The sequence below is a fragment of the Dinoponera quadriceps genome, unplaced genomic scaffold (genome assembly GCF_001313825.1).
Source record: "Dinoponera quadriceps isolate SergipeBrazil2010 unplaced genomic scaffold, ASM131382v1 scaffold5144, whole genome shotgun sequence".
NCBI lineage: Eukaryota > Metazoa > Arthropoda > Insecta > Hymenoptera > Formicidae > Dinoponera > Dinoponera quadriceps.
In genome coordinates, this window is record NW_014560308.1 from 900,030 (window position 1) to 1,044,208 (window position 144,179).

Consider the following 144,179-nt stretch of genomic DNA (forward strand, 5'->3'; position numbering starts at 1 on the left):
TTGAAAAGTGTTCCGACCTTTTTCAATGTTCCAACTTTTACGCGGTTCCCTTAAATATGTAATAAAGGCACGTATGTACGTACGTACTTTCACTTGGGCGGCACCCTCCGCGCCGTAAATCCATAACGATCGTTATGCATCGCCCATCGCCGAAAGTACATCATCCTTAAATGGACGGGGAAGAAGGAAAGAGGGGGACCTTCGATCGCGACGTACGTCCTGCCTCCGGACGACGTCATTGACGGGAGGCGCGTACGAGGGCGAGAAGGTATACTCGAGACGTCTCATTCCGAGGTTGAAAAGCGTCGGTGGATTATCTTTACAAAATACGCGTGGCCCGCGCTGATCCCTACGGAGGGACGTGGATACAATTTTATGCCCCGCTCTCCGAAAGGCAGCGCTTCCGCGAGTCGCATGCCGCCTCCTCTTCGTTGACCCTCGGTTCTAACGATTCTCTAACCCCGAGATTCCCGTAGCCCCCTAGAATCGGCCCGCTACGGAGGAGGGTGCGAAACGTACCGGGTAGATTTGCAAATACACAGGATGGAAACGAACGACGGTGACTTCCGACGACGGTGGATGAGGGATCGGAAGAAGAAGACGAGGTACGATCGCCGTAACGTTCGTCGGATTTACGCGTTTACATCCCTCCCCCCAACCTCCTTCCACCCGCTTGCGAGAAAGTGAGGAACTGTAAACGGCGGCGGTTGTGGCAGCGGTGGCGGCAACAGGGAGAGAGAGCCGTGTGGAATTTCGCAAAATTTAAGCCTGCCGACATCCATCACTGCGCGCGACAGTCCTCCCGTCGCTTCAACGTCAAGCCTGCGTCGCTCTTTTTGGGTCTGGCAGAGCGCACGAGTCGGTACACGCATGCATACGCGAAGCCGCAATAGATGTAACGCGATGTAAATAAAATCCGCGCGTTCGTCGCGCAGACGTTGACGGCGGCACGGTGTCGTTCGATCTTGAACGGTAAACGCGACACGTCGATGTCCGGGCTGTTCATCCCGCACGCTGCATCCCCCCGTGGTGATACTCGGTCTTATAATTCGATTTCAGCGTCCGGATTATTAAATTTTGAAAACGAGACCCCGTTCTCTCTCTCTCTCTCCCCCCCTCGCGGTCGTCTCGCGAGTGTTCGATAAAATGGGAGGAGTGAAAGTTAATACCTTCGCCCTGTCCCGAACGAATTGAGAAACGGTATCGGTATCGAGTATCGCGCTATACAAAGCTTCGGCAGAAAAAGATACTCGTCACAGAGCCTATTACGTACTTTTGCGAGTATAGTTACTGCGGGCGGGCCGATTGCAACTGACAGTCAAATTACAAAAGCGCGTATTACGTTTTACGCTGGCTTTCAACTTGATACACGTTATACCCGCGCCGTCGGATTATACCGACGTAAATAATGGAAAATAGCAACACTCGTGGAAAAAATGTATTTTGCCGCATGCCAGGACCACACATGCGCGAAACTCGCGGAAGGTCGCCCGCTAAAGCGCAGCGGCTCGGTATTGTTTAAATGTAAATTTCTTTTGTAAAATTTTCGTATTTAGCATTCAACGCGCGCATTAGCATCCGGCTCGGCGGACGGACGGACAAACCGAATTATTACCGTGAAATTCATCGACGAAAATTTCAGTTCGACAATTTAATTTATTTCCCGATATCCAGCGAGAGAGAAACGGTGCTCAGTCGCCTTTTCGGTTCCAAAATACGCGCGTGCATGTCACAAAAATACGAAAGAAACGGCAACACGGTCTGTCCCTGAGAAGAGGAGATCTTTGTTAAGCTATCAGCCCCAATACAAGAAGTCGAAATGAAAACAATGCCAGAATGAAGTTTTACTTAAATGCCAATTTAAATATATCTTCTTTTCGTTCTATTATTAGTTCGTACGCGATATTTTCTTTATTTGTTATTATATTTATAAATTTTTATGCGCGTGCTTCTTGATTTCTTTACATTCAAAGAATATCTGCTTTTCATTCATCTGTTGCAGTCAATTCGTACCCTCATCTCTTCTAATTACGAAGACCCACCGGTCTTTTTTCTTCGCGAAAGTATTTATTATCATTAATAATTATTCATTATCATTCATTATTATATCTCTAGATTTTATCTCTAGACGTGTCAAGTTAACACGTTCACAATCGTTAAACGACGCGATTTAAAACGGCAAGACATATGTGAGGAATGTGTAAGGAGAGCTTCAGCTGAAGAATTTGCAGTCGTTCCGTTTCTTTCTTTTCTGGAAACGCCACGAGGTAACGAAACTTTCGGTGCCCGGCGACAACTGACCTTGCGTGGATTCAAAATTTCACAGTGATTCTCCCTATTCCGCCAATTCGGGTCCTTGGTATTCCTCTCGACGACGGACGGAATTCAATTCGCCCGCGTCCGCGTGAAGGAGAACGATATTATTTCGCGATGCGACGCGAGCGATAATGCGACAGCGCGAGGTAACGCGCCGCGCGAATATATTGTAATCATCAATTTAAGCGCGAGAGTTTCGTTGCAGCGGGATTTCACTTCCGCTTCTTCGGTCGGACTCGCGTCAGGAGTCATTATTCGTCCGCATTAGCTCTATCCGCGTTACAGAGTCCCCGCGGGTAATTCCGCTGTGTGATCGCTCGACCGTCCGATTATCGCGCAACGATACGGGATAACTGTACACATTAATATCATAATCCGCTCGTTCTCCCGTTTCTGCAGTCGCCATATTGGGCAACTCGTTCGGCCGGAAGCGCTATTATCGGCGGACGTGGTAATGAAAATCGCGGCGGACGGGAAACGGTCTTTTCGGACGTAGCGACGTAACAACGCTCAATGATCCTGGCGAGAGTTGCCGGGTAAAAATGATGGAGACGGTTCCACCCAATGAAATATGCGCGTTTAAATTGGATCATGAGAAGATTGATGAGCTCGCGAACGATTACCGCGCTGAAACGTGCGTACTTTCCAGCCGCGGGAGCACAATACAGAACGAACTTTGCAAGGAAACGGTCAAGAGTGATGGCGCTACCTCGAGAAACGAAGATGAATCTCGATGCAAGTCGAGTCGTGAGAGGAAAACACGTCGCTCCACGCCCGATGGAGTTATCATAGATCTCGGCGACGGTGTTTATAGCGAGTTCTCCGCGGCGGTATTAAAATCAACGTCATTTCCATGCAGCGTTCGGTAATCGATACGAAATCCGTCGCAGTACCGAAGCGCAGGCTCTCCTCTAAGTACAATAAATAAGGGTAATCACAAAGAAATCAATTCAACAAAAAATTTTCGTAGAAAGTTGTTATTAATTTATATTATTACTCATCCCTAAGGGAGTCTCTCTTATTTTTTGTGCGATCTCTTTCTGCATTACATTTTGTATATTTCGTTCTTCGAAAATTTCAATATTATTCTTTAAGATTTTAACAGTGCTTCTTAACTTATCGTTAGACTTTTCAATATTTCCCACGTGATCGGTCATTTTTGATAAGAACGTCGCCCGGAGCCAGAGGGCTCGCTCAAACATCCCCCGGTGCCAAGGGCTCCTCGGGCGAGGGTTACGTAGTCCTGAATGCCCTGCCTCGCACGGTGCCTCCTTGTATTCGTATTGGCGAGCGTGAGTGGCGCGAATTGTGGAGACTTCAACATTTCCGAATCTTGTTTTTTGCCTGACTTTTCATCTCCCGATCGATGTGATCCAGAAGCAACATTTTATACTCTACTCTCGGAATTGATACGCGTCCTGGGAGGCGAGAGCGCACCGCGGCGCGGCGAGACGACGAACGGCCGAATAAATCAGATTCGCAGAAAGCCGCTGACACGTGGGACGCGCCAAGCGGGACTGCGTCGGATGCTGCGGAGGAGGTCGCGTTGTCGCGGAGCCGTTGCAGTCGTCCCGACCGATCTCCTGGGGAAAGGGGGGGAATTCGCCCGCGGAGTGGATTCGAAGTGGAAACACGGCTCTATTGAAACTGACGCCCAACAATTGGATTACAAATGGAAGAGAAGAATCGCGACCGTAGACGCCAATGGCGGGCGCGCGCGAGCACGACTGCGGATTTCAAAGACAGGCGCAGCTCCAGGTGAAAGTCGATTTGAATGAGATATGGCCGTGCGATAAAGGGTATCGCGACGCGGCGGGCGCACTCTTCTTTTTCTCGTTTTGTTTCTCGCTCTTCTACCCGCTCCTCGTTGTAACGCTGCACTGTACGTCCAACAGATATAAATCGAAAGAGGCGATTCGTGTCCAATTGCGCGAAAGCGCGGAGATAAGGAAGCGCGAGAGCCCGCAAATGGTTGAGGCAACGTTAGTCCTTCGCTTCGTTTCGGCGCGCATTTCTATTCGCCTTCGAAAAAGAGAACGGAATTCTCCCGTCTTACGCTTCTCTCCCCCTTTCTCTCTCTCTCTCTCTTGCACTGCTTTGGATAAGTTATCCTCCCACATGTGTTCGATTTTTCTCTTTTAGTTTCATTCATTCTATCCGATTTAACGTTTATTTTAACGTTTATTTCGGAAAATATTAGCCATGTGTGGTGTAGTTAAATAAATATATAACTCCGAATATATATATATATATATATATATATATATGAAAGAAAATATTTGATACGAAACAGTCACTGATTTTTAATTACTTTTTATAACAAATACGAATTTTGTTTGATTATACCTATTCGATATCACGTGTGCCACTTTTTTATTGTTTGATCGCGTGAAACAACGTACCGAAAATTAATGCAGCTTTTTCCGATTTGCTCTCTGAGAGCTTTCAACTAATGCGCTACCAAAATATCGCCAAAAGAGCACGATTTCTCGCTCGTAGAGTTCGCGTACAGAGTGCATCGAATCTACCGCGCTCCTCCCTTCGACGGATTCTTTGTTCAATTTGGAGTCGATTTTCCCCTCAAAATCGAGGTAAAAGGGGACACGGTAGATCCGCCGCGCTCTGTTCAGCGCGGAGAATTTTCCACAGCAAAGTCGGCAAATGTTTCGCAGATCTCAAACGAGGAGCGACAATATAAACGCCGACGGCAAACGCCGCGGAACGCGCGATTACTCTCTTTGGATGAGTTTACAGATGGGCACAATTCGGTCGCAAATGCGTGACGCGTGCAGGAACGTCGTGAAGCTCACTGCGACGAGCGCGTTGCGAGAGATGCACCTAAATCAGAATGTTCGCGGAGAAATCCCGTCAAAATGGCGCTGACGCGACGCTCTCGTCCCAGTGCGCCGGCGGAATATGCGGAGAAACATGTCGTAAAAATTTAATACGCTCAGAGGCTGGAGGCAAATCGACGGCATGTCAGGAACGCACAATTGAGAATGTAGGAAAATATCGCGAGGACGCGAAAGTATCGATGCGGCGAGGAGACGACGCGCGTGGGAGCGAGTGTGTAAAAATGGCGGAAACGAAGGAGACGGAAAGTCTTGTGTATTTTCCGACGGCACGATTAACAGTAATCAATCCTCTCCGCGCCATCTACCTGTTGCACTGACAAAACCATCGAAATTCATAGCTTACGTTTAGCAGTCAACACGGCCATCCTGGATCGGGTTTACTTACAAAATACATGTAACGTTTTTCGAGGAACTTGTTGCTATTTTACGGCGGCAACACAACAACAAAGAACCCGCTTTTTTTTCATCAAGCACGTTGCTTTTCAACTCTATCGGGCTGTTGATTTATCTTTCACTTTCTCCTACCGCCCTACCGTTCCCGCGCGTGACACGTAGATTCCACGCGGTGATCAAAATGTATGCTTTATTCTCAGTGAATGTTAACGATGCGACTCTTCAATTTTGATTTTACAAATTGACGTAAATTCTGTCACAGTTGCTTCACAATCGTTGTAAAAATTTATGCATTCCATTTTATAATATATCCTTATATCCTTATATATGCGCATAAAAATATCCATCTCTTGGAAAATTTCCAAATTTACACGTTGCGAAGACAAAGGATATTATTTATATTCAAATTTTACATTAGCCTTTCCGTGCGATAATTTGCATTTAGATATGAATGCCTTTGTGAAATATTCAATATTGTAAAATATTTTCTCGTTTTCTGCACATATGAATTCCTCTTGCCTCTTCGGTGCGGAAATAATAATTAACGCGAATGTGGTATATATCGGATCATAGAATTCCCATCGCGAAATGAAACGCATCACACTGCCACAATAAGGACATGTATTCTTGATCTCCTTTATGTAAGTCCGTCTTAAGACGGACAGCAGGAGGGGGAAAGGGATAGCGACGACCACCAAAATCCGCGAGAAGCGCTGCAAATCAGCGAGAGTACATGTGACGTACCAACAGTATTGAAAAAGCAGAATCTTACAGCTATCATTGCATTTTATTCCGTGACACATGCCACATCGGAAATGAAAAATTGCGCGTGCATCCTGCAGAAAATTCAAGTTCACAGCACTCTATGGTCGATCACGAACTGTCCGTGACTACTGATCGGCGAGTAATTCGCGCGGATGTTCGCCGGACGTTATCCAAAATGATTGGCTTCTTGGAGAACTCCAATTCACAAGAGCAACATTCCAGAAAATGATAGACAAACAAGATCCGGAGAGAAAGTAAAAGCGTATGAAATATATGCGAAAGTAATAGTAGTGTGTCGAGTACGGCCAGCGCGCGAATTAAAAACCGACATCGAAGACCGCGAAGATTTCTGACGCGGCGATGTCTTCGGGATTTTACGGTTCTTCACTCTTCGCGAAGCGAGCCGAACGCGTCGTTAACGACCTCCGAACATCGCGACGCCGCTTGTATCGTCAGAAGAATCACGACGAGATCCCGCTTCCGGATTTCCGAGCTGCGCGACAGCGATGAGATTCTGGAGGAAGCGATCGGTAATAAAGCCATCGCGCCTATGTTTAAACAGAGAAGGAGCATCGGGAGGATGAGGCTATCCACTACTCGTGATAGCGGAATGAAGATTACGCAAATAGAGCCATCTACTGTGCAAACTGCTCGAGAAGGCAATAAAAGGCGGACCTACGTAAACGTTCAAGTGCAAACAGCCGTCGCGATTGTTACGAGGATTTTATCGGAGCTGCTCGCCTTCGGTGAGCAGGAGGGGGGAGAGGAGGGGTAGGAGAAGAAGAAGAAGAAAGTGCTGATGAGTATAACGCTACAATCAGAATCGGATCACGATGTCTCGAACTGGAAGAGAATCCCGCCGGGAGAGGCGGAAATGCAAACGTCATCGAGTGACGTTACTCTCTAAAGTGGAATCAGTCTATTAACACTGAAGAACAACGGAATCAATTATAAATGTAACGCTGCAATCAATAAAATCTCGCTGAAAGGATCTCGTTGATAATAGCCAGTAGAATATACTATAGATTTTGCAGTAAAATTTCACTTTCACTAGCCAAAATCAATGAGATATATAAAACTATAGAACTGTAGAAGAAATGTTAACAAGAACCGAAAGTGTGAGCGCAAATACAATAACACTCGGGAAACTTTGTAAATACCGCACGCAGCTATTATAAGAAAGTATCTCAATAGATAAATTGCGATTGACGACGAGCAATCGACAACGCGTAGCACAATCACGAATACGTCCTGTGTCACGAGCTATGCAGAAACGTACTGTTTTTCGGGACCAGCAGCTCCCGAGGATGTTTCGCTTTCTTTTCGTCTCGCGTTACTAAGTCACGAGAATAACAACACCATATAAGGAAATATGGGGGTGCGCGCGTGCCTAACGACAGCCGACACCCTGTTGTCGGCTGATCTCTGACAATCGCCTCTCGCGAGCGACAACATAGAACACGTGAATCGCACGTATTACGGGTGTACCGTGTGGCTCGCAACAATATTGATAACATTATACCGATTTATTTTAAGAAAATATTTCCGCAGAGACTGACGTATTTAATGCGAATGGACATAGGCTGATATTTATCATCAGATCTTATATTTAAGACCGTCTAAGTTCATCTTATATACATGATTTTATATATCTTATATATAATCCGTCTATGAATATCGGCCATAGTCTTTGCACCAATCACGTTGGTACGATGTCTCGTCTACAACAAGCAAAATTGTTAAGAGATGAAGCGCTCCGATGCCTTGATTTCTTTGCGAGAGGCAAGATTATTAACTTTATTTTTATATTATTATTGTTATTATTATTATTATTTTATATTATTATTGATAATTAATCGTGGAATATCTAAAAACTTTCCACTCGCAATCCGTAAGAAACGTCGGATATTCGGATACTTTTCACACGAAGAAATTCGCGTGAACCGAATGTTCGTCACAGAGTAGTCATTTGAAACGACAATTGGAGTATCAACGAACCCATCTGTCGGATTTTTCGTACAGATCGATAAAAGCGCAGTCGGGGAACTTCAGGCAATGTTTCTCCCAAATTGCAGTAACTTTACAACATTTTCCAAACACGGGCACGTGCGTGCGCTCGTATTTCCCATTTGTATAAAATTCTAACGATGCGTGTCGAAAATATGTCGGATGTATTTGCATCTCGCCGAAATTTATCTCCGAACTGGAATTCTAACTATTAACGGCAATGGGAGCAAATAAGCGTTAATCATGAATAACCTCACACGCAATTTGCGAAGTTCAAACACATTCGGAATAATTTCCTCTTCCTCGGCGTGAAATAAAACAGCAATTTAACCTATTCAATATTAACGCAATGGTCGTGATATAACACAAACGTTATAAACATCGAATCGATATTAATCAATATTAATCAACCAAACATGGCAAACAAAAGTGGCCGAAACGAAATCATCGATTTCCAAAAGGGTTGTCGCAAGAATACCGGTCGTTTCATGTACTGCATCATCATAAATACGAGCGACGACCTGCTGTCGAGTCTTAGTCGCAACAGCCTGTTGAAAATTCACACGATCTTCAACGATACAGGCGACCTAGCGCGTTTCATCGAGCGCAAGAGAGGAAGCGAGCAAGCGAAAGTTGTTACGAAAACCAGCAAGGCTACCGAAACGCTGCGTGACCCTCGAGAGAAACTTTGCACCTGTAATTTGTCATCGTCGATCGAAAGTAACGTAATTAATGCCGACGTGCCGAGAGCGTCTGATAAAAACAAGAAGGAAGCCGTGGACACGATCACACTCGTGCCTCACCTCGCTGCGGTTCTCAATCAAATTCACCGCGAGAATCTTCCGCACATCGTCAAGGAATTCGTTTACCTCCTCCGCCTCTTCGCCTACCTGGAGTGCGGCTACGCCCTGCGAAGCACCGGGACTCAAAACGATACCGTGAACGGAGAATTCAGTTCGGAAACAAGCCTCAATGCTCCCGCGAAAGCATGCGGAAAGAAGCAACAGGGCGCGGACTTCTTTATTCCCGAGGAAATTGCAAGAATCTCGAACGCTCCGACGACGGAAGCGCGGCTCGCTGACGACGCCGTGACCGAGGAAACGCCGATCGGTGTACGCAAATTGGTAATATCGATGGCAGACGAAACGGAGAAAGAAGCAACGGGGGTCGAGGAATCATTAATATCACCAACTATCGACGCAAAAGAGAAATTGAATGAGACGGCTGAAGTGTCCGGACTCGATGAAACGCCCGACGCGAAAATCCTAGCGCTTCCGTCGACGGAAGAAATAGAAAAGGATGAGGATGCACGTGTAATGTCGGTCAAGCGCGTAGAAAAGAACGATTCTCCAGATATGGCTGCAATTACAGGCGTCGTTACGGGCGAGACGGAAAGAAAGGAACAAGAAGAAAAAGGGAAATCACTGAGGGAAGCTCCCCTTCAACCGGTAATAGAACTTTCTAGTCAGAAAGATATTTCTGTCGTTGATGAAACAACAATCCATATTGGCTTACAGATTCGGTAGAGAAGCCAACAGTAAGCGTGTTATCCTTAAAGTTGTGCTGGTGCACGGAGAAAACCAATTTTGCTGGAACAGCAAATGTTTGTCAATGTAACGGCAGCAAAATAAAATTTATTTAGGCAGCAAGAAATTTAGGCAGCAGAAGTCTGGACAGCGGGAAGACTTGTTAAGAGTATTAATTGTCAATATAATCCAGCAAATAGCAATTAATACTCTTAATGAATCTTCCTGCTGTCCGAACAAATTTTCTGCTGTCTAAACAATTTGTTTTGCCGTCACTATATTGAGAAACATTTGTTGTTCTGGCAACATTGATTTTTTCTACGTGTACCAGAAGCCAGAAATTAACCTTATCTAAACTGTCACGCTTCTTCTGTCTCGTATCGGCATCAAACATACACACGGTATAGCTGATTCCCCTATCGAAATTTCGCAGATTCAGGAATCTCGAAAGCCGGCAAAGGACACGCTCGAAGAATCTACAAGAGCCGAGAATAAAATACCGCGGTCCAAGAAGACACGAGCAGCCAAGGATACCGAGGTCAAAAATTCGCTGGCAGGAGAGCCCGTGCCGCCGGCGCGGGACGTGCTTCAAAAATCCGTGCGGACCAAGTACAAAACGCCACGGCGTGGGAAGACACGGGCGGTGAAGAAAACCGACGAGGTCGAATGTTCACCTCGGCCAGCGAGAGATATGTTCCAGGAATCTGTAGAATCCACGCGTGGAATGCCGCGATTTAAGAAGACACGGGCGATGAAGGATACCGTGATCAAAACTCCGCCGTCAGGGGAAGAACCCACGCGGTCGAACTCACACGTCTTTCTGACGAAAGACAAATTCCGAAAATCTGCGCAAACCAACTATAAAGCGTCGCGGTTGAGGAAGAAGACGCGAACAGTCAAGGACGGTGCTTCGCCGGCTGGGGAACCTACCCTGCCGTTGGCGAACGATACGTGGAAATCCGTGCGACCATCACAAACCAGGTACGAAACGCCACGCTGTAGGAAGAGTCAAACGGCCGGAGGCATCGGGAGTTGCTTGACGAATACGTTCTTCTCGCTCGCCTGTCCTAAAACGACCGAGAGATCATGCGATTGCTTCGGGAGACCAACAACGAACTTGACGGAAATCGGTCAGTATTGTCGGCGACTGAGAACCCTGCATCTAAGATGCTTCGAGAGAGCCAGATGTCACGATACTTTGCGTATGAGCCTGCGGAACGTAGCTACGCCGAACGCCTCAGATCACGTTTGTTATCCTTTCCCGCAAGACTCGTGTCTAACCAGATGCCGTAGCGGCTGCTGGTGGTGGAGGAAAACTTGTAACATCAACAGCCAACACGGCAAATGTGGAGCGATCGTTGGAAATACGTTGCATACGCGCTTTAACGGCGACACTGGATATTATTACCCGCATTTCAACGGCACTGACAACTGTCGGGCCGGGCATTGTCACTACAATGACGGTCGTTCGGCATGGCATGACGACCGGCGTTACGAAAGGAGCTGATCGCATTACCGAACAGATGAAAATTTATATTTCATGCGTATCCGTGGATTGTCCGGGCGATTTTCTGCGATATTGATATTGACAATGGCAACGTGTGACATTTAAACCCGGCCGAGTAATTCGAGACCAATCGCCGGGCCAACCCAGGATTTCGGCCAACCGAAATCACCGTACCCACCGTTACATACATATGTATATGCGTCTGGATGGATGTATATATATATATAAAATTCGTTTTTCACGGCGCAAATTAAAATTGATAATAAATACGCTCGTGTAATCCGCGCGCATCGCAATCCGTGACGCGTCAGTCCTAATTACAGAGCGGCACGTACTAATGTTAGTTATGAACTCGCATGCGCAAATAGCCGTCGGAGTTTCGAGCGGTCCGACGCACAACCGTGCATATATTAATAATTAAAATTAATAACTAAGTATAGTTGCAGCGTAACGCGCGCGCGACACGCCCGGCACGCTGATGCCGGCCGACAAGATAATGTATCGTACGATATATTAATGCAGACGGAGCGATTACGTGTCGCGACGCACGACGGCAGACACACACGGCGCGCGTCGCAACAACTAAACTCGCTAATAATGACAAAGGGCCGGGCCGGCTGCAATTCGAAACGCAAAAAGCGGGAGAAGTTGCAGCATGCGGCCGACGCGAGCGGGAAAAAAAGCGCCAGACGCGTGACAACGAAAGTCAGAGGCAGCGACGTCCGGAGGGGGAGGCCGGTTAATCGTTTTCTCATTTCCTCGCGAAGCCACCGCTACTTTCAAGAAGCGGCAGGAATAAACGCACGCCGCGAGAAACCGTTCCGCAAGAAACGCCGAACAGCGTCGGAAAGAGCTTGCGGCCAGTCGGGAAGTTTGCATCAACGGGTCCCGGGGGTGCGTCGTCGTCGTATCTTGAGCGGCCTTCGCGGTTGGCGATTGCGGCGGAAGGAACCTCGCGGAAGTTCCTCGTCAAGTTCCTTGGTAGCCGGATACTCGGACGCTTAGCGAAACCCAAAAACCGGCGGAAAACGCGCGCACGCTGAGCGTTTCCTCGTTGCCACATTCAGGCGTCGTCGAACAGGTACAAGCCGACATTAATATATCTCAACGTCCGATTACAAATCGTCAACGCTCGAGTTTGCGATCTGGATGAAATCTCCTCGCAAAAATCGAAACGCCTCACGACACTTGGAAGTTGAAGGAAGAGAGTAACGCGAGTGATCGCAACTTCCCGGCCGTTTTAAGGGTTTCACGGGTTGCAAGGTATTCAATTATTTCTGCGAACCCTATCCGCCATCGTCGACCCGTGATAGATCCGGCCAGTCACTCGAGGGATTCGCGCGCGAAGACTGAACGTGCGCCGGAAGACACTTCGAGAGGATCCCACGTCTTAAGCAGCCTTTGTACTTTGGAGTCCATCGAGACGAAACTTCGCCCAAGTTCGCGGCAATCTGCTTCGCAAACTTTCCGGATGACCGATATAACGGGTAGGGGAAGAGGGGGAGTCCAAACTAGTCTCTTCTCGAGAACCTCAAGTACATCATGAGCAACAGCAGCGGCATTACGGTGCGGGTGTCGTTGGAATATGCTCATAATGCCGGGTGACTTCGTTCTAACGACAAGACTTAACGTCACCTCGGCGAGTGCGTCGGTCAGGTAGCACCTGACTCCGACCTCGACATCGCGATGGTATAGAAGGGCCTCCGGGCAACGATGACGCGACGAAGTATACGGTAGACGGTGAAGACTCGTGAAGATGACGTTCTCGCGTTGGATCGCGCGAAGGAATACGGAGAAACTTCGTCGGGAATCGCGCGAAGACGTTGCAACGCGAAGGTTACGACGCGCCTCCTCGGAGATGAGGGGAGATTGGAGTCCGGAAGAATCAAGGAGAGTGCGAAGGGTCCCATAATGCCTCCTTGGACATCTCCATCGGTCGCGTTATCACGCTAAGTTGATTAAACACGGACGACGACACGCATCCTCCCCCTTCCTCCTCCTTCACCCCCTCTCATATGACCCGGTCGTAGTATCGCCTCCTATGTATCCGTCATGCCGCAACCTGGTCGTGTATCCACCTCTGTCTGACCCACCTCCGTGCAATCTGGCACCGTGTAATCCACCGGCGTGTAAACCACCCCCGTGTAAACCGTCCGCGTGTAAATCACTGCCGTGTCCAGCGCCATCGGCCTGTCCGCCGCCGACGTCGCCGCCGCCTCCGCGTCACAGCGCGACTCCGTGTACAACGTCTTCGGGCCGTCCAATTCCAACCGACCCGGGAAGCTCGTGTTCGACAGCTCCGTGCCATTCGCGGAGAACATCCGCGCGATCCGTAGTGGAAAGACGTGGGAGTGCGCCGATGACGGTGGGAGAGCTGTCGTCCGTGCGACAGCTGCGGCGAGGGTTACGACTCGGAATTACGATTTGTCCTTATCCTTGTCCGATTTGTTGTAGGGCTGAACGCTAATTGTCACAGCGCTGAGAACACTACCCCTGTGTGAATGATCTTCTTGATGTTACGTGTGCGATGATTTAGCGTCTGCATATTGAAAGAAGGATTTGGTAGCAAGTAACAAAATTTGGTTGACGTATGCCGACCAAATGTTTGATTACCGCAATCAAATAATTGTGTTCCGTATACTGTATATATAGTATGCAACTAAATTATTTGGTTGCAATAATCAAACATTTGCTTGGCATTTATTAAGCAAATTTAGATATTTGTTACCAAATCTTTCCTTCAGTGTATATGCCTTTACCTTCGTTTAGTTTCCTTAAATAAAGTATTTAATAGTTCAGTCTCGGAGAACAGAGTACACTTATTTATTTCTACGTGCATCTATGTAATACGGGGGTTTCATAGAGAACTACGCCACGTAGGGGAAAAGGGGTTGAGATAACAATTTTTAAGTTATTAGCTAAGCTAACAACAAATAACGAGTCGATGCCCAATTCACTAGAGGCTTTTAATAATATATTTTATAATAATTAATATAATAATAATAATAATTTTAATAATATATTTTATAATTAATTTTATATATAAACTATATTTTCGATATATACCCATATGTAATTTTATAGTGTTTTTCATAAATAATTACACAATTATAGTAAATATTTTATTTTTCATATCCCATATTGCAACATTTAAAATATAAAATTAAATTAAATTAAGAAATAAAACATAAAATTCTTTTTAATTGAACAAATCAATATAGTGTCCATAGATAAGATGATACATCATGTGTGTGAATATCATATGCGGCTAAAATGACACATTCGTATATTTTATTTTAAATTATATAATTATAAATTATAAATAATTATTTTTTTATTCTCATTTTTTTAACCACGTTCTAAATGTTATTTCCTTTAAATTACATTGTCATCAATCTCATATTTTTTATTTACAAATGATATTTTTATTTGTATTTTAATGTATTGTACAGACAAAAATATTAAATTAAACAAAAACGTGATTTATTTATAAATTTTTCAGTTTATGCAAATAATAGACAAGGCTTTAGCTATTTCGAAAAAATTTGATCATTATTTTTACGCTACTAAAAAAGTGAGGAAAAATTGACAAACCTTAAGATCATCATCCTACCCTCCTTTCCCCTACATAAGCTCGAATTTCGCTAATACATTAAATGATATGCTCCAGCTGCCGAAAAGTGTTCCTTCTTGCGGAGGATGCCGCGGTCAATCGTGCGGAAGGATATATATAGCAACGCGAGTTCCAGCGGCAGAACGGGTTGCTTGCCGAGAAACGGTTTTGAATTCGAGTGCTGCCGCGGGCGTTGAAAATCCGAGCTTGCTAATGATTCACCACTTCAAAGATTCTACGTTCGCGGCACGCTCGAGAAATTAATGAATAAAACAATTTCCGACGTAACTAGCAGTTTCACTCCCCTTCCGGGAGGAAGCGCATAGATTGCCCAGTCGAACGCGAAGCTCACCGATAACACCTCGATTCTCGTTCGTTCGGCTGGAAGCCGAGCAATGATTACTTAAAGCTAACGAATAATTATCCTGTCGAACGTAACCGAAATTAACGTTCGACGCGGGGGTGCAAAATAAAGCGCGTAATCGCGAAACGGTAGAGACCGGATTGTTAAGTTGTTTACCAAACGTGTCGTATCAGCTGCAGCGCGTGCTTGGGATCTCAAAACCATCCCCGCCTTCAAGTTTCTTGAGAGCACACATTCTGATCTATCGGATAATCAGCTGCTGAATCGGCTATGAGAGCGAGGCAAAGACCCTCACGAGAGATCGTCGGCGCGAGCGGCATCGTCTGCTGTTCGCCTGCGAGAGAGAAGACTTGCACGGGTTCTACGTATAATCTTCAACGTCAGTTATTGGATCGTAAGGAGATAGTAACGTTGCTTGCGAACGAGTCACTTTGAAACCGAAGTTAACGAGCCTGTCGTTATCATAAAGCATCCACCTCCGAGTAAATCTACGATATAATTTCGCGTGATCGCCGCTCAGGTTCCAAATGTCCCGGCAGAACAGGCCGGATAATATACTGTCAATTAATTGAACTATCGTGTTTCATCACAATTTATTCGAACGATCATACGGAGTAGTTGACGCGATGAAAAGACGTGGGTCGAGCATGATCGTGAGCAGAGGCAAGGGTATCTTCCTTTTTGCTTCGAAATCGATAAAACGTGGCACTAATATTCTGCATCAATTCCCACATTAATAGAAAATTATAGTTATTTCCGGCGCCAAACAGATGTTTTTTTCCATAAAAATAGCCAGGAGAATTATTTTTCTAGTAAGTGTTACATGCACATTGCTAATACTACTTTTTGGGTTATAAAACCAGAAGAAGATACAGTTGAGGCGGAAAATGACGATAACATTAGTGGGATTTCTCTCAATACAAGAACTGTGTGAAGAACTTTATCGGTAACAATGCCACGTGCACACAAAGAAGGCTGCAGAGGGGACGAAGAAAGCAAACCAACGAGTGATCGGCGTCTAGTAACATTTCCTTCAACGCGGACACACGAACGCTGGATTACGTGATCTTTATACTCCACGCGCCAGCGTGTCTTGCGTCTCGCTAATCGCTGAGAATAACTGTTATTCTCTTAGCAGGGGAGAGCCCGTGTCGCGCTGTTATTTATCTCGCTTTTCTTGCGCACGGTTGTGTTTCGCATTTTACGTACAAATTTCCCGAGCGCTCCTTTGTAAGGAAGGGCTCGCTCGCTAAGCTCGGAGAACTATCCCTCTCGGAAATACAGCGCGAAAGCGAGCTGGAGTAGATTATGGAATAATAGTGTTAATAAATCTGACGTGTCGAAGCGAACAGAACCGGGCGGGTGGAAGGACTTACGAGCGGCTCCTTTATTCGCGGAATGTGTGAAAGGGAAGGGTTCCTCCGAGGCGCGCATTAACGTGACGCGATGTAACGTGACATAACGTATCGCTAGCAAAAGAAGAGAGAGAGAGAGAGAAAAAGGATAAGGGCGCTTGAACGCTTTTTGATAGCAGGGGAATGGCGCGAGTGTCGCATAGCGAAACGAGAAGTAATAAGGTTGACAAGAAAGAGGAGATGCGTTCTCCGCGTGCGGAAAACCGCCGAGAGAAATGTCCCGTATAATTCCGTTAGCGGATAGCTGGCCCCGTGAAGGGGAAGTGCGCCCGCCTGGATAGAGAAACGTTGAAGCGTCGTCGCGCGAAAGAGAGAGAGAACGGTCCCGTGCTAAACTTTTATTTAGCGGCCGCCGCCGTCGCGGCGCAGTCCGTTGTACAAAGTTCGAAATAAGCAACGGGTATCACCCGTTGATTCCGCGTCTTCGAGAGGACGCTCTAATGCGTCTTCATTGCCCGGCCCGGTCCACTCCGCCGAAGTTCCGAACTATAGCTTACGTGCCTTATAACTTCGGCAGTTATAACTTGTAAATTACAAGGGCCGAGAGAGCGCAGTTGCGAACTCACACAAGGAGGATCGTAACTTCCGAATTTGCGAGCAACACGGGGAGTTTTACGAGGTGCGACGCGATACGACGCAACGCGCGCGCGACGGAAATTCCTGAACTCCTCTACTTATCGATTAGTCGAAACCGGAAGGTTCGGGGAGGGATTAATTTGGCGATTATATCGAACGACGGTGCTCTACGCCGGGAAACAATTCGGCCGTCGTTGCACACTCGACGTTCCATTACGAAGACGCCTTCGCGTCGTACTCTCTGCGCCTCTCTCGCGCGCGCCCCATTAATTCCTTTCGAGTCGCGCGACGTCCTCCAAAGGACTAAACAAATGAAATCTTCGCAGCGTACTCGTAAGATCCACTCGGGGAGGAGGAAAATAGCGGATGCCCCCCAGGCTCGGCGGAGAATTTTGCCTTGGCTGGCGTTAAACGAGGTTAAGACCGATGTGCAACGTTTTCATGCTCGGGGGCGCCGGTCGATAATGCTCGCCGTGCGCTCTTCTACCTGTGTTCACACAGACGAATTTTTGACAGCGAGCACGATCGTCCTGGCGATCCAGGTCGATGACCAGCGGGAGGAGCGCACGGTCCTCGGGCATTCGCGTCTGTTCGGCCTCTCCCTCCTGCTTCAGAGCGATGAATTATCAGCCCGCCAGGACCGTTCAAACACTCGTCTCCATGGCGACTGGCAGAGAGCTTAGCGAGGAAGAAACCAGCGAATTGTTGTACAAATATTACCGCAACATTCTATTCCCTTCGGGTGAGAGAGAGAAAGAGACGCACGGTTATTCTCAGCTTGCACTGAAAAATATGAATTTGGTTGGAATCTACCTGACAGTGGACAACGAAATGCGGCTTAACCGAAGAAAACCAAATTTCTCACCAAGCAAATTTGATTTTCACAGCCAAAAATTGTCCTTTGATCAAAATATCGGGCAGACTCAACTAAAACACATTTTTCAACGTACATCATACCATGTACGTCATGTGCGTCACAATAAAGATAACTCGCTTCTTACGTTGTAATCGTGTGTAAAAGAAATCGGTTAACGCGTTCACAGTTGAAGAAGAAGAAGCGTAGGAGTAGCTTCCGCCAGCAGCACATCGCGCTGAATCTCGGATGACATGAGACTAAAGACCCTCTCAAGCCTACAGATTTATCGTGCCCCGCGACGACGGACGGGCTTAGTACATTTTGTTTTCAACGGCGAGAGAAATGGGCCACCCTTTTTCTCGTGCGACCTACAAGGCAAGACCCTTCGCGAATCCCCGCCAGCAGCCGCCTCCGCCGTTCCCGCGGCCTCTCCTCAGTACGCACGGAACAAGCTTCGCCCGGGCTTCCATTAACCCGGTAATTTCGGTTTTCGCCGAACCCGCACACACACACTCCGCGCCGCATCGTGCGAGACACGACGCGCGGAATCGCATCTCTGTTTTTCACGTGCGAGCGAACGCGCACCTATCCACCGTTCGGCTAAGTGCGCCGCGCCCGTTCGGAGCAAAAGTTGCGCTCAGGACACGAGATACCGCGCAAAGCCCTTAGTTGGGAAGGCAGGTAGACAGATAGGTGGCTAGGTGCCGACGTTTTCGGGCCAGCGCCACGTAAAGTAGCAGTAAAAGAGTTGCGGGGGCGTAAAAGTCGGATGCTCCTCAGAGTCCGCAGGAACTTTAGTTTCATTGAAACCGAGGACGGAAAGACGAGAGGCGTCCCCTCGCCGATACGGCCTCCGAAGAATTCCAACGGCAGTATCTTTCGAACGTCCGTATCGTCCGTAGTAGTAACTTACTCCCTCGGACGAAATTTCACCCCTTCGCGCGCACTTCTCTCTTCTCTTTATTTAACGAGAGACACCTAAGGTAAAAGCACCAGTGCTTCGGCACGCACCTAACTCTGGATACTCTTATTGTTTTCGCCTTTAAACGTGAATGTTGAAACTTTCAACGTTGAATATATAGGGTAACTCCAGTATACACGCCACATCTAAGGGAAAACTTAATTTATCGAGTGTTATATAGGATATAAGAATGAGAAGTAAATCTACGAAAATTAATAGTAAAAGTAATTGATAAATGTTCGACATAAGTAAAAATCCTGTCTTACAGACGATAACATTTGCAATATTTACCGTATAAATCAAATTCGAAATGCCTCCTTACAGAGTGTACTGGCATAAATTTCGCACATTAAAAATGCCATGTATCCAAAACAAGTGGGATATACAAAACATCAAGCTAAATAAAAAAATACTAAATAAAAAATAACATTCATTTCAAGTAGATCGTAATACACGCTACTTACTATAAAATTACTCCCGTTCTTTCTATTTTTTCTGACTTCTGCGATGTAAATACCGGAAATACTCTACACAGAAAAAGAAGTGCTAGCTATTGCGGTAAATAATTACTCCAATACTCCTTAGCAAGTTTTTACTTAGATCAATATAATATTTACTTGATTTAAGTTAAATTTACTTTTACTTTCTTTCTTTCCGTGTGGATATATTCTATGTTTAAATATTCGTTTGCAGACCAAAATGATAAGAATGTTCAAAGTACTCGTTCAAGCATTAGTCCTTTTCCCTTAAATCCGCCACCTTTCGCGTGTAATGCTGAAATTTGGGATTTAATTCGCTCAACATTTATTACTTCGATTACGCATTCACTGTCCGTCAATCGTTTGTTTTGCGCGGAAACGCGCCGAGATACCGATTGTCACGAGCACACACTTCGGGCGTGAGGAAAGAAGACGGTATTAAGCGGTCCGAGTGGGCTTTCCTCAATCGGATTTCGGTGAACGGCCGAGCCATTCTCATTAATCCTTGCAAAAGCCCCAATCTGTAAGAACAATGGTGATCCATCCCAGACAGTCTCATGGTGGGCAAACAAATGTACGGGCAACCGGGAATAACGGGCGATGTCGTCCTTTGTACTTCGTAATTGAACGTCGTCGTCGTCGTCTTTCACCGAACTTTTCGACGGTGCCGTTTCTCCGGGACGTCCGCGGTCCAGCGAAACGTGAGATGAACGGAAACCGCTCGAATTTTATAATATCCCCCCGGCCATTGTCCGACCGGGGATAATTTTCGGAACACGCACAGAACACAGGGCGCATTTCTGAATATCGCGCGCGCGTATCCCCTTTATTTTTAAAACAATGCGGGCTTGTTATCGCGACAATGCGAGAAACGAATATCTTTTTGATATCATCGACAGAATACCGGCTCGTTATCGATATCACGCTGCGTAATTAATTAATAATTCCCTTGATATCGCGCGTGATAATGATTTAAAATCGTACGAGCACAATAGAATGCTTTAACAAGCAATGATGCGTCATTACGATTATAAACATATTAATGAAGCAAAGCGTTAACGCGGGATTTACCGCTCGAGGCACGGAGCAACGCAGAATGCGTGTGCGCGGTTACACGGCACGGGATATACGGCGGAGAGTATAGCGTGTTTATAAAATAAATAATACTTTCGATGCATGCGATACGTATTCGCGCGTGTGGGCAAACTCGCCGCGTCGCTGTGTAATCGCAAAAATCAATATTATCCTCGCGGATTCGGCCGCGCCTCTCCTACGCGCTGCGCCACGCTACGCCGCGCCGAAATCGCTCGCTCTCTCGCACTCTTCGTATAAATTCGTCAACCGATGACCGGTCGCGGCCATTTACTCTTATCCGAAGATTTAGCTTCCTTCGGAGCGGACCGGCGGCGGTAATAGCGGTTCGCGAGATTTATTAGCGGATTCATGGGCGGGACGTTAATTCGTGCCGAAGAGAGAGAGGGAGAGAGAGAGAGAAAGCGGCGGCCAGGAGAATTCCGTCAGGCGGAATGGTAAACGGAAAAGAAGAACGAGAACCGAAAGACGGGGAAAACGGTAACCGGTGTAAGTGGGCGAGTAAGAGGGGGGGGGGGCGGCGGAGAGAACGGACGGAAAGGAGAGAGAGAGAGGAAGAATGAAGCGAGCCCGCGTACAGCGGGACCGATGAGAGGCGGATTCGCGAATGGCAATACCTTTTTGCGTGGCAACGCAAACGCTGCCCTTTTTTTCTCTCCTCTGCCGCTTTAATCTCCGCACCGGTTGTAATTTGATCCGCCTTTGTAGCGACCGTCCGTAGTATCCGCATCCTGCATCGTCCGCTTCCGCTTTGCGCTCGGAAAAACGTCGCGCGAGAGCGCGCCCCGCCGCAAAGCGTAGGCGGAATAATGACGGTTAATGAAAATATGAAAGGCTAACGTGCGGAGGAGGGGAGGCGCGGCGGCTGTGTGTCGAGCCGAGCGGCGCGACGTGAAGTGGCGAAAAAGCGGAATAACGGCGGCGATTAATCGTCGCGTCTAATGCGCTTTGATCGATCCACTTTGTCATCGCTCTCCGTTCCCCGTGCTACGTATAAACCGGCTACGGCCGGTCGAGAACCGGTTGTTGAGGCGACGGCTGTTCGCACCAGCTCGTTGCTCCCCGCTCGTAACCTACCGCGGCTACCGAGGATACCTCCCGCTCACCCGTTATCGCGTAGCCGCGCGTGAAGTAGTGAATCGGATAACGAGCGCGTTAAGAAATTCCCAGACGGTGAAATCTCCATCTCCGGGGGCGATCCTCTCCATTTAATCCGCGATACCAGCGTGCCGCTCACCCTCCGCCGCTTTCCCTCCGCGGGTCAATCTGTCGGGGACATTCCGGCCCGCTCGGGAGCCTTTACCCGCGGATAAACGAGCTTCGTCGTCAAATTTGCTTGGCGTATCAAGAGCCGCCACGTGCACACTCGCCGCCGGCAGCCGGCGTTTTAAGGCTCCAAACCCCGCGGAGATTTTTCAACAGTGAGAAACGAGCGTAACGTGCGCTTTATAGTCACGCGGGGTTACGTGCGGACGTCGCGTCCCGCGGGCTTCATAATTAGGCGATAAGTTATCGGGAAGACGTTCGCCGGCCGTTCATCCGGACGTCGCAAGAGAGAGAGAGAGAGGGTGGCCCCGTCGATGGAAACGGAAAGGGAGACTAAAAGTGGTGAGCGGCGGGGTGTAAACCGAAAGAGAGAAAGCGAGCGAGGCTCATTTCCCGTCCGTCGCCGCGGCCAATGAATTTCGAGGGCAAATCGTCGCGAAGCTTCGGCGATTCCAAGTTTCCCTTCCGGCCCGTTCCCCGTCTTCTTGCTGCCGAAGAAACGAGAGCGAACTCAATTACCACCGCGATCGACCCCGCGATATTTTGTTGTCGCGCGCCCGACACTCACCGCCCGCTATTCTGCTGTATTCGTTTCGACTCATTTCGCTGCTCTAGCACCGCGATAAACGCCCACATCTCACCGTCTCTCCTCATTCTCCCTCCCCTCCCCCCCGCCCTCGCCTTTCATTTCGTTCTTCTCTTCTCGCTAATGCGTGTAGTTATCGATCTTGTCCCTCGCCTCTTTCTCTCGAACGCGGTTACCGTCGTCGCTTCCAGCGAAGTGAACTTCTGATTTTAACGGGACGACAGAGAGAGAGAGAGAGAGGTGCCGCCAGGCGAAAGGAACCGGAGATTGTCGCGCAAATGAATTTGAAGTATTGCCATTCTACATTTCCACCTGTCTCCGGCGGGGGCGAGAGAGTCAGCGGACGGTCGACGCTCTTTCCCATTTTCCATTACCTCACATTTCGTCCCCGCTTTTCGCTCGTGCTCTCGCGACCAGTTTCGCCTATCTTTCCCCATCCTCTAACGTCTCCTTTCGCTTTTCGTCTTGCGCGTCTCCCTTCGCCGGCGTGTCTTCCGTGGCGATTAATCTCGTCGCGCAACTCCAATTAGCGTCCTAAAAAGATCGCTTTCGGAGACACCGATCGAATTCGCACGGTGACACGCGAAATTACGTTCCGCCGCTAATTGTGGACTTTCCGTCCGGAGGTTGTCGTTAAAAGTAACAAAACTCATTTCAAGACACATTGAAGTCCGAACTGGGGTATCTTCGGTAGTTGATTAATTTCCAGACGCTCGCTCGCTCGCTGGAAAAGCCGCATTGACCGTTTTCCCTTTCTCGAAACGGCTGAACTCCCTCGTTTCCGTCGCGTATCAAGAGTCCTTTTCAAGCCCCGCCGAGTGTACAATAATATTATCGCTGAGTTAAGTCATCTCGCAGTCATCGCAAAGAATTCCCATTAAAGGATTTCAAAGGATAAGGTCGCGAGGGAAGATTCCACGCGCCGAGGACTCGGGTTAAATTATCGCGGAGTGTATTTGTTCCATCTACTGCAGGCACCACCGCATCGCCAGGCTGAAAGGAGCGCGCGGCTTTTTGACCCGAATACCGAAGCCCCGCCGGTTTTAGCACATAATGACCCTAAATAAGGGCACTGAACGGGTTATCCTGTCACATCGCGATTAACCGGCGACGCGATTCACCACGTGGTGGTTATCGGAGAGCGGAATGCATCGTTCCGCTTCGCGGGATATTTCGCTCGACGACGAAAGGGCGCCGGAGGGACGATGAATACGAAAATACGTTTATAAGTCGAAACAAAATTTGCCCCGCCTTGCCCTCTCTCTCCCTCTCTCTCTCTCACGTAATATTACGGCCCGGTCGGCCAATAAAATTAATCGCGCTCTTTAATTACCGTAATCCCGGGCATTATTCTATGCTGTTAAGCTCGACACTAATCATCCGACGCGAAGCGGTTCCGCGCTTTATCCGCTATGAGCAGAAAACGGAAGCCCTCCCACGGTGGGATAGGTGGGCGATGAATGGCCGACGGTCACCGGCCGTCGGATGATCGCCGGTCGATTATCTCCACGGGCCATACAGACCCGGTGTGTGATCTTTTATCTTCTTTAACAAAGACGCGAGCGGCTTGAAATCAACGCAACGCGGAGCGCGCGAATTTTCTTCCCCGGACGCGATAATATTTTCGCTCAGCGCGGGATTCCCTCCCGAGTCTGCCGATACTCCTCAGCCCGTCACTCATCGGCGCATCAGCCGACGCCCCGTGGCCCTCGATTTCCTCCAAAGCGTCGAGGCCCGCGGCTATTCCGCAGCGCCGTAAATCGCGAGGCGCACATCCAGCCGCCGGAGATAACAGGAGGAAGAGAGAGGATCGCGACTTAAGGGCGAACAAGCGGAGCAACAACGGCGGGGGGGGGGGGGGGGNGGGGGGGGGGGGGGGGGAGGGAGAGAACGAGCGAGCTCGGCCGGATTCTTTTTAAAACGCTCCCCGCGGTGAAATAAATTGGCGCCGGCGTGTTTACACGTTAGGGCGAAATTAAAATTCCTGAAGTGTTGCGAGCGAGCTCCCGGAAGAGGCGAGAGCGCGCCGGCGAGAGGCGGAGGGCTGGGTGGAGGGATGCGGGTGAGGGTAGGTGGTGGGTAGGGTGTCGACGGGCGGGTGTACCCGAAGGAGAGAGTTGTGTTTAATTAATGACCGGACTAATTAAAAGCCCAAAGAAAAATACACTCGCGTGCGATCCGCGGGCGACGGGCGGAATAAGGGCCGCCGCTGTGAAACACTCGGTGTTAATGCATAAAAGCGTCGCGACGACGTAGACGGCGGACGCGAAGCTGGCGGAAACGGCCTCGGCTAATAAGTTCTCCCGGTTTCAATTACCTCATTCGGTAGCATCCCTCGCAGCCGCAACCGTGTCTTTATGACACCCCGCTAACCGGACTCCGCGAAACCGGCGTCGGCAAATTCACAGGGGGACGAGGGAGGTGCGGTGTACAGTTTGTACGGTTTGTTTTCACTCGGGTTCGCTTGAGCGAATGAGGAGACTTTAATAAGCCCCCACGCACAGAGAGAGAGTTCATCGTGGCCCGTATTACGGCGCGTCCGCTTTTTTAAGGAGGTTGTAAGGCGAAATGCGCCCGAAAAATTCATACTTATACACCACATACACGTTGAAATATTATGTAACCGTTTGGTGCAATTATATATGTGTACACACGCAAAAAAGATTGACCGTTTTTCGAGAGCTGAGATATTTACAACTAAAGCTGACACTTTTTACACACGTTCCTTGAGATTAGAGTGCTATTTTCAATATCTTCTAAACTAGAAGTAAGATTTTGGCGAGAAACTACTATGATATTAAAGACTAATACACAGATATTGTGGAAAAATTTCAGAATTATCGGTCATTTGATTTCGAAAATACAACGACGTCAAGTTTATAATTCATAGCAATTCGTTTCAAATTAACATTTATCGCTTGAGTGGTAAAACAAATGTATAGAAACGTAATGTTGCTTTGGCGAATACTAAAATTACCTCTTGAAACGCGCCACTGAAAATGCGACACTGAGCCTCACAACCTCCTTAAAGCGAGATCGACGTTTTTCTAGTCGCGCGACACTCGTTCGCACACACCGGGATCTGTTTATGCATTCGGTAGTTCGCGGAGCACTTTGTCTCAAACTAGCTTTCCTTGCCTCGTATCGATCGAACGTTATCGGGCTAGTTCGCGTGTGCGCGTTCTATTACCCATTTACCCTCAGTGTAATGATCATACCACGGTTTACCAATGAGCAAACGAACACATCCTGTTAATGTATGAATCTTGCAGGGAGCAAACGCGGGTTCTCAGGTACAAGCATGCTGGTGTATCCGCGTGTGCGTGTGTATCTGACACCGCTGAATACACACATCCGCAACAGCGTGCTGTGCGCTCTCTGCGCTGCTGTGGCCTTAATTAAATAATTAATCGCTAATGAATTAGAAGCGCATCGTCTACGACGCGTGTAATAACTGCGCGCAAAGATACGCGGCGCCCTTCTTATCGGTGTAACCGTGATCGCGCCCGCAGGTATTCCGTATACAACCGTCCGCGCGCGCTGGATTATTCTGAAATATTGAACTGCCCGTTCGCATGAAATCATTATCTCAACGACGATCGGCTCTATGCCGGTATTAATCATTCTCCACGTGCGCGATCGCGGCGCATAATCACCGTAGGAACGTGATCACGTTGGATTCGCGGAAAATATGAAGCTCGAATAGCCCGAATGGCCGCGACCGATGCGTCATCAAACTCCGGAACTCAATTTATCGAGGAAACAGTAAGCTCGTAAAACAAAGTCCATGCGGGTATCGATGCCATCGAAGATAATCTCGATACCGCTGGGAAATTCCTGCGGGAGACGCAATATACAGCGGGACAACAAAAAAGTCCCCGACGACGAGGCTTTGCGTTACGAGTGACGCGCGCGCACACGGCGCCGCTGTAAATAACGACGCGTTACTAATTTAGATCTCTGTCAGATAAAACCGTCCTGGCGGACATCCGTCACAACGCTCGTCATTCGATTGCGTTTCGATACCGCGCGATCTGCGTTTGATCACGCCTGACATTGAAAATGTATAACGCCAGTGAAATATTCAAGCCCAGCAAAGACCGCGATTATGGTGACTTATCGACGATGGCGAGTTATTACTCGCGCGAGAGAATTATATCGCTTTCGGGGTCATTTCCTGCATGAAGTTGTCTGTCCGGAAGGCTGAAAAAATCCAAGGCAATCGTTGAGCAATAACAAAGATGATTAAGAAACAAGATAATTCAACGTGGCTGTTTATTCAATCAATAATATAAAGGCGAATTCAATCGCAGAATCCTTCGAATTTTCATTCCCGTTTACGTGCCTCTGCCCCGATCGACCGGAATATTTGAGGAAAGACATATGTACAATCATCAATTTTTCGAGTTCTGTCGCTGTTATATTACCTCGTTCATACGTCACGTCCATTCGTCTCTCGCGTTATTGCGAACTCGATGATGCGGGCAAAGAATTTCGTGCATCGGGCAACCCACGTCCCTCGAAATGTTTACGTAAGCTCTTTGGTAAAAGCTTCGTTAATAAAATCGAGAAAGCGACTGATGTAGGTGAATGCAACATACGAGTGGTAATCGCAAAAGTCGTTCTTCACCGGGCTCACGCTGACGATACCACGAAGATACCATATCCCCTCCTTCTCAAAACTCAGACCGCCACCGCTGTCTCCTTCGCAGAGGCTCGAACCTGATAATCGTGCGGTAATTTCCATTTATATCGACAATGTAATACTAAGAAAACGTATATGCGCGCGTTTTTTTTCAAAATTCATGCAATAACGATGAATCTCGCAATCACGTGTTTCGTCGAAGATATTATTTATCCGCTCATTAACTCATTATGCATTAGCTCGTAACTAATCTTCAATGCGCATGCAATCATCTCGCGTTAGTCTTGCTAAAGTTTAAATGTTCCCAGTGTTTGCCTTAGATGATTTCAGATTCATCTAAATGAGGATGTGATGAAAATGATTTTGCTTTTGATTTATTTAGAGATAAAGATCAGATAAGTAGCGCTACTTATCCAGATAATTTTTTACTCGATATTGTTTGCATGAGAGACTTTATAAAAATTTATAATAAATATCACGCAGATCATAAAATTGCGCAACGGTCAAGTAATTCGTCCACGTAATCGCTCTAAATTTCAGGATCTAACAAAAAAGACCAATAATCATTGACTACTCACTCACGGTCGACAGTTTGATACGGGCTTAAAGTGAATCGGTCAATTGAAACAAATGGTCTGTCCTTTTTAGTTGCACCGCTGAATTGGTGCAATAAGTTAGAGTGAGATAAGTCTACTTTGTCTCGCTCTAACTTATTACAGTTCAGTAGTACAGCTAAAAAGAACGAACCAAAGGAGATAAAACGGAAATTTGTTGATTCGTTGAAATCTAATCTCCAATCCCTAATCTGATACGGGCTTAACGCATAGGTCTATATTATTTCATTCATTTTATCGAAGAGTGAGTTCAGAATACGGACCATAACATCATTTCAGATCATTTTTAGGTGAGATAACATATTTTTTTATCTAAGATGAAGATGAACATATTTTATATTTCTTTCATCTAGATACTGGCAAACACCGAATGTGACATAGCAAACATGAGCGAATCTCAGATAATTATTTACGCACATAGGCACTCACCGTTCAAGTGGCCGGCACAGAACTTGTCGGGCGTGAGATATCCGCGGAAATTCGAAGGTACCGTGGACAAGCACTGTTGATATGGCACGAACGGCATGTCAATTTCGTACAGGATCTCGGTGGATTTGCCTTCGATGTTTTTACCCCAGCCGACCACCTGAAATCACGAAGTGAACTCACGATCGTTTTATTCTCTCTTTATATTGGATTTTCACTCTGCTTTCCTTGAATACGCGCCAGGACCTTCACCGTGTACTCCACAAAAATTAGATAACTCGTCCGTTTTTTGTGGAATTGGATATAAATTTAGATGTGATTCGCGCGTGCGCGTACGCACGCGATTATGCGAATCTACGACACAGTGACAGAAAATTATAGTTATTTTCGGCGTCAAACATACATTTTAACCACAGAAATATCCAGAACCAACATTTTTCTAGTACATGTTACTGTAATATTAATGATAGTAACCTTGTATATATGTTGTTACCACTATAAAATATGTTTGCCGCCGAAAATAATTTAATATGATAATAATTTAATATAATAATAATAATTTAATTTAATTCAATAACTATAATTTTGTATCAGTGTATGGACACGCAGCACGATTAACACGGACGCAATGTAACGACACGCGTAAACGCGCACGTGGTCAGAGTTTAATCAGAAGTTAGATCAGAATGATGTCGTTATAATTTAACAACTATTGAGTGCTGAGTGCTCGGCTGCGAGACGTGTCAATTAAACCGCGCAAAGACGTTCGATTGATTCGGCTCTCTGGTTGATTGATACTCGCGTTACCTTGCCGGATTGTCCCAATTGCAGCTGCTTCCACTCGAAATTGTTTGTCCAATCTATGCAGACGGGTTGCACCTGTGCGTTCAGCTTGAAAGACGTCTTCAGCTTCACCAGAGCTATATCTTCGGCGAAATTACCCCTCGCTCCCTGATATCTGCTGCCCGGTCGGATACTTTCTACCATCGACTTTTGGTTATACTGCTCGTCTTTATCCCAAGCGCGATAATACTTGCCGCCGGCCACAGCGTAATTCGACGCGTCGATAAGTTTGTCGGAGGCTTCATCGTAGAAGCAATGAGCCGCTGCGGAAAGGAAGAAAAAGAGTGCAAGGATGAGCGACGAGAAGAAAAGAAATTTACCATACGCGGTAACTCACCTGATACGACGAGGTTGCTGGTGATGAGAGAACCGCCGCATTGCTGCTCGTACGTCATGTCGCTTTTCTTTTTGTAGATACCGACGTGCCAGGGAAACATTCCCATTTTAGCCACGCGTCCATTTATAACCAATGTGTTGCCGTGCGAGATAGATTCGCCGCATTCTAATTGATCAAAACATCATTTGTGTTTCAGTGACCAGACGGCGGGGAATATGCGAGCCATTGCTTATAAATCACGGGCCCGAAAAGTCTCGAGGACATAATCGCGCGCGCGCGTGTGCGCGCGTGTGATTAGTCACGGATAGGAGAGGACGGATCCAAGGACGACTGTGCCGCGAGAAAAAAATACGAACAATGATTATAAGGGACACGACGAGGGATTAAAAATTATTAACACATTACGGGCCTCTAATTTTGTTTTCCAAACTTCCAGTAAAATCGAGCGAAGTTTAGAAATAAAAGGTGAACAGTTTAAAACGGCCTTCATCTGAAGTTCGCTTCAGCGCGCTGAAATGCACAAAAATGAGCACACGATCTGTAATGTGTTAATAAATAACAGTACACCGTCAATTTGTCGAGACCTTTCCGTTCTCGCTTCGTGTCGGAAGCATGGGAAATGACAAATAATATTCACTCGGTACACAATAAAAAAGGTTACGATCCCAACGACCATCGTCTTGACACTTGATCTCCCTGTAAATCGGAAGTGCAGATTCATAAGATGGTTTGCAGGACAGCCTGGCTCGTGTACCAGACACCATACGCTCGCTACAGGACACCGTTTCTCCTCGATAGCTGCAGGAGATGTCTACGCTGATGCTCTTCAGCGCTGAGCAGGTTTCTGCGGAGATAAACATCGCACGAGGTAAACAATAAATTTACCATCCGCCGTCTGAATAAGAAGAGCATCGCTTCTATATAAGAACATTCATTTCACTAATTGCGCGATAATGTCTACTTATTAATCAACTCGTAACGGAAGAAATTGCACAGCCGGTCATTTCCGAAAGTTATAACGATTGTCAAGAGAGACTCACTGATACACGAGGGCATGTTGTGCCACTTCTTATTGACACAAAAGGCTATTTTGCTTCCTTGCAGCGTGTAATTGTTTTCACAGTTATAAGTGAGAATACTGCGTTCCGGGACAGTGTCGCCGGGATACTTATTACAGTACCCATCACACCCCAATTCATAACGTCCGCCTTCTGGCTGTGGAGGTAAGACGCAGCCTTCCTCTTCATTTCTATTCCTGCAATACGAATACGTGCAAAAAAAGTGCCGATTCGAGTCTAGCATTCAACAGGAAATCAAAGAATAAAAAAACCTATCACACGGGAGAAGAATAAAATCCGAGCGAGGCTTAATTATTAGTGAATTTATGTAGAAATAAGTAATCGGGACGTACATTGTCAAGTTGCGTGTGGCAAGGAAATATTTAACTTACATAACACAAGATGCCTCATCGCTGGAATCGCTACAATCAACTTTGTTATCGCAACGAACACTAGACGGTAGGCACTCGTTATTTTCACAGCGGAACTCGTCTTTCCTGTTTAAATATGATAATTAAGAATTCTCGTATGCCTAAACCAGTAAACGAAAAATCATTACTGCGATGTTATTACAACGATATTCGATAACATGTGACGTTTTCAAATATGTCGTATTTAATGTTTTATACAACATCATAAACAAACTTTGACTCTGATTCGGAGATTTCGTTGTATACGCAACTATTTCAATAATAATGGCTCTGGTAGTAGTCTTACTACTTACTGATTGGCCATGGCCACACATAGGTTAAATTCGTCTCGTATGCTTTCACGCTGAAAGTATTATTCTATCTTTATTGTTCATTACAAAAGAAAATGGAATGATGCTTTTAGTACGAAAACGTGCAAGACGAATTCAACCCTAAGAATATGCAGCCATTGATTATTACGATTATCTATTGTATATTATTTGACCTATATTACTTCACCTAAGTCATCACACACACAATTTCTTGAAATAGCGGATACACAGCGAGACTCGAATATGTTAGAACAATACAAAAAATAATATTGTAACAAAAGAAAATTAATATTTTACTAACATTATTTCTGAGTCCAAATTAAAAGCGATTTTAAACTGTGCATTGACTTCGAATAAATGTCGAAGTCATAAAAAAAAATACTTTCCGTAGTTTTTAAAATATTCGAACAACTTTAAGATAAAAATCATATTACGAAATAATATGTTTTAAATGTATATGTAACAGTATTAAAGAACATCCAAAAAATACACGTTGAGTCAACATTTCTAAACGTTAATTTAATGTTCCTTGCTCACTGGAGAACCTCTCTCTTTCATTAGCGCTGATAAGACAGGTTTCCCCGCTGTACGTTATTAAATACAAATTTGTGTTTTGTCAAGGTGTAGCAATCAGGCATACCTGCATTGATCTTGCTGGCGATTATCCGGACCGTAAGGGCCATCATTTTTATTCTTGTCGGGAGAAGTGGATCCTTCATTACTTGTATCTGGATACCTTTCTTCTTCGGACGGCCTTTCTTTGTCTCCTTTGTTCCTCCAGCCCGGAGGAAGGTTATCGTTGTGTCCTGGAGGACCTCTGTTTGATAATCCGGGAGGACCGTGACCACCTGGCGGCCCCCTTCCTGGCGACCCACCTCTTTGTTTATTATGACCCGGTGGTCCGACAAAATCATCGAATCTCTCCTCCGTAGCATAGCCCACCGAGGTGGCATAGGCAGGGGCCACATACACAGATGCCGTATTCACTTTTGCCGCGGAAGGGCCATTATTTTTTGATACGCACGCTGAAAATGTGCAATTTTTTTCCGTGAATGCTATCGATTAATCCGTCAAAGACGATTTATCACCTACATGAATAGAAGGAGACTTTAATGTTCCGTTGATCCAACGGAAAAACTTGAATAACATAATTGAGTGAGAAGTCAAATATTTGAGAAACGTTTAAAATCGAGAAGAGAAGAATTTAATTAATAGTCTGATCATATTCTAATATAATCGTATTCATAAGTTGGAAGGGGGTCCGTGCAGAGAAAGGAACGAGTAGTAAAAAGATTCAAGGTCACGCGGATCCGAGTATGCATTTGCGTGATTCCCTTGAATCTCCTTAACGCGCGATAAAAACGTCACAATCTTTCAAGGAAATCCGTGGCCGCCGGCGATAAATATTCGGTCGTCTCGCGCGATGTAGCTTAAGCATCATGCTTGAGATTTTCGACGTGTCCACTCCTATTGTCCTTTTAAACGCGAATAGGCGAGAACGAGCTTGGTCAATGGTGAGTGACGTTAATTCGATGTATCGAAATATCGCATATTACCGACCATCACACATTATGCAATGGAACGTATTCCGTGACACGTCACTATCGATAATACCGGCCGACCGATGACGCGGCACGGAAACGCGTCGGATCGCACGACGTGGCTTTTGAATCCGCGATTCGAATCGTATCGCCGCGCGAAGTCGTGAACTTTCGCGGTCTACCGGCCATTCTTCGCGCGGAACTCCGCGGAGCACGAGCCTTTCCGTCAGACGTAACAGCAGGAGCGCGGAATGAATAGCGTTATGTAAGCTACTTACGTGACGGCAGTAAAGCCAGCAATGACAGAATTATCGAGGATGCAGTGCACGCGTTCATAACTGCGGACACTTTCGCACGGAAATCGCCACTCACTCAGCCGGCGAGAAACTGACCGCCGGTCCCGCACCGAGGCTCAATCGACACCTTTGGTTTGGAAGGTCAACCGGAATATCTCATGATGAAGCGCCACGGATTATCTCACTAATGTGATGAGGATTGGTGCCGGGGGAAGGACTTGGGGAAACAACATTGTTGGATTGATAGCAGTCGCGCTCGTAGACAGATCCACGTAAACCGACGACGTCGAAATATACGGCATAAAAGTGTTACGAGCGCTTCTGTCATTGAGAAACGTTCCGTGATCGACGAATAATCTCACGGACGAAATTTCGACATAGCAGTACAAACGAAGTTAGTACTTAGCTAAGCTTAAGTTTTTGTTTAACAAGGAATTAAGTTTTTTTTTCTTTTTTCTACAACTTTACGTCAATCTGATCTTCCGAAGGCCGATATCGGAAGGCGATTCAGTATACTTGGGTTTTATTCTTCTTCGTATGCGCGGAAGAACTCCATTAATGCTGTTTTATGCTTTAAGCACAGTAACATTGAAAGTTTCCAATTAAATATGATATTTTCGAATATTTGTGTAGTATAATTGCTGCCCTAAAGCATCGTTGCCGGTTTATCAAATGATCAACGGTCATGATGCACGAATATTCGCACATAACGCTCCTGAAATTGGAAATTTCCGATGACATTATGCCTAAGAGATAGAACAGCATGGAAATAGAATCTTCTTCTACATATGTAGCTCATCATATTGCAAGCATGTGCTTCGGTTACCACCGAAAGTTAGCAACTTTCGCGTATCGTATGACCAAGCGATAAGAGCAAGTCGATAAATTCAGGCAACTCGGCTAAAGCAATAATCGCGAAAATGAACGTTTTACTTCAGAAACACGGGGCTAAACACACATTCAAAGTCCCGGAAGGATTACGCGAACTATGTACCGACATCGCACGCGAGGTTCGCTCTATGAAATTGTTATTTGGCTTTCCTTTTAGCACCGTCACGTCAAAGGACGATTAAATTATTATCTGATCCTGAAAGGTTCTACGCTCGCAGCCGAGGAATATTTATTGCTTCATCGCTGATTATATAGAAACACTGTTGATCACACGAGAAAATGCAAAAGGTATCGCATCGTTTTCAGCGATTTCAGTGTTCCAAGAATTACAACCATCTGCAAATTAGAATGTTAGGTCAATATATTTACAATATACTTATACATACAATACACACACACACATACCTAGTTGTAATATCTCCTTACTAGTCTTACAAATTATTACGTAAATTCAAAAATTGGGGAATGGCATAGTAAAAAATGTTGTGTAAATAACGGTCCACTGAAATTGATGTGTTACCACCAACATGGGGATTCGTTAAAAAGTACAACGATACATGTTAAATTAACATATTCACTTTGTCAACATATTACTTCTTAACACACTCGCTTTGTTAAAGTAAAAAAAGCTGGACCGTTATTTACACCAAATTTTTTACTATGTGCGCACGCGTATCGCTCGTCTAGTGCGACAATACGCGTGACAATCATAAAAGAAAAACCTAGACTCTCGCGCATCATAAATCATGCATTGCGTGTAATCGCGTGTAATTGCCTTCCAGTCGCGGTGAAAGTCGTAAACAATATTTTACTGGGCAGCCAGGCCATCGTGGGTATACTTTATCGCAGCGGTTTGAGTTTGGAGCAGATCGCCCGCGCCGCACCCAAGATTCAGGTACGGTGTGGCCGCGCTATCGCGTGCTAGATATCTCGGGATCCCCGACACACAGCGAAATAATATCTCGGGCATTCCTTTTTGCACGCCTCGCAGAAGGCATTCGGCTCTTACTTGGACGCGGTAGACACGCGAGCGGCCCAGGTGTGTGACGGTAATTATACGGTGAAATTACGCTGAAAAAGAATTCGGCGACGCGCAGCTATGTAAAAAGCACGACGGACAAACTGCAAATTCCTCCCCTTCTTTCGACCGCAGAGGCAACATGCGAGGAGCAGTCCAGGGTGTCCTTGCAAGGCATTCTGCGAGCGACCGGAGCTTCGGTGGAACAGGCGGAGCGGGCCGCCAAGATAATACAGGTGCGCCGTCGTTACGTACGCAAAGCCCGACGGGTCTCTCTCTAATCGATCTTTAGCGGCTCTTTAAGCCGTTCTCATTGTCGTCGATCAGACCGCTTTCCGCGAGCATTATGAGAGAATGTTACTGAATGAGTCCCAAGGCGTGATTCAGTGGCAACGAGCAGCAGCGAGGACCCTCGAGATCCTCAGGAAGGCCGGAGCCTCGCAGGCGGAGGCTTCGAACGCGGCCGTTTCAATACAGGTGTATAATATCGCTCGTGACTGAGCATTTATTAACATTATATTAACTATATTAATTTATTAATTAATTTATTAATATTTACTAATTATTTATTTATTCATTTAGTTTCTTCTTATGTATTAATCACTACGTGTCCTGTACAGGCTGCTTACCGTGGATATTATACGAGGAGAAATCTAAAAATAAAAATGAGTAAGATCGCTATCGATTGATTGGTTTTTCCCCGCGTTTCTTGGCGCTATATAGAAGAAAAGGTCATTCTCTCGGCTGTTTGCAATGACAGAGGCGCAAGAGGAGAAGGAAAGCGAAGTAGGCACGATAGAGCCTACGGAAACCATTCAATCCGTGGCCTGGTTAGATATGATGTACGAGGAATCAAGATGGACGTTGAAGAAAGCCAACGAAGCCGCTATTGTTATACAGGTGAATAAGTTGCTGGCTTAATTGAAACGGCAAAGATAGATAGAGATAGAGAGAGAGAGAAAGAGAGATATGTCGCGTCGATGTTCACGAATATCTTATTCTATTGTAAGCGAGCTTACAGAAGATATCGCGAGAGGAAAAATATATATGTGCGAAATATATCTATGCCACGGCTGGAATCGACGAAGCCGATGGTAGTGGAAGCCATTCTCAAAAATCTGTACCAGAGAGTCCTCGACGGAGTCGTATCTCGCGCGAACATTCCCGCGGAATTTGGTAGTCGAGAGGACTTGGCCGAAACCAGCGAAGAATTTCAACGCGCTTTTAGGAATCGATTGACGCGCGCTTACATAACGGGAGAAAACGGTGACTCCCTTATCGCGCTTACGAGATAATATTCATTTCGAAAACGACATTCACGGAACGATTAGAGTTACAATTTTGACCGTAGAACATCACACTTCCTGCGAGTAACGGTTTCACCACAATAGGTGCACCGCACCCAATTACTTTCAACTATCAAAATGTCTTCGGAAAGTGGATATTTTTCAACATATTTTTTTTTTACTTAAATGACGGAATGCCAGAAACATGCCATTGTAATTACAATTGACGTTTCAAGAAAAGTTAATTTATGAAAAAGCCCGAATAGAAATTTCCTGAATCACAAAAGACTATTTGCTTCAAAAAATTACTGTCTTTTTACAAAGCTGTATTGTATAATAAAAATAGTAATTTCATCAAGGATAAAGGGTGTCACTTTTTAGAAAAAAGAAGAAACAATAATATGTCGCGAGAAGATTGATTTCAAAGATTGATTTCCTAAGATTGATCTCAATGGCATCCCCTACATCTGCTAAACGACAGGTGGGTCTGCGCAATATGGGGAATCAACAAAAGTTTTTCCCGTATCAATTCCAATCCTCTACTTTTCACTATATAGAAACGGCGGGCATTTCAATAACAGCGTAGCACCCAAGTGTGATGTTTTATGGTTAAACACGCCGTTAATTAATCCCGCGGCCATTAATCTCGCAGATAGAACATTCAATGGCAATGCGATCAAAATGACGAGTAGATAACTATAAAAATTCACTTTTCGATCATCTTGTCATCATCCTGACGTCATTGTCATTGTACGTTCTTGGGCTGTGGCGATTTCCCTGGATTACGCATGTCTGCATGTGCGAACAGAACACGACGGTCAGGAGTTCGTCCGGCTGGAAAAGCCCGACGAATCGTTTCCGGAACTGGCGGACGACACCGTGGCGGCGAGAGATCGGAATGAAGGTCGAGAAATCGAAGTAGCGGCGGAACGTGACGGAGAAACAGATGCGGGTCTGGCGTAGAGGGGCAGCCGAAGACTGGGGGCGAATCCTTTTCCCGAGTGCGCCGGATGAGCCAATTAACATGGAAGCTGCGGCGGGACGGGAAAAGAAGCGACACGGCAATGAGCGCTCGGTGCACAAAGGGGGTAGTTGGGGGCAAAAAGCGCCGCCTCCGGAGGCCGAATGCAAGAGACACCGCGGCACTTTAATACCACATGCTTACGTTCGATAATTCCGTTAACGTGAATGCGCTTTCGCAGCGAGCGCTGAAAATTCCCCCGGAACGGCACGCGCGCGACTGCAACGGGCTAAACTATTTTGCCCGTGTAACGTTAATTTCATTCGGCCGATGCCGAACCGCGCCAGGGCGGCTCGTCCAAATTTGATTTGCATAATTTTTATTCCCGACAGTTAGCGCTCTAATATCTCGTCACATTATTTCGCGTTAATACGCCCCCGGTGGCCAGTGTTCCTCCGTTGGAAAAAATCTTCAGCGCTCGGTATCGCGCGTTGAATCGCCCGCACGTCTTCCCCGCGCTTTATTATAAAGGAGTAGCCGCGATTCGTGATAAACTCTGGTTGATTTTCAATTCGTTTCTTTCTCCCTTTCTCCCGAATATTTATATATCGCTGAAAATGACTAAAAAAGAGAAAATAAGTAAAAAAATCCATAAAGGTGTTTACGAAACGAGGGGCCGAAGTCAGAAGGTGCTTCTGCAAGGCACTCGCGTTGAGCAACATCGAGCGGCAGCCAGGTCGCTCAAAGGGGACTTCAGTAGCTCGTATTCAATCTCTGACGGTACGTGTCTACGTGCACGATTACATGTATCCGCGATCGCGGTCCCGCAACTCTCGCAATGTGCTCGGCAAACGTGTTTCACGCTCGACTCCTCGTGTGAATCCGCGCTCTCAGGTAGCGCCGGCTGATCGATGATTTCCGAAGTCAACGATTTGTTACACTCGTCCTTGCCCGTCCTGCCGGCCGATCCTGCCGCCTGATCCTCGCACCTTCCATCGCCGCACCTCCTACCGGCTTTATATTTTTCAGCGAGGATGCACATGGAGTCCTTGTGATTGATAACGGCCACGTCGTCGTCGTCTTCGTCGTCGTCCTCGCCCTCGTTCTCACGCTCTTCGTCCTCGCGTGCAGCGGATATTATATCGGAGTTCTTCGAGTGGCAATGCCGCTCGTACAATCGACTACTCTCGCCTCGCATTGAATCGCGCCAGCTTTTGTGCCGAGTTCGTCCGTCGCAGATGCGCCCGTGCGTCTCGCATCTGCAATACGAGTGACACGACGAGCGTGAATTAAACAAGAATCGCGGCACCGACGCTGTAGTTTTTGCCCCCCCCCCCTCTCGGCAACGTGTCTTTTCTGTCGCATCTCTTTTTTCGAAAACGACGATACTTCCGTAAAATAATCTCCCCGAGAATTCGTGAAACCGTGACGATATATGTTTGTTTACATTTCAGACCTGTAGCAATAGTTATTTGAAACTTGTCTTATGGAAGATTCTCAGGTAAGAATTTACCGAGTCACTTCAGCGACTTTCAACCTTATGCGTTATATCTAAAGCTGAAAATCGCGCAAGTCTTCATCCAGGGCATGGTGTAGCACATGACGGCAACCGTACCCGTAACGAAATGTCATATTAACCCTTTCGTGTCCACGAACGAGCCGCGTTGCTGACAGCAGCAATGCCGATGAAAGCACTCGCGTCGATGATGACGATGCTGACGACATCCGTCGCAGCAACGGTTGCACGATGATTCTAATAGATCCAACGTGGGCTCCTCGCGCAGATGAGAATCCCCGCACCGGCATTGCCAGGTCGAGTTCACGGTCCTTCGATGAGACGTCAAAGTGCCCAGCTTCGTCCACATGTCTTCGACGCTCGAACTGTGACTCCGAGCTCTGTCGCCGGTGACGACATTCTGCGCCACGCCGTCGTCAAGATCGATGGACGTCCCGTGACAGCCCGCCGACGCAAAGTCCTTGCCCTTGTCTCCCGATGAGTCGCCGCACGCGACTCTGTCGTTCACCTCGCGGGATGCATTGCGCAGCAGGCTGCCAGCAACCAAGCTCGAACACGCTCTTGACGAGCAACGCGCTTCACGATGATGGTAGAACGTTGAACTGCGCGCGGAGCGCGATATCCACTCCAACGTTTTAGCAGCCTCCTCGTCGTTCGTCGTTCTCGACGCTACGTCGCACCTGCGTTCGTTCGAACAGGGATAAGTTCGCCGGAGAAACGGTTCATCGTCAGTCTCGCGTTTCCTCCACTCGTATTTCTAAAGTTGAGAGTGCATCTGACTATGTTTCCTGATTTTTTTCTTTTTTAAAGGACGACACGCAGAACGCCTTTGTACCGGTACGCGAAAGTAACGACACTGCGCGACCGGTTGCTACTCCCTCGGAGTATATTTTGAAATACAATTATTTCACAGTGCGTATACACTGGGAGGGAAAATATCTAAAAAAAATAGAAAAATATTTACTCACAATGGGTACTATACAATATTTACTTGAATCTCTAAATTCTTTTATTTCGATACAATAAACGATTGCCTTTGTGCAAAGCTGGACTTAAGAAAATTGTCGATTTTCTTATTTGAAAACAATTTTTTCTCAGTGCAAAAGCATGTATATTGGTATATATATATATAATAATATATATAAAATATGTTACTAATATATCACATCGAATAAATATTTTTTTTTATTTTTCAGATATTTCCCCTCCCGGTATATAAATATTGCCAGCAACAAGTACAATCGCCGTCGGTTTATTTGTCCAGCTAACCGGAGGAAACCCACGTGTACACAGTCGGCTCTGTAAATAAACAAGTAAGCACCGCGACGCGAGTAGGTCGCGCGGGCTGCAAGGCGGCGCACCTGTCCCGTTCGGCAGGCTTTGCAAATTCATTTTTATCCGCGCCCGACGTCGCGGGCACCTCCTCGCGTTCTCTGCACGGCACGGTATCGATTGCATCTCCGCCGCTGCACTCGTCCCGCAGCGCTGAAACCTCCTCGCCGTTTCTTCCGTTCCGGCAGCAACTGCAGCTGATCGAATTCCCGCCGGCGTACGGATTGTCGTAATCGTGGCCTCGCGCACTCGTAGGACAAACGTGATCGGATCTTGAGCCGCACGCGCGTTTCACGAGGAGCGAGGAGCTCGATCTAGCTTGATTAATGGGCCCTTCGCGGCTCGTCGCGGTTTCCGCCTGGAAAGGCGCATCCCGTCAGAAGCGCATTGATAAATCGCCCTCGATATCAGTTGACGTCGCGATGCGAAATCACGCGAGGATCTGTTCCACGATCCAAGTGGAAGTGATTATGAGAAAGGAGCTCAAAATTGATCTAGCTTCTCGGCTCGAGGGACCTCGTTACTTCGTGTCCTTTATCGCGCGCGCGATCTCGCTTCCTTACTCGTCCACAGTTATGCAAGGACCCAACCCACAAAATTATGATTGAGATTTTATTACCAACGAGCAGTTTGTACGGCTATATCTATATCAAATAAAAAAAAGTCCCAGCCTTGTGAGTGCCTGAAACTCATTAAAAAACAGTTTTTATTTTCTACTAGTTGCGTCGTTTATTTTATTAACTGCGTCTTCTTTACCCAATTTTTTTCGCGATTAAGCTTGTTGTCACTGAATAACTCTTAAATAGGAAAAAATGGGGAATGGATGTTTCACTTCTTGAATGATTGTGAAGAACCTCAGTTATTTATACTTCTTGAATCATGTATCGAAAATCTTCATCTGCATATTTATCGTAATATACTCCGTGTGAGTTGAATCTTCCATGCATAACTCTGGCCACTAATAAAAAAAAAAAGGATGGATGGAAACAAGTAACCTTGGCGCATCCAGACGCACATTCGACCGCGCTCTCGAGACCGAAGTCCTTTGGAAATTTACGACGGGCACGCCGAAACGCAATCGCCGCTGCGACAAGCTGATGAGACGACGACGGACAAAGCGACATTACGGAAAAGCGGTTATGGTCGCCGTGAACATCCCTCTGATGTGGTAACCGATTCAGGAGATAGCCCCGATTACACGATAATCGATCTCGGAAATTCGAATAGTCAGGATACACCTCTCGTCATCTGTTCGACAGAGCGCGAGATATTTCTCAATTCGTTAATTGATTCACGCGATGCGATCGGCCGCGTTATTTTCATTTCAAGATAAAATGATATCCGAACGAGATCCGACACGTCGCCGAGTTCCTTGACGCGAGCGTCGTGAAGCGCGCGGCTTTGAGCCCGGCGAAGATTAATAGCAGCGTTCTAACGGGCGGCCAGATCTTTCGCGTCCGGAGGAAGAATCCGAGTGACGGCCATATAGCGCGCCGGTCTATCCGGCAAATTAAACTTCCCCCGAAGTATCGGCAACGCGGTTGCGGAACTTGACGAGAGCCGAGTTTTCTGACGTAACGGCTAGCCGGATCCGGATAACGAGGGAGTCCTGCGGGCCGGCGGCGGCTTTATCGAATTTGTATCGAGCGGAATTCTGCCTCCTCCCGCGCCACCCCCTCTCGTCCACCTGCAACCCGGACGCCTTGGTGAGGATTTGATCGCCGCCGCTGCTCTCCTGCCCCTCCCACCGCCGACCCGGCGGCGTTTAACGGGGCTAATTGCGACGATTGCTCGCTGCAAATGGAAACGGTGCGGTTTTACCGCTGTTTGCCAGTTCGCATCGACCCGAGAAACGGCCAGTGTGTATGTGAAACGCGCAAGAGTGATGAGAGACGCAACGGTCGTCGATATAAACTACTCTACGTGTATTGGCAATAACGATTTATTGGCTGTTGCATAAAAAAATCGCATACATATATATGTTTATACGTGTTGTTATGTATGGTTGTTATGTACCTATCTATGAATAAAGATGTTGCACAATTTTCTGCGCGCCGAGGAGATAAAGACCGATTATTATTATTCGTGTATATATAAAACAAGTGGTCTTCATATGCGCAACGATGAAACCAAAAATAATAAACGCTGTCGCCTTTCTCGCTAGATGCAATCTATCTATACAGTTATTACGCCCGTCGTCATGCGTATGAGGACGAACTCTGCGATCGATAAGTAACTTGTCAACGAGACGTTGTTTTCATCATGCAATACGATCACGTGTCTCACATATTCCACGTGACGCGTCTCTCACGATAGAGAATTCAAGAATTGTACAATATAAATAATTCTCAACATTTACACATTTTTACATACGTAGTAACGTCATCGAAACAGATTATTAAATAATGTATATCTCTCATTATATATATATATATATTTTTACACACATATATATAATATCGTATAGATTATTTAATCGCCATGTTTCTTAAATGTAAATTATCCGTTACAACTATGATGAGGAACGATCGAGTGTAAATAACGTGAGGCAGTAAACGCGAAACATATCCAACCTCGCATTAATATCAGATCCCCCCTCATAGCTTACATATCGCTAATATATCGTTACGCCATTCGCGTTGAAATGACATCATACACTCGGTAAGTCGCATCAGTCATCGTCCAGGTACTAGAGCGGGAAACACCGGCTGCGGCTAGACTTTCAATTCATCCACGGTGGACAGGATGTCGGCGGCTGATATGTCTGAGAGATTGGCACCTGATAATGCTGCACCGGTTGAGGGGGATGCTGCGGCCGCTGTTGGTGATGCGGCGGAGGTGGTGGCGGTGGATTACAGATTGACTGCATTAACGGATGCGCGTTGTAAGGCGGCGGTTTCGACGTGTACGGCGGCATTTGATTGTACTCGACGTTTAACGGCTGTTCTAACACGGCGTTCTGAGTGGGAGACCGGTTACCGTCAGCGGGGCCTAAAGACAGCATCGGGTTCTTCAAGTAGTACCGTCACTCTAATCGCGCATACAGAAAGATTACGGTAATATTGGACCTATATCATTTACTGTCATACGCGACAGCGGGGTGACTAGTGTAATCGGGAAGGATCGGATTAAACGGGGAACATAATTCGCACGCGTTTAAAGTTCCATGCACCAAGTGAAAATTGCACGGTTGACGCGCGACAATGAATCAAACACCTACCTCTTGGCCTAATCTGAGGGGGTGGCATATTAATAGGAGGTAATCCGGGACCGACTGCGGGATGTTCTCCCTCTCTCGGAATTGGCGGTGGTCTACCCCAAGGAACCCTCACATGATGACTTTGCCAAGGTGCCTGTGGCGACGGCGGAGGCGGCAAGGGAGGACCATTTCCAGGATGAACATTGCTGGATTCTCCAATTGCAGTCTGCTCATTTCCTATTTGTAAAATACGATGTATACTGCAGTCGTATGAAAGAAGTGGGGAATTTTTTGTCATGTATATTATCCTACACATGTGTCTCTCTCTCTCTCTCTCTCTCTCTCTCTCTCTCTCTCTCTCTCTCTCTCTCTTTCTTTCCAACATACCTGAAGCTAATCCTGCAGGCTTTTGCTCCAAGTTCCGTTTCTCACCTAAACGATTAAGACGAATGATATGAAGAGAAGGAAACGATACATCCTTATGTAACTATATAGACGTAACGTAACGTTGGAATTTAACATGGCAAATTATGCGATGAAATATTGTAATATAATGATAAACTTAAAAGGAGAACTGGTCGTTCAACAAAACGTAATTAATCTCGATGTCAAACGCAAGCACAAAATAGAAAAGCAAAAAATCTCTCCCGAATTTAGATGCAATTCTAATTGCAAAACAGTTCGTACATATCCGTATTATAAGAGAAAACCGCTCTCCCAGTCTTCATCTTCCGCTTGAGAGGATACTGTAGCGACAAAGGGAGAAATTTAGTTCTCTAGATTCGAGTTTAATCTTACAAGACTAAATTAGATATTAGGACAATATTTCACGCTATTAACCATTGTCAAACTAGCAGAGCGATTTTTCGGTAATCGCTATTACAGTCTGGAAGCAAGCAACGCATTTTTCAACATTCTTGCGTAATATTAGGTTACCAATTATCAGTCCCACTAAGAATCTGAAGCCATACAGTTATTTGCTCTCTATCTGTAAAGTAGAAACTTATTGATTAAAACTGCAACTTTCTAAAAGTCCTTTCGTTACACAATTGCTCACACAGTTTCCATTACACTATTGTTCAGGCCACTGCAACAGCAAAGACAAAAAATATCACTTTACTCTGGTGATGTTATATAATACACAGATATTAGTATTTTCTATAAATTCCGCATATCACTAGTATTATACTATTTGTATAACGGTAAACACATGTATCCGTTCAACACGCAACAGTCATCTCTGTCCTTCCTGGATGGTATGATCGGGCGGAGACGAGGTTTAACCTAAAGGATACGCAAGTCCAAGATATATTGAACTTAAAATGGTAATATTAAAAATATGTATGTAACATATCTTAAAAAAGAATCCTAATAACAGTAAGCATGTTTAATACTGGACAAACAAACACTGAAGTGGGAAATCACAGGTTACACTTGCATCTGAAAAATGCACATTTATATTTAATAAAAAAGACACTATATAAAAAAAGAGAGAGAGCATTGAAATTAATATACTTTCGAGACTGACGCCTTCGCGACTGTATAACACGTGCAGTGCAGTTTTTATCTGGGGAGGGTCTATAAAATAATAATAATAAATAAATTTTTAAAGATAACTGTCAAAGCATTTTCTATGCGGTGAGATTGCAATAATCCTTGTTACTTTCCCGGATGTCCGTCTCTGCAGGTATCCTCAACAAATGCATAAAAAAGCGGTTTGCTAAGATGTAAATTAAAAAGTCAAGGAAAATTTGTATTATAATTACCAAAAAAGATTATTTACAATAATAATATACTACAGTCTAAGAGTATTAAGAAAACAATGCTAGATACCTATCTGAAATTTATTTCACTCTCCAAAATTATTCTCTTTGAGGCTTGCGTTCGCATGAGCATTGCGGTATATCGTAAAACAGAAAATATGTTTGAATATTATGCCAACAGCAAAATTGTATTCAAGAAGGAAGCCCGAGGTTTAGATTAAACGGTTACAGTGTCAAAAGTCCCTCGAGAATACAATCTTTTTGCTGGTGTATCTCACATTTTTTTTGCAACATTCTACATCGCGTTTTGGATTTCCAAAAGGTATCCAGCACCTTTTCCGTACTAAATACTCTTAGTTACAGACCTGGATGTGGAGGTGGCATAAGCATCTTGTTTCGATCTCCATGTGGTAGGCCCGCTGGTGTGGGTGATGGACCATGTAAGACTTGCTGTTGTCGATCACCTTCTCTGCTTAAACAATGCAGGTGCGAATTATTAATTCCAAATTAAAGATTTTATCTGAGAAACATTTCACAAGCACTAAGACAAAAATCACCTGATGCGCACCCTTGGATACTTCTCTGAAATATGGAAAATATCTGGTTTTACCAGATCACACAGTTAATGACGTCGAGACGTACGTTAGTAAGTGTTCCTTACAAGCGCAATTGTAATGCTGTAGAGCGTTACAATGTACGTTCCAAGAATCTGTATAAATTATTTTAGCTGACGTTCCGCAAAAGTAGCAACTATGTCGCGACACGCCTCTTTTGGTTTATCACTTATGCTAAGAGAACATAAAATTAGTGATTCTGGCAAAAGAAGTTGGAACTTGGAGATTCCAATGATACGGAATCGTGGATAACATGAGGAAAATGCAAGTTTATTATTATCTTTGCATTATATTTACAAAGATAATAACATCGCTTTATATTAAAAAAAAAAAAATATCTCTAAACAGCCATACACACAATTCACAGAAAGAAATGCTTTGCAAAAGAGCCAGATGTGTGAATACACCTATGATTAAAAGATTGTCGAACGTTTATGAACAACACGGAAGCTCGCACAGTCTTAACTTTCCATCGAATTAAACTATTTTCAAAGCCTGAAAATAATTTATCGATATGGATATATCTGGATCTTGCAGCCAATGATTCTTGTCCATAGTTAATGACTCTCTTATAAGATTTCTCAGGAATAGTAATAATATACATCTGTGAATATAAAACATCTATTATGTTCGATGAAATATTCAAAAACATTCTTTTGGTTTCTCCGCTTTTATGATAAAACGATATTACCATAAAAACAGAGGTTTCTCCACTTTTATGGAATAATAATTAGTACAATTGCCTTGTTAGATAACGCAAAAGCAGGTTTCTGTAAGAAGACGGTTGGAACACATTGGCTTACATTTTCTTCATGTAACTTTACTCGAAGAAACTCAATCGTTTGTTTTTCTTTTTTCTTCTATAAATTTGCATTTGTTATGAGTGAAGCATAAGCGATTTGAAGCAGTTGTTTCTTTATCGACAGTTCTCTCTTCCGTACCGAGAAGATTTTAATCCACGATTAAAATCATCGTGCGCGTTACGCTTATAGTAGCCTATAATTCTGGAAATTGTCAGTAGCTTTTTTTAGTAGACACCTAGTTAGAACTTTGCACTTGATACACCTGCTTTGTTCGAGCAAGCACACAAGTTTCCCTCACTCACAATCTACCAAGGTATAGCTCCTCTAAACGCATGACGGCTATCGCTAAAGTTACGTTAATTTTATATGTTACAGCGCGTCTATGAATTAAAATAACGGTGTTTCCTTCGACTTACCCTGTGCCGTGACGTTGCGCGGGCAGCGGTGCGCATTGGTACGGTGGTGGTGGTGGTTCCTACGACACGCGTTCCAAGAAAGACTCAAATAAGTACCGTAATGTTCCGCCGCACTGTTTTCGGCTCGGCGAGCGACACTTTACCTGACCTCCCTCAACGTCTGAGAACCTTCTCTTTACTCCGTGCGACTTCTGCTGCTCCGGAGAATCGGGCTTCTGCTCGAACGCTTGCTGATGCGGCGGCTGCATCGTATAATGCACCTGCGTCGGCACGTGACCGTTCTGATACTGTATGTGCTGAGGATGATACTGTATCTGGGCCTGAACTTGCGGCGGAGGCACGTTATGAAGAGGCATGTTCTGCGGTGGCATCTGCATCTGTAAACAGGAAACAAATGTATCGCATCTTCGCGAGACGATACTCCGATAACGTCGCGCGCAATACCTGCAATTGCCCTTGCGGTTGCGGCATCTGCTGCGGTTGCGGCTGCGCCTGGTAAAGCCACGGTGCATTCTGCGGGGGCGGTGGTTGCGTCGGCGGCGGCACGCTGGTAAGGATGTTCATAGAATTCGGCATCTGGCCGATCGACGGGGGCGGCACGATCTGCGGAGGTGGTACCGGTTGCGGCAACGGTCCCTGCTCCACCGGGCCCTCCTGCTGATGCTGAATCTCACCGCCGGGTGGAAGCGGCGGTTGCGGGTGATGCTGCGGGGACTGGGCGTTCGGGACCAGGAAGGTTTGCGCGGACGGCGGGGGTACTTGCAAGTGGAACGGCGGAGCGTGGCCCTCGAATTGCGGCGGTATTATATGCTGTGCGACTGCTTGAGACTGCTCGTGATTCTGCTGCAGCTGAGGCGGGACGATATGCTCGCCCGGTTGCAGCACGAACTGCGTCTGCGACTGCGACGCGGGCGCCGGCACCTGCTGATACTGTATCTGATAGGTTTGCGGGGGCACGGGAGGGGGCGGCTGATTCGGCGGGAAGTTCGGCGGCGGGAAGTGAAGATGCAACAGAGGCGGCGGCGGCTGTTGCGTTATATTAAGCGGCGCTGCGGGAGGAGGGGGTTGTTGCAAATTGACATTGACAGTCTCGATGATGCCTTGCGTCGGTGTGGCCGGCCTCTGGACGTTCGGCTGGGTGTAAACGTACGACACCGCCCCGCCGCTCGCCGGCGCACTGCTGCTCGTTATGAAGCTCTGCTGAGCAGGATTCTGCGGCGGCGGCTGGCTCATGACGTACATCTGCGCCACGGGCTGCGGCGAGGACTGCGAGCCCGGTTGAATCCCCTGAATCTGCAACGGCTGGCCGGGATGTATCTGATACTGAACCTGACTCACCGTCGACGGAGGGCCAATTAACTGTACTTGCCCGACCGGCGGTGGCGGCATGAAAGTCTGTATCTCCTTTAATTGAAATGTTCATTAATACGCTACGTCATTAATTTTCTCTAAACGACTTTGGGCAGTGACAAAATGACCGATTCGAGTTTAATTACACACACCTGAGCTTGCGGGGGTGGGACTAATGGTCCAGTGTGAGGCGGTATGTATACTCCTGGAGGTGGAACTGATACACCAGGGCCTGGGGTACCAGCTACAGTAGCGGTAAGAATCGTCGCGGGTAATGTTACAACGCTACTTTGCGGATGCTGTAGAATTTCTGTCAAAGAAATTTTACTTGACAAAAGTATAGCGTATTTCTAACAGAGCTTCATTACAACGTATAATTCGTATATACTATACCTTGATGCTGTATTGTGACCACATTAGGCTGGGTTAAGGTACCAATGTTCATAGTTTGAAACTGGGCTGTGAATTGGAAAAAAAAATGATCGTAATCATTTATACGAATAAGTAGTGTGTGTTATTTTTAGTAAATTAGTGAATTACGTACTTGGTTGTATTTGTGATTGTTCTATAACTTGTTGAGGTTGCACCGGTGGTGGCTGTTGCTGAATATAAGTTTGTAGTTCAGATTGTATTGTTTGTATTAAGTTAATAGCCAATTGTTTCGCATTTTGTAATGCCTCTGGCTTTGGATGCCTAGGCAGAAACAATGTTTTATCAATCTATGTGGCTTGTTTGTTTAATTATTGATTAACTTGAAAACTTAGGCATTCTTACTCTATATACAAGTGAAGTGGCTCTGGAGATTCTCCTCCCAAAACTGGGTCGACAAATTGTGATGTACTACCTCTTAAAGTTACATTTGCTCCGGTTTCGCTTCTAATGTACATTAAATTTGCATCACCGGCGCCCAATATACGTCCACGTAAATCGAAGCCTTGCGGCGCATTTTCGATACCAACACAAATTTTCTCCTATGAATTGATAGATATGTATATATACTGAATACTACTGCAAAAAAAAGAATCTGTCGTAATTGCAAATAAGATATGGGACAAAATATTACCACAGTTGTAACTCCGGAATGTAAACTCATAAGAGGTGGTGGAGCATTGGTAAACCTGCTTGGTCTATTTAAAGAACTTTGGTGTTCTGTCTTGATGATTTCATTGATTTTCTGTATCGCCACTTTGAAACAGAAGATTTATTAAAAACATATCTTAACATTAAAATTAAAAGAAAAAAAATGTTATATAATACATACAATCAACATTGTGCTTTGTATGTCCCTGTATATACAGGTATAGTGGTCTTTCATTTGGGCAACGAAGCTTTTCTTGTTCAGTCATAAAACGACCACGTGTTGATACAGTTGCTCCTATAAATTGCCATAACACAGGATATTGATAAATGTATACATGTGTACACGTGATAAAATAATAGCCAGTAATACATATCGAAATGAAATGTAAGTATACCTGAAAATGAATTAATTTCATCCTGTATATAGCCTTTGGTGAGTAAGGTTCTAGCACTAGGTGGAGTTTCATTAATTTCAAACTCCCATGTATATGTTTCTCCATTTTTAAATGCTGTATTTGATGCTGCTATCTAATTGTGGGAGATATCATGTTAATATAAAAAAAAAACAAAAATCTATAAGTGTATTTAAAAGTGAACCCATATATGAATATTTAAGACTTCTGGACACTCACTATGGCTGTCCTTTGATGACATCTGAAGCAAGGAAAATCATGCCAATTTATGTAACGATATATGTGGAAATAAAAGAATATATGCACAAAATAACACTCGTGATTGATTCAGCACAAATAAAAATTATAAAAATGTCTAGACGTTTTCCTTTAACCTGAATAATTAATAAATAGCCATAAATTAGTATAACATGCAACTTATATTTTTAACCTATCTTTTCTCATCATTTCTGTTAATTTTACTATTTATTTATATAATTTTAGCTATTTATTAATTATTCGGGTTAAAGAAAAGCACTCAGGCACTTTTATAAGTACTGAATCGACCATGAATGTTATTTTGCATGTATATTCTTTTATTTTCACATATATCATCATATAAATTGGCAAGATTGTCCTTGTTTCTGATATCATCAAAGAAAGATAGTCATCGTAAGCATCCAGTAGTTTTAAAAGATATCTTATTTGGTCTGTTTTTTTTAGCTGAATCAGCTGCACTAATTTAAGAAATTTATATATATATTGAAACATATGAAACTTATATACAAAATTCTCAAGCTTCAGTATAGATCAATTTCTCGAACTAATGATACCAGTTCAGCTAAAAAGTATAGACCAATTGTCTCAAAGATGTCTTTAAAACATTTTAAGATGTCTTAATTCTCTCTCTTTCTCTCTGGGAAAACAATTCTAACTTGCAGATACATAACATGAACGTACCTTATTGTTGGAGTCAGAGCCTCTTATTTTTCCCTTAGCCATAGAGATGAAATATATGTTACTGGGACCAATATGACAATCCTCATGACTACAACATTCTCCCCAGCTTTAAAATCATATTAGAAATATGAGAATAATAGAAGCATGAAAGATTCTGCTAAAACGTGTCACACATTTTTATTACATATAAAGGATCATATATTATTGGAATAACAGGTTATACCTCAGTGTAGGAATTCACCATTCACATAAATCTTGTAAAAAACCCACAGTTACTTGTTATTTTAATATTTAAGTCACATTAGAGTGCACAGCAACCACATACTTTTCACTATAAATAGCTATAAACGTCGCTTATAAAACAAGGAAAAATATGTGAAATCCTGCGAATCGTTCATTCAGCGAATCGTGACTAATGCTACTGCTCGACACCACCACTGTTCTATGCCAACCAATAGCAACTGCTGTACGTGACAGCGACACCTACAAATGTATCGTCGACGAGTTGCACAAAATATCAATAATCGTTTTCAAATTTAGATTTAGATCTATTCTACTCTATATTCGACCTGTTGAAAAATAAAAGCTTCTCTGTCCCGTCGTTGAGAATCTTAATACTTCAGAATAAAATAACGTCTACCTTGCTATTGAGTTATACCCCGACCTCGATTTTACAGTATTGTGGCGGCTCGTAGCGGAGCTTGTGGAATTAAAAATTAATAAGGGGTCTAACCGTAACAGGTCGTTTGGCCGAAATCTCAAAAATTCCAATTTGTTGACACAAGAATTATTATCATACATTTACTTTCACGTATACACTTTCATGCATTTGTTGAAGTAAACAATCGTTAAATAAAATTAAAAAATATCGTGAAAATTATTATTAGCGAAACGGATCGTTGGTAGTGCCGAATGAAATATCGTGCGTATCGAGATATTTCGAGTTTCTCAATCACTGCTATATTCAAACAGTTCCGGGCGACTCGCGACGCGGCAGTTACGTTACTCGAAAACCGCTCCTGATTTTCCGCGAATTATACTCGCTAAAAGTAAGTCTCGCGCACGGATCCTCGCTGGGAATCAAGTTTCGCGCGTTTGTCATGACAAAATTTGGTCAGGTCAATCATCATCATAAGTGATTATCTCGCGAGACGATCCATCGGGATTGTTAACGAAACATCGCGCGTCCGTTACATTATGGCGGTTCAAAGCGCAAGCCGTTACCTGTTACGTTCTGAACCCGTCGAGAGTGAGTATTGTGCGCGAATTATGGTCGTTATACCGAAAATATATATGTGTTGTGCGCGAATCATGGCCATTCTACCGAAAATATTATGTGTTGTGTGGTGAAATATTGTGCATTTGGATAAATAATCGCTGAAGAAAACACGGAACGAATCATCGAGAGCGCCGAATGAAGGATTGCAATCGTCGTGCGACTTGAAGTTTAACGCAGCCTTCGATCCACCAAAAAAGTCAGTAACGATAAAGCTGATTCCTCTGAAATATTGTAGTTGTCGCATCAATTATTTATATTTCGACTGTTTGTACACACACACACACACACACATACATTTTTTGAAAAGTGCATCTTCATATAATACGATGAAAGATATTATGACGTTGGTATTATAGAAAAAAGAAGGTATCATGGAATAAATTCTTTATTCAGTTATTCAACATTACATGTACATTTTCCAAATTCATAATTAAATGTAATCACGAAAAAAAAATAATCATATGCGCGCCGTTTTGAGAGAAATGGTTCATACGTATGGAGTCATATACTTATCTCTAGGATTGATAGGAATAACAATATTATCTTCTTAGCTAGCACCATTCATTATCAATAAAAAAGTCAAAATTCAAATTTGTTTATTCAGAGAAAAAGAAGAAAGAAAAGTTCACTAAGGAAATATATTAAATTCTATCAAAATGTTTATGTATATATATTAAACTTGTGTGTGTGTGTGTGTATATGTGTGAATAAATAGATAAAGATATTATTTTACTAGAGAATGATTTAAAGTGGTGTTATATTACTTTCGTTCGACTATTTTCTCGTACTTAGTTATAGTAACAGGAATCGTAGAGTTTCCAGGTTCTAAATCTGCACATTGTGACTACCAAAAATACTAACTTTTACTAAAAAATATTCCACATGCTTTTAGGCTTTATTGCGTAATTATTTTTGCATTGAAGAGTGCCGTACGTTTTACCTTCTTACAATTTCAAATTATATCCACCGCATAGGTACTCAGAGCGAAATATTTAGGCGAAATGAGAGTGCACATGATTGATCTCGCTTGTACTTTGTCATGATCCTTTAACGTTGTTATACAACTATATTTTTGGTTTACACAGATCTCAATTAAAACGATAGAAAAATAGATTGCACATCTCCAATTCTACAAACATTGATCTTACTTGTATAATTAATTAATATAATTAACATATGTCTACTACAGTTGCGTGAATCAAATGATTTTAATATTTGAATTTCATGAAAGACGAACGATTGTTCTCTCTAATATTTGCCGAGGAATCACAATGCGTATCATTAGCATCACTGATATATGTTGCAAACGCTTGCATACAATTTATATACTTTTGAATGTCACGGATTTTTCGATCGGCAAAACCCTGTTATATAATAAAACTGAATAGGCATTATCTAGATAAAATTATGACGGATATCTCTGGATAAACTCCTTTGGCATGTTCGCGGATTACTTAAATCAGAGCGCTGCTTGAAATGATCACAAGATATGCACAATTGCCAAAATCTGGCATGTACTTTCCATAGTTGAACATAATTTAATTCATCTTTCTGATAGAGCCAGCCAAGCAAGTATGTGAGGAATGTCGTTATTATACATTATGTGTAAAAGATAAGCTCGGGAATTTGACCTTCGTCGATGGATGTGCCATTATTATCTCCCGTCTCGTTGCTAAATTCGAACTTGACTTTCCCATTTCCTGAATCGCAATCCACCATCACCGTGCGTAATCCCTTTGTGCCATAATATGAAAATGGCCCCTGAAATACAAGAGCACAACGTGCTTATTACCGATCATCACGCGCATATAACCGATTATATCCGATCAAATTGATCAGTGAAATTCAACAGAACTACCTTGAATGTAGTCGACGCGGTATAAATCGTATTTGGTAAGATTTCCGCTAATTCTTTGAACATTAGACGGTACGTGTACTTTGAACCATCACAGCTGAGACTTGTTGCATTTGTAGCTATCACTTTACCCGACGCCGTGTGAATCAATTCCACCGACGCCTCGTATGTCGCTGGTTTCTGCATGCTACCGTAAACCCCGTAGCCGATCAGAAAGATACGCCTGTCCACGCTGAATCTGGACGAAGAGCAACGCAGAGTTTCGTGATTCGTCGCGCACTTTAGTGATCGTCAATCGTGTTCGCGGATTACGAAGCGCGATTACCGGATGCGATCGCTGGTTCCGCTGTATCCCCATTTGCTCTCGGTATGCTGAAACCTGCACACGGTCTGCTCCTTGCCCGTCATACAACACCGCGGCATCGTTTGAAATCCCACTAAAGGCTTAGGATTCAGTATGAAGTACGTGAATAAAGATAGGACCTGCAACATTTCCTCGTTGAGTGAACAGTATCAGAAAATATTCACGGTAGAAACATTCCTGCTCTCTTCGATCTGCTATATACGAGACGCGTTCGTATGCGGCGCTACCTCTGAATAATTCAACAAGCCAGATTGCGCCGGGCCAGCCGTGAATTCTTCTTTCGACATAAGCGGGAAACGAACCAAGGATAGAGCGTTGCCCAAGACTTGACGTTGATTTTCCGGAGTGACTGGTAACTGCTGCCTCACGCATTCCGCCTCTGACCACCTGTACGAGAATTCAGCTATGTGAATACAAATCGAACGATTTGTCAGAATAGATCACAGCATCCAACCGCACCTTAAAACAGCTTGGAACAGCTTAGATTCCCTAACGCGCAGAGTGTCTCTTTCCAAGACTACCATCAGCGTGTCGATATCGATGTCCGTGAAGCCGTCCGCATTGAGCGCCTCGGTCGTGAATCGGTCAATGGTATCCAAACACACCGAGGCTAATTGCGGCTCATCGAACAGACGTGCTTGCGTTAAGAGCAGGAAAGCGTTATCACTGGTTAAATTATTCTTTAGAAAATCAACGCAATGCTTCTCCAACGCGGACACCGCGTACTTCTTAGCGGTGTACAGCGTTGTCATCACAGTTTCAGGATCTATCTGTATCTCGTCGGTGTATAGAAAAAGGAGCACTGCCAAAAATGCAGCGGGTTCCACATCAGGTACTTCTATTTCCGAAGAAGCTGTCGCGAACATTCCGTTAAACATTGCGTCGAACACGGCGCTTCCAGAGGACAGGACTAGTTTGTGTGCCGGTATACGTTGCCGTTGCGCTCCTCTTCCCACTAGGAAACTAACATCCGACAGTATCTCGTTATTGAACAGAAACACGATCCTCTCGCGCATCGTTGCCTTTGTACCCTGCCAATTATATGTGGCCGCGGGTTGATTATGCGTGGAAGAGTTCTCTAAGGCGACGTTATTCTGCGACCGGCCCTCCAAATACGATGTATTCGCCGCGTTAGTCGGTGGCCGGCTGAAACATTCAAAGCGGGATATAATCAACTGATAACGTGCGACAAGTGCGTTATGACGTTAGGTGATAAATCATCGTCAGTCCCGCATAAAATTGCAAAAATCACGGCAAGAATCTCCCGTTAATGCTCCGAATACGACTGGAATAAATCATGCTATATTGGCTCGAGACAAAAGTTCGTTCTGTTTTTTAATCGGGGGGGTCGATTCGTGTACTTCAAAACGCAGTAGGAATTACAGAAGTGAGCGAATTTACTGGAATATTTATAATTTCATCGATCGACGTCATAGTAAATCTGCTCACTCTTGTCATTCTCACTACGTTTTCAGAGACGACCCCTCGTTTCTTCGCTCCGAAATCTCAAAATTCCACGAGCGCGAGGTCACGCAGTCGGAGAGATGGCGGGTCGTCGAACAAATCGACGCATACTTGATTGATTGTATCTTAAAATAAACAAATGCTCTATGTATATACTTTGATCGAAGAACTTTCGCTTCAACCCGATATTTCGAGGCTTCATTATTCCCAGCTTCAACACCGCCGCTGAAATCGGCCTCTCAACTCACTTATCGCCGTTCGAGAACGAGGCCTCGCTTCGGGCAGCGGACGAGCTCGTCGGTTGCTCTTCGTCGCAGACGAAGTTGAGCGCGCGCCGTGCTCGGGAAAGGGTGACATTGCCGATGGTCTGCATGTTTCGTAGCGGTTCCCGCGACGACGATCCGTCGCCGATTCCGTCGCGACCGGTCGAGCCTCCTGCCGCCGACGTTGCCGCCGACGTCGCCGCCGCGTTATCCGTCACGTCGCCGTCCTCGCCACCAGCCGCAGGCTCTCGATAACCTTGCGCCGTCAGACGCAGGCTCTGCAACCTCGACGCGACGTTCGGCACGTCGTTCAGGGAGGTCTCCGTAGAAGACATGTCCGCGCACAAAACGTAGTACTTGCCGAGGTACTGCCCCGTCTCATTTAATCGCGGCACTTCGCGCCAACGCGGAGCGGCGGCGAGAGAGCAGAACTCGCCGAGAGCACGGTTACCCTCCCGCTCGCGATTTTCTCCTTCTCTTTGTCCCTCGTCTTCTCTTCCTTTCCTCCTCACCGAACACGCCGGGTACTCGCAGCGGGAGAATATTGAGAAGAGCGACCCACGCGCTACAACGCATCCCACCGAGGCTTCTGCTCCTCCACCCCCTCCCCCTTCGTCCCGATTCCGTTTTCCTTCGAACGTTCACTTCGCGAGTGAAGCGACAAACGCCACGAGCGGCTGTCGAGGGTACACTCCCGGGCGTTACCTGCTATCGAGACACCGCTGCCCGACTACACCGACCGCGAGAAACACTCGGTCTACGCGCGTATGTAAATTACGCAGTATCAGAGGATAGGTGCATTCGAGGAGACGCTATTTACCGCGTCATTCTATCCTTCTTGTAAATGTAGAATAATAAAGATAGATTGACGTGGTAGCGCTAAATACAGTCCCCTCGAACGCATCCGAAGAGTGATGAAAAATAGCGATCGATGAATTTTTCCGTCGACTGTCAGGAATGCCCGGCGGACTGAGGATAATTGGAGAACGTTAATGTTATCGACTGCTTTTGAACGACGAACAACATGCTTTAGAACTGTTTAAAAGACTAATGCGCTGTTAAATTTACCGTATTCGTAATTATCTCGATGTTTCGTAAGTTTGTGCGCACTCTTATCCCTCGCCAAAGTATCAAAGTATATTTCCGTGAAATGTTATCCTTCCGTGACTATCGTCTCGCTGAGATAACATTAAAGACCGCTAGTTTATCGGAGTTCGCGTGGAGCTTGAAAAAATGCGCCGTACAGTGATGCCCTCTTGAGAAATGTCGCGGCTTGGTATCGAAAGCAAGCAACGAGCCGGTTTCTTCGAAACTGAATTATTTTGTCCCTGCATTCGAACGTTATCATATAAATTTCAATTGCGTGTACTCGGCGTCACGTCAGTTTCACACATCAAATTTCAGTCTCAGTCACGGTTTGTCCGGACCAATTCTTTTCTTTAGTGACCAAAATTATTTATTTCACTTATCGGCAACTTAGAACTATTAAAAATAAGGCCACAACTTTCAACAGTTCTAGGTGAGTTTCTACGAGTTGTTAAATATCAGCCTCGCTTCGGCAGAAATTATATTAGCAGCATAAAAATGCATCGTTGAGTCAGATTTTGTAACAAGTGTATTAATGATGTTTATGTACAATGTTTACATGATACAGGGAACATGTGCGCACGTTTACGGTGTTACGGTATAAATACAACAAATATGTAATCAGCCCAGAGTCGTATAAACTAATAATACAGCAATAACGGTGAAATAGTATATGTCGGGAATATAATTGGCGAATTATGTCAATCAAGTTAACACAGTTATTATTATCTATAATCTGTTTTAAATCTCTTTATGTGTTGGATAATATTATTATGGAACATACATAAACATTGCAATATAAAACAATGGATCGCGTATTTCTCGCAGTGATATGTACACGCATGATAATACACGCCTGTGTATTAAAGATCTCTCGGAATTAATGCAATACAACATAGAGTTATCTTTTGCCAATACATGTAAATTAAAAGTTACAAACCTTCGCAAATGTACGTTAACACGTTTACTGATAGGAGAGTTTACGGAGAGTAGTAGAAGACATCAATATCGTTGTACAAAATATTAGTGGCAGAAAAACAGTTCGTTTGTTCGTTAATTTTGACTTATTTTATTTACCTTGCGTACGTATAAGTGTGTATAGTGTATGCCTGGGTGTGTGAGCGCGCGTGTATGTGGGTGTGTGCATCGCATCAACGTGCAATGAAAATATGTAGAAGAACTTAATCTTAACAGCTTCCTTTCATATATAAGTATTCCGCGCATTCTTCTTTCACGTATTTCTTATGATAGTCAGATTTATCATTAATTGTCATGGCTGTTGGCGCACCTAATGTTTGTCCGCACGTTGTACTCGTTCCGATCGGTGCTTCCTACGCCAATAGTCGTTATTAATTAAATACATGTCGCCTCGGCTTCATTGATAAAATTTCAGTAGAACTACATTTCGCGCATATCCTCGTTATCGACGTAACGATGTGCGCTGCAGATCTATGTGTAGACACACGGGATTAGACTCTAATTAATCGCCGGATATACTATATCCTATTAAGACTATTGCGTAAGCTTATCGAGTACACATACAAATTTATAATATACAAGTTAAACATAATAGAAAACTGGCCGCATGTAAAATGAAGAGTAAATTGGATTTAGTAAGCTAAGGCGCTAAATTAAGTGACACGCGCGACGAGATGCACGCGTATCTCGTTAAAAATTAATTATTGGCGAAACAAAACTATCTCGATATCATTCTGAAACGTCACTCCCGAACGGCGACATTAGTCAGCCACTGTGTTATATTTATTCATTGTTCCAGAAAAATCCAGATTTAAGTCTATTAACGATCATTGTTTTACGATCACTGTAAGAACATGAAATCAAAATCAGCCAATAATGCGGTGATGTGAAATTATATCTATTTTCTTAGTTCGCATAGATTTTTCTTACCAAGTAAGTAATTTATAATAAATATAGGGAAAAGAGGAGATATTTAAAACGCACACGCTAATAAGAGATATTTGTAAATGAAACACCAAGGAATACAAAACGATTAATTGACGGCAAGCGCATCATTCACAAAACGACACGCCTCGCCCTCGATATTGTCTAATAAATTAATTACGTAATTGTCATCAGAAAATCGATGATACGATCATTGGTAACGTTTCCAAATTGCGTTCCAACGACTATATTAAATACTCTTCGCGCACACGTCTATCTCTCGTACGTAATCTCGTATTCGCGTATTCCCTTTTATATCATTGGTCAGTCGCAACACAATTATACGCACAATGTACTGTCAGTTAAGAACGCGAATCGACGCTCTCACGTCTCGAAGTCCAACTCTTGGTCTTTCGGCTGGTGCAGTTTGCTCTTTGTCCTCCTCGACTTGCTCGATGTAGCTTTTTTTTTCTTCGACTTCGGCATGATCTCGCAACTGCAGCCGCTTCGCACCCTGATGTAGTCCAACGTCCACTTGGTTTTGGCGTTGGCGGCGTTGTATCCTTCATAGCCCTGAGAATCGGTGCATTGATCAAGCGATACTAACTCCACCCAGCTATATGTGTTTGACAAAATCTTTCTCAACGCGTGATTATTTGTGATTACGTGAAAATCTCGAGTAAACCAACGAGACGACAAACATTACCGCAATCTCAATAATATCAATATACTATTGTATATTGTATTTAAAAGGAAAAAAAAAGAGAGAAATATTAATCCCGATGACAGAATGACGATAGAGTTTTTTGGTAGTTTGCTTGTTTTCTGGTAGTTTTACCTGTTCGCTAGTGGCGTTGACGATAGCATACACGTACGCGAACTTCTGCACGCATTTGGACCGGTTGCTTAACCTCCAGTCGATGAACTTGCACGGCCGGTCGAGGACGTCTGCCCTACAAGAGTACTCGAAGAACCTCTGGGCAATCTCGCCGTCTCGGAAGAGCTCGACGAACATGTTCCGATGATTTTGACCGCCAATCGGTTCCACCATATGCATAATCTCGGGACAGCATTCGACGGTGCGGCTGCTTGTTTCCTGATGCAGAAAATAGTCCATCTCTCGAACTGTCATCCGCTTGTTCAACAGCCCTTCCAGTGTACTGCAAATCATGACGTAAAGTGTTTCTCCCCGTTTGACCCAATTTCGCATTCGAGCTCCTTTTTCCCGATCATACGTATTTTTTTCTCGATTTTCTCCGATGGAGCACAAATGGAGCATACAATATTCGTGGGGCCTTTCCCGAATTCACTTTTAACCGTCGTCGAGGTATGTTAACGATCATCATATATTAACAGGCAGTTTAACGAGAGAGAGAGAGAGAGAGAGAGAGAGATATATGTATGTAAAAACAACAAAATTATGTTTCGCTACGCCACAGTGAGCCACGTTGAATTTAAATCGGATTTAGCTCGCCATCGAAGCAAGCGCCGGTATTCCTCCCAATGCTCGGCACGACCGAACGCTAATAGCTCGTATCTAAATTACGCGGTAGAATGTTGTTACGATTAAAAAACTGCATGGTGCATGATATTTTACTTCGTTTCGTATTCATTATTAGCATTTTATGCACATTGCTAATAATTAAGATAACAGACTGAACACGATCGATTATTTAAATGTGTGTCACGCAACGTGTTTTCACGCGCTCCTATCCATTATTATTCGTAATTCTTGTTAAATGAGCTATGATAACGAAAACCAAAGCGATAACGGTGCAACTAACTATACGCTATTACGTTTTCGAATGTTGAAAAATTAATCTCAGCTTATACCCGATATTAGATCGCGCATGATAAATCCAAACCCCGATACTTATTCCTTCGTTTCATCATTTCCTCTCATTTCAACGGAAAAGATCCTTATACTTACATCTGAGCAAGATGTTCTCTGAAAGAATGAATTCCCTTGCCCTTTCTAGGGAAGAAGGATAAAGTCAGATTGTTGGCGACAGCAACAATCTGCCGCGGGCACAGGACTGCGGTCAGCCAAACCACCTGCAATGAAAATCACGAGTGCGAATTAAGCGTGCAAATTATTTGCTCACGTGTTTAACATCCGATTATTTTCCATCAAATTTCGAAGTTTAAGAGACACACCGAAAGGAATTGGTCTTAACAAATCAATGATAAATATTCTCATATACATAAGCAATAATATTATAATCTTCTTAGAAGATTTTTAGTCTTGATTTGATTAAATTTATACCGATGCAAGTATTACTTACGCTTGAATCAAAACTAAAAATTCCAGAATATTATATAAGAATATCATTGATTTAAGACTATTTTTCGCGGCGCATGAGTGCATCGATAACAAAGCGAAAAGATTTTCTTTCGGCGATCGGAGGATTACAGATAATACAGAAGAAACTCCCCGGATTTTCCTTTTGCGTTGTAACATCTGCCCGAGCGAATGCGTTTTCCTATTCGCATTTAATAGCAGCCGTGAAACTTGCGCATTTCTATCGCGACAGGTGTGTGCATGTGTGTGTGTGTGTGTGTGTGCATCTTAATGCCACGATCACGCCATTTTGACGCGGGACGTTGCAAACAATAACCGCATGCCTGTCGGCCGCCTAAGCGACTAATGCGCATGACTGTGCGATTTTATATTTCGCGAATTGTCAGATCAGAATAGAACTTAATATCGCGGCGAAGGATCGCGTGAGAAAGTGTCCGAGGGACGTCGGAGATTGGCGCGAACGCGCAATAAAGCACGCGGTGTGTTAGTCACGCATCGCCCGAATCCGCGCGCGCGGCACACGTGAGGTGCACGTGTGAACACTCGCGCGGAGGTGAAAACATTAATTCGGCTTATGATTTTTATGCAAAACAGGCCTCACGGCGCCGCCGCGCTCACCTCGTTAATACGAGCGTGCCTCTTTCTCGCGTACCGGCCGCACTTTCGATTTAATTGCGCCGTATAACTCGTCGTCACCAGAAAGTACTGCGGAACCGGTCCGCTCCATTCAACGGGCTAAATCTCTTCCTCCTCGTTCTTTTTCTCCTCGACGCGGCACGGAAAAAGATCCTTCGAAAGGCGCGCAAGGTGCAATATTTACGATTGTTTATTGCGCCCGCGCGAGAGAGGAGCGGTACCGCGATAAACAGCGCCGTATCGCTCGGCTATTCGGCCTTTGCTGGGACTTTGGCTGGAAATACCTCGCGAGAGGAGAATCCCGGAGTAAATTTTCAAGCGAGATGTCAATTCTCGTAAATCCGATTTCTCGACTACCTGTACGTATGAGGGAGCGTCTCGTTATTAACATCGCAATCTTATCTACAAGCTTGCAAGAGCTGTTCCTCGATTCGACTCTGTGTAGGACGAGCCGTGCATATGTTATTATCGTGTATCGGTGACACTTCTTTTCACGCGGCGCAGCACCGCCGACGGGCGAAAGTCAAACGAGAGCTCGCCGCCGAGGCTGATATAAGCGAGACAACGCGAAATAGCCGGCATCGCCGACGTTTAATTAAGCCATCGTTCCGCAGGGTGAACGGTTAACTAAGCGGCGCCTCCCATACGGGGAACTCGTATTGGGCAGAAGAACTGCGTTCGGATTAAACGGATATTCACACACGCGGGGACCACACATCGCGCATTTCTCTCAGGCGATCCTTATCGGGCTCTTGCATCATCCCGAACGGGAAAGGAATTCTCTCTTTCTCTCTCTCTCTCTCTCGTTGGCAACGCGATTTTAATCATATTGAGACGTGCCCGCTCGGCACGCAGTAGCAGACATTGCGGCATAACTTAGCGATACTTAGCTTAATTGTCCGCTAAGTCGAGACGTCGGGCGATTATCGCGACGTGCCCGACGCGCGCGTCGAAATCGTCCGATCGTAAACACGCGAGTGCCGATGAAACGGACCAGTTATTAACACGCGCGTAAATATCGGAGGTTTAAGGTGATGTGTTCAAGGCGAAGTAAGACGCGGTATAATAAACCGGCCTGTGGAAATTACCTCTCTTTCCCGCGCACGGCAGGCCGCGGGTATCGTCTCGCGCCGGCGCACGAGATTTCACGGCGATGCTCCTAAAGAAAGGAAGTTAAGCCGATGTTACCTCTCGGGGTTGCGCCCGGGCCAAGAAGACGTCAATTAGCGTCGCGGATTTCTCCCTTTCTCTCTCTCTCTCTCTCTTTCTCCCGTGTTCCACGATACGATAATGAAATGGCCGCTCGGGCGCGCGCCAGAAAGGCGCTCTCTTTCGCGAAACTCGAAATTAGCCAGTCGTTCCTCGCCTCGGTGTACGATAATCCCGGGTGTGTTTCGGCGGGTGGTGGGCACCGGCGCTTTCGTCGTAATTCCGTCCGCGCCGGGGCAATCATCGTTCTTGCGTCTCGCAATTTTATCTAATGACAGTCTGACAGAGTTCGCCATTACCCACCCCGATCATTATCAATCCTCGGCGAATAAAGATTTACCGCCGCCGCGGCCGTCCGCGCCGCGTAAGAGCCGCGTGAGCTACGGCACTCGGATTGCAAACTCGTTCCGCGCGTTTACGAGTGCGCGCGTTGTGCACATAAGAAGGCGCGCAACGCGCACGGGGGTTCCGCGCATCGATCGTCGAACGAAAATAAGGACCGATCGACTATAAGTCACCGCGCGACAGCGAAGTTAACTGGGGACGACGTTTTTATGGCTTCTTTGCGTTCCCAGTGCCGTTCGGCTCCCTCTCGAGTAAACGTAATTTATGTACATCTTAATTGGGTATACACTTCGGATCGGCCGAATGTATACGCGCTATTTGAAGACGTTTATCGACCATTCCGACTGCGCCGATCGCTAACGGTCATCGGAGCTCATGGGTTTTTATCTCACCGTCGTCGTTTTGTCAGATAGCCGGTGACGTATCTAGTGCGTCTCCAGAACAAGACGAGTCGTATTAGGTGTGTAAATAAGTTCGGTGCCTTTGCACTTGACGTAACTCTCGTTCAAATTTCAGTTTTCTCCCCGCCCTAGGATAATTTGAAAGTGCCAATCTTAAGCTTTGAGAAGCACTACAATGGCCTTGCCGGCATAACCTCGGAAAACGGTGCACTTAAAGAAAAATATAGTTATTTTCAAGGATAACAATATCCTCTTTACATTTTAACCACAGAAATAGTCAAGAGACTTTTCCAGTAAGTTACTGTAGTGTTACTGTAGTATCAATGATAATAAACTTACGTGCACGTTGCTATTACTATTTTACTATTTATCCCTTTTTCTTTAATAAACATTAAAATCATGCTAAAAAGGCACCGAACTTATTTATATATCTAATATAATTGTTACAAATGAAACACGTCACCCTGCTCGCGTCGTTAATTAAGTGCGCGCGTACTGACCGTGGCTAATAATGGCGGGATCGCGCCTAATCCGAAAACATTTAAAACTCATTCAGTGCCAACAAGATAAGAAATAACATCCGGCTCTCTCTCTCTCTTTCCCTTTCTCCTCCCTCTCCTCTCTTATCCCGATCATCCTCGCCGTCATGGTGAGTATCAACAGAGGACGAAATATCTCCCATGTGAAAGCGGCGGAAAATAATTTGTAGCGCAATTAGAGTCCCATAACGCATTGGCGATGACGCTACACCGTCGGCGCGGCGCGACGACTAGTCCCTGCCTCCGTATCTCATTCCTCCTCCCGGAATGCACTCGGCGGGCCCCGTCGCGATATACGTTATACCTACGATATGCCGCGTATTCCGATAACGTTCGAGGAACCGAGACCGGTATCGTTACGGTGAGGACGCGGCTTATCGGTCGACGAGTTTATGTCTCCGCGCCGCGCCACGTGAATCGCAGTGGGTCGTGTGGGTGTCCCGGCGATCCCACTCTTCGGGTTGCCGCTCACCGGAAGATCGGTGACGATCGGTCTCTCTTGCGTGTAGTTCACATACGCGCGATATCGTCGGCGTTATATCTCAATTTGTATCGATTTGATAGCTTAGGGAGGCTGTGAGATCTTCATGTGAAAAGAATGCCTGGAAGAGATACATATGGGAAAAAAAGATCGATTGAATGAATATGACAACGGACAAATCGAGCGCGTTTCGATTGAAGGAAAACAAATTTCTGGCCCTGAGTGCCGAATTTAGTTCGTAATTTAGTTCATAAGAACTAGAAATTCCGTTTCCTCCAACGAAAACGCGTCTGACTCGCTTATCGTCGCGTTAATTCAACCAATCTTTTTTCTCCTCTTCTCCAAAACGTCGAGAAAGAAGAAACGGTACTCTCAGGAAACTCGTCGCGCTTCGTTACGTAGCTCTTACGCCGTTTGTCTAGACTCGGGATCATTTGAAGAGGGAACTTTCCCCGATAATTCATCGGGGCGCGTTTCCAGCAATATTATTAATCCTCGCAACGAAAGGCGAGTAAACGGTTAATTAAAAAGCACGGGGCTTTAAATCCCCGAGTGGCGTAATCGGCCCGCGTTATTTATCACTGCCGTCAGGACCGGCGAGGTTTACCGGGTGCACCAGGAGATCTAGGCGAACGTGTTATTATATTTAAGAGGCGTGCACGCGCCTACCTCAAGTACACGGTTCTCGCTCGTAAAGCGCGTTCGTGCAACCAGAGCGACATTGCGCGAAAACGGTGAGCGCCATACCGCCGCCTCGTAACGATACGCGCTCAGCTCGGCTCGGAAAAGCGACGGCGGCGCACAGCGGGACGAAACGCTGAAATGTGTGTGCCGAAACCCTAGTTTACCAGTTTCAGAATTGTGAAAAGATACTGACATATTTAAATAGTTTAACGTTCGGCCTGTGTAATGATGAATTTCACTTATGCCTTAACTACTTCCGTTTCCCTGTAAAAAGCTCGCAAGCCTGTATAATGTCATAAATATCCCTACACATCTATGGTATGATTGCAATTGCAGATCTATTTGGTAGACTGGTAGGAAAAGTTTGGCCTAACTAACCACTGCAATAAAGATACCTCATTCATAGATACAATGATAAGATAGTCATAGGCCGTTATTCATAGTCCGATCTTATATTCAGGATTGTCTTAAGTTTATTTTCAGACGCTGTACAGCTCATTTTCATTGGCTACGAAACATCTGAAGATGAACTTAAGATGGTCTCAATACAAGATCTCAGTATGAATAATAACCATGAATTTAGATAGTTATAAATTTATGGATGGCTTTGTTTTTTTTTTTCTAAATACCTCTTAAAGTTGGACAATTTTTCCTAGGAAATATGCGATATTTAATGAGGAATAAGTTACAAATCCTGCTAGATTTTATTGAGTATTCGTGCTCATGCTATGCTTTGCTCAGCACTTTAACAGACCCAAAAAAGATCAACTGCGCATATCTACGCACTCACGAGTCACAGAGCGCCAAAAACGTCGAAAAATTACACAAAATTCGTCTGATCTGGTGTAAAAAAACGAACCTAGGCATGCAAGTTTAGACTACGTTGTATTTTCTAAAATTTTGCGAAGTAATATTAAAAAAAGATATATATAAATTTTAACATTTTCGCTTTTGATTTAACTTTTTTTGTCCTATCTTGAGTTAAAATGGATTTAAAGATGTTTTTCTTCCAAGCCTGATTTTTGCATTACGAAGTAATTTTTGTCCTGTTCTCATACTCATCTATAGAGTGACTCATCTAAGACAGGCAACAAGGAAAGAAACACTTTTATTTCTAAAAATTTTTAAATGACCATCATAGATCTCTGAATTCAGTGTATCAAGGATCTTTTGAGACGTGTAATCATATTGAAGAATCGGTCACGTTTCACCACAAATTCGAATGTTTCGCTCCACTGTGCGACGGTGCTGTATCGTGCGCGATAAAAGTCCGCGATCCTTCTACCGCGTCCTGCCGACTGGAGGCGGCAAGTTACGCTCGCGAGTACAATCCAGCGAGCATTCTCTTTGCCGCTATTGGCCGTGAGTTTTTCATCGCTGGGGCTGTATGCCGCGATTGGACGAACGCATGGCAATAATTTATGGGCTTTCTCGATTGCGCTCGGCGCTTTTACGTTCGCACAAACTGTGCCGTTAACATTGTGTGGCGCAAGTCGCATGTCCTGATGCTCAGCGTATCGTAATAATGAGATATTGTATCGCGTCGTTAATAAGCCATCGCGATTTGAATATCAATTCAACGCGGCACTGTGGAAACGCCGCATTGCGGAATGACGAAATGACTCTCTTGCGAAATGCGCGCGGAAAAATGTCGCGTCCCACTTGGCTTTACCGCAGGTATCGCAAGATCCTGCAACAGGATGCGGGTGGCGTAATAGAATCACGTGTGCAACGTGTGAATCGTACTTTGCTATTTAGCTGAATTTACGGTGTCACTTTTCGGTATCATCTGCAAAATTAATTTTCTCCATTATTTCGCTTCATTGTGCATAATTTATTTCTCTGTAATATATCACCTTGCACTGCTCAAAAGGAACACAATATAATGCTCTGGCATTAAACCGTTCTTCCTGCGTACAACATAATTGATTTGTCGAGGAAGGAAGTAGCCTTCCATGACGCTTTACTGCCCCGTTCATTAAGATTCGTGCGTCTACCGGAGACGTGCACGCTTTGGCACACGCCGCACTTTCGGCTTTTATGCGCTCGTAACGACCCACGGATCACATTCCGACAAAGTTTTACGGCGTGTCCGGCTAACGGCGGACGTCACAAGTACGTCCGCCGCATGGATGTGTATGTAAACCTCGAACGAAAATTGAAACAAACCGACGAACGCCCCGTGTCTACCCTCCCGCGCGATCTTGGTCATCCTTCCTCGGAGAGGAAGCAAAGCAAAGAAGTGCCGAGAGAACCAACTTGCAAAATATATAATTGCCTTCGTTAAATCGCAATTAGACGGGACGAGCTACTTGCTGTTCGCATCGAGAGGCAAATCAGTGCTAATGAATCTTTAGAAGATCTCCACGCGCTGACGACGACTATCCGGCACTTCCGGATAATTTCAATGATCGCGTATAGCGACGACGCCAAATTGAGCTCGGCCGCTAAAATGGCAGCGCCGAGACGGCCGGTGCTGGCCTTTGCTGGCAATCATTAACGGCAGTTTACATGATAAACTCGCGACAAGGTTCGAAGCAGCGACTTGTATTTACCCAGCCGTCAATGCAACGCTCGTATCATTAGCATAGTCTTTGTACGTCTATAAGGACCGGAGGCACTCCTGGCTTATTGCAAAGTGCCAAAGGTGGTTTCAACACCGGCGTTTCACCATTATCGAACATTTCGTGAGAGAGTCACTCGACCCTCGCCCCGTCTCTCGTCCACTCTGTTTTTGTCGATCCCGGCCGGTCGCTCTCAGCTCCTCTTCGATCTCTCCTTCGCATTCACACCGGCATTTGCATCGTGATACAACGCTTGACACATATCTACACTCAAGACTAGCTTGTACGTATCTTACATCCGAATTTTGTCCACCGCCGCGCCGAACATCGGCCGACGACGTAACACCTCGTCTCCATCTTTCGAGGCAATCGCCGCCAGCGCCGCGAATCGAGTCTCATTCCCATACGCGTGTTCACCTGATTCTCTTCCTTCTGTAAACGCGACGGGGCATACCGCTGACTCGAGGAGAATGCTCTCGTCACAATAGCGATTAACGCTACACGACGCGCGACTTACGGACTCGGGCCGAGCGCGATGTGATTTTTTTCCACCCGTGGAAAGGCAAACATCGTGGAGCGCATGACAAACGGCAACTATCGAGTGCCTGTTAGAGATAGTAAGGAGCAATGAAAGGTCCTCCAGTATGCCGGCACAATGAGCGGCCGCGGCCGAGTGGCTCGCACGGGAGGCCCCCGCGCGGCTGTTTAGACAGTGAATGCTTCGTGTGTTATGATTGACGTGTATAAATATTTGGTTAGTCGCCTTGCCGTTTCGTACGTGTGGCGCACGCTGCGTAAATCGTGCGTACAGTTATGCGTGCGCCGCTCTCGTACGCTCGCTCGTTCGCTCGCAGGACACTCTTCTCCTACGCTCCTTGACACGGCAAATTAATGACGACTCGCTCGTTACGCGCTACTCCGTGAGATTTCACAGATGGCCGCGAGTGTTATCCGACGGATCGGAGCGGAATCGGTCGTTGCGAGGGGCACTGCCGTGAGGGCGTCGTAAATTTTTTTAATACACTCCGCGCGAGTCTGGCGAGTGAAGCCGCGATTGAAGTGGAAGAGGTGAGGGATGAGCGACGGTTTCCGTAAAGTATCCCACCGGTGTCCCGTTGCGACACCTGTCCTCGGCCTGTCGCTGGTAACGCGCTTGCGTCGCCGTAGGAACGAGTGGAATGTTAATTGGGTACGAAGATGCTTTCTTTTTGTACATATACATGTATATATATATTCCTTATAGTTTGATTGTCGGCGAAACGTTGACAAATGTCGACGATTTTACATTACGTAGATACATTACGTAGACTCGCGTTGATCGCTTTGGTACTCTCTTCTCCGCCCTTCCGTCTTCCCTTTCGTTCCACTGATATCCTGTTTATCGAGACACACAGGCCGGCCAAAAGAGACTATTAGAAGACAACGCCCCGGCGGCGAGATACACCCACGGCTCATTAAATCAATCGCGCGAAAACCACGCGGCTAGACTCACCTCCTCCTCCTCCTATACGCGTCCGGCCACAATTCGTAATATGTTATTTCCAAATTGTTTTAAATTACATGCTGCACCACCATGCGATAATAGGAGAAGGCGTCCATTCGACAATATCTTCTTGCAAAGTGTCCGCACACAAAGTCTGTTTCTCCCCGGAGCATCGAGCGCGGCGCCGAATCGAAGTGAGTGGCCTATGCTAATATACCGTATACGCAAACATTGCGGTCGTCCTTCTTCTTCTCGCTGCGTTATTCCACCGGAGATTTCGAAGATACGACGAACAAAGCAAGCTGTAATTTCCCCACGCGAATGATCGGAAGATCCTTCTGACCGGATCTTATTAGAATTTACATTAAAGCCGTTCTCCGAGTTCGGAGTGCGAGTTAGGCGTTTGGATTCTTACATGCGTAAACGACTCATTTATCCTTACACAGAGAAAAAGGTCTCTTCAGATTTAGTATTTCTGTTTATCTGACCAAAATTTGTTTCACAGAAGCAACATATACGAAATTTGTTTGAGTAAAAAGTTTTCTCGTCTCATTCAAAAAAACTCTATTATTTAACAGAAAGAACGTTGTTATTCGAAATAATATCTTTCAACCAAATCAAGTATCATTTGGTTACAAGAAATATATGGAATGAAACAAATAATTATATAATAATTTCCTCACAAGAAAATTATCTTTCGTTTCAAACAAATTTCCTATTTAAGATAAATATGCATATTCGTCGAAAACGTCTAACAATCATCGTACTTATTAATCGAAACATTAGTTTCTTCGGAGCATGCCAATGATGAAATTTATTTGCACTGCAATAAAATCGATTAAATTCGAAGAAATCTTGCTCCCAGTGTAATAAGATCCCGAGTTTACGAGCTCATTATTAAACACATTAGGGACCGATGCGTAGCGCTGTGAGGCCGCGCGGACGACAGCGTTACGCTTCGTTTCGGGTTGGTCTGTCGCCAACCGTCGGTTTTAGCTCTTCTCGCGTATTACCAGCGAGGCATGAAATTCTCTCCTACTGTGCAGCATCGCTGACCACTAACAGCGCATGCGCGCACGTGGGTGATTCAGTGAAAGACACTGGTCGCGGCGCGGCTTTGAAATCGATACACAAACCACGATCGATGGCCCTACTGGAAATCGGATACCGAGTCGATACCTGAGCGTGTCGGCTGAACAAACGTCGAGAATCATTTTTACAGCCGCGGTCATTGCGACTCGACGATTCGGGATAACTTCGCCGTTAGCGTAATCTCGCTGTCGCGAGATTTATCACCGCTGAAATATCCCCACGTACATTTCACGCGCCGGCTGTTTCGGTCCGTATACAACCGACAATTTCGCGCGACGACTCCAAGACCCCTCACTTCTCACGTTCGTGCACAGGTGTGATAAATAATGGTGTAATATCACGAACGACGTACTTTCGAGTTTAAACGCTTTTAAGGTTCCACTACTCGACGACGCGCCAACGGCGACGCAATATTAATCGGACGGGAAAAATGCGCTCGCCAAAAATGCCGATCCGGTGTCTTCATCGCGCGGCAGCATCCGGCATTCGCGCAAATCGGCGGCCTCGTCGCCGACGCGCCTCCGTTCGCGCTCACGTAGCGGCATGGAGGTTGCATCCCGTTTAACGCAGCGTTAAGAGGATTATTTATTGGAGGCACCTCGGCGCCGGTGTAGGACGATTAGCATAGTAATGCCCGCAGCGCGGCTGGCCCGCCGTGCGCGTCTATCTGCGCGTGTGCGTGCGCTGCTAATCTGCCATTATTAAATTATCGGTGCAGCGCGCGGCACCGCTGCACCGATGATTATCATTTATCAATATCACGAGCGTACTACGTCGCGATCGTCGTCGTCCAGATCGGGCGTATCCGTACGTCGGCACGTAATGTTATGTAGATAACGTTGGTATGCGCGACGTCGATCGGTGATAGGGATGTTGCTCCCCCCTCCCCCCTCTCTCTCTCTCTCTTTCCTGCCATCAAGTGCCTGCCAATGCCGCTTTTGCGTCGGAATTACCGTCCGACCCCGAATGGGATCCCCGTGTCTCACGAATTAATCATTAATCCCGAAAAATTCCACTTCATCATGACGATCTCAATTTTTGTATTACCACACGGGGAAAAGTAATTGGTTAAATTAAGTAATTAAATTGAGAACGAGCCGAATGCGTCTTGGTCAAAGATGTCTGGTTTTTATGAACCCAATTTCATTCTTAGAGCGAAAAATGCCTTTTTTCTTCTACAGAAACTCGTTCAGTTCGTTCGATCGTCACGTTAACCCGCAAGTAGACACGTGACTTTTTTGAGGAATAAAACACCGTGTATAAACATGCTGTTTATACACGGAAAAAAGATTAGCCGGAGGTAACTGAATTAGTTATAACATGCGGACACCTGAAATTTTAGCAGCGTAAGTAATTTTAAGTCAGCCGTGACATTAAACTCTTTTGCTGCAGCGGCAAACGTACTATGTCATTCACGATAATACCAACCAATAATACCAGCCAATCTCTCTTCTCCGCGCATTGTTTCCAAACCTATCACTTCGATAGTCAGTCGATAGAGCGTATCCGTTTCGTGTAATTCTTTTAGCCAGCAGCAACGCGTTTTCACTCAAGATTATACGTTTTCTACCGCGAGTCCGCGTCATACCCGGCACGGTGGCGTTTCGAGTGGCACTTCGGGTATTACCACAGAAAGATTCCGTCGCGTCTCTCACCCGCGTCTCACCGCGAGTCTCTACGCGTCTAAACAGCGAGGATGATCGCCGAAAGTCAGTCGTGGGAAAACGCGACAAAGACGTCCAACCGCGATGTGCCGCGGGACGAAAGAAATGGAAGAGGAACGGACTAAGGACGACCCGCGCTGTAATCTCGAAAGTTTATCGACGTGACGTGGGGACCGGGAGGAAAACGTGAAATCTATGGCTCTATCGACGGCCCGTGCTTGTACGCCTGCATGTGCTATCTCGATAATATGCTAATAACGCGACGGGGGGTACTTTACGATCGTTACATCGTGCTGGATATCGTAATTATTGTTTCGCCGCTTGCGCTCGTACACGGCACAATGCGACGCCGTGAATGCGCGCATGCATCACCGATCGTTGCATCGATCGTAAGCTGGCTCGTGCGTACCGTAATTGCGAGTATCCTTAAGCACTTTGCCACGCAACGAGCATACGTCGTAGGGATATATCAACGGATATCTCGCTACCGTTAACGCATTAAACACCGAGGGACTTCAAATTAATGCCGCAATTGAATTTCCAATCTCGCGAGTTGATTATCATGCAATTTCTGATTTCACAAGTTGCAGTTTCCTAATCTTCGCAAAGTCTCAACTCGAAATCCCGTGTACCGGTAATATATTCTAAAGACGAGTGCAGATTTTCAGCAAATGCCTTCGAGTGATCTTCTTCAAACGATATTGCATCAGCGCGACTTATGCGACTCCCTGAATACACTTGATTCTCTGTATTGTAAACTAACGAGACGTGTCAATATATTTAGTATAGGTCGCCTGTGATCTGCATAGCATTTAACTTGTCAATATACGTGAGAGCAAATCGCGCTCGAGACGCTCGTTCCCATTCGCTTCGATAGGAAGGGAACTCGGAGAGACAGATGAAATATATCGCGCGTGAATTCGAGCGCGAGTCGCGCAACTCGACTTAGAATTAGGACTTACCGCGACGAGGGTGCTGAGAACTTCAATTCGCATAGTAGCTGGCCAGGCCAGCAAGGAGGCCGTCGTGATTTGGTGGATCGATCCGCTTATATCGATCCCTTCGGTTACCGATTTCCTCGGCTGTCGACGTCACTCGACCTTAAACGCACCTGGCCGATAATGGCTCTTCTCTCCCGGCTCCACGCCGATTTCTCGTGATCCGCCGTGCCGAACCGGCGATGACATGGCTACCGCGCCGATCTGTCGACAAGCGTCACATATATTACTGGAGCGTTATTACTTTCGCCGCGAAACGCGACGTAATAATCGTCGAATCATCGCCTCGTCCGAACTGTTATCGGCGATCGACCGATTATTTTCACCTCGCGATTGTATCATGCACTATCGGCACGCACATTTGTCGCACTCTCGATCACGGCGATTGATTCGATCGCTCGTTTCTGAATTGTTCAGATAGATTTCGATAGGTTTCGCCGTTGTTTAGAGACACATGCGGCTACCTTTGTCTAATGAGATAAAAAATCGTCGTCATTACGTCCAATTATTCTCGGCCTCAATTATACTCTTTTTATGGTTTTAACTGCACGAAGAAAATATTGTGAAAATCACCAGAAAATCTTGTAACGCTGGACCATACCGGAATTATGAAATTATGTTGTGTTGTAACCTTTAGCGGTGTGTACAATGAAGTGCGTCACTAAAGGTTACGTCACAGTTTCAGTTATAATTCCGATACGGTTCAACATTACAAAATTTTACGGTAATATTTACTATAATATTTTCCCCGCGTACGAAAATGGCAGCAATATGCGCGCAATGTTCTCACCACTAACACTGTCAACAACACCCACTAGAAAAATAATTCTCCTGACTACAATTCTTTTGCTATGACAATTATAGTTACAAATACCAGGTATTTTTCTCTCAGTACGAACCAAAGACCTTAGCTGCGTTCGGTATTGAGCGAAGCGACTCGCGAAAACGCATCAACTGCGAATACCGGACACGCGCGATACTTTAATCGTTCGCCGGCCTATTTTTCTTATTACGATTTCGATCTATCGTGCATTCTCACCTTTCACGCAGTTCCCCGCGCGCGTGCGAATTTATGCACTAAAGCAGCTCGTCACGCCAAACCAGTTCCGAGCGGACGATTAACATCCGATCCTAAAGTCGCGAAGTCCTTGTATAATCCGCTCCTCCGGGGCGCTCGATTCCTCGATAAATCATCGGTCTCCGCAAAAATCGCGAGCCGCAACTGACAGCGAATCGCTCGGAAATACGACGACGCGCTCGCCACGACACTTCGTGACTGACTGGATCCGATATTTAACATTTGCCGATAAAAGCAACGCGAGAGCGAAATGTTTCGCGTAAAGGAGCTACGAGTATAAGATGTTTCGTCATTCGAACCCGACGATGCTGCGAATCGATAACTTATCTCGTGCACGTTCGCCGCGACGATTACGTGTTCCTGTCTACGACGTGTTATTGACCTACCGGATGAAGCGCGCTCGAGGCAAATATCACCTGCGCGAGAGAAGCTACCTTTTCTTTCCCTTGGTCTTCCCCCTTTGTACGACTGTTTGTCGTGCCTCGCTCTCGTCTTGTCTTACCGCGCGCTTGGACTGCTCGCCGAACTGTCACGCCGCTGATCAAATTAACGCGCGATTAACCGCGTAGCGAGAGTCCTCATCGCCTAAATCATTGTCCGATTGCTGCCGAGTCGTCGCGGGGACCGCGACTGTCCATAAACGCGAGGCGCCATGCGCAGCAGCATGGCGGTATCAACATCGCGGCGCTCCTGGCATCATTCGTTATGTGAGTTAATGACTCCCGAGAAATCATCGATTGGTCCCCGTCTGGAAGTCGCGACGCCTCTCACACGGTGGAAACACGCCTTCTCACGCACCGTAATGGACGGGACTTCACGCGTGCGCGCGCGCGCGCGCTCGCCGAGCGAGCGAAACACGGCTGCATCGATAGCCGGCGACGAGAGCAGCGAGGGAAAGCCGATCGTGGGGCTCTCGACGGGTCGTCCCGAGATCAGGCAAGGTGACTCGGCTAGAAACGCGCCCCGTCTCGCCGTGCAACTCGTGTTTCTTCGCGAATTCATTCCAAGCTCGAAATGCCGAAGGTCGGGGCTGCGCGTCTCCGAGACGGGCCCGACGACCTGATGACGTTACGGTGTTCCACAGCGAAGAGCGATCGATGCGACCGGCGTTGTCATGAATCACCGGCGTCCTCCTTCCGTCGGCTGATCATCGGAATACCGGCGCCCGCCGGTGCTCGATCGCTTTCAGTAGGCAGCCCACGGATCGATGGAAACGGTAATCATAAGCGGATTAGGGTTATAATTTCGGATTATCGCCGCGACGTGAGGACGTAATACTGCGCGTGGTGGTAAGTGTCACCGTGGTTGAGTCACGTGGAATCCCATCGTCGATAAGCGGCTCGCCAGGCCGCTGCTCGGCGAAACCGCGTCCTGTGTTCCTTATCATGGTGCTTTTCACATGCGATAATCGGAGGTGACGCCGACAATATCCTATGTCGTCATCGAATCGCGCATTATCGCGGTCTATCTGTATCGGTGATACGTGGAATTCGGGTCGACCCGCATTCCGGCGCGTCGCAATCTGCGCGTACCTGCGCGCGTGTACGCACCGGCGCACGTGCGGTCGGCCGAACCCGCAGTCGACGATAACCGAACGGATTTAGCCGCTATTGCGCGCGCGCTACCGCGACTATTGCACTATCGCCGACGAGAAACGCACCGCGCGAGCTCGTAGATTTACGACCGATCGCTGTCACCGGAACGCTATCGCCAGATACGCTTCGGTTGACCGGGCGTGGACACTTTATGCGCAGATTAGGACAGCATTTTCGAAGCTGTGACTTGGGCGCGCCAGAGAGAGAGAGAGAGAGACGGTTCGTTAAATCCGTTATTAAAATCCTATCGGATCGCTGATGGATAATAATTTAGCGGCGAGAATAGGCGGTATAATTAAAAAGGCTGCAACATCACCAAGCGCCACCGACCATCGAAATACCACGCGATCCTCGAGGAGAACAGCCGAAACTTTCCCCTGAAGTATAATCTTATAATTGTCCGAGTCCAGATAAATCTTCGACCAGTCACGTCACGCAAACCCACCGTAATACTCGTCCCGTGGTAATGCCGATAATCGCATTGCCGGGACAATTCGTTCGATTGATCTCTAAGAGGGAGCCGCTGGGATAACTCAGGATGATCAGTGCCACGCGACGAACGAGAACAGTGGCCGGTAGAAACAGGAAGTGAATTTTTCATAGAAAGCGTGACCGATCCGACCATCGCGTTGTCCACCCACGTGAGGGGACACAGCGACAACTTTCTCTTCCCTCGCGCTCACCCTTTCCTTTATTTCGTTCGTTCGTTCGCGGGCACGCGCGTTCGTCGTACGGATCGTGTGCCCGAGTCGAAATTTTCATGCTATTCTGACGCTCTTAAGAACAGTTTGCGGCTTATAGACTAATAAAAATCTACTCTGACGATATCGATACTTTTCAACTTCTCCTTGGAACCTTTAGTTCCACAGATTGAATTTTAACGCTACCCTTCATCGTCCTGTTTTAACGCTAAAACAGCGAAAACGGAAATTTAAGACATCATCGGGGTCAAAGTAGGGGTTGTTACATTATTAGAATTGAAATTGAGCTTATTTTACTACCTTAGTCCCTTCTATGTTGTAGAATTGAAGATTTAACGTAGGGCCGAAATTTCGACTCGGGTGTAGTTTCGACCGGTCAAGTAAGTAAACCCCGCCGTGCCGGATTACAATGCGCGATCCTCGTCGGTCGATTCCCGCCGAGGAGGACGACGGCGACGACGCCCCGTGCGTATCCCGATGCCGCAGATAAGCAGTCAATCGGCCTGCTCGCGGAGCGTACGAACGAGAGGAAGGCTTGTAGTTTAATTACGGCATCGTTTACGAGTAATGAACGAGACGCAGTCTCGCCCGGTGACTTGCGATCCCGGTAATTTCGCCTGCATGAGTGTTCCCGATGATTTATTGCTCGTTATCCGCGCGGGACTACCGCGGTGTAAGCCGTTGTTAAAGCATTACATACCACCGAGCGGAACGAATCGCGATATTGTACCCTTAGTCGATAGTTAAACACGAGTAAACCCGTATAATGGGTGCAGATGCTTCCTCCTTTTTTTTTTTTACTCTCCGATCCCCGATCGATTACGAAAGCGATAAGCGATACGGCGCCGGTAATGACGTAATCCTATATAGAATCGTTCACGGCACGATTCTATATAGGATGACGCTACCTGTGGAATCCGACCGACGCGATAAGCGCGAGACATAACTCGCTTTTTTTTCTTTTCACGAAGTGACTGCAACGTCGGGAATTTCGCGCGGACGGACGCGCGCGCGCGTGACGTGACGCGCCGTCGGAACTTCGTATCGCTAAATCGCCGCCGTAACATCGATAAGTACATAGAAGTACATTGGAAGCTCATTGGCATTTCGCAGAGGCGGTGCCGACGCGATTTACGTTGAGTCACTTATCGGCGGCGCCTACATCGCGATAAAAACATAACCGGCGTCAAGAATGCGTTGAGTCTGGTCCGAGCCGCTAAGCCGGCGCCTTCGATCTCGCGCGCCTGTCATTAGTTTATTACCATTAACTTTCGCGGTGTAATTACTACGTCGAGCCCTTGGCTGCTGCAAGAACGAGAATGCCGATTGGCGAGCGGCCGATCGGCGCGAACCGACTCGATAAAAAATCACTCGCATTTTCGATCATACGGCCGACACGGCTGTATATTTTCCAGCTCGCGATCGACCCAAAATACCCGAGCGGCTCGAAAAACGCCCAAAGTTCGAATTTTTCTGCTGCATTTTTGGCTGCATTATTGACTTTACGAAGATATCCTTTCGAGGGATGATTCTCTATACTTTTATTTACATATTATATAAAGCCCATTACGAAAGAAAAACTAATTTTTGACGCTGTTATTACTGCTTCCGTGAAGCTTATGACGAGATTTACGAAAGCAGTAATAACGGGGTTACATATCAACTTTTTATAAGTTTTTCGTAATAGGCTTCGTGTAGTATGTAAATAAAAGTACGAGGAATCATCTCTCAGAATCGCTTTCATAAAGTCAATAATGTGGTAATGGTAAGCGGCAGAGAAATTCAAACACTGGACGTTTCTCGAGCCGCTTGGGTGCACGTAGCCCTTTAACGGAAATCCGACGAGAGAATCTGGCACGACACGCGTACGTTCTCGACTACAACTCGGGGGTATCTCGGGCGATATGTCGCGCGTCGCGATATATTCTCCTTACGAGCGCTCCCTTGACGTTACCATTCTTTCCGCCCACGTGACGACGCGCCTTAACGAATCCACGATCTCTAATTTACGCCGACAGTCGCAATAAAGCCGAGAGTAAATAAGGAAATGCCGAGGCGCGCGCGCTCTCTCGTTAAAGCGGGATTCTCGGCGTTGACTTCGCGCCGGCCTTTTTCCGAGCGCAGAAGAACGTCGTCGCGCGCGATCTTCTCGATTTTCTTGCGAGCGACAACCTGCAATCTCACTCCGCTGGAATCCACGAGCGCAGACGACAGGCTGCCAGTAACACGCCCGCCTCCTTTTTTCCCGGGGGAATTTTCCTGCACTCATTGTACAGCTTCATTAACGCGATGTTAATAAAGAGGGATTCGCGCGGCTGAAGGTGTTTAACTGCTTCGAGACGTAATCGGACGGCCGGGGACGATGCGCGTTAACGACTGGCCGGATGGACTGTGCGTGTTGAAGAAATTTCATAACTGGTTAGGACATACGACGGAGATATCGCGCTGAGACCCGTCTAATTTATTGACCGCGGGGGACCTTTTTGCTCGCGCACCGCGTCGATTTGGTGTAATTTACATGAGATAACGATTAACGCGCGAGTTCGAGAGACCGAACGACGAGAGATGAAGGTTGAGAGCTCGATTTGCGGTAAGTACAGGCTGGCGATGCACAAAACGTTTGCATCCTCGTTCTCAGTGCCGATTCGTGCCCGGTGTAGATAGATTCAAGCTTTAAGGTCTTTGAAGTGTTAATTGACATTCTCTTTGAAAATAATAACGCGACAACGTAACTTCTCACCTGTGCAATGCCCCGAAATTGTCATACTAAATCTAAATTCTCGGAGTGACAACCATTACAATTGGATGAAAATATAAAATAAATGTGTCATTTGACTTAAAGATATTTATTGTTTTGAGAGAAATCAAACAATCCTGTTTGTCGAATGAAACTTTCGTCTGTTTGCTCCACTCCAGAAGACATTTGTTTCAACTAAGGGAATTTGATTAAATCCAGAGAAATCTTTTTCTCTGCAATATATCGAGTGTATCTTGAAGCTCAGAGGGGAAAATCTTGATATGAGACCATTTCCTCACGCGCGTTATTCCCTCGGGGATATCACAGGAAAGAGAGAAAAAGAGAAGCGACATCACTCCCGCTTTGTAAATTACGCCGTAACACGTGGATCGTTCTCTCGCCGCGACCCGAGGAAGTCGTCCCATTACCCGACATGCGCCGACTTCTTTTACTGCGTGCCTCTAGTCGGAGAAACGACGGCGGGTACCCCACGGTTTTACTGTCCCGCCTCGATCTTTCCCGGTGATTCTCGCAGCCGTATCTGTTAATTGGAAAAATCCGTCGCTATCGCGACGCAAGGGCCGCGTGGGCACAAGTTACGTCCGAGCAGGCACTAATAAGGCACGCATTATCGACGTATCTTGTAACGGTCGTCCACCCGTGTCACGTAGGAACACGGGCGAACGAGAACGCGAACGGTAAACCGCCTGCGATATTGTTTAATACATTCTTCGATAATTTTATAACGGATCGCGCCCGGCCCGACATGATACGCGCATGCACCTGTCCGCACTCGGGAATATCGGAGAAAAATCCGGCGAATGGCGACTGGCCCGGAGAGTTTATCTAACATGCGTTACGCGTGTATATGATATAGCCTGGGAAACTGAGGCTAGCTCGCCACCACTCGTATCTGCATGCCGATAATAAAATATCGCGATATTCTGCGCGATCGGTTTTATTATCAGCTTGCGACTTCCGCCGTGCGCGAGTGTATTAAAGCGAATTATCAATCGGTCTGTGCAAAATTTATTTCGCGACGCGGGAGATCGCGGAAGATATTCGCAGAGCCGAGTCCCGGCTTTATTATCGAGCATGCAAAAGGGACGAGTGCACGAGGATTCGCGTTATGTACAGTCCCTATTCACATTATTAGACGCACCTTAACTTTTTACAGTTCACTGACTTCCGAGGACCACCTTGATGATACGACTTGTCTATCGACCGAAAATGTGTTAAGGAACCATTATTCTATAAATTTATTATTTTTTATAACGTCATTTCATTTGGCTGTTACAGTGACTTTGAACAAGTATGAATCCGCGCCAGTTGCATTGTTGATAATAACGAGAACAGAGCTTTGAGTGTGTGTCAATTGCAATTTAATTTAATTTTGGTTTATTTCTAACTTGAATCTTCAAATTCCTTACTTACCGAACAGAGAAATAAATTGTGGTGTGAAAAATGTTAATACCGTTTACAAAAATTGTGAGTAAAACAAGTGATTTGACACCTCGGAAGGTTGCAGAGGTAAAAGTGCTGATCGACACGGAAAATAATTCTAATCGAGCAAACATAAAATGTGTCTAATAACATGGCCAGGGACTGTATATACGTCTCGGTGTTGCGTGAAATACAAAACTTATCTGGGGAATGTAAACTGCAATTTTTTAAAACATATACATTCACTGTCATTGGTCGTGATACGATATCGTATCCTAAGTACGGACGAGCGCGCGCTGTTTAGACCGTAGGGGTCAAATGTCCGATCGTCAAATCGACCGTATAAGAAGTAGTAGTGGTAGGTGGCGGTTTGACAACTACCGGGTGTAAACGCCCACACAGCAGGGGCTGTAAAGTGAGACTAACGCGACCGGAGCTAATCGTCAAATCCGTTAAGCGCTTATCACTCGTGACTTACATACACCTAGCGATGCTCGGGCGTGCTTTTCCGCGAGGCGATCTGCGCCTATCGCGCAATTTATAAATACGTTGAGCGGATCGTCGCGTAAATCCAACGCTGATTTCGTATAATCTCGATTTCGCGATGTATACGGGAAACCACGGCTCCGTCGGCAGAATTTTAATTCGATCGCCGAGCCCCGTCGCCAAATTCGATTAACATAACTGCGCACATCGCAATCACGGTGAGCTGGCGGTTTAACGGACGACTTCTCGTATCTCAGTTTGATGGTGAATAATTAATAACGATCCAAATCGATCTCTCTCTCTCTCTCTCTCTCGTGTGTCCTTTAAAAGTCGAAGTTCATTTTCACGGAGGCTCACAGATAAATCCGAAGCCGCAGATAGCTTTCGGAACCGGCTCTATGATATTAAGCGCGACGAGAATCGACGGATATTCCATCGGTCGAAAAAATTTTATTCAGAATGAGACGAGGCTCATTCATGATATCATTTGTGAATGGCCCTCGAGGAACTGGCCTGAGGTATCACCGGGTGAAGCCCGGCCGAGAGGACTGGTTCCCGGGACCAGTCGCCAATTAAAGCGACACCGCCGACAAAGCCGATGCTCCGTATTTATTACGTATTAAGCAATTGTGGATTTTTTTCCGCGAAAACCTGAAATTCATGTTTCCGCGACGCGCTCGGTGCGCAGACGCGGCGGCCTTGGTGATCGCGAGCGATTGTGGGGACGATGGATGTACTCTTTGCCGTACTCTCTTGATTCAAGAACCCCGTTTCCAGCATTCATTCAAACGCATCTTCATCTTATTCAAACGAGGAATTTGTCGATGAACCCGTCGTTAGACTCGTTCTCGGGCGACACTCGTTTCAGCTGTGAAACACTGAAACATCGCTAGCGACTTCTGCGGTAAAGTCGACGGCACAATTTCTAGCATAATTCCGCAACGTCATATGTCGCTCGAGCATCATTCATCCGATAATCTCCAAGTCTAAGTCCAAGTCTAAACAAGCGACCTGCCTTCGCGCGTGAATTAGTCACTCGCTCGAGAGCCGTTCTCCAGATACATCACGGGCCCGACGACGTGACGAATGCGAAACTCGCCGCGGGTGGATGCATGCCGTGCAAAAGAGGCGCCTACGTCTTGCGTGCACGAGGAGAGTAACGCGAGCGCTCGCTGCCGCGTTAATGTCTTACTCCCACGAGGGAGCGACACGGTGAATAAGCAAATGGATTGCCTTCATTATCACGATATATGCGGCGCCGTGACCGCAGCGGCTGACATCTAGGTAGACGCGGCGGATACAATCCGAGAACGCACCGGCGATTATGATAGGACAATGACGAGCGATCGGAGTATTATAAATTAATCAGCATGCGTTACACAATGCACGTTACTTGACAATAATAATAATACCGACAGCTTCTCTATGTCGTTACACACACACACATACATACATACACACTCGTTTCTACTCTCTAAAGCGCAATCAGTGTATTACCACTGGAAAGCAAACAATAGTCACTGGTGATCGCAGTTATAAATATAGCGCTTCAAATCGGTGAAATTTCGTTGGAAAAGTCTGTTAATGGCGACGACTGCTTCCGTCAAAGAAATCTGATTGCAGAAACAGTGAAGAATATTATTTATCACATGTCTCTTATTATTTTAATAATTCTTAAGGTATCAGCGATTTTATCTGAAATATTCCTAATTATGTCTAATTAATTTAACTTATATTTGTGAAAAACGTGCTTATGATGATGGGACTCGAAATCTCCCCCTCTCTCTCTCTCTCTCTCTCTCTCATGTACATATATTTTTATTAGGGGACGCGTAACAGATTTGCAGTAAATCTTTCACTAGCTAAAATCAAGTGAAGTATTGGAGAAAAGAGCTAAGTGCAAGAGTTTGCACTTAAAAATGAGTGAATATACTCACTGATTATCGGTAGAATATCGTTACGTTCATTCAATCAGTGGCATTTTCACTGATTCGAGAAGAATACCGAAATATATTTTCAGCGACTCGATCATCCTCCGTGAAATTCCCATTTTTGCCAGGCGCCGATACGTCATCGCGTTTAGATAGGACAGCGGTGTTCACCGGTTCGCGAGGAAAAATCGCGCCTGAGAGCCGATAGATAAGAGCCCACGTGTATAGACACGGCGGACGAGTTTATTGCCGCTCCACCAATGAGCGCGCGGCAGAACCGGGAGCGGATTGAGTCGCCGGTCGGACGCATCTAAACTGCATGAATTTATTGCACTTTTATCGCGAGATACTCTCGATGAATCGCCGCATCGACGCGCCGCCGGGCGCACCAGCGAAGTCTCGTTACGGGCAGCTCTCGTCCATTATTCGCGCACCGAAACTGCACGCGGATCGAAGAACGCGCATAAGTGTCCGACGGGCGACAAATAGGGTGCGGCTAATTGCTACGGGCTCTCTGCGTCGTAAACATTTCTTTCTTTTTGCGCTACCGCGTTTCTCGCGTTAAAACGCTCACGCTTCGCGCTAACTCTCACGCGTCTCTAGTCGCCACCTTCGATCGGCGAGCGCAGCATCCGTGTTTTACGACTCGGCACTCTCGGCTGCTCTTAAATAAATCAATTTTAGGGTCCACGCTCCGATCCGTTACGGAGGCGGCCGCGTCTGAAATGTATTTTTGGTGCGCGCTCTCTTAAGGGCGTCTTTAGGCTCGTAAATAAGGAGAAGGTGAACACTGGTAAGCATAATTGCAGGATCTTCTTGCGTAATACGCATTTCCATAATGTTTTCACGCATTCCTGTTTCCTCGCCGTTTATAAGCGACTTTATCGCCCGACGCGCGTACAAGTCAAGCCGTGCGACAAAGTAAGAACATTTAGCATGCTTAAATATGCTTTCCTCTCTCTCTCTTTCTCTCTCTCTCTCTCTCCTTTTTTCTTCTCGCGAATAAATTAAGATATTTCGCGGAAGTCGTAAAGAATCTCGTGTGAGATCGCAGCGTGAGGTAAAAATTAACGTTCGGAATTAACGATACCGCAGCGCACCGTACAATCTTGTAAATTTCTCGCGAGCACGAAAAGAGAGAGAAAGAGAGAGAGAGAGAGAACTTCGCCGCAATCAACGTCCGTTGTTTTATCGTGACTACGATGATTCATCCGCGCCTCCATAACGCCGAGAGCACTCGGTGCACATTACGTGTGGGGTGTCTTAACCGCGGCACCTCATCGAGACGAGAACGGAGTGCTCTCCCTCTCTCACTCTCCCTCTCCGGCGTGATTTAGCGCCGACTGCGTAAATCTTCGCGAACCGCGAAACCGTGCGAGAACGGTCTCGCAGGCGACCGCAGCGACATATTTACAGTCGCGTAAATGTTTTTTCGGCGTTTTGCGCGAACGCCGCGCCGCGAGTCGGGCTTAATAGCGCGTGACGCGAGAGATCGGCGTCCCTCTCGCATTTGGGAGGTCGATCATTTACGGTATACCCGTTCATGTTTTATTAATTTCGACTCGAACAAGAAAGCGATTTGATTAAATAAGTCGTACTGTTAGTGGCACGAATGGGAGTACTTCACCGAACGCAGTGTGCGTGCGTGCATGCGTGTGTGTGTGTGTATGCGTTGACAGTTTTTTTTTTGCCGCTTTTAGCGCCTATGGCGCGATCGAGATGGATTTCCGGACATGGTTCCCCGATCGTGATCGTAAAATTCAACGAAAACGACATTTTCGTTCTTGCTTATCTTGCGACGCAATTTTATCGCATAATGAGCCTCGCTTGGTTTAAGAACTGCAATTAAGAACTTATTTAATCACATATAATTTCCATATAAATTGTCTCGATACAGCGTTGCTTTGGCCTGTTCGATTGGATAATTGGCGATCGCTTTATATCGAAGGATGTGTGCATATCGTAGTACGTTGACGATACACTTTCTTGTTAACTGGCAGACGCGCTTTCACGAGCGCGCCTGTGATTGTCCTCGAACGCGCCTCGCTGTCGCCTCCATTAACTTCTGCACTTTTCGCCCTTTTGGTCTCTTTTCGAGAGAGCGTAACTCGGCCCGTCGCGTTGCTGGTGGCCGAGTTTCCAAGTGTCGTTAACCTTGAATCCGGACTTAACGGCCGCATTTATGCTAATATGTTTCAGCGGCGATCGAAGAGGGCACACGCGAGAAGTCGAATGCGCCGGAATGCGGTGTTCGTGCACCTTGTGTCTCATGAGACCACCGTGAATCGACGATAACTGTTAAATTTTTCACGTTTTTAACTTAGTGTTACGCTCCGTCATGCAAAATCTCGTCAGCAAGAAATCTCCTGACAGGATTTTTGGACAAAGAACTCGAAGAACTTCTTTCTCAGTTTCGTTGATATCTCCTCCCTCCCTCTTTCTTTCTTTCTCGAGGTGCGTGTGGCTTTTACTTAAACTCGCAAGAGCGCAACATTGTTGCAGATAAACCTAGCTACGTGTCACACGTCATCCGGCCACGAAACCGTACGAGGCGCACAGGAAGAGAGCAATAGTAAAAGCCGCCAGAAACGCGCCATAAACCATTAGAGCCCGCGGATTGTTTGGAATACCGGAGCTGCTGTCGTAAAAATCGCGCTTGTATCAGCACGTAAATCGCTCCTCTTGCATCACCTTTCGATAAGCGGATACTATCGCTGTGAAAAACTGTTGTTTGCAAAGAAGAGAGAGCATTTTCGGGACATTCGATAATAACTTGATGATTCCTTAGATATCGATATCGTCGTGATATCTCGGGAAATATTGTCACTTGTATATACTGAATTGATTTTAAAGCTCATCGTGTTCTTTTTGCTTGTAAACGTCTCGAGCATGGGAGAGAGATCTCTACGAGTCGGGAATGAGTCTCATTTACATCACTATAGTCGCATCGATGTCAACGTCTCGGTAAACTTCAAAGGCAAATAGAGGCTGTACATTTCGGCTATATCCCGAGGCGACGTTTTATCTTTCTCTCGTTGTTACCCGATTCCGAGCCCACCGTTTGGTAGTCGGTTCTCATAATGCTACTATCGATACACGAATACCGCGTTGTGCGGCCGAAGCCTTGACGGAGTGTCTCGATTTGAATGACAATTGATATTGAGCGAGTGACGTGGCAACAATGTTTAAAATTACAATCACGCTAATAAGACAATTGTTGCCGTTGTTTCGCGTTGTTAAGTAGCAGCTATCGATCATCCGTCGCTTTTGCGAATCGCTGACGAATCTCCTGCTCGTCGTGCCGCACGTTCGGCATCGGGACTTAACTTTATTCCGCCGTGAACACGTATCGGGATAAGAGAGGGAACGTGACTAATGCTTATGCAAATCTCATTCGGCGCCCCGGACGGCGAAATGGCGAGACGACCATCCAGCTATCCCACTATCGTGTCGAATCTCCCGCGGGAAACATAATCGCGCGAGATCCGAGCATCAACGGGGTGACAGCCGCCGCTGTGCTGCTCGATGGAAGATAGATCGCGCGCGGAAGGTGAGAGAGAGAGAGAGAGATATATTGAGATGAACAATGGTGGGAGAAGCACACACGCGAAGTGCAGAATGATGAATACTCGCGCGGTTCGCGACGGACAGCGTTTCGCGTGTTTATCTTGTAAGAATGACCCGCTTGACAGATCGACGAACCAATAAATTACAATCTATGTGATATAGTCGTCGAAAGGCCAGATCGACGGCGGACAGTTATTCCTACCGACATTATCACTCGCCACACCTTATTTTAACGCTTCGACTTGAAAAATTACCGTTCAATTTTTTTCAACCCGCGAAACTCGACATTTCTCCTTCCAGTAATTTTGTCGGGACGTCCCTCTCAACGATCGATCCGTCTAGTCTTCAGAAACTTGACGTCGTCGTTCATTCGATCGGCCGAAAGAGCCAAGCCCTTCGGCGCTTTAACGGGAATAGGGAAACCTCATTCATTTCCGATACTTTCGAGGTTTATAAGCCGGGCTCGAGCGCTTTCGACCTATGTAAATTCGACCGTGTAACGTGACTTATTTAAGCCGCATGATTGCGCAATAAACATTCCCTGTTTGCAACTTTTTGCGGGGAATCGTAAAGGTAAGCCGAGGTGCAAGATCAGCCTCTTAATTGGTCGCTTTTACGAGCGAAATAATAATCCGCCGCGATAATTAATACATTCGAAGTACTGGCGACCCGGCTTGGGGCGTAAATCAACGCTCTAATTGGCCGCGAGTAAGAGAGATGCGGACGCGTGTATATTAATATTTCCCGAAACGATCGGAGTTGGCGGTGCTGGCGCTAGAGGGATAAAATATATCCCGAGTAAAATCGACGTCGCGCCGACACGTCGATTCGCGTCGTTCGGTTCGTTAGTGCGCCTAATCGCGGGGCCAGCCGGCCACACGCAGTAGCGTAATTGGGCGAGCGTGTCTCGCACATTGTTCGCGAACACCGGTCGAACATTATAATAGGAACGCGCTCATGCATAATTAACGAGAATGCGTACAAACTTATCGCCCGGCCGTCGTGGCCCGATAGTCGGGACATGCATCTCTCCGGCGAGAGGATTTTTAATTTCGGATGCAAATTGCGCGTGCTCCGGCCGGTCGCCGCGTGGATGCCGCGGCAGAAGCAATTAAATTACAATTTCATGGCCTAACGCCCCGTAAAGCGACACGGCGCGACTTCGAGGAGACGTTGTTTTATCACTCCACTTCGGGACTCCTCTCTCTTTCTCTCTATCGTCGGATTGCATCACCGTGGCGGTGCTCTTAATCCCATTACGAATAAGTAATGGGCTTCGCGTACGCGCTCGCGTCGGGCGAGCGTAAAAATGTTGTGTCAGATCCTATCTCGTCGCTTGTCGTTCGGTAATTTACCGTGCATCGAGCGTAAACGCGGACTCTCGTCCCGGAGGTCGTGCTCCTTTTTACGCCTAATTCGAGCCACGTCTAATCACGACGGCTTCCGAGACGCGACGTCTCCCATCTCCGAGATACTCCTACACGTCGTACAACGAGAGAGATGCGAGATCAGACGGCGGCAATCAGACGGCTGCGAGATTCCCGCTCGTATTTTTATTACAGAAATAACAAGAAGGCGGCGCCGACGACTTTGCACGCACAGATAGCAATCGGAAATCGATACCAGAAGGACGATCGTGTGCGTATATATCAGGTGACCCCCGTAATTACGTCGAATGTACGCGGCGCCAGCGGCTTTGCGAACGGGATTAAAGGAGCGCACGCGTGTTGCTCGCAATCGTCCTCCTGTGTATCATTGTATACACCAAGTGTAATCAATCGAGTGCTCGTGTATGTGTTTGTGTGCGTGTACGTGAGAGAGAAAGAGAGAGAGAGAGAAAAGCACTGATTTAAGTCGAAGGGTATGTCCTATAAGAACTATAAGTAAATATTTATATAAGTAAGGAAAAAGAATAATACACAATATTAAATAGTAAAATGAAAAGAAAAAAAGATAAATTAGATCGAGATGAAGATAAAGTATCGAAAGTGAAAAAAAAACTAAAAATTATTCAGATTTCTGGAAATTACAATAGATAATTTTGAACGAAAAATGAAAATTTTTAGAAAAGTCGACCTAATATAAGTGTACAATAAAAAGAAAGTTTATATTTAGAGGAAAGAGAAAGTTTATATATAGAAATTGATATGGAATGGAATACTGAATAAAATAATGAATAAGATAGAAAAGAATACTGGCACATTCTTATTGAGATACGGAGGTTAAGAAGTATTTATGCAGACACCTGGAGACCACAAAAGAGAGAGAGAGAGACAGCCCAATCGAGATTTAATTATCGAATATCAAAGATCACAAATGAAACCGGACTTTTCCTTCGCCGAGTGTGTAATGCGTTCGCCGTTTCGGCCATTCCTCCGATCTGAAATCCGCGTCAGCAACGGAGTCTCGCGATTACGCCGACGAAGATCTCGAGCTCGCGCCGCTCACGTCTCGTCTCTTCGTTTCGTCGGAGATTGTAGCGCCTAAACGAGCGCGAACGAACGCACGTCGCCGCGCGATCAGACATTCGCACGACGGAAAAGTAACAAGAAGAAGAAAAATCTGCCGAGCCGCGCCGGCTTGCGTGCGAAATCGCTCGAGGCCGCCGATCGCGACCGCTCGAAAAAGCGCGCGCCCTTGACTGAGCGACTTACGACCCACGTGATTCATGCCAGGGGACATTCCTCATTGAACGGATTCATGCCGGGGTACTCTCCTCGCGGCGGCGGCAGTCGTGGTCAACGACGTCGTGAGTAACAGCCGTTAGGTGTTTCGCGAGATGATTAAACCGGCATCATCGGCCGCCCTCTCATTATCCCTACCTGCTCGTTCCTGGTGCGTCTCTCACCTCCGCCTCCTTTTGCTCTCTCCCTCGCGCTCTCCCTCTTCCCTTTCCTCGACCTCCCGCTTGCATAAATGCATAAAGCAGGGTGAAAACATGCGAGGATGCGTAACGGCGTAACGTCATTACGCAGTAAAGGGACTGCAAATTTGCGAGAGGCCACGACGGCATACCAACCAGTCGCGGACGTAAAAGCTCCCCCGTTCGGGTACCGTAAAGACCGTAATCTCTCTCTTCCTCGACGTTGCGTCGAGGAGGATGCGCGCAGACGTACAAAATGCGGTCTCGGGATTAACGTAAACGGCGCTTGGTGGGTATCGTCGTAGGCGACGGTAAATCACGTTGCGACAATTTGCGGACTCAAGGAAATGCGTTCGATCTGATCTCGCTTACGGTGCACCGATACTCGCGATATCGCGCGTTTACGCGACGGTTTATCTAAATGCGATCTTTTGTCCGGTGGTTTTGATCCAACGATCCGACGCAATGATTCGATGGAAAAATATGGCCGGTAATTTATGGTGGCTCGCGCGGATGAAATACGACGGGGCCGCGGCGAGAGACTACGGTGAAGAGTTAATACCAGTCGCGCGAGTTGTGAGCTGGGCGTTTCGCTGATAGTGTTTCGCAAAATACTCATAGCAGGGCAGCGCCGAGCCGGTGAATATTATGAAGCGATTAAGTCGATTCGCGCGGGCGCTTGTATAGCAATCGTAATCGCCGGTCGGATAAAATTTCAGCGGTAAATTCCTTTGGCGCGCTCCACGTCGCGCCACGACGGAATAATTGAATCTCGGCTATAAATGACTCGGAATACCCTGTCCGAACTGGTTAACGTGAATGGCCACCGTCGGGCTCGATTAAAGTCTACCTCTAAATCTCCCTTCGAGATGCATCATCCCGCCGGATTTACATTATTTCTGCATCGTCAACGTTCGAGAAGCAAAACTCAACTCGGCAGCAAAGCCCCCCGAACAATATCGTTGCACGAAAAATCGATAAAAACTGATCATATTCCCGGATGGAAATTTTAGTATTACGTTAAGTCTTCAGAAGTCTTCTATTTTGCTCCTTTGGTGCTACAAATGGAAAGTCATTTTCGTTTTTTCACATTGAAGACTCAATGTAGAATCAAAGGTTTAACATAGGATCAAAATTTCGACTCGGATACACACTTAACCGCGTGTCACGCTCCGTTTGGTTATCTCGGACATCGCGAACAATTCCGCTCTCGATCATGCGCGCAAAGTCGCCGAGGAGGAACGACAATTCTCGCAAGATACTCGGGCGAAGTGCAAGTGAGATCGGCACGCGCTATAAAGGATTAAAACAGACAGAAGGGCCTTTTTGATATACGATCTGCGCTTTTATGCACTCTCGAGCGTGTCATTCTGACGGTCGCATTAGCGCGAAGTCGAGATGCCATCGCTACCGGCCGGCCGCCGCGATTCACGACAAAGTTAGTCAAAGCTCACGTGTAGAGCCAGCCACCGGTTGACAAATCGGCGGTCGGCCGACCTGACAGCTAACACCCATTGGCCGTTTTACAGTGATAAATCGCGTCGGTACATCAGGAGCCTCTACGAGGTGCCGCGCGTGCATTAGCGACCGGGCCGCCAGCGCCGCGCGTTATTTCTGCGTCGTGTCTCCTCTCCTCCGAATTGATTTCGCGCCTTTTTATCACGGCGATTTGTTATTTCGGCGTAACGAGACTCCCCGTAAAAACGCGTCCCTAAGCGATCGCGATTCCACTCGGGAATTATCGACGCTTCTTCCCACTCGGCGATGCTATCGTTCGCTTTCTATCGTTCCGTGAAGCAGAAATCACCGAGCAATTCGTCAGGATTGGATGTTACGAGGATGACGATGAAAAGGAAAAGAAAAAAGTGATAAATCAGCGACGAAAATCAGTTGCGAATGACTGATAAAATGACGTGTACAAGCGACGGAGGGAAATTATGTGAAACGTATGCAAATAATCGCTCGATGAGGAACGATAATGCGCGGCGACGCGGCGCCATCCTACACTTTTTTCCCTTCGATCGGCCGTAACGGCCGTCTCCTCCGCGGACATTATTCTCGCCGTTCTTCATCGGAGACCTTTCGATCAGCCGACATGGAAAGTTAAAAAAAAGTGCGCGAGGTTACGCGGGAGAGGAGAGACGGGGCAGGAGCAAGGGGACTTTAATTCTACGTATATCGCGATTTCGCAAAGATCGGTATCTGCCGCGATCTTATCGCGCGGACTATAATCGTTAAGTTTTTACCGTATCATTATGCGCTGGTCGCGTCCGTGTGCACGCGCGTTGCGGAGGGAAATCGGCTACCCCGCGATAATATTGATACTCGGCATCGTTTATTATTATTCGCAATTATGGTAAGTGAAACGCGCGTCGTACCTACACGTGAACCTGTTTGAGTAACGCCAAACGGGAATTTCCCTTTAGTGAGTAATCACGCACGTGGGCGAAGGGAGGAGCGGTAATTAAAAGAAATATTAATTGCGCTCGTTACGCGGATCTCACGCGGGGTGAATACGGGATGACGCTGTGGCAACATTGTGACAGAACTGCTGACGAAGAAATGCATAAGCACGCGTGCACCGTGCGCAGTCAATTTGTCAGGAGAGCGGCGCGCGCAAATAAATGTCGTCGTCCAATTTTTCTCCCGCGCAATCATCGAGAGCCGTGAGACCGCGTTACGTAAGACCATTTCGAGCTTCTTTCAAGCTCGCTCGCGCGCGCGATAATCCGACAAGTGATTAATATCGTGCCTCTTTTTCTCAATTATTGCTTGCTTTTCGATCGATATCGCGACACACAGATATAACGTCGCGTAGATTAAATCGCGGAAGGCAGAATTTCCAGTAAACGCACCTCGGCAATCCAGTTTCGTCGTATTGCGGAATCGAAGCGACTGCACGGTGACGGTGATAAATGCGAAGAGCGGAATTCAATGTAAAGAAAGAAGCCGAAATTCATGTTTCTCACTCCGTTTGATTCTCATTCATCTCCACGGCTTCTCCTGCAGCGGGTTACGAAGCTTCAAATTGACGGCCGAACAGTGACTATACAATCTCGAAAACGTAGACTCCGTCGAAAGTTACATCGCACAACGCGAACGACAAATTCTGCACTGACGATTCTGGCTGCACCTCATTCAGCGATAGCCGGGTTCTATGCAGAATTCTATTTTGATCGAAACAATTCGGCAGCAAGATCCGCTTGTCTTATCGCTCGCACGCCGGTCGCATAAATCAACGTCGCGCGGCGCGTTTATTCGGCGCAGAATCGGCCGGTTCTGCGCCACTCTGAACGCGTGTCACGGCCGAGAACGGCCGCTACGAGAATCGACTCGCAGATTGCATCTATCCGCGGCCTACCATCGCGGAGAAATGGTTGTGGGCGGGCACCCGGGAACCCGTATTGGCGACGCACAGATCGCACCTAGTTGGCAGTAACCGAGCAGCTGCGATCGCAAAAACGACCGCTAATTTTCCTCCGTCCGTTAATGGCGCGTTACTCCCGCGAGTTAGCGCGGCAGCGAATTTCGCGAATTTCGAGATAACGCCTAATGCGTGCGGAATGATAGCTCGCACGCAGAGATAGCAGACCTTACTACGAAGGTTATTACATAATATTCACCTCTCTGCCTATCAATCGCCGTTTATCTTGCGTAACGACGCCCGGCAAAAAGTGACCGGTGCTTTTTTTCTCGTAGGAACGACGGGCGGAATCTCGTCGGGTGCAGGTTCCACGGTTGTAACGTGTCCGTAATGATTGAAGGTGTTTGGCAACACACACGGTATTAACATCCGTTTTACGAGTGCGGTTACAATAGTACGTCGCGCGAATACCGGGGTATTAACATATCCGCATAAGGTCGGTCGATGAGGCCGGGTTCAAACGAGTTGCCTTATCTTTATCGGAACCCGCAGCTGCCGGGAAAGAGACAGACAGACAGGGAGAAAGAGAGAAAGTGTATCAAATGGCGCGAACGATAATACGGGGCACGGCGAACGTGAACCGGCTTTGATTGAATATGTCACATGTCACCCGGTACATTTGCATCCGCGCCGTCGATATGCTCGGCGGTGATGCGTTACCGGCGGCTTGTCTCGTGGTGACGGTTTCAAGTAAATCAATGCGCAACCGGCTAATAATAAGTGTCTTGTTGTTAACGGTGTCTCATTGTCGCCGGGTGAAACATCGCGGACAATAAAGCCCGGGGGCGCTTTTAATCGACGCTCGCACGCTCCCTCGCGCGTGGGTGGGCTTCTCTTTCCTACTTCTTTCTTCTCTCTCGTCGTTGTTGTTATGCGCGTCGAGATCGGCGGAGCCCACTCGCGGCGGGCGAGCGCGGAGAAACCGCGAGATCCGTGACACGAAATTCGCGGAGGAGCGCGGCAACGACGTCAGGATGACGCGTTAAGACTGCTTGGGCGCGCGCGAGATTAAGGCTAGATGAAGCCGGAAATAGAGTTTCATTTTTAGAACATTGGCCGAATTCCGTAATTAGCGAAGGTAGGAATAATCCGTGCGCGCACTGCCAGCGATTCTTATCTCGCTCGTATTTCGCTCGGCGCGAAAGCTTACGCTATATTTATTGCGACGCTAGCGGGCTTCGCCTTCGGCATTGCGGAAAATGTTCGATTATCAGCGAGATCTCTCAAGAACAAGACCGCGTGTTCTCCGTGAGCTTGATGTCATCTCTGGGGCAGCGGGGAGAGAACGCGGCCTGCTCGCGGAGATTTCGCACCGTGTAGTCGTTCGTCCCCGCTCGTGAAACGTCTCGCCTACTGTCCGCCGGACGAGCGGACAGCCAACGTCCCGCTGACTTCGGAGATGACTCGAGTGACGGCTTTACGAGACGCGGACACGAGCGTCGACGGCGCCGAGTGACGTTTCACTTCACCCGACGTTTCCCAGCGCGCCGAAGCGTAGATCAGCCGCGGTTTTACGCTCTACGTGGATCGACAGCCGTAGATCGTTCCGGTTGAGTTCGCGATCAAAGTCATCTTAAATTACGCCTCGTAACGTGCAGTCGATGACGAGCCCCGTACGAGAGAACGTCGGCGGTCTGTTGACTGTATCACCGTGTACACGCTATTCCGAAGGTGTGCGAGCCGATGAAGTACGCGGCAGCGAGCTTGCGATGCTTAATCCCCGACGTCGTCGAGGCACCCAGCTGAGAAAAGAACCACCACCGACTCGGTGTATACTCTCTCTCTCTCCCTCTCTCTCCCCCTCTTTGACAATATATACGTGTTCATTCCTACTGTTTCATCTATGAGTAGCAAACAAAGATGCATCCACGATGATCGTCCGAGAGAGAAAGAGAAGGACCCCTTGTGGAAGGTACAAATTCTCGTCCATTCGATTCCGTTAAATTGAGGCAAACAGCCCAGCGGGGGGATAGCCGGGCATAAACTTCTCCAAAGCCTCCCGATTATTTACCGTTCACATGTTCCCCAATATTTGACTGCGACGCGCCATACACGAGAAGGAAAAAGTTACATTCCGTTCACACACAGCCGGGCACGCGTTACCGAAGATACGAGGAGGCCTCCCATTCCGAGAGTGACACGCCGCCGCTGCCACCTCGATCCACTCCAACGGGAGGGAAGACGGCAACCCTTCTTTCTCGCGCGGTCGGACAAGATACAGAAACAAAAGATCGGCCACCACCTAAACAAACGTATCCCTTTGAGAGCCGAGCCCTCGAACGGAATCCTCTCCCTGTCTCAGCGATTTCAAGCGCGACGCTTACTAGCGACGGTGGCTCTCGGCACTCGGCTCGGTTCTCACAGTAATTATGTGGGCTTTAGAGAGCCTCGAGAGACAGAACGAGAGAGAGGGAGAGAGAGACGCGAACCGGGCGAGAAAGAACAAACAGTCGTCACGGATAGGAGGAAAGCGCCTTCGTGTGTTTGCGCTCGGACTCTCACACGATACCTCGTCGCGATGCCGCTGGTCGTCTTGGATTAGCACGGGCGAGAACGTGCCGAAAATCCCATGTCGGGCCCTATCCGCTTTCAAAGCACACTTCTCCCTCTTCTACCCGAGATTCCGAGTGGTGGGAACTTTCCATTGTTCGCAGCGGAACGCCTCGAAGCTTCGTGCGTTTCAAGGAATTCGATATTTTCACCCTCTTCAGTCGAGAGCGACTACCGCTTGTGAAAAATTAACGAGGTTGCCGAGAGGTTTCTCGTTTATTTACAATTGCCGGCGGAACAATTTCGGTTGGAAAGGTGCTAACTCCTTTCACTTAACGTGACCGATTATCGCTGGTAATCATTTGTAAAAATAGAGATATAAGCGAGAACTTAAGAGAAAGTCGCTCTCCGAAGCGCAATCAGTGTATTATTACTGAGAAGCAATCAATAGTCACCGGTGGTCGTAGTTATAAGCGTAGCACTGCATGTCGGTAAGATTTCGTTGGAAAAGTCTGTCAATAGCAGCGACTTTTTCCATCAAGGAAATCTGACTTCAGAAACAATAATAATAATATGATTTATTATTATTTTTATCTTAAATCATTCTTAGGTGTCAGTGATTTTAACTGAAATGTCTTTATAATTATATTTAATTGATTTAATTTATATTATATTTGAAAAAACATGCGCTTACCCTAATGAGACTCGAAACCCAAAATTTCTGGCTCTTGAGTTATCACACGAATTACGCTAAATTCGATATACATATGGTTTAATATATGTACGAATATTTATACATATTTCTGCCACGAGACGTACAACAACGACTCGTAGTGAATCTTTATTAGCCAAAATCAGTGAAGTATAAGACGGAAGAGTTAAGGGAAGTGTTATTAAAAATTACAAATTAGCGAATACTCACTAATCATCTGTAAAATACTGTTTTGCCGATTCAATCGGTGACATTTTCACTGATTCGATTTAGGAGAGCGGGAAGAGATTGGACGCTGACATTAATAGCGATCGCGACTATTGAGCAACTCGGTGTTTCGGGAGGAACTTTGTCGACGAATGATTGAAACGATGATTACCGGGCGAGACCGTTTATTAAAAAGCCGGGGGAGGAACGTGGTCAGGTAGCTCGAGTTGAGCGAGAGAGAGAGAGAGAGCTCGCACGCAAAGGCGGCTTAGGGCTCTTAATGAAACTGGCTACATCAAATCCGGCATTAAGCGAGCCATTTCGTGATACCGGACGATTACGTGGCCGCTGGCTGCCGCGACCAAGCACCGGGCCTCATTTGCAGCGTTACGGAGCCTGGTCGCCGAAGTGGCACGATAAAAGCCGGGGGAAGATACAGTCGCGGAATATACGCCTGGCCGAAGGCCGAGATACGCAATTAAAGAGCGCCGTACGCGGCTTAAAAAAATGTATCCAGCGCAACGGTACATACACGCGCGACAGAATGTTGCGACCTGTTTAACGACCGTGGAAATGGAGGAGATTATACACCTGAATCGTGTATTTTATAACGAAAAGGCCGGTGCGAAATAAAGCCTTTTAATTTTCGGGTCGTGTCTTAATTTCAAATCTTGCTCGCCGCATTCGTGATTCCCCGCTGGAGAGAGTTCAGAAACTGTAAAAATATTTGAAGAGCCGCACGTCTCTTATAGTTAATAGCGCAGCCGAGTAAAATTAGTTCGGTTTTTTTCTCTCTGTTCCTCTCGGACGGAACTTTCCAATTTCGATTCTTATGTAGACCAAAAGAATATGTAAAGAGATATATTCTCTCTCTCTTTTCGCGCAGACTCTTACGCAATTTCCAGCATAATTTAATAACGTTGATGTATATTCGACGAATTTAACAAAACCTGCCGTCTCACAATTCCGCCGGCGTGACTCACAAAAGAATAACACCGCTGGAACTGTGACGAGTGTCGGGTGGCGAGTCGGCTTTCTACAACGGCTGACAGCGGAGTCCGCTCCGGAGAATGCTTTATCTCGTTAACGAACCGCCGGATCTCGACCTGTAATTCGTCTAATGCCGCAGAGCGTGCGCGACACGTGTCGCGATGGCCCGCACAAAACGCGACCGGACCTGAATGCGCGTTAAACGAACACCTCCTCGTATTGTCACCCGCCGTGTTACCGTTCGCGCTCACAAATCTCAGTCTCAGGCACAATCGCGCGAAACGCAAGGATATTTCGGTCGGCATGCGACTGCACATTTCGGAATTACAAAAATCAAAACACCTCCGAACGAGGTAAATGTAACTTAAATGAAGCCTTCTTTACCAAATAATCCCCTCATTTATCGCATTTAAAGTCGCATGACATCGCGGACACGTTGTCTTCGGCGAAGGTAGATTTTTCATGAAATATCAGGATCGTAATTAGCAACATTGTTCGGTGAAACGAGCTGTACGAGCGGTTCGCGCACGAAGGAGAGTCGAGGAAGCGACCCGCCGCGGGAAGAAGAGCGAATACTACGACGACGACGACGGAAATACGAAATGCCTGAGGACTAAAACGAGCAACGCGACCACACCTGCGAAACACTGACAGTTCTGACAGTCGACAGGATTGTGGGCGGCAAGGTCGTGAGTTCCTTCTGGCGCGATTCGCTCGGGAAACAAAAAGACCGTGCCCGCAAGACGAGGCCCCTTTAACTCGTCCTTTACCGCGCCGCAGGAGAAGCGTCCCTAATCGATCTCGGGTCACGCCACGCTGCAACACATTTAGCACACCGGAGCGACGCGTTCACATGTGTCGTCTGCAATTCGAGTCGGCCCCACTTTGTCTCTTTGTAATTAGCTCGCATTCACATAATCGAAACAAAACAGAGCTCCCGCGCGCCCCATCACAATTCTTCAACGATACATTCGGTAATTATGTAGAATAATATTTCATTTACAATGCGAGATGAATAACTCCGCGAATAACTTTTCGTAACGCGTTAAAATAGCCCCTCCTTCCCCTCCGCCGTTACTTCGGTTCGTCGTGTTCTCATGAATCAGTGTTGCAACGGGTTATTTGCGTGGATTCCTGCGATTCCCAGATGCCAAAAGTTCACGCGCAGCGACGACGGTCTGGACTTGGCGCCTCGGCGTACCGAGTCGCGTCGTCGTGCCAAGGGCTTCTCGGAACTCACAGGGGAAACTAGCTTTGATCATAGATCAGGAAGTTGTTTCGATTTCGGCCGTGGCCGAAGACGTGCTTTGACGAAGAGAGGAAATTACAGAAGCTAATACGGGATAATGTCTCTATACCGAGCCCGCGTAAATTTCAGACGCGACATTAAAGACGTGACACTAAAAGGGGCGTGATTATTATTATTATTATTACTGTAGACCCAGTATTCCATTTCTAATCGGCGATTGTACAATTAAGATACTCCTTGTGCTAACAAGGCCTTCTTGAATGATACATTGGAGGCTGAAGTAACGCTTTCCTTCCGCCACGGAAATAATTCTCGCAAGGGTCCTATTCAGAAAACGATGTACGATGGAAATCGAATGAAAAAAAAAGCAGACGAGCGGCCACCTGCGGTCGTCGTTTCAACGAGCTTCGTTAAGAGTATTTATAGATCCTTAGAAGAAGAACGAAAGCTTAATTTATGAAAATGTATGTTAAGTATTATAACTATGCCACGTGACTGTGCTCGCATGCGTGTTTCGAATAGCGCGCGTCGGGCGGTGCTGTGGACCCTCGAAAGGGATTTCGACGATTCATTGACTTTAGACTCGTACTCTCTCTATTAATTAAAACGCACCGAGTACACGCGACTTTACGTATCTCATCGCGTCTCTCGCAACTTCATAAAGTACTGAGAATATACTTCCTTCTGGAAGTCGTTAGATATACTCACGCTGAATATCAACGCAGAGTGGCTCTAACGAAGTCGTATTAACGAAAGTATTCATCAGCTGTAAAAACTCTCCTTTTTTTTTATGAAAATTGCCTCCGGCAAGAGGCATCCCTCGAGTAATGAAAGTAACGTCGGATTAACGAGATTTATGATCAACCCTTTAACAATTACAACCACCTGCTCTCTTCTTTCGTCGTGAAATCGGCCGCACGAAACGTGCACTCCAAACACGTGTGAATTATTAAATATGAGAAAAAAATTTCGTGCTTACGGGGATTACGAGACAGACGTTCCCGCGGTAAATCAATCAACGTGCTCATGAAGAAACGTACGAATGCGGGATTTGTTTTACGACCCGAAATACAGACAGGGATCTTCACAAGCTTTTAAGTGCTTCCTTAAACAGAATAACACGTGTATGCATTCACGAGAGACCCTCGCGATGGCCCACACGTCGAGGTAACGAGTAAGATCGCGCCAATGTGCACAGGAATTCAATAACGACGACACGGCAGTCCGTTCGCTGTTTCACGCTCGATAAAATCTGATTTACTGGCCCGCGAATTTTGTATAGATTAGAAATTCTCCGTTGCTCCGTTGCTTATCGACCTTCACCCGAACCCGGGTATATTTTACACGGACTCTGCTGACAGACTCGCGAAGATCCGAAGGGAGATGCAAATCGAATTACGGGCTTTCGTTTCGCCCTACCGCTTAGAATCCGCAACTGAAATTCGAACGGAACCCTTGGTCTCGTTTTAGAAAAGAAAAGAAACATATATCGGTGTATCAAAGAAACACACGCACGGAGAAAACAAGTTTCGCTGGAACAGCAAGTTGTTTGTTAATATAGTGACAGCAAAAATATTTGTTACACATGCAGAAAAAATAATCTTGCTGTTGTAACAAAATGTCGTCGTGACAGCAATAAAATTTATTTGGCAGAGGCAAATTATTCTGCTGTTCATATATCTCGCAAATTGCAATTAATATTCTCAACAAATCTTTCTGCTGTCCAAATAAATTTTCTTTGCTCTCACTATACTAACAAACAATTTGCTATTCTAGCAAAATCATTTTCTCCGTGTGTGTCGCGTTATTTAAGTTCTATTCGACTCCATCGTGATAAAACCGTAAGATCGATTTGAATATTCTTTGGCTCTCTGCGCGTCGCCATTCCGAAAGTTTCATTACTCAGATCGAGATTCCTCCGTGCAATCTCCTGTCGCTTCTATTCGCCTGGCACTTACACGCGCACACGTGGCGAACACGAGGGTGCTGACCCGTTACGACAGGGTGCACCGCGGGACGCCGATACCTTACATCTCAACCTCGGCTCCGCATCTTGCCTGGTCGAGAACTGGATTTTTCTTAGGATATTTTCTAAGAGGCCGGGTCGTGCCCCACTTGACAATAAATCTCTTCGGATCTGTCGATTCACATACATATGACAAACAAATAAGTATCGTGTAGCCGGGTGACAAATTATCTCACAAAATAATGAAGCGCTCCGAAAGAAAAAAAAAATAACAAGCGACCCACAGGTGCCTGAAAATATAATTATTTTCGAAAACAACAATATCCTTTTTTTTCATTTCCACCACAAAAATAGTCGAGAAAACTATTTTTCTAATAAATGTTATTATAGTATTAATGACAATAACCTCTTACGTGCATGTTGCTACTACTATTTTTATGGTTTAAATAAAAGAAGGATATCGCTGTCCCCGAAAATAACTATATTTTTTTCTCAGTGTACAAAACAATTGTAAAATAAAATCAATAGTCGCACTCTTAACTATGGTATAAAATCTATTCGAACAATTTAATATAATCAGTTATTAAATAACGGGAAAATTCTATTGAAGTGTACAATCTGTGACGCCGACAAGCACAGAAATTCATTATCGATTGAATGAAAATTTATTGATTGTAAACGTCGCCAAATGCGATGGAAACTGACAATTAACAAGACTGTCGATCAATGCCTTTTCGTCGAACATTAGCCCCCCCCCCGGGAACATTTCGTCGAGAGATGTCGCGACTTCGTAACGGAGTTCGACGAGTTCTTTCGAAATTCTAACTCGAGCGTCATATTCCCATAGTGGCGGCGAGCGTCGATCGCCGCGGATAACGAAAAAGTGGGTTAATGATGTTGTAGCACAACGCGCGGCAGGCACCGGCTTTCACGCTTGTCGCTTGACGTGCATACGGCACCTTTATTGATCACACGTCATTCGCCGAGGCGCCATTCAGAACCGATAAATCAGCGCGGGATCAGTAGCGTTCGGCGGAGCGCGGCTATGCAACGCGCGATGCAACGAAATCGACGTCCTGGCGCCGTCAAATGACAGGTCTCCGCTCGGCCCGGCGACGACGACGACGTTTGCACACTTGGTTAACGACATTCCGCGCGAAGGTGCGAACGACCGTGGACGGCCTGTACGGATTTCCCTAACTAATGCGAACAATGCGCGCCGCTCGCAATCCGCGACGGAGTCATACGAGCCCCGAGAAAAATCGCGATCCTCAAGAGCCCCGCACGCGGAGCGCGATTCCGCACGGAGGAGACAAGTTTCGCTGGAACAGCGAGTTGTTTCTAAATATAGTGACGGCAAAAATATTTGTCACACATTCAGAAAAAATCATTTTGCTGTTGCAGCAAGGTGTCGTTGCGACAGCGATGAAATTTAGTTGGCGCGGCCAAATTATTTTGCCATTCATATATCTAGCGAGTAGCAATTCATTTATTCCCGGCAAATCTTTCTGCTGTCCAAACAAATTTTTCTTTGTTAACAAACTGTGTTAACAAACAATTTGCTATTCTAGCAAAATTGTTTCCTCCGTGCTCAGGGCGCGCATTCTGCGGCACGTTCTCACGAATTATACGGCGCATTACGCGAACGCTATTAATAAACGGTAAGGGCGATTAATGTTTAGCGGCGGGCGGTTAATCGACATCAAAACCGATAGGTAAACCGCGACTTCCGCAGACCGGTGTTAAAGCGTCGTCGTACGAGCCGAGAAGTACCGCGCGCGCGGGAATGACTGTCGACCGAAGTGCCGGGGCTCTGACGAGCCGTATCCTCAAATTACAGGATACGATGCGAGTAAATTACGAAACGCGACTACGACGCGCAGGCTGTAATAGATTCGCAGGTGTAAAGCAGTGCGCGCGTACCTCGGATAAGATCCCACTTAATTGGAGTCCGGAAGGACGTGACGGAAGGGTAAATGCGAAAAAAAAGGAATTAAATTCGCAGCGCAAGCTCGATCTCACCAACTTCGATCAAATCTTAACCTGAGTTCAAAGCCAGTACTCATAGATTCAGATCTAACATTATAATTAAAATCTTAAGTTCGTCAATTAAAGTTATTATTATTATCTTCAGATACCGTATGGGTCGTTTTATTGGCTGGAAAGCATCTGAAGATAAACTTAAGGCGATCTTAAATATATAAGGTCTGACTATGAACACCGGCCTAATATCCACTTCTACCGTCACAATTTAAATCTAATCGATGACTAACTCAACGGAATTGACCAATCGCACTGGCTAATTAGCTGAACTAATCAATGCGATTACCGGAATCGAAATTTGAAATTCTACATTAAGTCAACAAATGAAGAAAACGGAAATAAGTTCCCTTGTAGTATCAAAGGAGCGCTATAAGCGCTCCTTTAACGCTGCAAAGAGAATTTAGTTCTTCAGAGGCAAAATTTAAAAAATCACGATAATACAAACGGGCATAAGTCTTTGTCTGGAGAGAATTTAAGCTCAGATTAAGATTTAATCGACGTTGATGATGTCGGGCATAAGAGAATGGATTCTCGGATCGGTTGCTTCCGCTAATTTTTAACAGCGTCCTCTTGCGGAGGGTAATCTTATCTTCCTTTGTAGAATTCATGCGCCATGCGCTTAACTGTGACAAGACACAAAGAGAGACAAACCAGTTCTCCGGACTAACCCTTTGATTAGGAAGACGATGCTATCGCCGGAGCTCGATAATGGTAACGAACGGCGAACGAGACAGATTCAAATCGGCGCGATCGTTCCCGACAATGACAGTTCCCCGTAATCCGGCCCGCAGGCTAACCGGGCGGACAGAAGAAGATGTTGCCGGTAATTGCCGGCGGTAACATCGCTGTAACTCGCGTGCTTGTCCGTGACAAAGAGAGAGAAAAGAACGGCCGTAATGTCGGCGGCAGTCCGACGTCGTTAAATCGCGCGACGATCAATGATCCTCTCTCTCTCTCTCTCTCGGCCCTTCTTCGCGTCCGTTGCGCTTCGCACCGACTCGAGCCCTCATCCTCGGACGAGGCTGCAGCGCTATTTCCAGGAGGATTTCGCGTTACCGCCGTAATAAGTCGCTCGTGAAACGGTAAATGGTAGATTTAATCAACATGACGTTTCTCTTCTCCTCCATTTCCGAGCAACGTCTTCGTTTCAGCTATTAACGAGTTTCGATCGCTCGAGAAGAGCCCCCTCGACGTTCCTCGGCTTATTATCTGACATTACCAAATTGCTCAGCCGCTTCCATTAATTCGCCGCCGCGTTACATAACGCATTAACGTGCGGCGGGAAGAGTTGTCGTCCAGGATCTTCTCACGAAGCATTATCGAGAACCGCTTCTTGCAAATTAGACGCAATCAGGCGGGAAATTAGGCGTCTAAACAACGATAACTGAAATATACCCACGGACCGGTGTCGTTGATCCAGCGAGACTAAGCGGACTCGACAATCGTTCCCCCTCGAAGCATAAGCTGGAACGTTGTTGCACACACAAATCACGAGCGCGCTTTTCAACTTTCTCGGAATCTCGGCGGTGTTTGGCGCTCGAGGATACCCCGTACTCGGGGAGGACACTCTTTTTCTCGAGACGCGGCGCGTAAAGTGCCCGGCGACTACCTGCCGCCGAGAGGAGCGTAGAGGTGCGCGCGAGAGTGTGACCGTTTCGCGCGGTATTTCCGGCGCCATTAAACGGTCAGCCTAGTCAATGGCCACTTGGCTGGCGGCCGTGTGTTTGCACGTCAAGTTAGCGAAATTCCTCACACGAAACCGCGTGTACACGGTCTGGCCGTGTCTCGATATGTCGCGTTTCCACGTACCGGGTGACAAATCGTTTATTACTTCCCATTGCGTGAGTGGGCAAGTGGGAGTTAATTTTGGCGGACTGTGCGTAACGTACGATATCTCGATAATTGTTGGCGATCTGTGTCAGTAGCTGATCCGTCCATTTCTATCGTCGTGGTTTAAATTGAATCGACGATTAACTCAATGGAATTCGGAAGCAACCGCATTGGTCGGTCAACTAATTGGCCGATGCGATCTGTCAGTAGCGTCGAGTTAATCGTCGATTAAATCTAAACCGTGACGGTAGAGACGGGTATAGATCGTTTACACACGGAAAAGTGGAATTAGCTGTCCATGTAATGCAACCGAACTTTAGTTACCAGACCTAGTTTTTAGCTGTGGCAGCGAAAAACTAGATACAGAGACAAGAAGCATTAGCTAAATTAATTGAATTTCAGTTGTATCATACGGACAGCTTATTTTCAGCCGCGGGAGCTAGTTTTTACCCGTGGGAGCGACTTCATCTTTTCCGCGCATTAACCCTCTGTCGTAATATTTCTCACCCGTGAATGATCGCGATGTATCTCACGGATATACTAGTTTACTCATTATTTTCTTCTGCTTCTTGAAACAATTTCTCTTTCATTAGCACTTGGCCAATAGGCACCGGTATGTAAAAAGTACATGGAAAACAATAAAGAACAAATTGACAAGTATCAGGATGGTATCTATTGGATATTGCGATTTACGGAGGATTAATTTCCGCGAGCTTGTCGAAATATTTCGTCCTTATTGTCGCTGGTCGCAAAGATGGAATTTTTCTTTATTTTTTTTTTATCGTATCCTCTCTCCCCTCCCTTTGAGTGCGTGCGTGTTCGCTTCGTGCGTACTTGAGGGTAGACACGATTTAGCGTTGCCCTCCGAATGGCGTGGCTGCCTTCTCGCCGAGGAAGAAAATCTTAGCCGCTTATCCGTTTACCGAGGTTTTCCTCCTCGACGAGGATGTAGTCTGAGTGGATAATAAGGATTCGCGTACCTCAGTAGCCGTATCGCTTAAGCGCGTCTCATGAGTAGCCCCCTTCTGCGATTGCAAAGCGTTTAAGTGTATGGATGAGGCGATTACAAGTGCTTTGGGAATACCTGCTGTGCGTGTAAAGCACACGACGAATATGTTAATCTGTTGCCGTTGAAATGTAGTCATTTGAAAAATCTCGCGAGTCTCCGCCGTCCTCGACGCTTCTTTTCCTCGGTCTTAACTAACGAGTTTTGCGACACGATATATAACACACTCGAATACACACACTCGCGCTACGTGAGTTAATACTTTCTCGCGAATTTTTCGGAAAGCAAAGGACAAGCATTGTTTAGAAAAAAACTGAAAATAGCCATTTTTCTGTAACGGTCGTGTGTTTTCACCTCCACGAGGCACTCTCAAGTAACTAATATTACTCGAATTTAAAACTTTTGGCTTACATTCATATTTATTAATATTTACTTGACTCGAGTAAAATTTATTCGAGTCAAATAAAAACCTGCTCAGAACTATTGGAACCATTATTTACCCGAATGTAGCACTTTTTTCAGTGCGGAACACACACACACACACACATATATATGCACATATCGAACGTGTACCAATATTTTATATGTACAGATTAAACATTCATATTTGAAGATTACAATCCACCGGTACAAATTCAGATATCTGAAATGAGAAAGCGTGGCAACGATAGGACGCCAGATATCAAGCGCCAGATATCAGGTACCGGGCATATTAGTACCTGGAGCAGCAGCCAGTCTTGGAGGCGCCGGGGACTCGCGGCGACTCCTTTCATCCGTTGTGGCGGTTTATCGTGGCGTCACAATAACATAGGGAATTTATTGACGCTCGACGTGGCGCGAGCGAGCTCCTCGTGGGCTTTGATTTCCTGCAGCTGCTGGGGAGCATAACGGCATTCACCGCCACATGGAGATGATCTCCTTGTATCTAGCCGAGGCAAATTCATTTTGTCAGCACGGACGGTAAACTAATAACGGCGAGACGTTGCATTCCTTGATCCATCGCTCGTCTCGCTTGTCTCGACGAATTAAGTCCGTTTTCCTCGCGTCTGCTTCAAACGTAATTGAAACTCGTGAACCCACGTGGAGATGCCGCGCGAACGTCCATCACGTCAGCAACACCTGGCCGTCGGTGGTGCGATTCTCGTCGCGCGCGATTTTCTAAGAGAGGGGAGATCCCTGCCGAAACGATTGATCCGCGATCCGCGACTCCGAAGAGTCTCGTTCGATGCGCAATTGCTCGCGCACGGAGGAGCCGAGTAATAATAAGAACGAGCCATATATGGATCGATCGATATTCCCGTGCTTCTCTCTCGCGCAAACTACCACCACTTGTGCGTCCGATACACGAAATGTCCGATTCTGCTCGCTCGAGCTGCGACGAGTGACGCCGACGGTAAGGAGAAACGAAACCCGCCAACGGAAACGCCGTCTCGTCGTTGTGTTCGCATTACACGGATATACGACGAGCATTATCGCTACGACGGCGGCGCCAAATGCGACGGGATGGACGTGTGTAAAGTCGACGGCGGACGTCGCCAACGCGAGGAGACAAGGCTCGTATCGCATGCGCGTATCCAGAGTAATTTACCTGTCGGATTACCGCTACGGTCTCAATTAACGCGACTGTCAGTCGGCGCGACAGAGCGTTTAGAAGGTCCAACTTTGTTGGCGAACGACGTTCCTCGCCGCGCGCCGCTGAGAGATATTGTGATCGCGTACGCTCACCTTCGTAATCCGCGAGTAATCCGACGCACGGCAATAATAAATACCGCGCTGTCGGCGCGGGATCGCGCGGCGTCGAATAATCGTATCGTATTTGTATGTAACATATGTAACGCATCGTGTAATATATCGCGTAATATATCGGCCATCGCTGTCCGCGTGGTCGTAACTACGTTTGAATCTATGTCCCGGCGACAGCGGACACGAGGTCTCGTGCAGAAAAGACCGGGGCATCAGGAGCACGTCGCTCATGTTTTCTTTAGTACGTATCTTGGGAGAAACAGTGGATACAAGATCGCGAAATGATCCTTTCAGAACACAGATACTCTTCCCCGAATGTCGTTAAAATCGGAATACTACAGTTAACAAAACACTGATGATATACGGGGTCAACAGGATCGTGGTGTGCAATCACGCACACTGAGAGGAAACAATTCTAAAAACGAATGAGTGTTTCTCCGCTGGATCCTTACACGATATTAACCTAAATCTAAATTCGCTTTGTTTCAATAAAGAGAACTTAAATTTGAGGAAATATCGTGTGAGGACCCACCGAAGAAATATTCGCTTGTTTTCAGATATTTCTTTCTTTCCCAGCGCATAGAAAAAGGCTGACTCTACCAATACGTTCTCGACCGCCATACCAGACGCCGCGGCGCGTTCTCGAATTTTCGCGGAAATCGCGGGCTGCAGGAATCGTTCACCTCTTTCGCGAACTTTCGGGGACTTTCCATCAGCGCACGGCCGCGCTATAAATACCGATACACAATTTACCAAGTGCTTTTTGCGGCCGAACCAGTACGCGACGTACAGGTGCACGCACGGCACGACAGGGGCGGTCGCGGGGTGCCGTCGCGGTGTGTAAATAGGCGGGCGCCTGTGCACGCCGGTGGCCGGTGATTTACGCATTATGCGGCACGACCGTTTACACGCTCGACGGCGCCGTAGACGAAATATCAGCGGATGATGCTTCAAAAGCCATTGTTCCAGGCGGAGAGCTAGAGTTTGATAACGAAGCGTGCCTAATGACGCTCGTCAGAATTCCCCGTCGTCGAGATCGCCCCGTAGTCAGGATTATTTTTAGATTACATATACTGACCCAAAGTCTCTCTCTCTCTCTCTCTCTCTTTCATTTTCTCGCGTACTCTAAGAGTACTCTACACCGTTAACCATGCGTCGCGAAAGTTGGAGGTGTAAATTGAAGTAAAAACCCTACGTAATTACGAGGGACACTTTGAGGCACGTACTTCGAATTTGGAGATACCTGATGTACGTAGCTCTAAATTTCAAAGTATTATCGCGTAGTTACGTCCCTCGAAATATCCCTCATAATTACGCGCGGGGTTTTTATTTCAAAGTACATCCCCAACTTCGGCGATGCATGAGTAACAGACGTTACACTGGAAGAAGAGGTACCTCAACCTGCGGGATATAAAGTTTATTTCACGGAAATAAATCTTATGTCCCGCGAATAAAGTTTTAAATACCCTTTTTCTCAGTATATCGCACGCAGCATCAAACCGACGTGGGTGTTCGCACGGCGTATCGCGAGCCCGTCAAAATCGGACGAGGGGGTTGTCGCGGATGTTTTGCTTCCAGTGATCCGGTGTATGTGCGCGATAACACAAGGCGAAGTGTCCACCGGACACTGTTTATTCTCTGAAGGAGGGAGGCCGCCGAATATACGGCCTCGTGGCCTTGCGAAGATACCGCACCATCCGTCGGCCGGACAGCCGTCGCGCAGTGCGTCGCAGTATCGGGATTAACGGCGCGGAAAATTAATAACCCCGAAGAAAGGCGAGCCGACCGCGAATTAATTCGCGCGCCGCGAGCGCACGTATTTAAAGGGCGACCGTCAATTCCAGCATGCATGGTCGGCCAGCTGTCGCGGCCGATGAGGAAAGACACGCAAACCGGACGTGAAAAATACGGAGTGCTCTTACCTCCCTCCCTCCCTCCCGCCGGTAGGAATTCCGCGAGACAGTGGAGACGCGCTAATTGATTTCGCGCCTCAAGAATTCGCGGCCGGATAAATAAATGGGGCGCATTCGGACAAGACTAATCGGGCGCCTCGTACGCCGGTGAAATCACGCCGATAGCCGGAACGGCTAGTCGCTTATTGGTCCGATAGCTCACCGACGATAAACGGCGGATATTCGTGGATCGATTGGCGCCGGTGGAAAAAAGAAAACTTAATTAACGATACCTGTTCTCTCGTGCACGCGCGCGCGTTTGTATTTGGCGTGACGGAACGTATATTATCTGTCGGTATTGCAAATTACGGCCTGTAGCGGGAATTCGAAAGCGATCCCGTATGTCGTACGAGAGAAAGAGAAAGAAAGAGAGAGAGAGAGAGAGAGGAACTCCACGCTCGCATAATTATTATTCCGCGTGACACGCGCCAGCTTTGTTATCGGCGGGGCTCGCGAAGCGACACGATGGCTTTCCGAGTTTTCTCGGCGCGCCGATCAGTCGGCGTAGGCAATTAAAGCCCGGTAACAAATTAATCCTTTTTCGCCGCGATATATCCTATATTCGCTGCGCATTTAATCCCCTAGTCACGCATCGCTTCTTGTTTCCTCCGGGGGCTTTTAATATCGTCGGTCAATTAAAACGCGGTAGCAAATTACACAGCGGCACTGTCCGCCGAGATCGCGGCGGTTACAATTTCACTTAGACGCCGTTCAATAACCGATAGGCTGATTAATGCGCCCGTTAATGCACCGACGGTGCACGTCGATTAATCTTTTAAGCGCGGATTTCAGTATTACGTCGGAGGATGTCGCGGGCGTGCGTAACGCGTTACCGTGAAAAGCGGTCGCGTTTCATTAATTTCGCAGCGCGCGTGCACTCTGGTTAATAACCGCAATAATTCGTTTCGGATAATTGATACTTTCGGATAAACGGATTATTCCGTCCGGTAACAGCAGCGCGCCGTACCTCGCTGGTTAATTAATATTGAGGACAAAAGCGACTTCGGTCACGCTTTGGTAAAGAAAAAAATTACACGGGGTGTGTCTTGATTCCATCCCGGTGAACTCGCAAGATAGATTCTACGGAAGCAAAATCAGTAGAAAAGTCTTAGTAAATATATATCCTCAAATTCCTTCGTCGACGGAAGCCTCTTTCAGACGTGCTCGCGCTTTCTCGTCCCGACGCGAAGACCGATTGTGGTGTCCTCGGAAAGGACCGCGACTGGACGTAAGATTCACACGCGAGATCACGCGTTGCGGATACAACGGGTCGCGTTGTTCACAGCCCGTAACTACCAATCGCGTTAAAACACGCGTCAAAGATCACTAAAGGAACCTGAGGAACGGATAGGCGGCCGAGAAGGAGTCGAAAGAACGAACGGACGGGGACGGGTGGATGGATGACGAACGAACGTAAGAACGTAGAAACGAAGCCAGACAGACGCATTCGCAGAGAAACCACGCTGATGCCTGGCGGCATCGAATCAGGTTGAGTGAGTGAGTTGTTCCGAGTTGTTCATCCTCTTCTTTCACGGTCTCGTCTACGTGTCTACTCATGCAAGATAATACCGAGGCTACTCCGGATATCCCCGCGACGATTCCTCTCGACGCGATTTCGAGATCTTTGCGATCAAAGGTAGGAGGAAAGTAATAGCGGAGAAAACTCGCTCGTCGTCCTTATTTATAGCACGACGTCGTCCATCGACGTTCCCGTTATATGTTTTCGCTAACTAAGAGTCTCCGATTAATTAAATATGTCATTAATTAACCGTTAACACGAGCGTTAAGCCGCGTGTTTCGTTCCACGGAGTGTAAAACTACCGTTGTTTATTTACAAAAACCACCGGGTCTCTCGGCAGGAATTTCCGCGAATGTTTACGCGCGCGTATTCCCTTCCGTTTTTCTCGTTTATTTATGTTAATATTGACACATTTTTTACAATTTTATTGTTTCTTTTGTATCTTTGTTTTTTTTTCGGGGGTTAAATGTGAAAAAAATCGTTTTAATTTTCGCTTCAGAATCGCTCAAAACTTCAATCGTATAAAAATCCAAGCCTCATGGGGCCGTCTAAAATTAATTAAACAGCTTTTATTTTCTAATTGTTTTCTAGTCGCACTATTTTTTATACTAGTTTTGTCTCTTTTGCCGGTTTTTTATGAGTTAAGCCTGTCAATGAACACCTTTAAAGAGAAGAAAATCGATCATGCTTGACTTCTTGATGAAGAACCTCAGTGCTATTATACTTCTTAAATCGCGTATAAAACTTTCATCTTGATTTTCCTCGAGTCGCACTCCGTGTGGATTGGATCTTTCTCGCCGTATCTACGGCCAATTCATACATTACACCGGCGTAATGTCGCGTATTTTTACGCGCGAGAAAACCGACCGAGAACTTAAACGAATCGTTTACGCATACAGAGGAAAGTAGCTTAGGTATTTGCGAGGCCTCGGACTCGACTAGACGACACGGCTCGGGCTTTTTTCGAGACGTCCGCTTGTTCTCCGTTGCTCGTTACTGCCCACTTGCGTAGGATAACACAGCCGGCAGGTCGGTTTTAGTGGCGCTTTGAAGCCGGTAACAATTACTTTTCTCGGAATATGCGCTGAGAAAGTCATATAGGCACATGCACGGAAGGGTCGGGTCGTAGGAGACGGCGACCCGCCGTCCGGGAGCGTCCCTGCGTGATTCACTCGCGCGAAATTACGGACGCGGTCGGTCAACGTACGATCTGCGTCTGATGAGCCCGGAACTTTTACAGTCGCGGGGAGAATCCGCGTTCTATCGTAAAGGCGTTGCGAGCGCACTTTATGCACGCGATATTTCATGCCCGTCGAGCCGACCCCGCGGCTTTGTGCCTATAGGGCATGCCGAAGATACAGAGACTTTGTGTCGGAGACTTAATTGGACGCGTGTCGCGCACCGTCGCGCACTTTCCTGAAGAAGCATTGTGTTATTCGCGATTATCTCGATTTCGAAGCCTGTTCTCCGAGCACCGTTCTCAGCTGCGTATCGACCGACCACGACCGATTTAATGTCGTCTATAACCGTCTATTTCCGAATAACGCGGGCTTGTGCAACCTCGCGCGCGACCAGAAACGTTTTAAGGGGGACCGAACGGCCGAATTCTCGAACTCGTGCAATTTGTCGGCGCGACGATTTCCTCGAAGCGACGGTACTCCGATAACTCATCCGCGAAATGTGTCCTACCAGTCTCGTTGACCGAAAGATTTACGACGCGCGCGCGGGAAGGAGCCGAGTTCGGACGAGGAAACTGCCACTGCGCCTCTCTCTCTCTCTCTCTCTCTCTGATATGCCTCGTGGATCGCCAACCGAGCGGAAATAAACGTCTCGTAAACCTGCTCGCGAGCTCGACCGGAGGGACACCCTTTTTTCTCCCTTTCGGCGGAGTCCCGCTCACGACACTTGGAAACCGGGGAAACACCGGCGAGAACCAGCTTTCCGCGGTTCTGTCGGGGCGAGGAGGCACGATGAGAAACAGCGTGTGGCGTCGCTCCAGCGATCGACGACCTTGCACAGGTCTCACTCGTGATAGACTCTTTTAACGCCGGTTGCTTCGTACCCACAAATAAATCTCGCGCGAGCGTGAGATGATTTACTGATTTTTCTTTTCTCGTAATTCGCTACGTCCCTCTTAAGTCTCCTGTGATTTCGAATAATTAATGGACTAATTAACGAAGGAGTGAAAACGGGACAGTTCGGACTTGCTGTGACCTTTTTTGAAACATCCGTTCGGTATCTCCTCTTGGAAACGTTGCTGGTAATATCTTCAAGGTCTCTGAAGATTAATGAACATCGGGATGTAATCCGAGGACGAATCCGTTCGAAATCGCTCGACACGTTTCACTTTCGTGAGCCGGCGTCATTTATCAGCGCGGATCGACGAGACGTCGAGATGCCGGTCTTCGATCGTAAGAGACATCGTCGCGACGTGTCCACCCTGGTGACGCCCGATATCCTCGTGACCGACTCGCGTCGCTCGCGTCTCGATGCGGTCGCCAGCAAATTGTCCGGCTACTCGTTCCAGCCGAGACTACCAGGGTGCTCTAACTCAGATGGCTATCTCGCCGGTGGCGTATCAATCGATATGGTATACGCGTACCTCGAGCCGCCGGCGATGTAACCCGCAGATAACCGATGACTCGTTAGAATCTCCGCCTTGACAGGCGAATGTACGGGGTGTGTATTTGAAATTGTGTGACCGAAGCTTAGATCTCATCCCCCGAGTGCCGTAATGCCATCCGCAGGAGCCAACCGCGTGGAATCGGCGAGCGTGCTTAATTTTAAACTTAAGTACCCAACTAGATGCCTTTAATTGCCTTCTTTCCTCTTTTAACGTCATTTTATTGTAATGAAGCAATTTCGCGATATCGCATTTTACGCGTTATTCGCCCAGTTTATAGTGACATAAACGAGAAATGTCATAAAATGAAGTTTCATATGCGTATCAATAAACACCTTATGCATTACGAATGCTATACGAGATTGGACTGGAAGCTGCTTTTAAATGCGACACCGGCAGATTAAACACGCATTTACACGGGTGAGATAATATCGGGGATAACATCGGTTATCCCCGCGAAGTTCGGATGCTCAAAGTGACGCGGCGAAGTCCAAGGCGGGTTTCTCGTGAAACTTCTTTTGGATAGCGCATGTTGATCGCGCGCGATGCTCACGGTGACACTTTGCAACACTTTGAGAACGACGACGCGTGATGACTTATCAAAATATCCGTGCTGCGATACTGCGTCGATCAGACGGCGAAGCTCTTTAATCGCTCTTCGACATGTCGAACATCGCTAATATTAAAGATGTTATTTAATACCTCTTATTCGTTATTTGAATCATTCTTAAAGCGTGAATGATTTTAAAGCGTCAATGATTTTATCCGAAACATTCTTAATTCCGTTCAATTGGTTTAATTTTTTGGTTTAACATTTGAAAAACACGTCCATCCTGATGGTGGTCAAACCCGAGACTTCTGGTTCTTGAATCTGCTACTATATATACTAAACTACGTCAAATATATAACAAAGTAAGGTTAAACACGTACCATGTGTATAAAATGATCGTCGTTATAATTTTTCCAAGTGAGATCTCTCGCACATGGAGCACAAGACGTACGATTATTTCCGCAAGGTAACGAATGCCGAAGTTACGGAACAGATCCACCACTCAACGCGCAATTCGGTGAGTGAATTTCCCCGTTAATCATCGCTCGACTGCTCGGGTCAAATGCATCGTTCTGCAACTTCCGAGTCTGTCGTTATTCCCCGTTTCATTATTGGCCCCGGGGCGACGCGCGACAGTAATGAACGTCATAGTACGAAACGCGCGTCTATGCTTTAAACAAGACGAGGAAGATTGGTAGAACACACAACGGCGACTGTTTAGCAATTGTCTCGGACATGTTTACGGTTCGCTCCTTAACGAGAGTCGTTCCTCTCTTTCTTCCTCTTTCTCGCTGGTCCCATTCGCGTTCCGGACATAATCATCAATCACCCCGTCTGAGAAACTTTTTCCCATGAATGTTTGCGTTGGACGTTTCTCGCGTGGAATGCGCGTCTGCCGCTCTCCGAGAAAAAAAACGTCCCTCGAATGCTCGGGAGAGGAAAATCGTGAGATAGAGAGAGAGAGAAAGAGAGAGAGCGGGAGGGAGATAACTATCGGTCTGGGGAATTCACACCTCAGAAGTGCGATCTTCACCGCTAATGTCAACGCTCAATAAACTAGACAGCTGATAATTACTAGGCACCATATTCGAAATAGGTTGACTTGGGAAATGATACGGAAAATGAAAGAAACTTGAAAAGCCTCGAGTGATCGACGTGGACGTGGGAAAAAAATCATATGATTCGATGAGTTTCGTAACGCATCTCGTATCAAATAGGAAGATGTATCTCCTGAGAATTACTAACAAAGTATCCCTCATTGTACGCGGGATGCATTCCGAAACTTATAAAAAGAAAAGTGTTGCAATCTTTTTACGACTCACCGTACGCCTCGAGAAAGCACAGAGAAAATTACATATCACGTAAGAGTAATTACTTGAAAGGTTAACAAGAAGTTTAGGTAATACTGGGCGAGTAAAAATCTATGCATAGGTCTTTCAGTGCAACATAATTTAATCATTATTCAAGTAGTTAAACGATATCACAAGTTAATCTATCATAGCGTATAATATTCAAACGTTTTGGTCTCTCGTTGAATCCTAGGAATTAACTTGTGATATCACTTGTGCGACTACTCGAATAATTATTAAATTACATTGCACTGAAAGACCTGTGCACGGGCTCTTACTTGCCCAGTATTACCTAAACCCTTTATTACCTTGATTGGACATATCATTCAGAGCCGCAACCACTTCAACTTTTGCCGTTAACGAGCAGCTTTATCGCTTTATAAACGGTGAAAATGGGCGCCGCGATGAAACAAAGGACAACCTCGCGCCGATCGATTCCCCCGATGTTGACGTATTTAAATTACGTTTCGTATTGTCGATTGTTCTAGAACACGCTGATGATTGCCGGGTACACAGAGGTATGGCCTCGTACCATCGGTCGAAGCATCGAGCTCATAATTGATTGGATAAACCTCGGGTATCAGTAGGTTACACACGGTGGACATTTTCCCACAGCTCGGTCCTAGAGCTGACCCGATAATTGTACTAATGCGCTTTGTTTACCGAACTCGGCCCGCAAGGACATTCTCCCGAGGAGGGGGTGGGGNNNNGGGGGGGGGGGGGGGGGGGGGGGGGAGCTAGGCTTCGGGAAATCATGCGTTCGGGAATGAAGGGTTCCCGCGCGAGTCCTGAGAACTCGGACTCTGTCGAAATATGTCAGCCGTAAAAGATAACGCGATGCACACGGTCGCTCGGCCGGTCGATTGGTAAACGAAGGAAAGACTTCTCGCCTCGTTTCCCCTCTTTGGAAACTGTCCCTCGAGTTTTACCTGAAAACTCGAGTCGTAAAATGAGCAATGAGACGCGCGTGTTGCGTAAGTTTAATTGATAAATCGATCGCCGAGGCGCGAGCGATCGCGTACGCCGATATTGGCGAGCGTGCGCTTCGCGCGTGTAACAATTCAAGCACCGTAATGACGCAGCAGGTGAACACGCAACGAGCGCGCGAGCCACGAGAAATGATTAACGTTCTTCTTGTCCGTTCGATCGGCGCACGAGGACGGTGAGAAAATCGGCTTGAAATTGCCGCTCGATAATCTATTACGATATCCATCGATTTCTCCGCTCCCCGGCCGCATATCGATCGTGCGTCACCGATCCGGCCATGCGCATTACTTCCGCGCGATACCGCGTCGGGCCGCAGAAATAAACACCGGCCGATTCGTCGAACTCGTACAGGCCGATGAATCGGCGCGCCGGAACGGTCCACGTGTTGTGTATAAATTGTTGTATCGAATATACACCGGGCGTTTGAATTCGACGGGGTCGTTTTAAACAGACGGAACGGCGACCGGTGTTAATAAGCCGGTGTTCCTTTCGAGAAACGGTCAGATTGATTGAACTTCCGAGAAATCCATTTACAAGCGACAGAGGAGCAATTAGAAATTGCAGGCCCGTTCGTGATTACGCGTAATTTCCCTTCCGCGTTTCACCGGCGCGATCGCAAGGGCGACCGTCTCGATCAGTTAACGTCGCGGTAAACGCCATAAAATACCTCGGGACCCCCATAAATACACGATTTTTCAACGATAATTACCGATAGCTGTGAAAATAAGACTTGTCTGTCGAGCCGTCGCGCGTCGAAATGAAGTGACTTTATGTATCCGTTTTATAGTGTCCCGGTCATAATTGCGCCGCGGTGGGACATAAACGAGCCGGCATTATCGGGCTGGAGGAGCGGAGAAGAGGCGACGGTCGCGTCTAGAAACCCGGTTTATCGAACGAAAGTTCGTAAATCAGCCCACGACGGCCGTTACGGCCGAAGCTTTCAGCCGTACGGGCGATCGATCGGCCCGATACAGGGACGAAACAATCGATACGTTCAATTAGTAGCACCTAGCGCGCCGGCCGGAAGATAATTCGAGTCGACGCTGCTTTAAAGGAAACGTCGGTCCTGCACGACGGACTTTTAATTCCGTCATTTGTTCTCGCCGGTGATAATCGTATCGAGAGCTCTTAATTTCACCACGATATCGATACGCTCTTCCTCCCTTTCCTTCGAAAGGAAAAGCTGCTACAACGTTTAAACTGATAAAAATCAACGCGAACAATTAGCGCTCGATTGGGCAGAGCGAATCCCGGGACTAATTTATAACCGGAGGCCGACATCTAATTAATACTGACGGTGAGGTATCAGCACCGATGTGGCATCGCGATAGCATCGCGGATATCGTAAACATCCCCGGGGTCTCTTCACGGCCGCTGCGAAAGTACTCGTTGCGCGCAATTTTACGCGTTAATGAATCCGACACTTCGATCAACATCAGACCGACCGTGCGCGCGCGTCCGCGCGTTTATCCCGCTTCTCATGCGCGGTGCAAAACGATACCGTCGTATCGATCACGTTGTCGCGCATTATTTCAAGTGGCTGGCGCGTAACACGCGTCGTATTCGCGACGCACGGCAAATTGGCGGGTCGGAACCGCTCGAGCGGCCGCCGCGAATGTTGTAATAATGAAACGACCCGGGTGTGCGAACGGCCGCGCGCGATTCGTAAACAATCTTGGCGCAACGCGGCGCGATCCAAGACAGGAACCCGCCTCGAGTCGCGGCAGCAACTCACATTTAATCGAATTCACATCGAATTTTAATTGCTAAGCGATCCATAATCGCCGCTATTTACGTCCCTGACGTCGTGCTAATTTTATTCCATTTTTTGCAAATTAGCGTCGTGTTTTTCGATCTGTTTGCATTTTAAAGCGCTTCGGACTTGACAAGAAAAAAAGGAGGGGAAAAAAAAGAAAAAGAAAGAGAGAAGTTTGACCACACGCACTACGGTGAAAACAAGCTGTCGGTGTCGGCTCGAAATGCGAAAGTGGGAGTATTTTTTTCCCTCCCCTTTTGCGTTAATCCCGCCCGTGTGGAACGGTATAAATGGCAAGTCGTGCATACTTTACGACGGCCTTATCGGCGGCGAATATACTGTTTCACTCCGACTTACGTGTATGATAGGACAAGCCGTTTATAATTGATTGATCGGAGCCGACGGTTATTTCCGGCGACTTTTTGCGCGCCGCATATTCACGATTTCACGAGGCCCGTAAGCCGAGCCGACGTTATTTCATTCGCAGATATTATCGGACACGACAAGCGCAAATGCTTACGGCGAGCATGCTCAAATGCAATGCTGCATTCTGCATTCAGGAGGCTTTTTTTCGCTGCGAGGAGGACATTTAGAGCGGAAGGACACGCTCGATTGCTTGATTAATAGCCGGCCACGGGCAACTGCGCCGCGATCGTTGTGGATTTTGTGCGTGAAGGTGAAGTTGATTTTACGGTCGGAATCCTACGTGCGCGCATATCCCGCGTATGAGTGACGTCTCGGTCCCAATTAATAATCTACCAAGCGGAATTCCGATGGAACTTACGTCCATCCGCATATTTATGAGCGATTACCACATTCGCGGGCGCATTCCCCGAGAACGTCGTGAAAGCGCTACCTTGTGCCTAGAAATTTATCAGGATTTCTCTCTCTCTCTCTCTCTCTTTCATTCTCTCTTTCATCTCATCCTAAATCTGAATCACCGACACCTCTCGACGCGTTGGAACGTCGTATAAATCGTCCTTGTCCCTTTTCCGCGTCCGTCCGCGCCCGACTCGCAACGTTCACGCACCGCTGAGAGATTATCAGGAGAAATCGGCGGCTCCCCTGAGACGCCGGGCTATCCCGGATTTTTAAACGGCGTACATACGTTAAGCGACAAGAACGTATCGTAGATAATGCGAGAAACACTCGCTGACCGCTTTAGAAACGTGGCGTCAGCGTGATTTTCAAATTGAGCGATTACGAAATACCAAAGTATTCGACACTTTACGCGTGCGCGCCCACGGGGTATAACGATTTTTCGCCGGGTCGATCAATCGATTGGGTTACGCTGAGTTTAATGTCTGTAGCGATTATTAATCACCAACCTTCGAGCACGGACATTATTTGCATATCGATATAATACCGTATGTTGAGCTCCAATGTGCATTCCTGGAAAACGGGGCCGATTTTCCCTTTTTATCGGTGCGATTATTGACAGTGATTTACCGTCACGATTGTATTGATCGATTCTTTCCGCAATTGTTCAATATTTATGGCGATTACTTTCCGCACTGGCGTACGGCGTTTCAGATATTTGTATGCACCGCGTATATCGCGTTGCGATAAACACTGCGCGAACGGAAACATTACTATCGGCGATAGATAAAGCTTAGCGTGCAATTGAAATCTGATTAATGATATTAACTCACACGGAGAAAACATTACGGATATCATTTAACCAGATATGGTTGCCGCAATATATTTACGTTATTTTTCGCTTATGCGTAGATAAAGGTTGTAAGAATTACAGTGCTAATGAAGAGACCAGTATAGTTGCCACAATTTCAGCGAAAATACCCATTACATGGATATCTAATCCATTGCACCGAAATTTTGTTTTTTAAGTTTCCCTTTTAAGTAGTTCCACCATAAGGAATAATATTTCGTGGTATATTCCTTCATAGATGTTTAACAAAAAGAAAAGATTTATTTATCCTTTTTTAAATACACGGAAGAAAATAATTAGCTCCCACAAGTAAAAATTAGCTGTCCATACATAATGCAACTAAAATTTGATTAATTTAGCTAATTCCTTTTTTCGCCGTATCTAGTTTTCAGCTCTCACGATATTACGATGTTATTCCGAGATTAAAATATAATTATGCATTACGCAGAATAATTTTTTAACAAAGACACGTACGAGAAACCGACCGTCCGCAGAAATTCGACCGAATATCGATCTCTTGTCCCTTCAATTTCGGATGGGAGAGCTGTTCGCTTTTTACGGTAAACGACGAAATTATGCGTTACGCACGTACTTACGCGTTATGCGGCCGGTAATAATATCTGGAGATCGCCGCCGCGGCACAAAGAAACGGAAGACGGCTATTCAGCGGATTCTACGTCTCGTGGATCGGTCGATCGAGCTAAACGGCTTAACCTCGAGTGTCATGTAAATTTGGCAGGTGCATCCGCCAAGCCCCTCGCGCGCCGCCCCACGGACTCGACCCCCTCCGGCTGAAAGTCTGCGGATTTCGCCATTATTCTTTCGCGAGGGCCGAAATTACGGACAGTGTGAATCAAATGAGCCGGGTAATGCTGGAACGCACATAGCCGCCAGCCACGGCATTCGGTGACTTATTGCGGGATGCTAATCGACGCACGGTGTGTAGGTGGTCCCGAGCGCGCGGTAAAAGCATAAAAGTTAACGCTGTGGAAGAGGCGAGAGAGAACCGCGAGGCCGAACTACGCCGAAGAAGAATTCCCGAAGGTGCATTTCGCGTTTCCGACAATCTAATATTGATTCTCCTAAAATCCTCCGAATAACGGTGGGTCGTTGTTTCGCGCGACGTCCGGTGGCTGTTTGCCGGAGGAACACGCGCTCGCGAAACGATAACGAATAATACAAGCGCGCGAGCTCAGCGCTCAGTCCGTCCGCGGGGTTCGCGAGCGTAAATCCTCGGCATCTTCGATGGTCGTGCGCGCGCGCATAATTTAGCGTCGGAAACGAATTAGCGGGGATCGGATAAGCGGCCGGTATTTGCTAATTACTACGTCTATCAAGCCCCGGTAGACAGGCGCCCGTGAGGCCTGCGCGTCTAATTGATGCAGTCCGCGAGGCGAAATGAACGCTAATAAAGCGTGTCTCGCCAATTACAAAAAACGACACTGACACGCGTGGCTAATGAGCCCTTAGTCATTCGCGGCTCGCGCGTGGCTGCGCCGCCGAGGCATTATCGCGCGGATTTGGCGGAACGGTAATCGTAAATTAGGCCCATCGTCTGATGAACGGCGACACTCGCAGTGGTCTCCGCGTTCTGGCATTAATCGAACGGTACTCCCCGCGCGATTAGCGCCGATTAATGCCGGCCGTTTGTGCTCGCTCGCTCGCTCGTTTCCCGGTAATTAGAATTTTTTTCCGGGGGGAAACGGGACGATCGTGTACCGGCCGTTGGTATTTTTCCGCGCAGATAACGATCGTGCACCGGTAATCAGAATTTTTGTCCGGACGAGGATCGTGCCCGGGCGTGATCGGAATTCTTTTCCCAATGCGAGCCGCGGTCGTGCGCGCCGGATTAAATCTGCCACGTTCGACCGAATAACACAAATTCGATCTGTGTAAGAACCGCCGCCGCCGTCGTCTCTTCTTCAAATATATCTCTAGAAATCGACTCGCAGGAATGAGAGAAGCATATCTCGCGGCGACGAGAACCGCGGCGGGATAGTCCGACCCGGTGGAGAGATCTAGGCGCGTACGTGAGATCGTAACGTGACGCATTTTAACGCAGGTAGTAATAATAATAATAATAATAATGGTGGAAAAAAATGACATTATATAGCCCCGATTCTGTAGAATAACTTGCTCGATAATTAATATTTTAAAATGGAAACTTAACTATTACATTGATAAAAGTGTTGTTCACGGTCGATCGTAGACTCAAAGTTACGAAATATTTATTTAGGAGGTTATTTATAAAAATGTGGCGACACTGCACAATGGAAGAGAATTGAAAAAAAACAGGGATGATGATGCGCCACCGTACACTGGGAGAAAAATATAATTATTTTCAGGAACAACAATATTTTCACTTGAACCACGTTTTAAAAAAATATAATGCGGCAGTGAACTATAGATTAGCAGTAGAGAGCTACAATTGACTTATCGAATAACTACTTCGATATGAGAACCTCGAAAGAGGAGCGGTATCATCAGCATTCTTAGGGAGCCACATTAGCAAAATGCCACGCTATTATTTTAACTTCGCATCATTTGAAACACGTATAGCCGAATAAAATGTTAAATAATGAACAAAACACTTAAGTGTACATATATATTCATGCGATAATACGCCCAAGTTTAAGTAGAATAAGGAAGTATGCGTAATTAAATGCTAAAGTGCACCTTGAAAACGTTCCAAAATATTCGAAGGCAAAAATGCGTCATAACAAATGTTGGCTATTGCGTAATGACGTATTAGTGCCATTGCGTAACAACGACGAGCTGCTGAACAAACGAGTCCGCAAGTAATCATTAGAATTCGCCACCTGATAGCGTAGATATTAATTCGCCGTTATTTGCAATATTTTTCATCCACGAATAATCGCCATGTATCTCTCAGACACTAATTTTCCCATTACTTTTTTCCGTTTCTTGAACAATTTTTCTTCCATTAACACTTGACTAATGAACCAGGCGCTAAAGTACATAAAAAAAAAAACACCAGTGATGAACGAAGAAAACAAACCAAAAATACCCGTAAATACGAGTTCGATCTCTTTACAGCAACGGCGATATGTTGTATCCCGGACGTGTATCCATCGGATATGGCGACTAACTTGAGAGAGAAGCCGTGATACGCAAGCCGGTCCCCCAGTCCTCTAATAATAACAATAACGATAACAATAAGAGAGGCCATCGCAGACTTTCCGCCCATATTCCGGCCGCTATTTATTATTTACAATATTTATCCGTAACTGACGGTAAATCACGGCGACTGATTCCTCACGGTGCTCGTCGGCCAGCTATTGTTCTGCTCCTTCGTGCGCGCGTATGCGCGAGCGTGTGCGAGGGGTAATGGAAATCTAAATGTCAGCGTAAATATTCATCGTCCACCGCTGCAAAACGGCCGCGTTGGGTTTCCGTTATTTATGCTGTTACGGCCGCGCGCTCAGAGAGGGCCGTATTCTCAAATATCCGTCTGTGTACGCGGCGAGAGATCGAGAGACGGTGGCGCTTTTATGCCCCGCGCGTTAAAGTTTTATTGTCGCGCCGACCCCGCGAGGACAATCCGCGCGGCCCGTATATCATAAGTGGGCGTAAAGTGACATCGTTACTTATAAAATCGATTGTCATTCGCGGTACACGTTGTCGCGCGAGCGCGCGCCCGCCGGATCGCTCCGGCGAACAGTTTGTAAGGAATAATAGCGTATCGTAAACGCGAGGGGTTATGCCGCGAGAATACGAGCGGGCGAAAACGAAGGCGGCGAGATGGGAAATCGCGACGCGCGTGTCACGTATATAGAATTACGTTCTTTTCCCTTTTTCTCTTTCCTCCCTCCTTACGTTCATCCTATCGTATCCTATTCTATGATTTACCGCTCGTATTATCCCCCGCGTTCCGCCTTCTATCCTACGTAATCCCCAGCGTTCTCCGTGTTTACCTCCTTCTTCCCTCTCCCCTGCCCCCCTCTTCCTGTGTACCGAAAGAATCACATCTGCGAGTCTGGAAATCGCTTGATCGCGCGGAGGCGCGGAGCGTGTGCGATGTTGAACAAACGGCATGACTCGTACGGTTTCGCGAGACATCGACAGCGCTTGGAGATATCGGAATCTCCGTTTTCACACCGACATTACGCGAGACACAATGTGTCTCCGTTTGCATTGTCTCCGAGTAGCAGCAGTTCCGCACAACGTGCACTCGCGTCTCTTGCAATTTGCTTCAATAGCGTCTGGCTCGCGTTCGAGCGAGAGAGAAAGAGAGAGAACTCCCAACGAGGCGTGCCGAAACACGCGGCATTGTGGCTCGCGCGCCGCAGCATTCAATCGCATTTACGATGCCACTTATCGTAAGTGCCGTATAAACGGTCATAACGTTTCCGATCGCGCCAACGACTACCAACTAATTCCGTGTCGTTTACGGTTTTGATAAGCGGCCCCGATGACGCGTTTACGGGCGTCCAATTTATTAAATGCATGTACGGAAAACGGCCGAACGTACTCGCTCTTTCTTCCTCTCTCTCTCTCTCTCTCTCTCTCTCTCTCTCGAGATGCGATAACATAAGATGATACAGTGAGATGGGATGATATGAAGGAACGCGGCCCCGGCTAAAATTCCCAGCGTGCTCCCAAGCCACCGTTGTTCGTATCGTCGTGAAATTATTTCGTCGATATTTCCGCGGACGGTAAAATGAGGTAAAATAAAGAGGAAATGACGATAACGTTGTCCTTCTTCCCCCCTCTCTTTCTCTCACTCTCTCTCTTTCTCTGTGCCGAGAGAGAAGGAGAGAAGTCCGTCTTAATAAATCGCGCCATCGTGTCGCAACGATGCGCAGCAGCTTCTAGTAAAAGGACCTCTTGTATGTGCCCGACGATTTACACCGTAAAATGTATACACGCGTAAAATATCGACACGTTAATCGTATACGTGTCTGGAAAATGTCAACAGAGTGTCGCTTTTCATAAGGTCGTGTCGTAAAAAGTATATCTTTTCAGCGATCAGTTTTATGGGCGAACGTAAATAATGTCTAAACAAATGCGGAGGTACGTCTTGAGAAGTAAACCGCGAAGGGCCCGATGGAGAAAAACGTCATAAAGATATAGTCGTATCGCGATCCAAATAAATCGAAGATACGACAAGTGACAGTCCGGCAATCATAAAACACGCGTGAATTTATACACGTCGAAAATAAGAATATCACTCGACGCGAGATTTCGATCGAAGGCGTCGTACTTCCTTGGCTCGATCTTCCACCGTACGTGTCTCTCTCTCTTTGTCGCTTGAAATATCTATTAATAACTCACGCTGGCAGAGCTGTGCTTCAATGAGGATTTCAAAGCTTCGTGTACTCGCGACCACATCTTTCCATGTTATGTTTACGAATCGGAAATGTTTCTCTTTTCTTCGGCGAAATTACACGAATTCTTTTATACTAAACATTATATAGAGTCATACAGAGTACGACTGCTTCCCGTGCGCTCATTAGCTCGTACAGATTAATTAATTTCTCATTAACTATCGCGAATATCGCAAAACGGTATCGGACATTTTGCCCATCTCAATTCATTCTACCCCCTCACGAGCTTTGTCTGAGATTTCCTGTATGTGATACTCATGCGATATAATGCGATATTAATAATCGAGCCGTTGTAATATTGCGAACGGTACTTGCAGTTTCTCTCCTTGAAATCCGAACGGGATTATTCGTCCGTAAAGTACTCTCTTCGGATATAACGCCAGACAGAATGTAACAAGTGGTATCTACCGACGCGTAATAGCAACCCCTCGCGGGACCGAGAGGCTCGTAAACTTACCGCGAACGTCTTTATAATAATCACTTTGCAGGCGGGAACGCGTCGCGGTTTCGCTCGCTAATCGCCGTTTAATTTCCGCGCTCGCCGACCGGCGAAATCGCGCGGGGTCCCACCGCAAAAGCGCCGCGTTAAAACCGCGAACGGTCGCGTCGTAAAAAATCTCGCGGAAACGATTGCGAAACGGCGTGGTCCTGGAACGTGAATCGCGATCGAACGCGGACGAGCCCGAGAAAACTGGGATGATCCCGACGAGAGCAGTGAGTTTTCGCGCGGATGTCATATTTCGGACGGATACGGGGACGGACGTGGGGGGACCGAGCGTGGTTGCGCGTAATGCAGTGAACGGTAATGCAAATCCAAGATGGAAATTGCGCCGACTCGCAGCCGGTTCGCGTCCCGACACGGGTGCGCGCGTTCACCGTAACCGAAGTATGATATTGCAAAAATGCCGTGATAACGACCCTACTCCTCGTGCGACCACCGTTATGAATTACGACGAGCGCTCGCGCGATGTTAAAGCTCCCCCCCTCCCCTCCCCCTCCGGCGGTAGTTCGCGCTCATGCATTGTGAACGCTACGACGCGTCTCATCGCGACTCGCGACGCTTCACTTGTAGAAATGCATAATTCATTTATTCCTGAACCCATCGACGCGTCGGGATTTAATAACAACGTACTTACGACATTTTACGGGCACGCAGGTGTCCACTCTGTCTGTCTCAGACGGCCGGCCTTTCACGGGCAACCACGGGTTGCCCATCTTCCGCGTAACGATCGGCAATTACGCTTACGCGTTTCCGCATAGGACAGACTTGACATTCAAATTTGTCCTATTTGCCGATAACCACGATCCATCGAGAAGCGCGCAACGACGAGGAAAAAGAAGGGGGGGGGGGGAGGNCGCAGCGATAAATATAGCGGTTCACGCACAGTGATACGGCAGTGAATTACATTCGCGAGAGGCGGCGGTTACCTTCTCAGCGCAAGACGCCGGGCTATAATGATCGAGCTAATCGTATCCTCGGACGATCGTCGTCCCGTTGTGTCTAATTAACCGCACTGGCTTATGATAATGTTTGCATCTTCATCGTGTTCATAAGGCACGCCTACGAGTCGCTATTTCGACGTTCCGGGCGTACACGAGAACATCACGTGTGCTAGCTAGCCTCCTTCCCTCCCTTCCCCCTTCTTCTACCAAAAACCAAATGAATGGGAAAGGTATATAATTACGCGCTTTCCGAAAATTAAATCCATACATTTTGCGCTCTATTCGTTACGACCGAAAACATTTCTTTCTGAAAAAGTTTTTAGCGGAGTCTACTGGACTGGTCAGTAAACCGGCGAAATTTCATCTTCAGAGGGATAGACAGACATGAGAATGTCGATCGAATCATACCTGAGCCTTAATGCGTTCTAACTTGGACGCAGAATCGAACCAGTATGTTTAAGTAGTATCGCGCGAAATCGAGGGCACGTGAAAATCGTAAAATATTCGACTCCCATCGACGTTTACTTTTACTTCGTTTACCGTTCGATGCGCCCGCATGTCGAGCGATTATTCGAAGGATATGTGCACGTCATTCTCTATGTTGGTCAGACAATTATAGATATTAGAGATGAATATAATAGCACACATTGCTAAAACTTGCACGTCGTGCTTGACTTCAATGCGAATTCCATTCGTGCGTGAACGTAACGCCGATCTTTCAATTTTCCGTACGGTATTTTTCGTCAGATAAAACACGCGTCAGACAAAATGCGGGAATCGCTGTAAGAGAGTATATGAAATTCCACAAAGGAAATTGCGTTGCCCGCTAATGTATGTCGCTCGCATCAAGTAGCCGGTGTTTAAATTTGGACAGGCCGGTGCGTCATTGAAAGGCTTCTCACCGCCACTCGGAGACACGCACGCGCTTCTTCGCAATATTTCATCGCTGCACTTCTCTAGCAAACGTCGTCGCCAACGCATCGTTCTGATTTATTTGTCATCCGAATATTATCGTTCTCTAAAGAGCGACGACAGAGTAGCACGTATCTTTTGTCAACTGAAGCGACGATAACATTGTCTCGTCTCGTCTCAGCGGACATCTTGAAACACTTAGCGAATCATCACCAATTATCTCGTTCGATATATGTCAGACATTAATTGCCGGGGAATTGCGAAGACGACGTTTTTTCTCTTTTTTCTTAAGTCGGCCCGAGTCGAAATTCTAGTTCTACGTTAATTCTGCAAATTCTATCGAACTTGAAAGACCAACGGAAAATCTCAAGATATAACATTATAAACTATTGTCTCATTTTGATGTTACAAATGGTTATTTAAACTGCCGTTTTTCTTATTTTAAAATTATTATTATTATTATCCCAAACAAATAAATATTTGTAAATTAATACGAAACGGAAGCAGATAATTAAGCGCCGCATGAGTACGCGACATTTCATCATACAAATAAAAATAAACATAATTATAAATATTCGATTCAAGTAAATGCATTGCTGAAAAATCCGCGAGTTAACTTCGACTCAGAATGTAACTCTGAATTATACCGTTGACGAGCAGATCGTAGAAATGCATAAAGAGCGGCAATGAATGATATACATCACTGCTTGAAATAACGCAGTATCGAAAGAATCGAACTCATGAATTCTCGGACGCAATTCCACAGATAGAATTGTTCAAACAAAACAAATGGGCAAACACATCATAACACGACCGCAAATCCACTTCCAACTTCGCTTTCGTAAAGTTATCGTGGGAAAATCTTGGGTAAACGAATCGAGAGAGCCACGTGAGATCGTCCACGGAAAAAATAATTAGCCCCCACAGGTAAAAACTAGCTAGCCATATAATTCAACTGAAATTTAGTTATCAGACCTAGTTTTCAGTCGTGGGAGCTAATTCTTATGAATACAGTCGTACACAGCTATGACTGTAGTCGTACACGGAAAAAAAGAATTAATTCCCGCAGCTGAAAACCAGGTCCGATAACTAATTTTCACTTGTGTTACAAGCATGGTTGCAACAGCAGGAAATGCTGTTGAATCAATAGAATGCCCAACAACATCCGTAATTGGAGTGAATCTTCTTGATTCAATTGCGATATCATCGAAACCAATACTTCAACTGAAACAATACATAACACTGCATTTTTAATAATGTTTGCCACTCAATCAAGAAGATTTACTCGAATTACTGCTGTTGGAAAATTTCATTGATTCAACAGCACTTTCTCCCCGTGCGGACAGCTGGTTTTCAGCTGTGCCGATTCTTTTATCCGTACCGGGTAAAATGAAACACTAAAGAAAAAGACTTGGTGGAAAGGTCACGAGAGTCGGTCTTAGTATCAACGCGCGTAGTTCGCCCGCCGTTTCCGCTGCGACGCGTCGTCTACGCCGGAGACTTCGTTCACGAGCGGTGTGATTCAGCCGAGGAGACGATCATTCAGGGTGAGGCGTGTAAATTCGCCGCGTGCCTCGCGGTCGGCCGCACGCTTGTCGGCTTAAAACGTTAGGGCGGATAAGCAGCCGCGACGAAAACAGACGGGATTTCGCGCGAGGCGGGAGAGACGGACAGGTCGGCCCGACTGTCACGCGCGGCTCGCGCCGTGACTAATTGATCCCGAGAGCCGCGAAGGGCTATTTCGGTCGATCGGCCGGCCGATCGACTCAACGACGACGACGCCGACGACAATTATCGCGGCTGGACGTTAAATCGCCGTCGCGAATCGCCGTCGGGAAAAGGCAACGCGATCGCGTCTCTCTGGCGCGGCCGGCTCTCAAGAGCCACCTTCGTAGGCAAATTTATCTCGTTAATTGCATCGTGGCCGACCAATCGACGGGCCCGCGTCGCGCCATTGGTCCGTCCGGCGGCGTGTGCCGGTAACGGTAAGTGAACGGTAAGTACCGTAAGACCGATCCGGAAGGCCGGATCGATCGGACGACGCGCAGACGACGTCGATAATCGGCCTCTCGACGATCGTCTTCAAGGACGCGCGCGTCCGTCGCGCTTTCATCACTTTCTCCCGCGTCGCCGCGAGCGGCGACGAGAGAGGCGACGCCGAGGACTCGACCCGCGCGATTTCCCGCGGCGCCTCGCAGATCGCTGACTCCCTCGGCGGTAGATAACGATAAAAAGTATGTAGTAAGTAATTGCATTCCTTCGCTTATCCGAGGGTTTTTCTTTTTTTTTTTTAGATTTCTCACAATGGGATTATCTTCGCGCCGCCGGAGGTAAAAAATGACGGTGATGACGATTGAGACGCGGCGCTCGCGACGATATTGCCGACGTCCTTAATGACAAAGATAATCTGTCTTCTGCAGAATCATGAGAATCTTAGCAGATATCGTCGGCAGCGAAAAATCGCCGGTCGGTATCTCTCCGAGCGATCGATAGGAATTCACCTGGCGATAACGCGACATTACGAGCGAGGGGGATGCGCAGCGGGAGAGAGATCGGTAATGCACTCGTCCCACGACAACGAAGTTCTTCGAAGAATTCCACGAAGCGCTATCTATGCCGAGCCGTTATCGAGCATTCCACAGATAAGAGGCGATTGTTCCTCCCTCTCTCCTCTCCCCCTCCTCCCGACTTCTTCCTGACTCTCCTTCGTCCTGGCGCGTCGTGGGCGGCGCGAGGGAAGAATACAGGTGCGAACGTCTCTATTGAAAGCACCGATCGTTACTTACTCACGGCCCCGTGTAGGATCGGCATTCCCAGGCAGGGGGAACGAGGCGAGGAGGCGCGAACACCCGGACGTGGGCTCTTGACGTACGTCGTCGCCATCGACGCGCGCTTGTCATCGCGTCGTCCGCGAGGCCGACGTCTCGATACTCTCCGACGAGCGTCGAGGGGAAAAAATTGCGGATAATGGGTAGCGTGCGTTTACACATTAATGAGAGAGAGAGAGAGAAAATCTCTCCGCCGGCTACTCTCCGACGTGCGTCCAATAGAATGCTCGCTGCATCCCGCGGTGGGCTTTCACACTTGCCGGTGTATCTCGCGAGAGAGCAGTCACTGCTAGTGAGAGAGAGAGAGAGAGAAACCGGGCCGAAAATAGTCGTTATTTGCGCGACGACAGAGAGTCAACGGGCGGGCGTCCCTTTTTCTCTCCCCCGTTTTCCGTCCGGCACCCTTAAAACGCGCGCGGATCTGCTACGTTTCAAATGCCCCGACGGTATCTCCCCGGACGCCCATCCGCAGCCTATAAACACGAACGGAAATACACTCCACTCCGCGCGGCGGTTGTCCATTCAGACAGCCGTGGCGTGGTGGTTAACTTCATTCACAGCTACCCCCACCCCCCGTTATTACGCGCTCGCACGCTCGTTCGCTCGCGCGCGCGCCCGCGTGTTTTCGGACGTGCGGACGGACGTGGCCAAACAAACGATAGAATCGAGCGGGAATATCGGGGAGGAACGCGACGAAAGTAACGACTCCGTCGGGCGCCCTCAGGGTCGTTCCACAGACCCGTCGTACGGGTGATCCCGGGTGGAACTTTCAAGCGGGGAGAGACCGGGAAGACCTTGCACAATTTCTCCCCCCCTTGTATCAGGGCTCATCCCGCAGAGGCAGGCTTTCCGCTCAGGCTCCACGCAGAAATGCGTAACGCTCGCGAATTAAGGATTTGTGAAATCTAAACGACCTTCTCTCGATACGTCGGGCTGTATCTTGTTACGCTACCGATTTCACAAGGAACTTCAGATGCGTTCTCTTGCGGCTTGTTTGCGCTAAAATTGTTTCCTCAAACGCTATCTTCGGGAATCGGAATCAAAGTAATACCTCGTTCGGTCTTACTTCGACATTATTATGGTAGGTTCCAATTGGGTCTCTTTAACACCTCGCTTTAAACTATTTCAGGGGTCGGTTAAGTCCAATGAACATTTATTAGGGACACTCACACGTCAGTGCTTGCCCGGGGCCTGTTCACAAAATTTCATTTGGGACCTTGCCTTTTGCCTTGCGGGGTCACATCTAGGCCCGGCGAAGGCGGGCTTACTTTGGAGCATGCATGTCTGGGATCACTATTGACTCCGGTTAATTTCCACCCGGGATGCGTAGGACATGTTCGCTCGCACGACGTTAAAAATCCACATCGCGTGGAAAAAAAAAAAACACGTCGAACGGTGCCGATTATAGCGCGATTGACCGCCGTCGAGTGGAGATTGCGGCGCGGATCGCGCTGATTGCTCCGCATGACTTCGTTATCTGCCGCACGTGCAGTGTTATTTATACACACTGCGCTCGCTCGCTCTCTCTCTCTCTCGCACGCGCGTGCTTACCTATCGGGGCGTTTCTCTCCCGGAGCATCCACTAATCGAACCTCAACGTGATCTCGCGCAACTCGTAGACGAGATATACCTCGGGAAATTTATATAGCACGACCCTTGCGCGATCCGTGGACGATTGCGGAAAGGACTGGGCGCGCGCGCGAGAGGGGAAGAGAGAGAGAGAGAGCGTCGCAAAGATCTGCATCCTCCGCGCGCATTCGCTGTTAAATCCGTCCATCGTCCGATTATTCTTTCACGTTGCCGTTCTCGCGTAATCTTCTTAGCGGCAAACAGGATCGAAGGGAGTGAGGGGGGAGGGGGGCGAGAGGGGGAGGTTGACTCGACTCGCAAGTGAAAAATCTTGTTCGCTCACTTCGCTTCGTATTATGCGCCGTTATGTAAGATTTATAGCGGAGTAATTCCGGCTCGCGCGCGCATAACACGAGCGAGAGTGTCGTTGCTCGCGCGAGCGGATAAAAATCCCTCAAAGCCGCTATTGAGATGCGGCTTGCGCGTTGCGTGGAAAATGCGTCGGTCATCGTGATTCTCAGTCCCGCCGCAGTCGACGTTCACAGACGCGCGCGCGCATGTCGAATGTGCACTTCATTGCACCTTCCTGAGCCGCTTGTCTCTCTCGCTGTGCGCGCAGACGAGAGGAGAGCCAAAGTCGCGATGAGCGCCGCACGTGTATGCGGAGTGCAGGACAGAACGACGTACCGCACGCTCCGAACATCTCGTAAAACCAATAGGTAAATGCGATCTCTGACAAATGAGCGCCATTTGCTGCGCGGACAGGCGCGATTAATAAGGCGATTTCTCAAACCGCAGAAGCAACGATAGACCAATATCGCTTCTTCATTACGAGCAAAACGGCTCGACAATGCCCCGCACCGCCTTTTAACCCTGAGGACCGGTCTTCCAATTTCCGGTTAACTTGTGGCTTATTGTTGGCCTCAACCCGATGATAACGTAAAAACTACGGCTCTTCTATTCACGCTTGAAATTATTGAACTTGAAAAGTTACCGTTACAAAACGATCGGTTTAATTAAGCATAAATAGGAAAACGCAATTTTTGCATTACCATTAGATTAATTCTAAACCATAAGTTAACAAGAAAATGAAGAACCGAGCCTGATAGAAGCGATTTTGACACTGAAATAAAATCATAGTAAAGTAGTAAGTGGTTAGAGTAACATTATTCAGTTCTCTCAGGTCTATATCACGAAAAAATGGTAAGAATCGTAATGTTTTTTTCGTTGCACTTTTTAATTGACTTACATTTATCAAATTTATTACCAAATTTTATTTATTGTCTTTGTATGTAGACAACTCTGGTTGCCGCCAGGAAATCGATTATCACATTGAATCAGGCTGATAACACAGTAATGGTTCCACGATTCAACTTTTTCCCGTGTAATGAAAGAATAAGAGTGGGCTGTAGGCATCTCGCACAAAACATGAAAGAGAGGGTAAACGAAAGAAAACGCGTATAGGCCTGACATGTACTATCGGGATTAAGTTTCCTCCGAAGGACCGCGTCTCGCATTCTCACCGTTGACGCCTGTCAAATACTTTTCGGTACATTTCCCGAACGCTTCTATTCTCGTATCGTTCGTCGGACGTGACGTCGCTCATCTAAATCGCGATATCGGGAAATGACGTGCGCCATCTAAATCGCGATATCGGGAAATGACGTGTGCCACCCACGCATCCCGCGCGTTCCAGATTTAATTCTTCCGCGTAGCAAATTCGTAACATTCAAATATATAGAAGCGTATCGACGAGCGTCACGCGGGACGCAGTAGCCCGTTGGCTGCTGGCTTCTCATGCGCGAAGGCGACCGTAAAAAACTGTTACCTCGAGGTAAACGATTTTGCCTCGCTCCGTGGTGAGGTCGTTGCAGGTGCGAGGAGGGCAAACGAGCGCCCAGAGAGTTAATAAATCGGCGGTCGAGCGCCGTGCAATCAAACCCGCCGCGATCGGCCTCTGCAATCAGCGCGTACGCGCACATGAAATCGAGAGGACGGGTGATGGAAGGAAGAAAGAGAGAGAGAGAGAGAGAAGAGAAGGGAGTGCGAGAGGGGATCGGGAAGCTGCCAAAATTACAGCCATTATCGCGATAGAGGCGAGAACCGGCCGATGTTTGCTTAACCCGATCGAAAATCGACGAGAGGTCGAGCGCGATGTACCGATAGGGGGTGGGAGAGAGCGAGGGTACGACGTGAGGGTAAGGAGCAAAAGGAAAAGAGCGACTCATCCCCGAAAAATGGGCGTACTGCGCCGTTTAACCCGCGAGTTAACGGGGCGGATCCCGCGAAACGGTGAGGCCACGATTTACGATCTCACGTTTCGCGCTCACGTTGTTTATACAAGGTGACTCTGCTCGGTCGTGCTTTGTCTTGACGCTGCGTTGATAACGTTTATCGTTAGGCGATCGCGTTGAGAGTTCAGTCTCGTGACATTGTATATTATCAGTTGCAGACGCGTGTGTTTCTCCGTTAACCGTGTGGAATGAAGGCTCAGGCTCAATATTAGCTTTTCCCGTTAATTTAACGAAGTCTCACATTTCCATCGTCCGAGGAGTGACGCGTTCATTAAAGCCGAGTCGAGTTCGCGCGGAAACTTTACACGGATTCCGTTCCTGGGAAAAAGTCGCGTGATATGCTACCCGGTATTTTGCTTTTTGCCATTAAACCGTCGTGTGACGGTTTAATGGCAAAAAGCAAATTTATCCCTGAGTGGACTCGGGAAACAAAGGTGGCCTCAATATTGGCGCAATCTTTCTCACACTCAACCTGTACCGTGAGTAATGAAGACAAATCATGTCTGGGAGAAGCAAGTGAATATAATATAATAATCGCAAATACAATTATCGACAATTATCGCCGTCAAAGTATCCATCGAATTGTTCATCGCAAAAAGGAAACACGCTTGTACTTGAAGACACCGTGTATATCGCTCGATGTTTTCATCTCTCTCGCGCGCCCTTTGCAGCATTCCCTCTCGGCTCCTCGTTCCCTTTCATCTCCGTTCGATGCACGCGGATTTATTATTTCTCACGATGATATCACATACGACGATCACGGTCGAAATATATACGGAGGGTGCGAACGATTGCGGTCAGTGCGCACGCGTTGAGGTTGAACGTCTCCCTCAAATTGTTTGCGCTGCACGCGGCACCGATGACGTCAAGATAAAGCGCGCACCGAGTCGGCCGCTCGCACGCACGCACGCGTGCGCAAGGATATCGTGTTCGCGTTTCTCGCGTTTTTTTCCCCCCTTTTTTATCGCCAGCTCCCGAGCTACTTAAGGCTCATTAGGTGGGGGCCTTATTGCCGGTTTGTATATTTAATTATGTTAATTCCAACGCGCGCGGCGTGAAAAATGGGTAAAACAGTCGCGGTAGCCGCGGCCGGTCGACAAATCATCCTGTCAACGATCCGAGATCGATCGCCGTGGATAATTTGCCGCGAAATATTCTCATATTCAAGATCGTGAGAACGGATTTTGATCGATCGTTAATGCGCTCTCGAATAATCCGGCGATCGCGTCATTACGAGAAATACATAACATGGTTGGTGTCCTCGAGTCCACGATCTATCGGTTGCTGCGTTCGAGCGCTCGCAGAATATGATGAATCCACGAGAACGACCGGTATTTCGCGCGGACACGAGATATTTGAGGCACCGTCGTCATTGTGCGTGTGTCGTTTCTCGAGAATACTCACCAGGATGAAGCAATCACGGACTCCTGCGCGGCGTGTCAGTCGTGCGGATGGAAGTCTGTGCGACCGAGTGTTCCGTGAATCCTCGTTTCGATTAAACCCTGGAATGCCCACGACGACCGTGAATTTTGAATTCCTTCAACGTCCAGTGCGAATCGCGCGTTCGCCCGAACGTTCGAGAATATTCCGCTAGTCAGCCGCGCGCGGCGCGGAAATGAACGAGCTGTCGGTACGACAATTAGCCGACGAGTACTCCCCGAGAGAGAGAGATTATTGTCGACCCGTTTGCTTTCGAGATCTAAGCAAATGGATTCTCCCGACTACACCGGGACGGTTTCGCGTCCCGCCCGGCCGAGAAACGTCACCTGGTCCTCTTCCTTCCGCAGACGACGTCCGGAGAGAATCGATCGAACAATCCGAACTGCACGGCAACTTTCGTCGAAATCCCGCCGGTGGTTCAATAATCGCGCTCGAGGGCCTCCGATTCTCACACCGGAGTCCGCGAAACGCTCTCACGTCGCGCGTTCCTCCACGTTCCGCGTCGTTCGCGCGCAATTATCGTTCTGCCGGCTTTCCGAGAAAATCGCCAATGGCCTTCCGTGGAGCGTCACGAAAGCTCGAACGCAGGCGGCCCGCTGGGCGAATTTCAAAGATGCGCGGCCTCCTCCTCGGCACGACACATTCGCGGACACGTGAGAGCGTCGGATGTCCCGTGAACGCTCGACACGTGACTCCCGTGCGTCTGTGAATCCCAAGTCGACTTCCCGAAGTTCCGACACGCTTCAGCCTGAGGAGGACGCGAGAAGAGATCCCGCCGAAGTCGTTTCTCAACACAGTAACGAGAAGAAGACGCGATCGTGGCCTGGGTGCGAAAGAAGCGCACGGGCGGTTTATCCTCGAGTGCAAACTCTTCGCTCGTTCTTCCCTCTGGTCTAGCAGCGCCTTCGTGCTGAGCGAGAGCCGCGAGACGCGTAATTTGCGCGCATTACCGCCGAGATATACGACGGTCCAGGCAGGCCGATCGAAAGCGGAGGATACTTCCTTCCGATCTCGCGTCCCTCCGGCCGCCCTCCGGCTACGTCGGAGAAGAGGCGACCCCGGCTCTGTCTTACCTCCGGTAATTCCGCTCGCCGACGAGAATGACGAATCGTGGCGATTCACGCGTGTTAACTCGGACGCCTCCGGCGACGACGATCCGCGCGCGATCGCTACGACGGCGCCCACGGACGACGGATGACGCGTAAGATCGCGCGGAGTCGCCAGCGTTGTCGTCGTCGATCGCTGTTTCTTCTTCAGTTTCTCCTTTCCTTTATTTCTCGCGTCCGAGCTCGCGTCGTCGAGAATCCTTCACCGATGCTCCCGCCGAGCGGCTCCGAATACTCTCGAGAGTACGATTTCGTCGGCGCAGGTTTGACGATCGCGAAACTCGACTGCGAGGATAACAGGATCCGCTCTCGATCGGCGAAACAGCCGCGATAATAGCCGCGTGTCCAGCGGCGTTCTCTCTCGATCGCTCTCCGTTTCTTTTCGTTCCCCGGCCACGGGGAGTGAGACGGCGGTCGCTCACTTCCTCCCCGCGAGAAAGCACTTCTGCTGGGTCCAGCGCAACGACCGTTCGACACGCGTTTACGTAACGACACGCACAAGAGTGTCCTCGTGTTTCCTCGGTGCGTGAGCGCGCGAAGGTAGATCCCCGCGCCGACTCGGGGAGGAGTCCCGTTCGCCTGATCGGGACGTCACGCTGCTGCGTCACTCCGAACGATCAAGGCGGCACCCCGCGACTACGGAAGACGCAGCGAGATAATCGCGACGAGGAGTCCTCCAAGTACCGCCGCGTCACTCGCGCGAACAATCACGAGATCGCGCGTGATCCACCGGGATTTCACGAGCGGGCAACTTCACTTTCGCGTTTCCACGCGGCCACGAGACCTCCCCACTGGAGTCCCCCCGAGATCATCCCTGCCACCGGTCGCACTTTCACGGGGGATCCCCGCAGCACTGCGTTCTGTCCGAGCGACGAGCTCATCGGCGCGGAGACGAATTCGACGGAGCGGAGAGAGAGAGAGAGAGAGAGCTCGCGTGTGCGACGAGAGCGGCGCTCGCGCGGAAATCGGGAGTAGCACTGACTCGCTTCTGGCCGAGGCGCGCGGCGATAGGCAGGCCACCGCTCGGTCCTCCCGCTGCTGCGTGGCCGCACTTCCCTCTCAGGGTGCGAGTTCCCCGCGTGCTCGCAGACGTGCCGGTGCGAAAGTACGGCCGCTCAGTCGGATGACTCGGCGCAGCTCGGTCGCCGACAGCTGCTTCTTGGCGGCGAACACCTCGCCAACGCGACAGGTGGAAGCGAGCGGTCGATATCTTTCATCAACTCCGATCGCGAAGGTCTCCCGCGACAATCGAGCGAACGCGTCCCGCCGACGAGCGCCGGTGATCTCGCAGCTCTGATCGTCCCGACGCGATAATCGCCGGTTGCCGTCGCGCCGGCAACGTCCGGTGAACGTCTCGGTCGGCCGTCGGGGTGGCGTGTCGCTTTCGCTGCTCGGTGGTGTTCGCACGGGGATGCCGACGACGACGATGACTCGACTGACGATGGATGCTCCTGCTGTGATGACCAGGTCGGCCGCAGGACGACGCATGGCCATATGAGAGACACCGTGCGCGAGACCGTCGCTCTCGGCTGCTCCGCTGACTGCCGGCGAGCGAGAACGGACGAGGAGTGCCGTTGATGGGTAGCCCCTCCGTGTGCGCCGCTCCGTCCGTCTGTCCGTTTCGCTCGCTCTCTCGCCGGTTTCGTCGCCGTGCGACACGAGCGCATCGCCGGCTCTTCGCCACCACCTCCACCGCTGCCTCCTCCAGACGGAACCCCAAAGAAGACCGACACGTCGCGCGTTCCCACTCTCTCCCGCCCGCCTCCCCACCCATCGCTGGGATACCCAGCATCCCCGACGAGACCTCGCTCGCTCGGCACGCGAATTTTTCGGCCCGGTTCCCCCGGCGGCTACCCTCTCGACGGAGTCCGCGAAAACATGAAGGTTGACGGCGATCCGCGAGCTTCGCTTTAATTAGTCGTGATTAGTTGCTGCTGTCTTCGGGTTGCGCAACCGTCGGGAACTCGCGAGCGACGCTCCGTTTCCGGGCGAGTCGCGATTCTTGGCTCTACTCGCGAGTCGTCGTCGCATGCCGCGACACTTGTTGAATATTTACGACGTGGAATATTTATCCCGGCCGTCTTATCCGCGGCAGACACTTTGTAACAATCCGTGTAACGATCTGACCACTTTATCGCACGTCCGCAACCCACCAGTGGAAGTGTCGCTTGCTCGACCGCGGCGTCGGAACGATAAATTTACGTGAAATTATGTCCCCGTTCGGAAGGACAGGCGTTTATGCAAATAATACGCGATTAATGTAAAATGTAAAACGCGCGCGCATACGCACGCGAGCGCGCTTATCGGAGTCGGCTTTCCGAAGGCGGCCTGAACCACGCCGGCGGTGCGATCATTATTATCCTACCTAAAACGCACCGAAACCGCTTCGCCTTCGCAGAGAGCCAGAAGTCGTGACGCGACTTCACACGTGACGGCTCCAGCAATTATCCCGAACAGGAGGCCGGTTTACCGCGCGCGCGCGAATCCACCGAGATGTTTTCCACCTCGTCTCTCTTTTCCCCGGCACAAACTCGCCACTGAATTAATTGCGCACATCGATTATCTGCGATAACGTCGAGACGCGTCGCACCTTCGATCTCGATCGATCCGCCGGTTATCGCCGCCGATAACGTACAAAAGCGAACACGACACTCTCCCCCTCCCCCCCCTCCCTTCCCTTTCTCCGTTCTCCTTCGCTCGCAGTTTCGTGATTCCCCGGCGCGGGAACCACCGGGGTTCGACGCGCTCCGACCGAGCGGCCGGGATGGATGCACCTGCGGATGCACGATGCATAACACCGGGGCTCCGCGCATAAAACACTCCCCCACTCCGCGATGGTGAACGACGTCAGACCAATCTCCGGCCACGCGAACCGTCTTAAACTACTTATTTCTTCGCGGGCCGCTTATCTCGACGCCGAGGGAGACCGATCGCGAGGTTCGATGTACGCACCGTACGCAGCTCTCTCTCTCTCTCTCTCGTTCTCGCGCACGCTTTCTCGCGCGTTCACTCGCTCGCTCTAAAAATATAACGAAAGATTGCTACGTGGAGGCACGCAAATCACCGGCCTGCGCCTTAATTGCGGCGAAATTACGCGGATTTAATTTTCGTTAAACTCGACCCGCCGTTCAGTCCGCCGCACGAAAGCAGATTTTCGCGCTGTGACTGTTGAGAGCTGTAGCTACTCGCGGCTTTAGATGCAGCGTTGAACGGCCGAGGGAATGTAGTTAGGTAGTTAAACTGTTTCGCTAAATGAGAGCTACCGGTTTCGGCACTTATCTTTACGAGAGCGGCACACCGCGCGATATCAGTAACGTGAGAGGCTAAATGTGAACGCGAGAAATGATGAAAGCGACGGATAGGGCTCTCCCGCGGATATTCTCGCCAAATCGGGGATGGTGAAATGATCGGCCATTGTTCGCTCTCTCACCTGCAGGCCTCGCCGCCCCTGGAACCCCGGTGAGAGATTGGCGTAATCTCAGCCGGCGCGCGTCTATGAAATTATCGCCGGTGCGTTTAGACCGTCGTTGGAAACGGAGGTACATTCACGCGCAAAATCTCCCGAATCGATATTTCGACGCCACTCTGACTCGCTCTTAAGTTTGCGCCTACTCACGACGGCCTATAGACTGGTGAAAACCTACTCTGACGATATCGATAATTTTCAGCTTCTCTTTTGAAACTTTAATTCCACAGATTGAATTTTAACGCTACCTTCGACACCCGATTTTAACGCTAAAACAACGGAAATGAGAATTTAAGACAGAGTAAAAGTAGGGGTTGTTATATTATATATTATTAGAATCGAAATTGAAGTTATTTTACTATCTTAGCTTCTACTATGTTGTAGAAGTAAAAGTTTAACAAAAGTTTAGGGCTTTTTGACTCGGGCAACTATCTGATTTACGTTTTCGCGCGTTCGATGTCGGAATTGCGACGATCTTCGACGCGGAGTGAACACGGATAAAGGGTAACAGCGGCCGATGTCCCGAGCGATCGTCAGGACGACGCTCGGGTGTTAACGGCGTGATGGCGCGAGAAAGGACACTACGAAATGGGTCGTAAAATATGACACAGCCCTCGGGTGCGCGCCGTGCAATCGATCTTGCCGGGTATTACGGGCTCCTTATCTCATCTTTGGAACTCGTTTAAGACCCGTTTCGGCACCTCAGTTCTCCCGATTGCGCCCGCTTCAATTATCGACGCTCCTGTTCCGAGAATGGACGGACACGTCCACCCTCGAATTTACGGGTCCCGCCAATTTCTCTCGCTCCTGCGCTTCTGCCCCAAACGGAGCCTCAGAAGTGCTCGGACGCAACGTATGACGACGTAAATGTATATCGTACCTTACACATGCAGACGACCTTTCCCTTCTAAGGGCCACTTGCTCAGCCGGGAGAGTCGCCAACATGGCAAGTGCGATACAGTTCGTCGTTAAAGGAGAAAAAAAGTTGTCTTGCGTTCTCTCTTTACAACTTATACTTGGAATATTAGACTGCATTTGGCTTATTCTCACCACTACGCATGAAAAGAAATATTAAGTTAGGAACGATGAATTGTGTCGACGGTGGCTCGTGTCCACGGTAAAGTTCTGCCGTTGGCAATACTGCTGGTTAGTCGAAGACTGAGTCTGCAAGCGGCCCTAAAAAGGACCGTGTATCAAACGCGTCGAAACGTCGAAGCCCCTTGATGCCGATCAGCGGAAATTTGTTAAGGAACGTTAGAATAATTATTTACTCGAATCTAGCACTTTTTTCGATATATAAAGAAAGTCAAACCCCGATAAGAGTGACGTATTTGAGTAAACTAATGTTCTTCTCGAGTCAAATATAAAGACGCGAGATGTTACGCGAGGTGTTACACGCGGCGGCTTTCGAGTTTACCCGCAGGTTACCTCCTCGCGCAACACGATCGAAAGATCTATTCCTGTGTCGTGCGAAAGAGCCGTTCGTGGATCGAAAGCGAGGCTAGCCGCGATTCGTGACTTTCGCGTGTTAATTTGGCAGGGGCCTTTGCGTGCCGCCTGTATATACTTAGCCGCGTAGATAGGCATGCACTTAACACCTGTGAGTCCGCGACTTGCGATAAGTATACGCTGCCGGCCGGTCCGGCCGCTCACGAATAGCGCGATAGACGCGCGAGTATCGTGCGAGAGAGAGAGAGAGAAAGGCGGCGGTGTGTATTCATCCCGGTGGAAAACGGCGGACCGCGCGCTGCCTTCGGCGGGGTGTTGTAAGTTCGCGAGGCACGTTAGAGCGCCGGATGTTGCCCGAAACAAGCCCAGCCGCGGTCGGCCAATGCACAGCGAGGAATTGTGCGAATGTTGACGATGAGAAGCGAAGAAGCCCGTGGGGAAGCGTGATTCGACGGCAATACCAATGTCGGGCTTAATTTCGCGATTGCCAATTCAAGATATCGCCGCCGAAGCCTTGAAATCGTATCGGACATTTGCACCGAAACAATCGACTTTGTAATGCCCCGAAATCATAACTCGATAATGTTACACTCGAGACTAACACTCGTCCTACAGATTCGCCAGCACTTTACGGATTAATGTATTTCTTATTTGTTGTTACTTTTATTTATCTTCACTTCACTCTTTATTTACTTTCTCTTTATTATATTCCCTTTATTTTCTCTTTATTTATTTTCACTTATTCTTGTTATCACTTTTATTTATTTTCACTTCACTCGTTTCACTTATTTATTTCTACATTTATTTTACTTTCCACGGCTGAGCTTGGATGTTTCAGAAAGTAGAATTAAAAGTGCACGGTAAGAAATCGTGTGTTAAATTTAAGACACGTCGCACGTGACGCACGTTTCACATGTAACACGTACGCCTCCATGTTAAAGTAAAACTTCGCGTAGACCGTTCGTGAAGATTTTGTACTGTGTATAATTGAAGTAAAATGAAATTATATACACGCAAGAAGATACACATACTACGGCTGATACAAGAAGAAGTTCTAAAATCAACAGACATTATTGGCACGTATTGTTTGGAGAACTTAGGAAAACGACGTTTATGTGGATCGCTTGATGCATTAACATGCATCGCGATCGATCACGTCCCGACCGTGCGCTTTCGTGCTGACGAAAACGCGCGTCGGAATTTTTACATCCCGACCTCCATCGTCGTGCGCGAAGGTGTCAGATTCATGAATATTCACGAGACGCGCGTGATAACTGCACACACTCGCACACGTGCGCCACATACAAAGCGTATCGCGATAAGTGGCCGATAACATTCGTGCACCGTATCGTCCCCGCGAGTCTCGAGATGTTTGTTGTTCGATGCTATCTATGTTGTATATGCATATTCCGCTGAATAATTTTGGCACGAATATTAGTTGAGACGCCTGATAAACATCTCGATTATCCCACTCGATTCGAAGCACTCGTGGCGCCTCTCTTTCTCGCCGGCGAGATAATATCCGATATCGACGCACGTACGAGAGATCGATAAACTATCTGAGATCGCGCGAGCGGTCGAGACGAATAAAAATCCGTGTGAACAAATCCGCGTACAATCGGCGTCATATATGCTGTATCATTCGGATTGAAACTTATTGTTATTACACCGTTTTTAGCCTTTCACGCGGTATACATAAGATCGAAACTATTATAATCAGAGTCATTATAACTCCGTCATATATTATAACTACTGTTACTTCTGAAATGTTCAACCCTATTTACTATGCGCACAGAAAAAAGGTGCTAGACTCAAGTGAATAATTACTTCGACGTTTCTCAGTGATATGTTTACTTGGTAAGTAATATTTACCTGATCCAGGTGAAATCTTTTTCAAGCAAATTATCCGAGGTAAATGTTACTCGATCCGAGTAAAAATTTGCTAGTGCGTTCGAACAATTATTTACTTGAATCTAGCAGCTTTTTTCTATGTGCAGGTCCGAAAATCGTGTAACTCTCCACTTAAGGAATGAAGCACAGTATACATGACGCTGACCGTACATACATACATGCTGGTGAAATAATCGATCGGTATACGATGTGTAACGTCGTTATTTGCGATTGAACGTTTTCGCTTGTCACATGACTCACACGGTCGGGTGCATTCGCGCGATGCGTGCGCGCGAATTCGTCACCGGCCGCGAAACGGCGATATCGACGCGCGTTCGGAGCGCGAGGAATTCGCGTCGGCCGATAAGATTCCTTATTTCTCATTCTTTTTATTTATCATCAGGTTACGTGAACGGAGTGATTGCTTGAGGGAAACTAGGCTTGTTTATTCGGGCGCTCGTGCAGAAACGGTCGACTACGGACGACCGTTTCCTCCGCTCTCATAGGCGGATAGAGATGCGCGCTCGTAGAATACGAAGCTGCGAGCTGAGAGAGTCGACTTTATTAATTACCGGCGATCGAACCGAGAATTAGGAGTGCGCGCGTTCGCCGCATACTAATGCATGTCGGGAATACGACGACGCACCCCGCTGCTCCTTGCCCGGGCAAGGCGCAAATTAAAATCCGAGATGGCCGT

General features: G+C 47.2%; 6 protein-coding genes and 2 pseudogenes across 9 annotated transcripts; 3 read left to right on the forward strand and 5 right to left on the reverse strand.

Annotated features, from left to right (window-relative positions):
* The first annotated feature begins 4,284 nt into the window (after positions 1–4,284).
* LOC106750691 lies at positions 4,285–5,520 on the forward strand (annotated as a pseudogene).
* A 12,128-nt stretch (positions 5,521–17,648) lies between these two features.
* LOC106750692 lies at positions 17,649–18,443 on the forward strand (annotated as a pseudogene).
* Positions 18,444–26,822: 8,379 nt separating this feature from the next.
* LOC106750716 (limulus clotting factor C-like) lies at positions 26,823–33,144 on the reverse strand. Its single transcript, XM_014631238.1, has 9 exons — positions 33,062–33,144; positions 31,883–32,267; positions 30,893–30,997; positions 30,483–30,697; positions 30,080–30,286; positions 29,443–29,607; positions 29,070–29,368; positions 28,266–28,422; positions 26,823–27,299 (listed from the first exon to the last, which is right to left on the reverse strand). The coding sequence occupies exons 1-9, from the start codon at positions 33,117–33,119 to the stop codon at positions 27,106–27,108; spliced, it is 1,785 nt and encodes a 594-aa protein (XP_014486724.1). The 5' UTR covers positions 33,120–33,144; the 3' UTR covers positions 26,823–27,105.
* A 1,105-nt stretch (positions 33,145–34,249) lies between these two features.
* On the forward strand, positions 34,250–37,875 carry LOC106750693. Its single transcript, XM_014631192.1, has 8 exons — positions 34,250–34,325; positions 34,753–34,865; positions 34,962–35,019; positions 35,124–35,224; positions 35,316–35,465; positions 35,609–35,657; positions 35,749–35,888; positions 37,083–37,875. Exons 1-8 carry the CDS (start codon positions 34,250–34,252, stop codon positions 37,194–37,196), a joined length of 801 nt encoding a protein of 266 aa, XP_014486678.1. The 3' UTR covers positions 37,197–37,875.
* Positions 37,876–37,898: 23 nt separating this feature from the next.
* Positions 37,899–41,924, reverse strand: LOC106750717. Its single transcript, XM_014631239.1, has 3 exons — positions 41,079–41,924; positions 40,113–40,441; positions 37,899–38,494 (listed from the first exon to the last, which is right to left on the reverse strand). The coding sequence occupies exons 1-3, from the start codon at positions 41,205–41,207 to the stop codon at positions 37,918–37,920; spliced, it is 1,035 nt and encodes a 344-aa protein (XP_014486725.1). The 5' UTR covers positions 41,208–41,924; the 3' UTR covers positions 37,899–37,917.
* Positions 41,925–42,009: 85 nt separating this feature from the next.
* LOC106750715 (extensin-like) lies at positions 42,010–51,316 on the reverse strand. Of its 4 annotated transcripts, none has more exons than XM_014631235.1 (17): positions 51,301–51,316; positions 50,884–51,143; positions 50,661–50,766; positions 49,704–49,836; positions 49,490–49,603; positions 49,292–49,413; positions 49,003–49,199; positions 48,773–48,921; positions 48,622–48,687; positions 48,381–48,538; positions 47,323–48,282; positions 47,022–47,255; positions 46,879–46,937; positions 45,411–45,514; positions 43,670–43,714; positions 43,304–43,519; positions 42,010–43,074 (listed from the first exon to the last, which is right to left on the reverse strand). In XM_014631235.1, exons 3-17 carry the CDS (start codon positions 50,700–50,702, stop codon positions 42,806–42,808), a joined length of 2,868 nt encoding a protein of 955 aa, XP_014486721.1. In that variant the 5' UTR covers positions 50,703–50,766; positions 50,884–51,143; positions 51,301–51,316; the 3' UTR covers positions 42,010–42,805. The 4 variants fall into 4 exon arrangements, with proteins under 4 accessions (XP_014486721.1, XP_014486720.1, XP_014486722.1 ...); XM_014631234.1 differs by lacking the exon at positions 51,301–51,316 and adding an exon at positions 51,230–51,283; XM_014631237.1 differs by lacking the exon at positions 51,301–51,316 and adding an exon at positions 51,230–51,286 and having other exon boundaries at positions 42,982–43,113.
* Positions 51,317–52,598: 1,282 nt separating this feature from the next.
* LOC106750731 (BTB/POZ domain-containing protein 1-like) lies at positions 52,599–56,997 on the reverse strand. Its single transcript, XM_014631257.1, has 6 exons — positions 55,871–56,997; positions 54,618–55,304; positions 54,386–54,545; positions 54,120–54,277; positions 53,798–54,032; positions 52,599–53,700 (listed from the first exon to the last, which is right to left on the reverse strand). Exons 1-6 carry the CDS (start codon positions 56,218–56,220, stop codon positions 53,539–53,541), a joined length of 1,752 nt encoding a protein of 583 aa, XP_014486743.1. The 5' UTR covers positions 56,221–56,997; the 3' UTR covers positions 52,599–53,538.
* A 558-nt stretch (positions 56,998–57,555) lies between these two features.
* LOC106750701 lies at positions 57,556–92,599 on the reverse strand. The gene is made up of 5 exons (XM_014631202.1): positions 92,528–92,599; positions 73,236–73,475; positions 60,804–60,928; positions 59,712–60,033; positions 57,556–59,446 (listed from the first exon to the last, which is right to left on the reverse strand). Exons 2-5 carry the CDS (start codon positions 73,266–73,268, stop codon positions 59,258–59,260), a joined length of 669 nt encoding a protein of 222 aa, XP_014486688.1. The 5' UTR covers positions 73,269–73,475; positions 92,528–92,599; the 3' UTR covers positions 57,556–59,257.
* Between the last annotated feature and the right edge of the window lie 51,580 nt (positions 92,600–144,179).

Excerpts from the sequence above, each read along its gene's own strand:
- LOC106750716 (XM_014631238.1), bottom strand. The coding sequence starts at position 33,119 with ATGAACGCGTGCACTGCATCCTCGATAATTCTGTCATTGCTGGCTTTA. Across the intron at positions 30,698-30,892 it reads GATGAGGCATCTTGTGTTAT|GAATAGAAATGAAGAGGAAG; the intron begins GTAAGTTAAATA and ends TTCGTATTGCAG. Across the intron at positions 27,300-28,265 it reads CTGTGCCGGCCACTTGAACG|GTTCGAGCCTCTGCGAAGGA; the intron begins GTGAGTGCCTAT and ends CACGATTATCAG.
- LOC106750693 (XM_014631192.1), top strand. The coding sequence starts at position 34,250 with ATGCAAAAGGTATCGCATCGTTTTCAGCGATTTCAGTGTTCCAAGAAT. Across the intron at positions 35,020-35,123 it reads AGCGGCCCAGGTGTGTGACG|AGGCAACATGCGAGGAGCAG; the intron begins GTAATTATACGG and ends TTTCGACCGCAG. Across the intron at positions 35,466-35,608 it reads ACGCGGCCGTTTCAATACAG|GCTGCTTACCGTGGATATTA; the intron begins GTGTATAATATC and ends TGTCCTGTACAG.
- LOC106750717 (XM_014631239.1), bottom strand. The coding sequence starts at position 41,207 with ATGTCGCTTTGTCCGTCGTCGTCTCATCAGCTTGTCGCAGCGGCGATT. Across the intron at positions 40,442-41,078 it reads GTGCGTCTGGATGCGCCAAG|GCGGAAACCGCGACGAGCCG; the intron begins GTTACTTGTTTC and ends GCGCCTTTCCAG. Across the intron at positions 38,495-40,112 it reads AAGCCTGCCGAACGGGACAG|ATGCGAGACGCACGGGCGCA; the intron begins GTGCGCCGCCTT and ends CTCGTATTGCAG.
- LOC106750715 (XM_014631235.1), bottom strand. The coding sequence starts at position 50,702 with ATGGCTAAGGGAAAAATAAGAGGCTCTGACTCCAACAATAAG. Across the intron at positions 49,604-49,703 it reads TGAAATTAATTCATTTTCAG|GAGCAACTGTATCAACACGT; the intron begins GTATACTTACAT and ends GGCAATTTATAG. Across the intron at positions 48,922-49,002 it reads CCACTTCACTTGTATATAGA|GCATCCAAAGCCAGAGGCAT; the intron begins GTAAGAATGCCT and ends GTTTCTGCCTAG.
- LOC106750731 (XM_014631257.1), bottom strand. The coding sequence starts at position 56,220 with ATGTCTTCTACGGAGACCTCCCTGAACGACGTGCCGAACGTCGCGTCG. Across the intron at positions 54,546-54,617 it reads CTGTTCCAAGCTGTTTTAAG|GTGGTCAGAGGCGGAATGCG; the intron begins GTGCGGTTGGAT and ends ATTCTCGTACAG. Across the intron at positions 54,033-54,119 it reads GGAACCAGCGATCGCATCCG|ATTCAGCGTGGACAGGCGTA; the intron begins GTAATCGCGCTT and ends CTCTTCGTCCAG.
- LOC106750701 (XM_014631202.1), bottom strand. The coding sequence starts at position 73,268 with ATGCGAATTGAAGTTCTCAGCACCCTCGTCGCG. Across the intron at positions 60,034-60,803 it reads AGAGAACATCTTGCTCAGAT|TACACTGGAAGGGCTGTTGA; the intron begins GTAAGTATAAGG and ends CATGATTTGCAG. Across the intron at positions 59,447-59,711 it reads TCAACGCCACTAGCGAACAG|GGCTATGAAGGATACAACGC; the intron begins GTAAAACTACCA and ends ACCGATTCTCAG.